At 44.8% G+C, this 144,179-nt stretch overlaps 1 protein-coding gene across 1 annotated transcript; it reads right to left on the bottom strand.

Moving 5' to 3' along the window:
- Positions 1-53,775: 53,775 nt before the first annotated feature.
- LOC138567838 (extracellular calcium-sensing receptor-like) lies at positions 53,776-133,560 on the bottom strand. Its single transcript, XM_069646332.1, has 6 exons — positions 133,442-133,560; positions 117,416-117,707; positions 115,249-116,076; positions 113,215-113,442; positions 73,150-73,273; positions 53,776-54,871 (listed from the first exon to the last, which is right to left on the bottom strand). Exons 2-6 carry the CDS (start codon positions 117,578-117,580, stop codon positions 53,955-53,957), a joined length of 2,262 nt encoding a protein of 753 aa, XP_069502433.1. The 5' UTR covers positions 117,581-117,707; positions 133,442-133,560; the 3' UTR covers positions 53,776-53,954.
- Between the last annotated feature and the right edge of the window lie 10,619 nt (positions 133,561-144,179).

The following is a 144,179-nucleotide window of genomic DNA, read 5'->3' as shown; positions in this document are numbered from 1 at the left end:
GTCCACATTGAGGAGGGAAATCGGTCTGCACGAGGCACACTCTGCCGGATTCTTCCCCGGCTTCGGTATAAAAGTTATCAGGGCCTGGAGAAAGGATGGCGGCATCGTATCCTGCCCTCCAATAAAATTGAAAAGCTTGGCCAGGGGTTTCGCTAATAGAGATTGATATTGCTTATAAAAATCAGCTGTGAAGCTGTCCCCTCCAAGCGCTTTCCCCACCTTCAACGATTTGATGGCTTCTATCACCTCGTCCCCAGAAACCTCCCTCTCCAATGCCTCCCCTTCCCTTCGCACTAGCTTGGGGAGGTTCCACTCAGCCAGATATCTCTGTATATCTTCCACCGATTTCTCCACCGGTCTGGCGTATGGTTCTTTATCGAAGCTTGCGAAGCATCCAGCCATGTCACTCCCCCCTCTGGGCCTGCCCACCACCATCCCTGACCCCCTCCACTCTCCTTTCCAGTCCACAACCCCTGACCCTGAAAGCCAAGAGGGTCCGCACCTTGGTCCCCTTTTCGTAGTACCTCTGGCGGGTGTATCTCATTCTCTTAACAACCTCCCCAATTATGACCATATGTAGTTCTTGTCTCTTGTCCCTCATATCACTAATTAGTGCCTCCCTATCTGCATTCCCCTGGTTCAGCTGTAGGTGTGCTACTCTCAACTCCTCCCTCAGCCTAGTTTCAATCAGTGCCCTTTATGTTTCCTACAGGCTCTCTCTGCGATAAGCAGACCCCGAAATGTGGCCTTGGCTGCCTCCCACACCGTTGCCATACACATTATCATTAGTCTCGAAGAAGTGCCAAACCTCTTTTCCCAGAGATTGCCGGAAGACCTGGTCTCTCAACAGGGTGTTGTTGCATCTCCACCTATAGCTCCGCTGGGCCTTAGGGAGACACCAGGTCGCCACCACCAATTCATGATCTGACCATGTAATAGCTTCCACACTGGGGACACCAACCCCCCCGCCCCCGCTCCATTGGAATCAATATAAGGTCAATCCTTGTGTAGGACTGTTGTGGGAGAGAGAAGAAGTTGTAGCCCCCTACTTCCGACCACGACCTGCACCAGACATCCACCCAGAGTAACCCTGCAGAAGGTCCCTGGTGGCCAGATTGTCTTTTGACACCCTTCTCGGGCTGAGGCCCTTTGCTGACCACCAATCTATCTGAGGGTCTAATGTCAAGTTGAAGTCTCCCCCAGCAGCATCTCACCCTCTGTCTACATATCCATCACATCAAGCACCTGATGTATGATCCCCACCTGACCTGCGTTGGGTGCTGATAAGGTGGCAAGTGTGAATTAAATTCCTTCATACATACCCTTTACCCCAGAAAGCTTTCCCCAAAACCTCTCCTAGTCTCTGTTCCCTCCAATTGGAAAGATTTGCCCAACAATATGCCTAACCCCTTCCTTCTTAGAGGATCTGTGGGAGGCCCAAAAGTTGTCCCCTATCTCTTTACCTTTCATTCGAGATTCCGCCCCTTGCTGATAATGATTCTCCTGAAGGAAGAGAACCGCCAGTTTCTACTTACGAAACATATTACTGGTAAGGGATCATATATTTTGAGAGTTTAGACCCTTTACGTTCAGCGCACCCACCACTACTTCAGCCATCACCCCACTTCACCCTTCGCCCATCACTCCCCTGTGTCCAAGCAGGTCCATGGACTCTCCTTGATAAGGAATCCTTGGCAAACTCACCCCCTTTTTCCCCTCACCCCCCTCCCTCCCCCTGCACACCCCGCACCTCCACCCCTCTACATGCTGGGGATGATTGACGAACCACCAGGGGCTCCACCCCTGGTGTATCATAAGCTACAGCGCCTCCGCTACTGTCCCACTAATCCGTACAGTGGGAATATACCCAGGCCCTTCACAAGCCCAACTGTGCCCAGTGTCACTCCTCTTATCTCCTTCACCCCTCCCCCGTTCTGTGCCATCTACCCACGGGGGACTCTCCGTGTGGCAGAAAATCAAAACTCAACCAGGTATGAACATATAAACACCAAACAAACAGTCCATCACCCCTTGATTAGCAGCAAGCAGCTTGACATTAGAGTTCAAATTTTTCCAGATCAGCTCTTCCAAAGCCTTTCGGTGCTCAATAGATCCCCAAAGCAGGTGTTAGTAAGCATTAGGATCCAACCCTTGACCCCTTCAGGATTTCCCACTCCATGGAGGGGGGAGTATCAGCTTCTGGAACCTGCAACTTCCTTCCCCCAGCTGCTTCCCTCATCCTGGTGCAATGATGGGCCTCCCCGGCTGCCGACCAAGTCCTCAGTGATGCTCTGAATGTCCTCCTCTGCCACCGGAGATGCCTCTCCCCCTCCCACTCAAACACAAATGAGAGTGGGTGGCCCCATAGGTACCTGACCCCTTTCTCCTGCAACCACACTTCTTCCGCCTCAACAGGGTGTGGAGCGAGAGGTCCTGAAAAATACCTACTTACGAGTCACCATATTCGATTTACCTGAGGCGTCGTGCCTTCTCGAGGACTTGCACCTTATCGCCATAGTAGTGCATGAATGCCAGGACCGACCTCGGGCCCCAGGCTCCTCCATGTGCCCGATGCACTCTGTCTATCATGAACCTCTAATCTTCCTCTACTCCCAGGATCATCCTTATTATGTCCTGCACCTTGCGTTCCAAACCCTCTGGGGTCTCAGCCTCGACCTCCAGCAGCCCAAAGAACCTGAGATTGTTACTCCTCTCCCGGTTTTAAATGTTATCCACCTTGAGGTGTAGCTCCTCTTCGCGGCGTTCCATCTCCATGAAGTGAGCCTCCATCTGCATTTCTAGGAGCCCCATAGATGCCTGGTTGGCCGCAACCCCTTCCATTCTGTATTCCAGGGTGTTTACCTTTGCTGTCAGGTCGGCCAATTGACCATGTCAGTCCTCATTCCCATAATCTCTTCCAGGATAGTTTGTATGTCCGACTTTATGGAGCATAACTCCCCAGGCGTTAAGGGTGCGCTCCCTGCTTCCATCGTGGTGGCCTCAGCGTGGTACTGGAATTTTGCAAGGGCCCCTTTCCAACTCATAGAGAACACACACCCATTCCTCCCTTGTCCTCCTCAGGACAGCAATATGGTACCACCAGTTGTGAAGAGTTGCCTGCAGTACTGGCTCCTGCACCCTTGGGAGGAGTTGCAGTGAGGTGGGTAGGAGATGCTGGGAGCCTACCACACGTCTTGCGGCACAAGCAAACCTGACCCTGGGCCACCCACAGTGGCGCCGTCTACTCCAGCCAGCTCCCCACCCCGACGGGATGATCACTGTGTCCACACGGCAGCCCACTGGGTGAGGGGTCCCTCGAGGACAGGGCCTGCGACACAGTAGGCCCCTTCCTTATGTCCCTTGAAGGTCTCCACCGGGTCCTTCCTTATACTCGCTCCCGGATGTGGGTGGTGCACTCTGGCAGAGAGCCTGTGCATTCAGCGCGAGGGGCCGCTGTCTTCTTCGACTGCATGGTGGCCTGTGCCTGCCCAATACCCTTCAGCTGTGGCCTGTGTCTCTTGGCCCTGTCTTGGGCCTTATATTATGGCAGGTCCCCGTGGCCTTTTCTTCATGTGCACTGAGCCAGCCTCCCTCAGCACTCCCTGTGTTTATGACCCCGCGGGTATGTTTATCCCCTCAGCTGTATGCCTCCACATAGTTGTCCCTGCATCAGAGGAGCCTCATAGAAGGTCCCTGTCATGCTCGCCGCATCTCAGGGTTTGGCCGGGACCCTCCGTGGCAGCTCAACCCTCGGTGCGCCACAGGCTCCTCCTCCTTCTTCCCCACTTGCTTCGAGGGGGTCTCCAACCTCCTCACCTGGTATGTCCTGCACAGAAGGACATCCATCCTGCCCCCCGTGGCGGGGGGATCTCCACACAGGCATACTCCCGCGTTGGCCTTGGCGTTGGAACCCAGCATTGGGGGATGGTGGGAAGCTCACTCCACTCGTGCGCCATCGGTCTGAGTCTCCACTGGGGCAGGCGCTCCCTGCCGTGCACCGAGCCATGGGGGTCACCTCGCGGCTGTTCCCACCCCTGGCCTCTTCTCCAACTCAGATGCAGGGTGTGTGAGACGGTGCCGATATGCACCGGGCAAGGTTCAGGACATCAGGACCCCAGCGTGGTCTCCCTCCGAGGACCCACCGGATAGCTACAGTGCCCACCCAGAACACGTAGACCACAGGCCCTCACAGCTGCACTGGAGTTCTCAACTCAGCCACACCGGGGGGCCTGGACACCGACACACATCATGTGGGCCCTGGGGTTCCATGGCCGCAGCAGGCTCCTCCTCTTAGCCCTTGTGGGCAGCCACGGTCACAAGTGCTCCAAATCATGCTGCAGGCCGTTCTCTGAACGTCGGGCCCGCAGCAGGGTCCCTCGTTCAGCCCTCCCGGTCGGCTGCAATCTCCAAAACACGATTCACCCCTTGAAAAGGACGAGGAGGCTCGTTAATCACAAATGTCTCCACATGAATTTCACGGCAGGGGACGGAGAAAAGCAATCAGGCAGCCATCTTGCCTGCGCCCCCTGGTAGCCTCCCACTAAGAATATTTTGCTCCCGTCGTACATTGTGCCAATGCACTCAAAGTGTATGAAAAGAAGTAGTGGGACTATGTTCCCTGATGGTCTATCCTGCTCCCCACAAACCCCATCCCTGCGCCCCCTCCCACACACAATCCAAACCCCCAAACACACCTGCTATTTATGGGAATGTGCAGTGCAGTCTTCAACTTCTTCCTACACTTTTATTTTAAAACTAAACCATTACAGTACGGTTTCTTTTTAAAATAAAAGTATAGGAACAGTGAAACTTAAAAATATAAAGTATGGGAGCACCGCTCCCGACCACTTTGACCTCTGTCGATAGTGCTCATTGAGACATTGCGCCTGAGAGTAATGGTGAGCATTAACTTTGCTGAAGGAATCAAATAGAAGGCCAATGATGGACCAGTATAACTTTTGGCAACGCGAGAGATAAGGTGAGGTGTATTGGCTGTGTTTCCTGGTAAGAGATGGGAAGTGTATCCCAGAATATGTTGGCAATACATAGGGCAAAAGTAAAGTAATTCTGAGCAAATGTTTGCACTCCTGAGCTTCACTCCCTCCTCTCAGCTCTCTTATTCATGCTCAGGTGACTCTAACGCTGATCAGAAAATCTTAGAAACAAATAAGAACTAAGAGTCATGTGGTATCTTGGACTCAGGGTCAAACTAAGTGGAATGCAGCACAGGATGGCTGATGGAAGTAGAAAAAAAGATGTTAAAGAAGAATTTAGAGACAGGAAAGCTTGATGAAATCAGTGAAGGGGCTGGGTCATCCACAGGCCTTTTTGAAAAATGTGAAACATACTCAAAATTACTCATTAATGTTAGAATTGCACATTATAAAATTCCTGTCCAGCGAGGTTGCAAGGCAGATGAACCTCCCCTACCGCCAACCACGGGCCCTTATCCAGTGACTTGCCTTCCTTTTGGCGTGCTCATGTCCAAGCTAACTCACTATCTTAACAAACGGACACTGCCAAACAATTGGCCTCGTAAGTGAATACGATTCTCATTATCAATCACAAAAGAGGGTACTCATACAGACCTCTGAAGCTGCGCAGTCCAGAATGCTTTCACACTTGATCTGGCAGCAAGCGCCACGAGTGTCTGTTGAGTTGACAAACTGACTTCCCCTTGTTTCCTCCCGGTGCTGTGTCTGTACAGGTCTTGATAAGTGTCTCAATCTAAATAAGGATAATATTTAAAATGTAAGAAACTTTCAACTCAATCAATTTCATATTCTGCCCATATATTTTTTTATTCAATGAAAGTGCTCACAACATATTTTAGCAACTACTATCAAACTTGGTGTATATTCAATTCAACACTATCAAACTATTTCTGAAAGATTCAATCATATACATTAGGAAACATTTTTAAATTTATAAATAATGTGCAAGTATCTCGATAGGAGTGAACTTTGCTAACCCATAGTATACTTGGTTTCTCTTACCTGTTGGAAAGACTTGAAACCATTTGTGTTTTGGCAAAATATCTACATCGACTGCTGTCAAAACACTGTGCCCTTTCCTGTCTTAATATGAGATATGGTGACTACACACACTATAAGGGATTTGATGTCCTTAAACATGGCAGGATGTGTAGCCCTTCTCTGGATATACAAAGTCCAAATAGGAGCTTTACTTAGCTTTCCCCACAGAAGCTTGCCACAGAAACAGGTCCATCTGCACAGTGGCTGCCCACTACACCACTGTCACTGCTGCTGCTCCTCTGGTTGTCTAGACCTCTGCCTTTCCACTTTTTCAGCATCGTCCTCAGCCTTTTCCCATACTTCTACCTCTCCCCAGGCTATTACCTGTTATTTGACGATACCTGATTCCTATCAGGCTCTATTCCTCCTTCGATATGTGGGGATTTCAAATTGGCTCATTGATTTGACTGGATGTGTTTTCCCTCTCTCTGTGTGAGATACTGTGGCTCACCAAACTGTTAAAAGGACTGGTGGACATCTTTGGATCAGGTGTAAGTCCCATCCACTTGACCCGCCGTATTCAGATACAGCTCCCTGTGTCTTGTCTGGTTTTAAAGGCCTGTCCTGCTGATGATTCCGCTTCTCTTTGTGATGGTGTGCTGGCTGCATTCTTTCATTGCTGTATGAATCCCTCAAGTGCTTGGGGAGGTGTCTTCTGATGAGTGGGCCTATGTGGGCATGCTCTGGTGGTTGATACTCTATTTGTTCTGCTCTCCATGCTGGGCGAGAGCCTCTCCTCCTGCTGCTGGAATCCCTCTTGCATATCTGGTACCCGGTGATAGTTCTCCAGCTGTTCCACTCTCTTTATTTTAGGTATTTTTCTTCACATGATAGGTAGGGCATGTACAAGAAAGCAAGGGGGTAGCTCTATATTCTGAGTCTCCTGGCTTTGTGGTGAGATCACTTAGGCCAAGACAAGGCCTGGGATAGGACAGGGCCTCCACAGTTCCCATTCTTTAACACTTCCAAATAGCTTATGACTATGTCTATGGTTGCCAGGTAGGCAGTAGTTCCTGGGTGGAAAAGTTCCCTCCTGGTCAAGGGATGGAGTTTGGGTTCTGGCATCATCAGAGCTCAGACTCAGAAGACTTTTCATTTCCAACCTTGAATTTCATCTAAGGTGACCCGTTTTCCTCGCCGCAGGGCTTGTATCTGTACTCTCATATAAAAAAGTACTTTTGGGCCTTGTAGCATGATTGACTCTATTCATCCCTAGAGGCACTATTGAGGTCATCTTTGGTTGCAGTTGTATTCAACAGCTGAACTTCTTAATCTTATCAATGTGGTTTAAAGCACACTTATTGCAATATCGCTTCGTGCTGCTTGTCAAGGGTTTTGACCCATGTTGAATCAATAGACTGGGTAGATGTGGGGATGAGCTGTCGCCGCCCACATTTGCGCCAGAATCCTGGAGAACCACGCAGTTTTGGGCACAGCAAAATGGTCCCCTGACCTGCCACCCACCAGTACGAATGTGATAGGCCATGAGTGCCATGAGTGAAATGTGTGCACAAGGAAAAACAGCAGCGGCGGTTGGCTAAAAAAAATGTGCTTTAAAATCACCTTTGTTTCCCTGAATGCAAGCTCAAAATGCCTATTTCAAACATTGCAGGATATTCAAAAATCTTACTGAACACCAGCAGACATCTGGCAGAATGAGGTTTTGTGTGCATACAAAATCTGGAAAGATGAAGAGCCCAAAACATTGTTTATAACAAAACTGGCTGAGCTGTGGATGTCAGCAGCTTAAGTTAAATGGACAGAAAGCCACTAAAATAGAAATGTTTAAAATAAATGAGTGACCTACTTTTGAGTGTAACATAGGTTGCAACTGTTAAATGTCATAGTTTTGAACTTAGAATCAGCAATCGAGCTGCATGTGTAAAAATTGTAAGTTTGATTTGAATGAAGAAAAACTGGGAACAAAAGTGACATTTAGCTGAAACCTGGCTTAATGAGACTGGATTCTGCCTGACAACTACCCCCGACAGGAGTTGAAGTTGATCAGCAGCTGTGTTCCCAGGCCTGGCTGCATCCTGCTGCCCCTGCCAAAAGGAGATGACACCTCTCTGATTGAATTAGGGAAGTGGCACCTGGGGACTACAGGAAACTAAACAAAGCACTGTCCCTGGCTCAGGCAAATGTTATATTAGGGGGGGTCATAAAATGGCTTCCTCTTGGAAGGAGAAGTGGGAGGGGCACTGCATCTGTCAGCAAGCTGAGCTTGGGGGAAGTGGATAAACCAGAAATTCCACCATGTGCTTTGGAAAACCACACCCCTTTGGAGCCAGAGCATCATTTTAAAAAGATGGATAATTCATAGTGCGGACTTGTAAACATTATATAAATAACATCATCATTCTTGTGATTTTTCTGTGCACATTTTAAGAGGTGTTAGGACCCTGTGGTATGTTCTTGGGATAGTAGCAGAAAAAAAGGTTGTTACTCCAAATGTATGCATGTTAAAAATCTGACACTTTATCATCTGAAACCCATATCCCTGGTGCACATTTGTGTAAAATCTGGAAAGGTTTAGAGGTCGTGATCTGGATGAAAAGGGCAGAATTCTGTCATAAGTGGACACAACATCTTACAAAGACAGGGATCGGATGGTTTGGTGCTACAGAAAATATGTTAACTGGACGTATAATATTAGAAAAATGATACATAGATAAATATGTATTTGGATCAGAAATAGATTTGTGTGCAATTTGACAAGGGGAGGATCCTCTGACCATAAACCTACCTCATCACTCTGACTCACAACCCAATTCCCCCAATCAAGGGAGAGAGGAGGAACTGGCCAATGATAAGTTGAGAGGGTTGGGCATAGAAGATGAGCCGACCCTCCCACTTTCTAAACACATAAAAAGAGCCACTGGAAGCCAGATAGGACTTTCTTTTTCACTTTCTGCGGAGCATTTTGACTTCAGACTTCACATCCAGAGATCCAGACTTAAAATCCATCAATCTCCAGAGACCAGAAATTAACTCCAGAATTTGTAGCCGAGAGGCCTGGATCCACAAGCTGAATCCTTTTGTCAGCAGGCCTCCAAATCATTTACAAACTATTCAACAGCCGGGCGAGCTGTTTGAATTTTTGCCAAGAACTTTTGTCAGAACCAGAGACCAGACCGCTGTGCAGTGCCGAGAACTTTTGTCAGAACCAGAGATCCAGACCGCTGTGCAGTGCCGCAGGCAGAGCTGACCCAGAAGGTAGAATTATCCAGTGAGCAGAACCAGGCAGAGACTGTCCGTGGCAAGGGATACCGCAGTCCAATCCTGACCCGATCCGTGACGAAGTCGCATTCCTGTCCAAAATATAGTGTGAGTACCGCCAGAACTGTGCAAAACCCAATCTCTTAGTTTAAAATAATCTAATCCAAACTATTTTAACCTATTTAGAACTGCCTCCTAGAATCGTGTCATTCTGTCATCTTTAAACCTGAAAACTGTCATCTGTCATTCTGAGCTTTAAAATTTAAAATCCGAAAAACTACTTTTACTAAATCGGCCGTATCTCCGGAACCGTTTGTGATAGAAGCGAGATTATTTTGAAGCTGAGTTTCTAAGCTTTCCAACGAACCGACTTGATACCTTATAGTGCCTACGTAATTGTGCTCGACGCACGTGACTAAATTGCCGCGATTTGACATTTTGCTTAATTTCAGCCACGTGTAAAAATATTTGTCCTTGCTTTCCTTTGCTGAAATTCGTTTGCAACCTGACAATCATTCATAGAGCATTGCTAAAGTGATCCTGAATTAATTTAAAGTATCTCTCACTCACCCTGAACCTCCCATAGGGAATTAAAAGAAATTTGAGTATATTTTTCACTTCTTTGCATACCACATCAAAGTATATTGCCTGTGTTTAAAACTCCTACCTGTTTTCCTCTAAGCTTGCTAGGGGGCAGTGCTCCAGATAAGATTTCAAAGTGAGAGTATTTTACTCCATATTTTTTGAAGTTGGGAGTAAAATGATTTTGTAGGGAGTAGAAATGTCAGTCAAATTCCCAATGGGAGTATTTAATAAGTGAGTAAAAATAGGTTTTAACTGGGAAACGGAAAAGATACATGTTTACATCTTCCAATCGGGCAGTAATAATAGCAGTTTCTTCCTGTGGTACTATTTGCACTGCAGGTCCAAACATATCCGTGGAGCTGTGTGAGTGAAAGCAGGGAAACAAGGTCATGTGTGTCTGTTTCATATTTTTTGTTGGGAGTATTTTTACTCCCTCTTTTTATTTTTTGGGAGTATTTGCCTATTTTTAGGGAGTAAAAGTGGCCGATACACACCTTATCTGTAGGGCTGCTAGGGGGGAACTGAATTATATTTGATTGCATTCCTGAGAACTGTGTGATTTCCTCCCATCTCTTTACCTTGCATAGGGGAGGGGGGGTGAATTGTCAAAGAAAAGTGATTACATTTTCTTTTGTTGAAATCATATCAAGTTGATTTTCTGTACTGCATTTCATTCATCGTTGCATTGTCTTTGAAGCCATAAAAGCATTCTCAGCTACTTTATCCTCTCTATATCACTTCTAAGCCATCAAAAAGAGTGTACCACTGTAACATTATACATTGTTGATCACTATCATCTTCACAAGTGTGCTATCAAATTTTAATTTACTATAAAAGTGTGATAGATATATATTGTTGAATTTTCAAATAAACCTTTTAATTTGCAAAACAAACCTACTTCTTGGCTCAGTGGGGTCAGGGGGATTCTAAGAGAGGGGTGTTATATAAGGGTTGTCATCCAGAGTAAACGAACTGGGCATAAAAATATAGCAATATGGGTTTCCCTCAGCATCCCAGACTAGGCATTGACTTAGCTGTAGTGTTGAATTGAAGTTGCTTACATGCTTTCCCTGTAGTGACTTTAAAGTGTGTGAGCACTAAGGCATAATTCAAAAAAAGGTAGAATTATCCAGTGAGCAGAACCAGCAGAGACTGTCCGTGGCAAGGGAACCGCAGTCCAATCCTGACCCGATCCGTGGCGAAGTGGCATTCCTGTCCAAAATATAGTGTGAGTACCGCCAGAACTGTGCAAAACCCAATCTCTTAGTTTAAAATAATCTAATCCAAACTATTTTAACCTATTTAGAACTGCCTCCTAGAATCGTGTCATTCTGTCATCTTTAAACCTGAAAACTGTCATCTGTCATTCTGAGCTTTAAAATTTCAAATCCGAAAAACTACCTTTACTAAATCGGCCGTATCTCCGGAACCGTTTGCGATAGAAGCGAGATTATTTTGAAGCTGAGATTCTAAGCTTTCCAACGAACTGACTTGCTACCTTATAGTGCCTCCGTAATTGTGCTCGACGCACGCGACTAAATTGCCGCGATTTGACATTTTGCTTAGTTTCAGCCACGTGTAAAAATATTTGTCCTTGCTTTCCTTTGCTGAAATTCGTTTGCAACCTGACAATCATTCATAGAGCATTGCTAAAGTGATCCTGAATTAATTTAAAGTATCTCTCACTCACCCTGAACCTCCTATAGGGAATAAAAGAAATTTGAGTATATTTTTCACTTCTTTGCATACCACATCAAAGTATATTGCCTGTGTTTAAAACTCCTACCTGCTTTCCTCTAAGCTTGCTAGGGGGCAGTGCTCCAGATAAGATTTCAAAGTGAGAGTATTTTACTCCCTATTTTTTGAAGTTGGGAGTAAAATGATTTTGTAGGGAGTAGAAATGTCAGTCAAATTCCCAATGGGAGTATTTAATAAGTGAGTAAAAATAGGTTTTAACTGGGAAACGGAAAAGATACATGTTTACATCTTCCAGTCGGGCAGTAATAATAGCAGTTTCTTCCTGTGGTACTATTTGCACTGCAGGTCCAAACATATCCGTGGAGCTGTGTGAGTGAAAGCAGGGAAACGTTCTGAAGTATTATGAATTCTCCTTACATTTTAACCGGATATAATGTTGGATATAAAGGTTCAATTGACCTTGGCTTTAACGAGCTAACGTGTATACAATGTTTTGCATTTTCTAGTGTTTTGTCTTAAAAATATTTTTGATTTACACTTTTTATCTGATTGAGAGAGGCAGTAGAGAATGTAACCCTGTCAGAGTTCACCCCTAAGCATTTAAGCAAATCTACTGAGAGGCCTCAGATCTGAAGCCTGTTCTGTTTGCTTCACAACTGTATGCTCAATTTAACAGATATGCTTTCTGACATTCAAAGAAGGCAGTGGAAATCTCTGTGTAGCACCCAGGCATTCTTCAGTTTTTATGACTCTGCTTCCTAATCATGTGGGCTGTGCTGATTAATAAGGATTTGCTGTATCTCTGTCCTCTCTCTATTCGCTTGTGTAAAATCATATGCCTAGATTTTCAGTGATGCAATGGGATTTAGGCATTAAACAATGTAGGCATTAAACTTCCCTTTTACCTTCTTTGTGGTAAGGATCGGAGGCTGATTGCCTGTTGCCACCGCCCTAACTCTTACATTTCCCTCCTTGTTAGAGGATAATGTACCAAGCAGAAGAAACCTCTAGTGAAAGGTCAGCTGTCTGAACACACTAGGGGATCCTAAATCCTCTTTACCAGAAGTATGTAATGACGTCAAAAGATGTGGCATTGTCACTTGAGCACCCACCATGTGGGGTGTCTTATCAGATTGTATTTCTCAGATTGCTCTAGGAAAGTGGACCCAGAGTCTCACAATTGAGTGTTTCTTGGGAGTTTGTCACTCTCAGTCTACTCTTGAAACTTGCACACCAAGTCCCAGCTTGCTACATGTCATCAGTTTCTCTTATTTACTGATATCTCTTGTTCGGGCTAAGTTCCGGTCCGTTCCATCACATCTGCACCATCACCTCACTTGGGCTTGAGTCATACATGTGCTACCTCCCGCTGTAGAGATTGTTCAGACTGCTCCCAGCTCCATGTCTTTTGCTCCTCTCCATAAGTCAGTCAACCCATAGCAGCTTCACTTAGCCCCAGCAGTTCCCTCAAGCTCCTTTCTCACTGCATCTTTGCAGTGTTCCAGTAAGTTCTGGAAAAAAAAGACAAATGTATTGTTTTACTCCAACTCATGTGAGCCAATTCTTCACGTCATTTACTGACACTGTTTCGATGAAAGTGAGGCTAGGCGGTGCTGATAATCTTCCATTGCCCCACTCGATATGGAGTATGACTTTCTACATAATGATGTCCAGTTGTTGGGTGGGGTTCCTCGTCGCTATGTTTGCAATGCATAATGGAATTGTAATTACCTTATGTCTGTACCTTTCTGCTTTCATACATTGGTTAGTTCCAGGGCTGTGAGCTACATGGATTACTGCAAAATATCCTGTACTCTTTAGACCTTTATGTCATTTTTACCCATTCCCATCATCTGACCCTCTTGACTTTCATGATGGCACTTATTTTTAAATAGTCAATTATACCCCAAAACATGGGCTGTGTGAACGTCAATTAACTTTTGATAGGTTTGGTCTGACGACTGCTCACTACTAGCCTCAGGTAACATTATAGACATTAGCAAGCTTTCTTGTTGATCCATAATTTTCTCTGCCACCTGTGAACTCACATTTCTATAAAGATACTCATTGTTTTGACAGGTTGCTGAAACTCCCAGTTGAGTTTGCCCAACAGATAGCATTGTGAAGGAAAGTGTGTAGGGATAGTTAAAGATGGGCAGGTTCTGAGTTTTCTTTCTCATGTTGCACCTTGTTAGGGCGTCAACATTCTACAGACTCATTCCAGAATATCTCTTTTAGGAGCCTTTGGGCATATGGTCCAGTGTTTCATGAGTTCCTCTCCCACCCCACAGGAGAGTGGCGATGGGGAAGACATGAAAGAGCATGTCATTTTACCCCATTTTTCCCTTTCAGGTTCTGAACATGGAGTGTTTGATGACAGTGGTGGCCAGCAGCAGAAGACACATTCTTGGTAGTTGTTAGTTCACATTTACAGAGTGTACACTTCAGCTAAGTTCCCTTTTTGTCTCTGGATTGCTTCTTGTCAAACAAAGATCTGCCCTGTGCTTTTAATTTCTTATCTGTTTGCAACAACCCACTGTCTCCCTATTCTAAGCTCATTGTTGCTGGCTGTATTTCCATTTTGATACAATCATGAAACCCATATTTCTTTTAAAAAAAAACAATATGTATCTTTTTTCACATTCATTTCTTTTTTCTTTTTGTTCTTTGAGTGCATGGCTGTGCCTGGATACATGGCCTTCTTTCACTTTGTGAGACAAGGTGTTTTTTTAAAAATTGGAAAGCACATCTGTTATGGAGAATTCTCCAGAATGGCTAAGTTCCCTTACCTATTGAGTTCCTCAGCAGCTTTGCTGGATTTCTAGGATTGATTTATTGTTTGTTTGTTTGTTTATTATTTGTAATGCGCAGGCATACCCTCGGGTAACAGTGCGCAGCATTTACATGAGATTGCGGAGCTTAGTTACAACAGCGAAAAATGATGTACATACACGTATTAGAGTTAAAGCAAGATATATACATATATGCAGATAAGCAGTAGTTAGTACACACAGTGGGCCATCCAATATATACAAATGGCAGGAGTATAGAGACTATGCGCCTGGATGAATTGGTGGGCCTACGTTTTCAACCATAGAATGAACTTAGATCGGAAGTTCTGATAATGCAGGTCCATTCTGAGAGTGGGTGGTAGGGAGTTCCACAGTTTAGCTGCTTTCACTGGGAAGCTGTTCCCCCCCTATGGTGGAACGTTGGAAGTTAGGTACAGAGAGGCAGTCTTTATAAGCTGTTCTTATAGGTCTCAGGGAGGTCTGTCTGTTAAATCTGTCAATCAGATAGATAGGGGCAGCGTTATTGAGGGATTTGTGGGTGAGTGAGGCAGTTTTTAAGAGAATTTTGTCCATGATGGGGAGCCAATTGTTCTGTTGGCAGTGTGCTGTAATATGCTCTCTTCTGGAGATGCTCAGTGCTGCTCTAAGAGCATTGTTCTGGAGAGTTTGAAGTTTGCTGGTGATGGCTTTAGAGGACCCAAGATAGAGAGCATTGCAGTGGCCCAAAAGGGACAGTATTAGTGCTCTAGCGAGGGTCAAGCAACTGGTGTCTGACAGAAAGGGTTTGGCTGCGTGGATCAGCTTACACGTGTAGGCCGTGGATGAGGCTAGGGAGTTCAGCTGTCTATTAAGGGAGAAGGTAGAATCCAGGTAGAAGCCTAGGGTTTTGACCTCTTGTCCCACTTTAATGTTGTGGCCGTCAATCGTAAAAGAGCAGTAGGCAAGGCCTAATTTCTTTATGCTAGTGGTAGTACCTAGGATAATGAGTTCGGTTTTATCATCATTCAGGCACAGTCCATGTGTGGCCATCCATGTCTGGATAATGATGTACACTCAATTCACCAAGGCCAAATCCTTGTCATAATCTCCAGAAAGCGGAAGGAGGATCTGGGTATCATCTGCGTAGTTAGTGTAGGTGATGCCGAGATGATCCAGATCATTGAAAAGGGGCTTGGTAAATGTATTGTACAGAGTGGGGGAGATGCAGGAACCCTGTGGCACACCACAAGTAATGGGTATGGGGTCTGTTGCAGCTGTGGGTGAAAAGACCCTCATAGTTCTACCGTTAAGGAAAGGTCTGATCGATGTAATGGTCTCAGCTGAAAAATGAGCCGAGGTGTGTAGGTGCGTACATAAGACCATGTAATCGACCAGATCGAATGCTGCAGAGAGGTCTAGGAGGAGGAGTAAGGTGGCTTGGCCGTTATCTCTGAGCTAGTCGATCTGTGCTTTAAGGTCGATGAGGGCAGTCTCAGTCCCGTGTTGCGGACGGAAGCATGATTGTCTGGCTCCTAATAGGTGGTGTTCTTGCAGATACTTCTGTATTTGAATCTAAGCTATCTTATCCAATATTTTTAGGAGACATGGTACGGTCATTATGGGTCTATAGTTTGTAGGTGTGGCTGGGTCAAGTGAGGCTTTTTTTAGTAATGGCAGTACCCAGAATTGTTTTAAGTTGGTGGGGATGGAACCAGTGGAGAAGGAGGCATTGATTCATTTCGTGATGAAAGGGGACAAGTCGCGGGCAGCATCTTTTATGAGCTGTGCAGGCCACAGATCGCCCTGACAGCTGGATGGTTTCAGAGACAAAATCGATTTTCTACTTCCAATATGGTGACTTTAGTGAAGTTGAAGCAGGTAGTTTCCCTTGAGGAAAGCTTTGCAGGCACTTTGGAAGGAGGAGGGTCATTCAAGGAAGCTTTTTTGCAGGATATTTTATTTTGTAGAGTAGCAATCTTGTTGGCTAAGGCATTTTGGATTTCTGAACACCAATTTTTATTTTTGGTGCAGGTATCTAGAGGAGCTATTGGGGTTTCTACTTCTTTCAGGATGGAAAATAATTCCTTCATGTTTGATTTTGCTTGGGATATGCGGGAATCGAAGGAGGAGCGTTTTGCAAGGTAGATTTCTTTTTTATAGAGGGAAACTAGTTTAGAGAGTTTAAGTTTATTAGCTGCTGAGGGGAGTTTTTTCGAGGTGGCTTCGCAATTTCTTTTTTGTTGTCTTGACTTTTAAGGAATGGTGTGTATCATTTGTTCAAGTGAGTTTTAGGCTTACTTGGTCTGAGTTTGAGGGGGGCCATTAGATCCAACGAGGTGGACTTGATTTTATTGTATTCTTCGACCAAAGTCTCGGGATTCAGGTTCTCAGGTAGTGTGTTGAGTGTAGGGAGTAAGTTTGGGATAAGTCTCTCCACAGTAATACTCTTCTTGTTTCTCATGAGTGTGGGTGGGGCCCTACTGATAGGCAAGGGTAGGGGTTGGATACTCGAGAGCATGAACGATATCAGATGGTGGTCAGTCCAGGCTAATGGTAAGATGTCTGTGATGTTAGCTAGGCAGTTCTGGTCAGCCACCCAATCGAGTGTTCTGCCCTTGGCATGTGTAGGTTCCGTGCATCATTGTGTGAATCCTAATTCAGTGAGGGTATTAAGAGTAGTACTAGCAGTTAGATCATCAGGGTCGTTGAAGCCCATATTGTAGTCACCTAGGGTGAGTACTTGGGTAGAGCTTTTGAGGTTACTAGATAAAATGGTGTTAATGTCCTCATCAAAAGTGCCAATTGAGCCTAGGGGGCCATAGATCAAATGAATATTGAGAGTTTGTGCATTGGTAAGAGGGACTTTAACTGAGAGTAATTCGCAAGAGAGGACGTTAATAGTGGTACATTTCTCATGGTCAGACTACATTTGTGTATAATTGCAACACCCCCACCTCTGGAATTGGGTTGGTCTTGTCTCAAGATGGAGTAGTTGTCTGGGACTGCAAGCATGAGCAATGGGCCTGCTGCTGGATGTAACCAGGTCTCTGTAATCGCAAGGTCTTCTTTTAGAATTAGGTTTGCAATTTCTGTTGCGTGAGTTACTAGCGATCTGGCCTTAATTAGAGCTCCCTTGATATGGGGACTCACGGTGGTTTTGGTACTTGTGGTTATGGGGTGTTCTTGTATTGGTTCAAAATTGTCCTGGTTAGAGGGGCTGTGAGGAGGTATAAGGTTAGAGTACTGGGATGGGGAAGATTTAACGCTAGTTGGGCTAGATCGGGCAGTCTTAGTTCTTGGTCTCTGAATAATGGGCAAGGAACGGGCGAGGGGCTCATACATTTTTGATAGTCTAGCTCTGAGTCCTAAGTTTCTGTCAGTGGTAGGGCGGGGGAGACTGGTATGTAACAATGGTTGTGGGTCGTCTGTTTCAGGAGGAGAACTACTATGTGACTTAGTGTTGGGTATGGTCGAGAGCATGGTAATAAGTATTTGAAGTGGCATGCTAAGCAGTACTGTAGTATTTATAAGGAGCAAGCGACATGCAACCAAACTGGAGCTCAGGAGACACATTCTAAAAGGTTGTAGCAAGTATATTGGAAGTATGGATGGTTGGCTAAGTACTTGGACCGGTGCACAGGTCTGGGCCGATGCCGAGTTGGGCTAACACCGTTGAGCTAAGATGCGAGGGGTAGCATCCGTGTTCTGAGTAGCGTAATTGGGCTGAGATGCAATGTAGGCAACACCTAGATTTGAGATATCACGCTGGGCAAAAATGCAGACGGTAGCACATAAATTCTGCAATGGCGGTGGCACCTAGATTTGAAATATCACATTGGGCTAAAATGCAAGGGTGGCACTTAAGTTCTACAAACACAATTAGGCTCAGATACAATGGAGTTAACACCTAGATTTGAGATATCACGCTGGGCAAAAATGCAGAGGGTAGCACATAAGTTCTACAATGGCGGGAGCACCTACATTTGAAATATCACATTAGGCTAAAAATGCACGAGTGGCACCTATATTCGGGATAAAGCAGTGCGGTTGAGATGCAGTAGCGCAGCACCTGGGTACAATAGGCCATGGGTAAGATGCCTAACATAATAGTACTGAAATGCAGTGGGCAATGGCTGAGTAGTGTGAAACACAATAGTCAAAATGCATAGGATAACTAGGTTGAGATACAGAGAGCACATAGCTGAACAACAATGAGCAGCAAGTTAACGTGAATGCACCGTGTATGCAATAATGCATCATCGGGCCAAGATAGGCAAGGCATAGGTTAAAGTAAATACACATTATATACAATGAGCAGCATAAGGGCCGCGTTAGGCAAGGTACAGATTGGAATGGACATATAATATGGGCGGTAATGCGGCACAAGGAGTACGCTGGGCAGGGCAATGAATGCAGAGAGTGTACTGTGTATACAATGGCACTCACCTTATAGGCGGAATGTTGTTTAGCCGTGAGGCGTGAACAGTTTAAAGGCAGTGCAGTTTTCGGTTTGCGGCATGGGCCATTGGAAGATAGTTCGGATGCTGGAAAATATGATTAACCGTTAAGGTTAGTCGAATGGGTAACGCGATGCTGAGGCGAGTTGTGAAGGTGTGGGCATCTCACAATTTGCACTAGTGGAATCCGACAATGCGGTTTCAGTGCAATTGTGTCGCACATGTGTGAGTCGGGCTTGTCAGGGGAAGCTTAGTCAGGTGTGGGCACCTTAGTATAGGGGCAGACGGGCAGTGGGCAGCAGGACGTGGCCCTCGGCCCATACGGCTCAGGACAGGCTCAAGAGAGGAACCGAGCCTTGTTGGATGAGCCTTTGTGGGTGTGCTGGCGTTCGCCTGCCGGCGTCAGGGAGGCTGAGGAACTGCTGTTGATGACCAATCCGGTCGCAGGGCTGCACTTGGGGGGTGGTTAAGCTGAGGCAGCCATTACGCTTTTCGGGTGGCCATCTTGGAGTGACTAGACCTCATGGTGGACAAAGGAGGCTAGCACTCAGATGGTTTCTAAAAGCGGCGAAAAATGGCAATAAAGCGCTGCTTTAGCTGGATGGTGGCGCTTAGGGGAAATTGTGCAGAGCACTGTGGCAAATTGCGGCGATCTCCGTGGCGGATGACGATTTTCAATTTTTTTGGCAAAAAGGGGCCAAGGGCCTACCTTAGGGCTGATGAAGCCCCCGTTCCTCTCCTGAGGAGGGGTACTGCTCCTGCAGTGTGGAGGAGGTCCGGCTCCTCCTGTGGTGAGGACTCTTTCACCTGGTAAGAGTGTGAGCTTTTTTTCCCACTTGTATATGTTTTTTAGGCTATGTGTGTACATTTTTGTGTTAATAGACTGCGGAGCCTCACCTACTCCACAGGCATCATCTTTTTACTGTGTGTCACACAGCACCTTTAGTTCAGTGACAGAGGGTTGTCTTTTAGACTTCCCACTTCAAACGCCATTTTTTGGGTCTGACTACTGTCTCCCAAAACATGTAAAGTTACCATTGACTTTATTAGTATTTTTAAATTCACAGGCCCAGTACAAACTCTTAAATAGAGTACTGGAAAGAGTTAGCTATCCCTTTTTGTCTGTCTCTCATGGAACATTATTTCGTTCCCCTTTCAATAAGATTTGGCTGGTGGCAGTGGTATCTACCATTTTTTTCCAACTGCGATCTATGTAAATAGCCTTGGTACTGTTTTAGGTTATGTTATTAGCCTCAAACTAAAACCCACTGGACCACATTTACTTTTATTTGGTTCGGGCTGGGTTTATTCACCATTTCTTTTTGTAAAGGTCTTTCTCGTGTTTTACTCTGAGCGACAAACCATGTTTGGTTCGTTTGTTCGCCTTCCTTTGGCTGGCTTCCGCACAGAAGCCCTCCTTAGGCGCCTGAGTGTCTCGGGTGGACAGGATGTGAGGAAGGGGTTTTAGGTCCCCTATACAAGGTCTCCTTGGAGACCCAAGTCACACTCTTATTTGATTGGCTAGATGACTGTCCGGCCAGGACAGCCACCCTGCTATGTGATTGACAACCTGGCTGTATGAATGGGGGGAAACTGCATAAAAAGCAGGTCGCTGGGATTTGGAAGGCAGAGTCGTCACTGGATCGAGAGAACCGAAGAGAAGCTGAAGGAAGAGGACTGCTGCAACTACTGAACCTCCTGGTGAAGCCCTGATGCGGGTCCAAATCTCCAAACTTCGACGACAGAGAAGATCTGCAAGGAATCTTCTTCCCCTGAAATGGTGGGACCAACCAGTTTGACAAACACCATGCAAGGCCTCCTTCTCCTGGTCAAATTTGCTGTGCACAGCTGCAGTGAACCGGATAGCCAGGAGGCTCGGACCCTGTTTAGGTTTTAAGGAGCGCACCTTTTTTTCGTTGCTTTGCTCTGCTGCTGGTTTCTTCATTGGGCAGTGCAGGACCCTCCAGTCTTCCACAGTCTTGTCAGTCCGACATTCGCTTCAGGAACCGTGAGCCTGCAGGATTTGCCAGGAACTTCTGCCTCAGCTACAGCATTCTTCTTCTTAGAAGATACTGTTCAAACCCGGTTGTTCGTTCTGTCTGACCGCGGTGAAAGTGTTTTAAATCTTTGGCCAATCAGAGGGCTTGTTCTTCTCTACTCTTTTAAATACCTTTTCTTCTGACCAACTTCATTTCGAACTCTTGGGAAAGACTTAACCGTGAACTACTCTGAACTGTGTGATCCTGAGCAAAGACTTTGACCCATTAACATTGGCCCAGGCCTATTGATTGAAATCCTCATTGTACTGAGCCTTTCCTAGATTGCCTGATTATTCACTTGTTGGTGCTGCTTAATTTTGTATAGCCTTGTCTTTACCTCCCTTTTTAAATTGCTGGAGTGCCATTTTGCTCAAACTTCATGTTGAGCTTAACTTGTCCAGAATTCATTGGGTGTGGTGTAGTGTATTAGGATTGTGATTCTTCTGCTGCTTTACTTTAGTGAACTGTTTTACAACTGATGTGTAAATAAATGTATATTCTTTTACTCAGAAACCTTGAGTCATTGTTTGCTTGAACCATAGTTATTGCTGTCCTTTATGTAACTTCTGATACTACTCACTTTTTCTCTTGATATAAGTCTGGCTGCTCAGCCATCGCTACCACTTTACTGTGTAGTACAGGCTTGTACCAAAGGTGAATTTGTACTTGCACTTGTACTCTTAATTGTATGTGGTGTTCCCAAAGGGTACTGCATATGATTCTGCCTAACAATGGTGTACAGTGGTGAGGATAAAGTATAGTAATTACACTTAGAGTGCTGCTATTTAAAAATTTAAAAAAAGGTAGCAGGAGCTCCTCTCCAGAAAGAACATGGCATGATAACCTGTTCTGAGATGAGAGTTTGCAGCACATGCTTTTTGCTCACTGTACCATTCACAGATATGGAATATCCATTTGCATATCAGTCTTTTTCCCACCCACATGGGCAGTCCAGCACCGAAATACTGTGGCAATTCCTCTCTGAACAAGAGTACCAAAAGGAACCCAATACACATGTTTCAGCCTTGTTGGGCCTCATCAGTGAGGTGAAGCTTTGCCTCTCTAAGCACAGTGAGCAGGGAGTCCACGTCTGGTTGCCCCCCAGGTAACTCAGGGTGACCAACCCCAAGTTCCTTGTAAATATTTCAAAAAAGGTAGCAGGCGCTCCACTCCAGAAAGAACATGGCATGATAACCTGTTCTGAGATGAGAGTTTGCAGCACATGCTTTTTGCTCACTGTACCATTCACAGATAGGAAATATCCATTTGCATGTCAGTCTTTGTCCCACCCACATGGGAAGTCCAGCACCAGCATATCATGTCTGATATGGAAATTTACAGTCAGGGGACCCTCCTTAGTTATACTGTGGATTATCTGAAAAATCTGTGTAGAGAAAGGGATCTCTCTGTTAAAGGCAAAAAGTCAGATTTAATTGAAAGGTTGTTAGAGAAACAAAGTCTAGGGAGTGGGTCTGAAATACCTGCCCCTCCAGCAAATGTGGAAAATAATGAGGATGACAATGTGTCAGTTATTATGGATGAGTTAGATGAGGTAGATGTGTATCACAATGTAGGCCTTACTGCTCCTCTACCTGCTCAGCAACCTCAACCTTTGTCCACTGGAACTCCTACAGGTCCTACACTCAGTCCTGAATTAATTGCTCTAGAAAAGATGAGGCTTGAATTGGAATGCAAATGTATTAATGCTCAAACTGAACAAAAGCACCAAGAACCTAAACTCAGAGAAATGGAGTTGAACCATGCACTAGAAATGAAGAAATTGTCTATTGAAAATGCTTCTCTCCCAGAGTCTTCTAGGTCTTCCAATCCTAAGAGACCCCATATGTCTAAAGAAATTATTGGTATGTATAAGGCTAAGCTTGATATTTTAGATTGTTTGGCAATGTTTGAATATAACCATGGGATTCAAGATATTACAGGGAATCAGTTGCTTCCTTGGCTCTTTTCTAAGCTACCCATTGTTGCATCTGATGTTGTGATGGAGTTGGGGGAGATGTATAGAATGGATTATGAGTATGTGAAGCTAGCTTTAATTGCTAGATTTTGGAAGACCCTTTCCCAGTACCTTAAGAGTTTTATGACCCTCAAAAAGCTTGATGGTACCCCTTGGGCTACCTGGGTATGTGAATGTTTGAACAACTTAGATGGTTGGGTTAAGGGTTACAGAGTAAACACTTATGAAGGTATGAGAAATCTTGTTATGTTGGAGTCAATTTATGATGCCTGCTCCCCTGAGCTCAGACAGCACTTGGCTGATTCTAAAGAGATAGATCCAAAGAAGTTAGCTAAGACTGCTAACTTGTGGGTTACCAACAGGGCTACTCACAAGGATTCGGGACAGCTCAGGAGAAGGATGAGGGAAAGCAGCCAAAGAAAGATAACAAGGAGAATTCTCATACCTCCAATCCAAAAGAGGACCAGAAACAAAACAATAAGGGTAAGCCACAAGGGAAACCAAATCAGGCTATTGCACCATCTGGACCCAAACCAGGTGGAGGTCAGAACAAACCCCCATTCATCAAAACGTTTGGTAAATGTTATGTTTGTGGGTCAACTGACCATGTGAAAGGGGATCCCAGATGTAAGGGTAAAGCTTCTGGGGTCCACACTGTCTCCTTAGCCTGCTCCCAGAAGAAGAAGTACCTATGCAAGTGGAAACATTCACCTACTGGCTGATGAACCCATGAGAGTCTCAGCTAGTGTTTCTTTAGTGTCCCTGGTCTTGTGGGAACAACAGAATTTAGATATCTATAATTCCATCACAGATAATACTAAAGAGTATTATAAAGATAGTGTTCTTGTGAATGGCCAGGAGACCCCTGCCATCTGACACACTGGAGCCAGCATAACTGTGGTTGATGAATCATTTTTCAAGGTGGAGGATGTTGCTAAGGCACCCAAACCCCTAATCAAGTTAGCTGGAGGCCCTGTGCAAATGCTTCCCCAGTTACCAGCTCTCATCCAGTGCAATGACATGACTGTCAAGAAACCTGTTAGTGTGCAGAGTGAAGTGCCTGGGAGAGTCCTGTTGGGTAATGAACTGAAAACTCTTGGAGTTGTGTATGGCACCCCCAGGTCTCTCAATAAAAGGATACAGGAGCTCACTAGGCCTGCAAGGGAGAGGACCTTGAGAAGCTCTCCACGGGAATTGATAGAGGAAACTATCACCCCCACTCCACAGGAGTTGCACACTGCTATTTTGGGAAAGAAAGAGGCAAAGGGGAAACCCAAGACCTCCCAGAAGAAAGCAGATTGCACCCCTGTGCTACCAACAAGGACATCCCCAAGATTGTCCAAAGACACACCTGTGACTCCTTCACCTGCTGAGGCTGAGTGTGAGGTACAACCCTGTGTGGTTGATCCAGTCTCTGAAGAATCATATCTGAATCCTGTTGACCATTCTGAGCTTCAGTCTTTACTGGCAGAAGGTGGCCCCAACAGGACAGACTTCAGCAGAGGACAAAGAGAGTGTCCTACTCTTGAAGGTCTTCGACAACAGGCAGCTTCGCAGCTCGATTCGCAAGAGCCTGGGAAGCATAGGTTGCACTGGGAAGATGCCTCCTCTACAGTGAACCGAATGAGTCTATCCCTGGGGACTGCAAGAGACTTGTAGTGCCCCTAGAAAAAAGACTCCAGTTTCTACAGTTGGCACACGAGATACCTTTGGCTGGTCATTTGAGCTTCAAAGACCAAGGAAAGGCTCTCTTTATACTTCTACTGGCCTAAGATGGGTGCAGAAGCTGACAAATTCTGTAGGAGCTGTCACACTTTCCAAACATCTGCCAAGAGTGGAGCCAAGAATGTGGCACCATTGGCGCCTCTCCCAGTGGTGGGAGTCCCTTTCAGAGGGTGGGCATCGACATTGTTGGTCCCCTTGACCCTCCCACATCTTCAGGACATATGTTTATCCTAATTGTAGAAGACCATGCTACTAGTTATCCTGAGGCGATACCTATGAGAACCTTTATAGCTCAGGCTGTGGCTAAGGCTCTACTTGGTGTTTTTACCAGAGTAGGGATTCCTAAGGAAGTGATATCCGACAAGGGATCCAATTTTATATCCCACTACATGCAAGCCATGTGGAAAAATGGTGGTGTCACTTACAAGTTCTCTACAGCCTACCATCCACAAACAAATGGACTGGTAGAGAGGTTAAATCATACTATGAAGAGCATGACAGGTGCTTTAGAAGAACTTCTTAAAAGAAAGTGGGACCTTCTCCTGCCATGCCTTCTCTTTGCATATAGAGAAGTCCATCAGGAGGGAGTTGGATACAGTCCCTTTGAACTTCGTTATGGCCATCCAGTCAGAGGTCCTTTGGCCCTGATTAAGGAGGGGTTATAGAGTGCTCCTTCCCCCAATCCAGTCAGAGTGACTGACTGTGTGATAGGTCTACGGAGGAGAATGTCACACATGATGGCAGAATCTCGTGATAACTTAAAAGCAGGTCAGGCTCTGGTCAAACATTGGCATGACCAGAATGCCAGCATGGTTGAGTTTACTCAAGACCAGCTTGTATTAGTTATGGTGCCAACAAGACAGAGGGCCTTGCAGGACAAATGGATAGGACCCTTCAAGGTTGTGGGTAAACTTGGAGAGGTGAACTATCTGGTGGACTTAGGCAGATCTATGGAGCCTCCCAGAATCGTTCACATAAACCGTTTGAAGGCATATGTCTCGGGACCAGAAGTGGGAGCTTTGCTTCTAGCTTCAGCTCAAGAGGAGGAGGAGAGTGCACCTCTACATGACCTACTCAGAGGCCAACCTTTGGATGAGAACATAGCATGAGTTAATCCCTCCTCTAATCTGACATCTGAACAGCATGGTGAGTGCAAGTCTGTGTTAAATCAGTTTGCCTCCCTGTTTTCACTTTCACCAGGCTTGAGCCCTTGGGGCCAGCATGATATTCTCACTGGTGACTGTTTACCTGTGAAATGCAGAGGTTACAGAATGTCAGAACATGTAAGACCCCACATCAAAGGAGAGGTCAACAAGATGTTTGATCTCAGGCTTATGGAGCCATCTACAAGTCCATGATCTTGTCCAGTTGTTCTGGTTCCAAAGGCAGGGTCCAAGGAGTTGATATTCTGTATGGACTATAGAGCTCTAAATGCAATCACTAAGACTGATGCCCATCCTTTACCAAGGACAGATGAACTAGTGGACAAACTTGGTGCAGCCAAGTACCTCAGTAAATTTGATCTGACGTCAGGCTATCGGCAAATAGCCCTGACAGACCATGCCAAGGAGAAAACCGCATTTTGAACCCCAGCAGGCCTCTACCAGTTTAAGGTAATGCCTTTTGGATTAAAGAATGCACCTGCTACTTTCCAAAGGATGGTCAATCAAGTTCTGAATAGGATGTAGGACTTCTGCATGGCATAGTTGGATGACATTGCAGTGTTCAGCCCTACTTGGAAAGAACATGTTTATCTCTTAGGATATGTTTTGCAGGCTCTTGAGAAGGCCCATCTGACCATAAAGCCAAGCACATGTCAAATTGGTCAGAGCAAAGTGGTCTACCTTGGTCATGAGGTAGGAGGAGGTGAAATAAGGCCATTGCCTATCAAAGTATAATCTGTAAAAAACTGGACCCCCCTACTACTCAAACCCAATTGAGAGCCTTCCTAGGTCTCACTGGGTACTACAGGAATTTCATTGAGAACTATGGGTCCATAGCTTCTCCATTGAATGTAGTCTCCTCTCCAAAATCCCCTAAAAAGTTAGAAGGAATGAGGAGTGCACTCACACCTTTGAAAACCTAAAGAAAACCCTTTGTCAAGCTCCAGTCCTAAGAGCTCCTGATTATCACCAACCCTTCTTTGTGCAGACAGATGCATTCATTACAGGTATAGGTGCAGTCCACAGTCAACTGGATGAGAAAGGTAGGGAGCACCCCATTTGCTTCACCAGTAGGAAATTGAAGGAACCAGAAGCAAGGTGGGCAACCATAGAGTGCGAATTTTTTGCCATTGTGTGGTCTCTGAAGACGTTTAGACCATACTTGTATGGATCTACTTTTGTGATTCAGACAGACCACCAACCCTTGAGATGGTTAAAGCAAATGAAAGGGGAGAACCCAAAACTTCTAAGATGGTCAATCTGCCTGCAAGAGTTTGATTTCCCCATTGAGCACAGGTCCGGATGTCACCACCAAAATGCTGATGATCTCTCTACGATGTTTATAACTTACTAGAGTGAAGAAATTCATCCAGGAGTGGATTAAATCCTCCTGTCCCTTAGTGTTGTGGGGTGGGGCGAGTGTTAGTGAGAATTATCCAGCATGGCTAATTTCCCTTACCTACTGAGTCCCTCAGCAGCTTTGCTGGATTTCTAGGATTGATTTTTTTCACCTGGTAAGAGTGTGAGCCTTTCTTCCCACTCTGACATGTGTTTTAGGCTATGTGTGTACATTTTTGTGTTCATAGACTGTGGAGCCTCACCGACTCCACAGGCATCATCTTTTTACTGTGTGTCATACAGCACCTTTGCAGTGCAGTGACACAGGATTGTCTTTTAGACATCCCACTGTGGGGGTTCCTTTGTTTGCCGTCCTTTGGCGGTCTTCCGCACAGAATCCCTCCTTAGGTGCCTGAGTGTCTGGGGTGGACAGGATGAGAGGGAGGGGTTTTTGGCCCCCTGCACAGGGTCTCCTTGGAGACCCAAGTCACACTCTTATTTGATTGGCGAAGTGACTGTCCGGCCAGGATAGCCACCCCACTGTGTTATTGACAGCCAGGCTGTGAGAATGGGGGAAAACTGCATAAAAATCAGCTTTCTGGGACTTGGAAGTCAGAGTCGCCACTGAATCGAGAGAACCGAAGAGAAGCTGAAGGAAGAGGACTGCTGCAACTACTGAACTTCCTGGTACGGGTCCGGATCTCCAAACTTCAACAGAGAAGATCTGCAAGGAATCTTCTTCCCATGAGCTGGTGGGACCAACCAGTTCACCAAACACCAAGCAAGGCCTCCCTCTCCTGGTCGAATTTGCTGTGCAGAGCTGCAGTGAACCGGATAGCCAGGAGGCTCGGACCCTGTTTGGGTTTTAAGGAGTGCACCTTTTTTTCGTTGCTTTGCTCTGCTGCTGGTTTCTTCCCTGGGAAGTGCAGGACCCTCCAGTCGTCCTCCATCTTCTCAGTCCGACATTTGCTTCAGGAACCGTGAGCCTGCAGGATCTGGCAGGATCTTCTACCTCAGCTACAGCATTCTTCTTCTTCTAAGGTACTTTTCAAACCCAGTTGTTCGTTCCGTCCGACCGCGGTCAAAGTGTTTTAAATCTTTCGCCAATCCGAGGGCTTGTCATTCTCTACTCTTTTAAATAACTTTTCTTCTGACCAACTTCGTTTCGAACTCTTGGCAAAGACTTAAGGGCAAACTACTCTGAACTATGTGATCCTGAGCAAAGACTTTAACCCATTAACATTGGCCCAGGTCTATTGATTGGAATCCTCATTGTAGGGAGCCTTTTCTAGATTGCCTGACTATTCATGTGTTGGTGCTGCTTAATTTTGCATAGCCTTGTCTTTCCCTCCCTTTTTTAAATTGCTGGAGTGCCATATTGCTCACACTTCATTTTGAGCTTAACTTGTCCAGAATTCATTGGGTGTGGTGTACTGTATTAAGATTGTGATCCTTCTGCTGCTTTACTTTAGTGAACTGTTTTACAACTGATGTGTAAATAAATGTATATTCTTTTACTCAGAAACCTTGAGTCAGTGTTTGCTTGAACCATAGTCATTGCTGTCCTTTGTGTAACTTCTGATACTGCTCACTTTATTCTTGAGATAAGTCTGGCTGCTCAGCCATCGCTACCACTTTACTGTGTATTACAGGCTTGTACCAAAGGTGAATTTGTACTTGCACTTGTAGTCTTAATTGTATGTGGTGTTCCCAAAGGGTACTGCATATGATTCTGCCTAACAACATCCATTTTAGTTCCAGAAGACACTTCAAATCTAATCCTCTGGTTTGCCAGAAAAAAGCACTGTGTGCCAGCATGCATCAGGATAACATGCATATACTTGCAAACTAGCATGATCTATTTTGATCACCGATTTGACTTCTTCCTTGAAAAGATGATGACTCTTCGATTGTCTGCAGCATCAGCATCACCTCCTCTCCCAGTGAAGAAAAATCCTGTCATTCTCTCTCCTCTATCACACCCAGTATCGGTCAAAAAATATTCCAAGTTCCAGCAAAACGTCCTCTCTCATGCACTGATGGCTACATTGGGCATCCCTGTGATTGACCCAATTACATTCATCAATGTCTCTCTCAACAAGAGGTTCATCAAAGCTTGGAACATGCAATCCTGACACAACTGCTTAAGAAATCAATCCAAACTGCTCATCCAACTAACCTATCATAGGTTTTCTGTGTGGCCATAGTTAGGAACTAAGACCACACTCATGGACATCTTTCAACTGTTCAAGATTTGTGGTCTGCCTTGTGCTTTGATTCTTATAGACATGTTGGTTCCCCTTTATACTCTATACAGTAGAAAGCAGTCCTATCATCAAACAACTGTGAAGTACTGAACACAATCTGATCTGAAAGAACCTATTAGGTGAGACTCTTTACTTATGTCTCACAAACAAAGAATATTTTCTGAGGCGTTGCTCATGCCTTGACTTATATCCAATCTCTGTTCAATATAAATATTGTGGCATGGTCAGTTATTGTCCTTGTCAAGAGGGAATGGGGACCGCTCTCATCCTGGGATGGGAGACTTACAAGTGTGGAAGTCAGAGTCATTCCAACTGCAGTGGGAGAAGATGGCAGTTGGGAGAGCCCCCATTCCTGTCCCCTTCCTAAGTGCCTTTGTGTACCTCAGCTGTACCACTGTGGATCATCCCATACCTCATGAACACAGTTCTGGCCCATTTGTTTCTTTGTCTTGCAGACAAAAACAAAATACAGCCAAGGTATGTGCAGACAGCCTGCATACAGCCATCCACCTGAGCCTTCCAGAAGATGTCTGCAGTTATCAGTATGCTTTGGCTTGCAGGAGGCTAGAAAGCCATTATTAAAGGAAAACTTGAAAAGTCACCAGGGATGCTGGGCACAGCTCACCTGCAACAGAGCTTCCTAACACAAGCTGCCACAAACTTGTAGTGGAGATGCCGCCTGAAAGAACGAAAGAGCCATGCTTACCATGGTCATTGCCGCAACACATTCCCCTAGCACAAACTCGAGCACTCTCCAACAGGGCTGGCAATTTGGCCCCAAATGGAAGAAAGGGGTGGGGCTTAGCCCCCTTTTTATGGATTCTAACAGTTGTAACAGCTCCCAGGTGTGGTAGTCATGGTGGGATAGGCTAGGGGAAGAATCCCAATGGGAGAAGAAGGGTGTGGAAGAGAAGTGTAAGGAACTCATGGTGACAACAGTAAAGACAGACACAAGTGATCACAGTTCAAGGGTGTTTATTCAACCTAAATCTAACAAGGGAGAAAGCTTCGACCATCAAACAATAATAAGGCAGCCCTAGTGATGTCTTTCAAGTGAAAGGGCCCTTTACTAATAAAAACCTCTTGCCAATCCTTATGCTAAATACAAAATAAGTGTGGGATAACGCTCCTAAGAAACATTTTCAGCACGGGACAAGGTAGGATTCTGGAGCACAGCACACACTCGAGCTTCCCAGCACGAGCAAATAGTTCCACTCTCAGCAATCAGGGCCTTCAGCGGTTAAGTCTCTTTTCTATAAAAAGTCTCTTGCCTCCGAGGATCTAATGTGTTTCACAATAATAACCATAAGTTCCTTTCTGTGATGCCTTTTCACCCCTGGATCTCTCTCTTCCGTGTCAGACCCTTCTCAAATGTTAGCTTCCCTTTGTTGGGTTCACTACGGCACACTCCAGACACTCCAGACAGGGACTTCTTCCACTGGCAAAGAATGTGGCGCACAATAAAAATGATTGTTATCTTTATTGATTTCGGATTTTACTTTGAGAAGGAACCTAACCCGTCTCACACCTTCCTTAACAAATACCCCGTGTCGAAATGGACTAACAACCAGGTGGGTGTATAACAATGAAATATTTATTAATTTTTAGAATTCACAGAAAATCAAGTAAATCAAAATTGAGGCAGCAATCACCAGTGTGGGAACAATATAATGCAAAGATTCCCACAGTACAGTTACTTCACACTCCCAACATAAGATACATAAACCTTTAATGGAAGCAGAAACAAAATGACTTTTCCTCAAAATGACAGATAGCACACAGGTTAATCACTCCCCCTGCAACACTTCCCCCAACACCTGCTAGCTAAATTCTTTGTGGATGGAAAGTAGTGGCAAGGAGTCAGAATGAAGAGGGAAAATCAGATTTAAACTACAGCCCACCACCCCAATATAGGAGGCCACAGAAGAAAATAAAAACCTTCAAAATGAGCAAAATAGCATACTCGGATTTCACTTGTTATTCTATCTCAATTTACAATTACGATAGGATAGCTATGACAGAAATTTGTGTGGCTGCACTGAAATGATAAGGAAGCATACCGACTACTGAACTGGGCACCAAGGCAACATGACACAGGTAAGAACATCGAATTTTAAGGGAAAACAATGCAGATAAGAAACACACACCGCAGAATTGTAATTTCCTTTTTCACACAGGTTTAAAACTGACAAGCAGCTAAGAAAAGGGGCTTAACTATCAAAATCGGAAATCGTTTTTTGGGATTGGCAACAAAGACACATAACAGACAGGATTCTGAGGGAGAGGGAATACTCTTAATGGGGTTATATTTGGGTTTTCTATGGGAAAAGGCAAATCAGATTTCAGAGAAAAACACACTACATGGGCAAATTCATTTTTTTGGCACAATGACTAGTTTTACTGAGGGTATATTTTTAAGGGCTATTTTATTAAAGAAAGACACTACGCACAAGGGGTTTATTTTCGAATGTTAGTTAACCAGCTCACACTGCGTACCTCCGTATAGGGGAATTAATTTATTCATTTCAAAAATAGTACTAAAGACTTACACAGATAACTGAAATAATTATAAAAGGAATACGCTAACAGATGTGGACTAACGTAGATTCTTATAAGGACAAGGTGAACAGATGATACTGACAATTTAGGCCTTGACTGGGGTTTTAATAGGATTTCAATAGGACGCAAGGGTAAAAGAGCAGGATATGCAGTTTTTGGGTACTGGGTGATGTGATACTTACAAAGTAAGCTTGAGTTTGGTAATTTGGACAGTCAGCAAGGTCTCTGGACAGAGGGGCCAAGAAATCTGGACACTGGGACAGCTGGGACAGCTGGGCTCTCCTGGATGTGATGCGGGATGGCTAAGCAAGGTCTGGTCACTGTGGACAGCTGAGTTCTACTGCATGGGATGGTTCTTAGTGGCTTGGGACGGGTGGCTCTGCCTGGATCTGGATCAGTGTTTCTGCCTGGATCTGGATCTGTGGTTTGTCTGTAAATCTGGTTTTGGATCTGAGTCAGCAGGTCAGGAAATCAGGCAATCAGTCAGTCAGGAAGCAAGTAAGTAAGTCAGTCCAGTGTGTAAGTCTGCATTCCCCTTAGGTGACATCATATAATTTTACAATCTGGGTGAAAGCACCCAAAAATGTGTTGTATCCTAGGATAGGCCAGCCATGGCTTGCAAAAAAGACCACTTGGGAGAGGGTGTTTGAAGGAAATTGTGCCTTTAGGACAAACACAGGACTTCACTCCCTTCCTTTGTATTTGATGGCAGTCCTGCCGGCAAGTCTGCTGAAACCAGTTATTATCACACCCTCAGACCAAGAAGAACAGAGCACATGTCCTTGCAGTAACAGTTCACTGGTAGGTGTGAAAAAGTGGTAGGCAAGCCTTCCTGCCAAACTGCTTTGACTGAAATTCCTGGGCCTCAGCTATGCAGATTGAAGTCTTTGTGGGGGGAAGAAAGCATAATATACATGGCTTTGCTGCCCCCCATCCCCAAGTACAATAATATTTCTTGTTTGAGCAACAGTGAAATATATGACAATTAACTTTAACCTTTTAACTGCCATGCCCCCCCCCCCAGTGCCAAGGGCTTTTTTGGTGATTTTGGTATTTTTCCATTCAATGCCTTCTAAGATTTTCTGTTTCATTAACCCCTTAAGTGTCAAGGACGAGATACCTCACCCTTGGCACTTAAGTGGTTAAATGACATTTTCCCTGATTTTCAGCAGAGCAAATTCACATGTATGTTTATTTCACTTCATTTTGAGTTTCCCAAAACGGTTTCTGTAGCACACAGTTTCCTGTTAATTAATCTTCTGGAGTGCTTTTACAGATACAGTCAGTTTCTGGACAGAAAGAGATATAGTGCCAAGCATTTCTTTGCAATTGACATGGGAAAAAGAAACACTGTGTTATTTCTTTCATTCACTGCAGTTTATGCTTAACGGTTTATAGCAAATAAAAACACAAGCCGTGTTTAAGTGGAAATCTGAATTCTATGCCTTTATAGTGATTTCCCAGTACATCAGCTGTCTGGTAATGTATTGCATTTCTTCTTGGTACTCAGCAGAAGTAAAGCATGCCAGGGTGGGTTTTCATGAAGAGCACAACTTTGTGATGTTTTCAAATGTAATCAAGAGCAAATTGCAGAGCCATCTTGTATGTCATGTGTGAAGCTTTAGTATTCAGAAAACAGAACAGAACATGTAATGCCGTTCTGCATGTAGGTAATTTTCTTGTGTTTTGATGTGAGGCAAAAACAAAAGCAGCCATTCTCTGGGGTGGCAGCGTTCACAGATCGCCACACATGTGCCAGGGAAAGAAAGCGCAGCTGTTTTTCAGTGAAATATGGAAATGCAGTTTTGAGGTAAAGGGATTTTTGTCGTGGGCCTTAAATGTACCCCGACAGAATCCCCCCAGTGCTCTTCTGTGACTTCTTGTTGAGAAAGAGAATGGCAGAGTGGGTTTCATTTGGTGGAGTTCTTCTTCATCTGGGAACAGCACCATGTGATCCTCATCCGTCTTTATGTTGGAGGGTATGGAGCAGCAACCTCTTTCCTTCCTTTCCTTCCAGGTCCCTGCGACAGACAACATTAAGCTATGAGGTAATGGAGTTAAGTATCTAGTAAGATAGATAGAAAAAAACAGGTTTTAGGATATTTCAATGACAGCATTCCCAGAAGGTTTACAACAGTGGAACAATGATTACAGTTACAATATGTTTTCCCTTCCTCATGTTTGGACAATAACATCAAGCAAATTACTCAACAGAACGAGAACACAATTTGACTTTTACACCTTGGTTTCATTTTTACAATATATCAAGGAACTTACTCAACAGGACCAGGACAGCAACTTGACTTTTGAAACCTTTTATTTTTTATTTTTACGATAACAATAAAGAAAAATACTTCCTGTTATATAGATATACCTATGCACCTACACCCTTCTGCTTTTTTTTTCTTTTTCTTTCTTCTTATTCTTCCGATGGTTAATCTGTTTGATTTTCCTTTGGTTCATCAATCAGCTGCAAAGTGTGTCAGGGGTGACAACTTTTTAACTGATTGATGTGGACCCATTTCTATTCTGACAGCTCTCCTTTGGGGATGCGGATCCTGTAGGTGACAGGTGACATTTTGTCTACAATTTCAAAGGGACTGCGCTAGGAGGGGAGGAATTTCCGCTTCTTGGTCTGGTTCCTCTTTAAATTGTACAAGTGGACCCTGTCTCCTACATGGTATTCTTTTTTAGTTGTTTGTAAGTCGTAGTGGGTTTTCCTCCTCTCTGCCGATTTCTCCACATTCTGCTGAGCGTACACAAAAGCATGCTGAAGGTGTTTTCTTAGATTCTCAACATATTCATGTGTTGTGTAGGCATTAATCACTGTCTTCTCTTGTGCTCTATAGAGCAGATGTTGTGGTAGAACCATTTTTTGTCCAGTCATTAGCTCAAATGGAGATATTTTCATCAAAGACGCTGATGTAGATCTGATGGCCATCAGGACAAGCAGTAATCGGAAGTCCCAAATAGGCCCAGAGTCTGCCACATCCTCTTAATGGTTTTATTGTACCTTTCAACTCCCCCACTAGAGGGGCGGTATGAAATATGAAGTTTCCTTTTTAGCCCAAGGATCTCCCACATCTTTGTCATCACTTCGCTGGTCAAGTGACTTCCTCGGCCTGGCTTAATCCTTTGGAGAAGGCCGAAATGCAACAAGATGTGGTTGATCATCAGGGCAGCTGCTGTTTCTGCCTTTCAATTGGTGCTGGGAGACATTCCACCCATTTGGTAAACAAGCATGTTCCTGTTAACATGTACTTGTTCCCCCTAGAGGAGTGAATCATGGGCCCGATGAAATCTACTTGTAAATCTGACCAAGGCAGTGTCATCCCCCTATTCTGGAGGGGAGCTTCAGTTTCTGAGTGAACTTGGCTGAAATTGTTCACACACAAGACACCCCTTCATATATTGGTCTAGGTCCTGCGCCATGTGCGGCCAGTAGGCAACCTTTCATAAGATTTCTAAAGTAGTATGAAAGCCCGATGACTGGCTGTGGCCGCGTCATGGGTGTGACTTAGCATCATGCTTCGGAATGAGATAGGTGCCACCCACTAGTCACATCCAGAGATGGATCTCCTTACCAACAAACCGTCTTAGATTCAGAACATTTTGAGAAACTTCATCAACACCCGGAGATCCTCTTTCTGAATTTAATTGGTTTCCATCATAGGAAAGCTCACAAGGTCCTCAATGTGTTCGTAAACTTTCCCAATAATCGTATCCCCTTCTTGTGCCATGATTAAATCAGCATCTAGGGTCTCCTTACTCCACTGGGCAGTTGAGAGGTCATTGTGTGGCAAGTGTTTGGGACATGGTGACAGCAGTAATGTGGATTTCCCCCAGCAGTGACTCGATCTCAAGGACATCCCCCTGGATGGCTCCAGTTTTGGCCAACTGATCATCAGCCAGGTCATTTCCATTTTTGCCTGGTCCCTCTATTCTGGTATGACCCTTAATCTTTTTTCCAATAGATGGTCATTCCATTAGAGGTGACCAGATCATCAATATTTTGTGTGAGATTCCCATGCTTGAGTGGTTTATTGTTTGCACACATCATGCCTCTGGTTTTCCAATTAATCAGGTGCTCCACAAAACCATTCCGGACATAATCTGAATCAGGGATTATGACCAGTTCGCGGAGTCGGTGTTGCACGGCAGTGAGGATGGCCTGGTGAACTGCTATCAACTCCACCACCTGACTACTGCTGTGAGCGATATTGTACCCAGCGGAGGGCTCAGGGGTGTCATCCACCCAGGCATTCCCAACACCGGCCACCAGTTCCTTTTCCTCATTGTCAACATGGTAGGAGCACCAGTCGACATAGACTATGGGCATCCCCTTGCACATGTCTTCTTCATAGACCTGGTGCGGGGAATTCAGGTACGCCTCCATGTCGTCTTGAATTTTGAGACTTTTGTCCTCGAGACAGCTTTCTCGGGCACAATCATGCAAGTCAGCCAAACCTTGCGAGAGGGGAATCGTCTTGTTTTGGCCATAGCTGACCTCCACAGGAAAGCATTGCATAGAAAAAATCCAGGAAGTAATTCTGGAATTACTTACATTTCCTGCCCAGATTCTGACACTTTGGATGTATTGCAAAGGGTGGTGTGGATTCTCCACTATGATGTGCTCCTCCTGGACGAACGGGCAGTAGTTTTTCAATGCCCACACTGTTTCCAGGATTTACTTCTTACAATATGAATTTTTCCTCCACAGAGGATACAGTCTTGTTGGAATAGGAGATGACTTTATTGAACTTGTCATGCTTTTGATATAATACTGATGTTAAGCATGTATTCGAGAACCCTGTCTCCAAGAAGAACTCCTTGTTTTTGGTGGGGTAAGCTAGACAAGGCGCTGTGATTTGTTTCATTGCCTCAGCTTGTTCTGGACCCCACTCCCAATTGACCCCACCTTTAACAAATGGACCAGGGGTGTCGTGACCTCTGCGTCATCCTCAATGAACCTCATACTGTAATTAGTCAGTTCAAGAAGGCTCCTTAGTTCACGCAGAGTTGTGGGGTCTTTTAGTTTTAATAGTGCTTCCACTTTCTTCGTCTGGGGATAGAGATTATTTATTCAGGGGTGATTTCATGTCCTTAGAAGTTTACACAGGTCCTACACCACTGTGCCTTCTGAAAGGACAGTTTTCACCAGGCAACCTTCAACTGGGTCAGAACATAGCGGGATTTCCAGTATGTGTTCCTCCACCGTTTAAATTTTAATCAGGACATCATCCACATAAGCCAGGTTACCCCTTTCACCCAAGTCGGGCATGGTCTTGTGTAGGAAGATGTTGAATTCTTTGCTGGAGTTTATGTATCCAAAGGGAGTTCAAGTCCATGCGTACTGCTACCCCCCGAAGGTAATGGCCAGCTTGTACTGGTCCTCCCTACTGACGGATATTGTCCAGTATACATTGGTCAGGTCAATGGCGGTGTACATCTTTGACCCCTGGATCTGGGCCAGTCCATGGTCAATGTACGGAAGAGGCCATTGGGATATGCAGACCCGCAAAGTCTCCATTGGCCATTTGGTTTTAAAATCCCCAGTAACGGATTATTAAGGGTACTGTGGACTGGACAAATTATCCCACAGGACTCTAGTTTTTTTAATCATTTCTTTAAGGGACTCCATAGGCACGAGAGGCAAGCGATATTGCTTCGCAAATACAGGAGTCATTCCAGGGTCAGTGGCAATTGAGGTGGAATGTATCTGGGTGCGACCGCAGTCATATGAGTGCACAGCAAAGATATGTTGAAAATCTAAAAACACCTATTTCAACTTTTGCTTTTGTTCCTTGGTCTCCCAGGCATCAGTGAGGTTGACCCGATCTTCAGCCATCTGTCTGAAACCTGGGAAGACCTCAGGTTTTGCAATCTCAGAGGACTCCTACAGCTGTGTGGAGAGATCTCTGGTGATGGTGGTAACCTGGACAGAGGGTTTCAGATAGGAGAGGCAGTCATTGTGGACCTGGAATATCACCTCATCCTTCCTGATGTCACAGGTCACCTCTTCCCCCCGTAAGGACAGGAAGAGTACACCAGGAAAATCCCCCCTTTCCGGGTGAAGATCCCCTGGCGATATGTCATTGTCACAGTCATAACAGTCATTGGGGATTGGTCCTATGATTTGATTTCCTAAGTCCATGGGAAAATGCTGCTCATCAACTGCCATTCCAATAAAGGTGTCTGCGCCCAGAGTGATACTCCTAGGGTCGCTGTTATCCACCAATATTGGAATGGTGCTGTGTTCTAAGTCAACTAATGGTGTTGGGTTTAACCCGCAACCCCCGCTGTTGGAGATGGGAATTGAGGTGTACATAAGGGTCCAGATTTTGAAGTTTCTGTTCTCTCTTAATTTTTAAGGAAAGTGGGAATTGTCGGGTCTGTCATGGGATGTTGACCTGCTCTCCAATTTGAATTTCTACTGCATACAGTAGTAATAGAGCTCACCGAAATGCCTTTTGAAAATTATCAAAGCCCATAGGGTTGCCCCCCAGTCGGGACCAGGCCTTGTAATTTATGAGGTCCAAATTAATTGCGAACCAATTGAGAATGTCACTGTCTAAATAGAATACAGACGGGAACATCTCGCACAACCCAACAATCATGCTCTATGCTTTTATCACTTATGGACATATTTAGCAGCATACACCTGCTAGGCATTTGGAGTTTACAGGATCATTTTCCATTTATCAACTAATTTAAATGTGGGAGTGGTCAGATCTTTTGTGAGTTTCCTGAACAACGCTTCGCTGCTGAAGCTTTTACCATTATTCAGGCTCACTCTGGCGAGAACAGGCTCCCTCCCCGCATTTAACTGAATATCAGCCAAGCTTTAAGCTTGTTTTTCATCAATTTTTACTACAGGACATGGATTTTCAAATTGGGAATCGCCATAAGATTTCAAGGTATTTCCTTCCAGTGTGGAATGCTATTTAAAACTGGAAGAAAGGTTGATTTGCGGGAATGGAAAGGAGTTCCCATCACCAGTTTGTTGTCCTACAGCAATTACAGTAATGTCAGGTATTTGATTGTTTTGAAAATGGAACTCAATTTTGTCAGATTTTTGTTCAACCATGTGGCATGTGCCATTTAAACTGACATAGTTGATGCTTTGTTTTAATTTTATTGGTCGGTTAGTCTGAGTTCAGAGGACCTTGTTCACACAGTCTACCAGGGGAGACAACCTCCGAAGGAGGTCATTTCCTAATAGAAAGGGGATTCCCTCTGGAGTCACGACTATTGCCCGGTGTTTCTCCTTGTGTTGCCCAATTTTGATTTCCAGATCTACAGTCCCCTCGATGGGAATTTCATTCCAATCAAAGTTCTTGCGTTTTCCAGGAAGACGGGTGAGATGGATCTGGTGTCTCTCCCCCCCTTCCTGAATTGAGCTGGTCAAAGACCCTTTTGATCAGAACAGTGGCTTGGGATCCGGTGTCTACCAGTGCTAAAAATGCACTCAGACGGGGGTGTAGAACCTACCTTCTTCCTCCTTCAATGGACAAAGGAAATGGGCATTTCGTCAAGTTGGGCGGTTAGGTTCTTTATTTTGGACTCTGACATGGGAATGTTGGTCAGTTTTCTGTGTCTGAGTAGAGGGATATGTAAATAAAGTTTGGCATCCTGAAATAGGTGGGAATTTGGAATCCCCTTTTTCCCTTGATTCTGTGCTGCCCCCCTTTTCCTGGAGACAGTCACTAGAACCGGTTTGTGGGGAGGATCCCTCAGTTACTGTTACATTCACAGGATGACATTTCTTGGGTTCAGGGATGGGCGATTCCGAATCAGTTCCCACCTTTACCCAGTCTGGGTTATGGTCTCTTGAAACCCATTTTTCTTTGGGAGGAATTCCCCCATCCTTGAAGGAGAAGTTTTTTTTTCTGAGAATCCTCCGAGGATTCTTCCCCTTCAAATGGGAGGATGCTGACTTCCTCCACAAAATGGGCCTTTTTGGTCTCCTTGTTTCTCCTATCTACCCTCTGTTCCCTGGATTGCAGATTTTTGGGGGCAAGAGATTTAAGTTCCGGTTCTGGGTTGTCTAGGGGCTTTTCACGGGTGAGGAAGGAAGCTTCCTCTATGGCCTTGCAACCCCCTTCCTCCCAGGCCTCCTCCTCAGGAACCAGGGGATATCAGGTTCTCTCCCCGTCATTGTTCTGGGGTGCCAGACCCTTGGTTTGAGTTATTATGGGCCGCCATGTTCATCTGAGGGTTCTGCTGAACCCTCAACATGCGACTCAGATCCTAAGTTAGGTTCTGGACCTGGCGCTCCAGTTAGGACACCCGCTCCGGCTGGTACGGGGTCTTGTGTCAAATCTGGGTTGTTCTCAGGAAGGGCAACTATCCCTTCTCCTGGAATAACCTGGGTAGTGAGGGTTTCCCTGGTAGCCCTCTGCCCATGGCCTCCCCTCTCCTGGATTTTTTGGTCTGGATTCCTGAAAGTGGGGAGAGTAAGGAGGGTTGTCCAGCATGTTGGGATTTTAAGGGTGCTGGGGAAAAAACTTTAACCAGGATTTAGAGGATTACTGCCCTCCTCATGAAAGTTTGGAGGGAAGTTCCCTGGGGCCGTACTCACCTGATTGGATACCCCCCTTAGATGGGGGAGTCTACACGTTCCCCAAGATGGGTATGTTCCCCTTGTACTTAGGGCTGATATAATTGGCAGAGTTAGGGGGCACATTTGCGGGGTGCCTGACTCCCACATGTTAGTGATTGGTCAGAGGGTCTTCTCTGCCTCTGATTTGGTTGGATTTGGGAAGGTGCATTTTTAGGCCCCCCCATTTCCAGGTGCAAAATGGCGGTAACCTTCACCTCCGCCACCTTGGCAGCAGCGGGAGTGTTGGTTGGTTTGGGGGTTTTGGTTGGGTTTTTGTTTTATACAGGTTTTTGGAACTTGTATATCTGGGTAGCTGGCTCTGTTACCCAGTATAGGGTCCTGTCCTAATGGAAATCCCTAGCAAACTGTGTCATGATATATTTTGGGAGTGCATGAAATTAGGTATTTATACATTCTCAACTATTCATGCACACACGCCTAGTAGTTTGGACAAATGCCTGCTTTAATTCCTGAACATATTCTCTTGGGGCCTGATCCTCTCCACACTGCAGATTGAAGACCGCCTTGTGGACCTCCTGGGGGTTTCTGTGCGTGGAGAAGTGCTTCAAGATGGCCGCCTTGCAGGTTGGCCACCATGCATGGTCTGGAGAGAACGTCCATTTTGCAAATTCTATACAATTCTGATTACTTTTAATGTCAAAAGATGTCACCATCTCTTCATATAGCTCCAGATGCTCCCAGATAGAATATTTGCCATTCTTGTGGTACCAAGTCATGAAACTCCTGATAGCTTTAATGTGTTTAATGGAGTCTTTCACCAGAGTCCTCCTTTGTTTGTTAGCCTTCTTTTGCTGCTACACCTGAGTCCATTCGCCCTCAGACTCATAGCTGCTGCTTTTTGAGGTCCGCTCGTTATCCCCCAGGCACTCCATAATTCTTTGAGCTTGTGAGTTTCTCCCAGAATGATGGGGCCTAGTCTCATCTCCCCTGTTGTGCTTTGGGCTCTCTGGGTCACTCCTCTTGGACTCTCTCTATCGCACAGGAGAGTAGACTTCTGACTCCTCCCTGCTTCCACGCTGGGCGGAGAACCCCCTCCCACTTCCCTGATTGGATGGAGGTTTTCAGAATACTCTTTTGGGTCCTCAATTCAGACTCCTCTTCTCTGCAAAGCGAATTAAGTGGTTCTTTTGTAAGTGATGTTTCTAGTTCCCTGATTTTATCCTCATAGGAGCTTTCCTGGTCAAATCCATAAGCCATGACATTTTTTAATCTGAACAGGGACGCCCACCCATTAGTCTCTGATGGACGCTGACCTGCCAGCTCAACCATGCTAGGCCTATTTAAGTGTGGTCACCTCATGGTTTCTGGCTCATGTGAACCTGTAGACATGAAGTGAGCAGTGTCGTGGGTATGCAAGGTGGTAAATGGGTTTGGGGCCTTTGGTACAGAGGGCATCATACTGTGATCAGGGGTTGCCATGCCACTCTGTGACTGTTCAGGGTCCCTCAAGATTTGATTCAACCTAGCAAACTCTCTTTCTAGCTTCCCAAGCTTTTCCTTCTCAGCCCCTACCTCTTGATAGTAGGCAAAGGCCTGAGCCTTTTGCTATGCTATCATGGATTCACTTGCCTCTATTACCTTCCCTCGGGCTGATACCTGGCTCTGGAGTCCCCTGTTCTGATCACAGAGGGCCTCATTGATTGTCCTTTTGTGCTTCTTGCATTGCCAGGGAACACATTTTGTTGCAGGAGATACATCTCCTGACTCTGCACATTTTTGGCATGGGTGGTCCCCTCTAGAGCACCTTCTACTTGTCTCATGCGCCCCAATACATTTTCATATTCAGTTTTTAGGTCAGTCAGTTCCTGGAGGTCTGATTCTCTTTTCTGTAGGCCTGTTTTAATTGGCAGACCTCCTTGCCTAGGGCATCCCTTTCATGATACAGGGTGCTCATCTGTTCAGTCAGGTCATCCCTCTGGTGTTTTATGGCGCCTAACTTCTGGTGTTCATGATCACATTCTGTTTGGGAATGGAGTTCCTTAATGATTAATTTATTACTATCCTCTTCCAATTGCTGGATTTGATTTTGTAAAGTGGTTATTTGCCCTGGGCACGCCCAATTGTATACGACTTGTAGGTTTAATTTTAGTTGACTCTCTTTTAGGGAATTTTTCCTTACAATCTTCTTTTAATGTAGCTAATTTGGCCTCTTATTCTGAGTTGGTTTGTTGCTGTACTGCCAACTCCACTTTTAACTGTTTGATGTGGCTTTAAAATTCTACCTCAGAATTTCGGCTCTTTTGCAATTTTTCTTCTACCTGTTTTAATTCACCCTGGGTTTGGTATAAGAGCTCATACTGGTTTTGCGCAAGGGTTATACTATCTTGGTATTTTCCTCCATAATTCCCATGTGGAGGAATATGTAAGCAGTGAGTCGGCTCACTTTAAGCTGCTCCTCTTTAATATTCTGAGTTATATAAAACTCAATCAGTGCTTGATGTAATAGGCTACTGTCCTGCCACACATCCATATTCATGGAGGTGACCTGTTGCCTCATGCTGGATAGCCAGGCTTCCTGCTCATGCTCCTCCCATTCTCCTCTAACGAATAGTTTATGCAGAAGGTGCTGCCTAGCCATATTAATCTATACGGTGCTCATGATGAAGAGTGTTCTTCGTTTATTTAATTATCCATTCAAGGACAAATCTGAACTCTGCTTTTGTCCAGTTTAGGGGTAAGTTTAATTTATTTTTACACACAGGCATGATACCTAGGGTATACATTTTGGGATGGTGCTTTTACAGTGTAACACAGTTTTCTAACCACCAAAAGTATTACTACCTTCAATGAGTTAGCCTGCTATGTTAAGCTGTCATGGGTGGAAACACTTACTTCAATCCCGGCAAACTAGCCCCCACTGTGTACTGGATTTATGACACGGCACACTCCAGACATGGACTCTTTCCACTGGCAAAAAATGTGACGCACAATAAAAATGCTTTTTATCTTTATTGCTTTCGGATTCTACTTTGAGAAGGCACCCAACCTGTCTCACACCCACCATAACAAATACCCTGTGTTGCAATGGACTATGAACTAGTCCGGTGAGTAACAGTTAAATATTTATACATTTTTAGAATTCACAGAACATCAAGTAAATCAAAATTGGGGCAGCAATCACCAGTGTGGTGACAATATCATGCAAAGATTCCAACAATACAGTTACTTCACACTCCTAACATAAGATAAATAAACCTTTAATGGAAGCAGAAAGAAAATTACTTTTCTTCAAAATGACAGATAGCACACAGGTTAATCACTTCCCCTGCAACACTTCCACCAACACCTGCTAGCTAAATTCTTTGTGGATGGAAAGTAGTGGCAAGGAGCCAGAAAGAAGAGGGGAAATTTAGATTTAAACTACAGCCCACCACCCTAATATAGGAGGCCACAGAAGAAAATGAATACCTTCAAAATGAGCAAAAGAGCATATTCAGATTTCACTTGTTACTTGTATCTCAGTTTACAATTGCGGTAGGATAGCTATGACAGAAATTTGTGTGGCTGCACTGAAATGATAAGGAAGTATACAGACTACTGAACTGGGCACCAAGGCAACATGACGCAGGTCCGAAAATTGATTTTTAAGGGAAAACAATGCAGATAAGAAAGAAACGCTGCAGAATTGCAATTTCCTTTTTCACACAGGTTTAAAACTGACAAGCAGCTAAGAAAAGGGGCTTAGCTGTCAAAATCGGAAATCGGTTTTTAGGATGAGCAACAAAGGCAGATAACAGACATGATTCAGAGGAAGAGGGAATATTCTTAATGGGGTTATATTTGGGTTTTCTATGGGAAAAGGCAAATCGGATTTTTGTGGCACAGTGACTAGTTTTACTGAGACTATGTTTTAAGGGCAATTTTATTAATTAAAGACACTACACGCAAGGGGGTTAATTTCAAATGTTAACCAGCTGGCACTGCATACCCCCTTATAGGGGAATTCATTAATTTATTTTAAAAATAGTACTAAGGACTTACACAGAAAACTGAAATAATTATAAAAGGAATATGCTAACAGATGTGGACTAACACAGATTCTTCTAAGGACAAGGTGAACAGATGATACTGACAATTTAGGATTTGACTGGGGTTTTAATAGGATTTGAATAGGATGCAATGGTAAAAGAGCGGGGTATGCAGTTTTTGGGTACTGGGTGATGTGATACTTACAAAGAAAGCTTGAGTTTGCTAATTTGGCCAGCCAGCGAGATCTCCAGAGAGCGGGGCCAAGAAATCTGGACAGCGGGACAGCTGGGCTCTCCTGGATGGGAAGGTTCTGCCTGGATCTGGATCAGTGGGTTGTCTCTGAATCTGGTTTTGGATCTGAGTGAGCAGGTCAGGAAACCAGGCAGTCAGTCAGTCAGGAAACAAGTAAGTAAGACAGTCCAGTTTGTAAGTCTGTCTTCCCCTTATATAGGCAAAGTGACATTATAGAATTTTACAATCTGGGGGGAAGCACCCAAGAATTAGTCCTATCCTAGGATAGACCAGCCTATCGGTCCTCCCGCCTTCCCCCTGGTTGATTCATTCAGAGGAACTGACATAATTGGTTTTGTGTGCTTATATTACCTCTCTTTGTCCCACAAAGCCATTTTGACGAAAAATGAGTTATGGAGCACAACTTCAAATCTATACTACTCATCACCATGAGAAACAGATATGCATATTCAATATTTCACATGGAAGGGAATCAGACAGTCCAATTGGCAACTCTGTGCACAAATACACCATTTGTAGGGGAATCATAATCCCAGAAATGGCTACACTTATGCCCCCTGCTAGTTCGCACATTCTCCCCAGGTTGTATGCCTGTGTCATTCATACTTCACTCACAAATGCATTTTTCCTGCCATTCCAGTTCCCCAGGTGCCAGCAAGATGCCCTGGGTCTCATTTTGCTTGTTTAAAAATCACATTAAATACTGGCATAATATCGAATTTTTGCTTATTTAGAGTGCTGAAAAAAATGCTTTATGTACAACAGTTCTTTAAAGTCAATGGGGTGAATTTTTCACAGATGTGGGTAGTCCTCAATCCCCCACAGCCAAATGTATTCTGCCAGGCTTGGCTTGCAGAAAGGACCTTCTGGGAGGGTGTTTGAAAGAAATTGCACCTTTAGGTCAAACACAGGGCTTCACTCTCTTCCTTTGTATTTGATGGCAGTCCTGCCAGCCAGTCTAGTGAAACCAGTAGTTATCGCACCCTCAGTCCAAGAAGAACAGAGCACATGTCCATGCAGTATCAATTCACTGGTAGGTGCGAAAAAGTGGCAGGCAAGCTTTCCTGCCAAACTGGGTTGACTGAAATTCCTGGACCTCAGCCAGGCTGATTGAAGTCTTTGTGGGGAAAAAAGCATAATGTACATGGATTTGCAGCCCCCCAAGCCCAAGTACAATAATATTTCTTGTTTGAGCAACTATTTGACATTTAACTCTAAATTACATTTTTCCTGATTTTCAGCAGAGCAAATTCACAAGTATGTTTAATCCAGTTAATTTTGAGTTTCCCAATACGGTTTCTGTAGCACACAGTTTCTTGTTAATTAACCTTCTGGAGTGCTTTTACGGATACGGTCAATTTCTGGACACAAAGAGATATACTGCCAAGCATTTTTTTGAAATTGACATGGGAAAAAGAAACACTGCGTTATTTCTTTCATTCACTGCAGTTTATGTATGATGGTTTATAGCAAATGAAAACACAAGTCGTGTTTAAGTGGAAATTGAAATTCCTTGGCTTTAAAGTGATTTCCCAGTACAACAGCTGTCTGTAAATGTATTGCCTTTCTTCTTGGTACTCAGCAGAAGAAAAGCATGCCAAGGTGGGTTTTCATGAAGAGCACAATTTTGTGATGTTTTCAAATGAAATGAAGAGCAAATTGCAGAGCCGTCTTGGACGTCATGCGTGCAGCTTTAGTATTCAGAAAACATATCAGCAAATGTAATGCCATTCTGCATGTAGTTCATTTACTTCTGCTTTGATTTGAGGCAAAAACAAATGCAGCCGTTCTCTGGGTTGGCAGTAATGTAATGTAATGTATACTTATATAGCGCCAGCAGCCTGCAGGCATTAGGGCTCATGTAAGATACAACATAGACTAGATCTACAAGGGACACCATTAGTAATCCCAACAGTGTTCAAAGCTTGCCACACATGTGCCAGGGAAAGAAAGCACAGCAGTTTTTATGTGAAATATGGAAATGTGCTTTTGAGGTAAAGGGATTTTTTTTGTGGGTCTTAGATGTACCCCACAACATTCAATGCAATTTTGTCTTTGACATTCACAATCTTAATGCCTTTTTAAACAGTTTGCTATGGACATCCCTTTGCCGGGTTCACTCTTGTCAACACACTGTATATCAGGACTTAAAACTTCACCCCCTGTTTATCGGCATGTTCAATTTTGCCAACTTCGTCAATCGTACCTTTTTTCCATTCAGCTCTTACGACATGGGTTTCACTTCCCTTAGCTTCATAATTATCTGTCTGCCGAAGACTTTTGACTGTACAGAGGATTTTACTAGACCCCTGTATGACCACTTTGACCTCCTTCTTGCCTTTCCCAGGGCCTTCTGGTTATGGTAGTTTCAGCAATAGGATGATCGCGCAGAGTTTCCTGAGTGAGCACCCACGTGGTGCTGTACTCTTCTGTTGCTGGTTTTCCCCCTTTTGGTATCAATAGTTCTTTGTACTTTCACAGTTCAAAAAGCTACGTTTCGTTCAACACAGTTCGGTGTCTTAACGGCTTTCCCCTCGACTCACCGGCTGTGATGAACCACTTGGCTTTTTGTCTCTCTGGAGTCAAGGTTGGTACCACGGAGACAAGCATCTCCCCCCGGCTTGGGTATTGTCAGGTCTCTGGGCAAATGCAGGTCTTTGAGAAAGAAAGAATAACGTTTTAATATTTATTTTATGGTCAGTTTCCTCCTATTATTTGGTTAGGCCTTAACTTTAATTTCCAGAGTGCATCTGGGAGCCCAAGCCAAGATGGTGGAATGGATCCAGAGCCATGATTGGTTTAGAGAAAACAAAGGCAAAGCTTGAACATTCTAAACTGCCTTTCATTTAGTATTTTATGTAAACAAGTCATTTGTGTTCTCCTGTGTTCTTTGGCCTAGTGCGTTATGAGGAGAAGTAAAGTAACCTGTTTAAGACTCTTCTCATTTTCAAAGAAAGAAGATTTTGTTTCTGTCTTATGAAGATCAAAGTTCTACTACATTAAACTCAAGAACCTGAGATAAGTACCATTTCATGCAAGATAGTGGAACCTTGTGGAAAGAAATAATCTTGCCTTAATCAATTCATTTTCTTTTATCTAAAGAAGTCAGTTAATTTTGGTATTTTAATATTTTTGACTATTGCAAGTTTTTTCGCGGTATATTTTTGCGCGATTGTTTTTAGCATTAGATTTTGTACGCGTTATTTTTTAATGCATGTGTTGTTTTGATATTAGTTTAAGCCTTGTCTAAATTCATTACGCTTCCCTTTTTGGGTTCCTTAGTCTTGTTTCCTTTGATTTGGGTTGACGTTGCTGTTTGTTTCAGGTCGCGTATTCAGCCGCGTGTTACAGGGAAGGACGTGCCGCGGATGACGGAGAAGGACTGCATCGGGCAGATGCTAGTCTTCTTTAGTAAGTTCATTTCGGGATTTTCTTGAAGATAAGGTAAGCGGTTCATCTTTTGACTTTATCCCGTTTTTTGCTAACATTTATTTTTTGAATTCGCGTTTGAATATTTTTTCATCTCGTATGTTTACATTGCTGTTGGGCTCCATTACGCATGCGGGGCGACTGAAATGTATGACATGGACACTTTTCTAAAGTTATTTGAATTCAAGAAGGTGTTTGTTTTGTGACATTTTAAAGACTGTTCTAAAGTTTATTTCAACTCTTTAAATATGAGTCTTTTGAACAAGAAACATTTAGATTAAACAACCATCCTAAATACTATTCAAGGCAATAAATTCAATCTTCAGATGCACTCATTTTTTTTTTAATTAAAAAATATCACTTCATCTTTTAAAACCCAACGGAAACCAATTTCAATTCAGCTGTTCTATGAGAAGAAACTCTTTTCGGTTAAATCTTCTATGTTCATATTGCTCCAGTCTTATGATCTTAGATCTGAGTGATAATTTTAAATACAACTAATGGTTATTTAAAGGCAACGAAGGAACTCTCGTTTTCAATTTGAATCTCAAGCAAGTCTTTAAATTAGAAGAGTCTTTTCTTAAATATTTTTAGTTTCGCATTCTATTTAACAAAGCATATGAACACTTGCTGAAAAAGCTACATTTTAATTGTTTGATGACAATTCCTTAAAAAGAGAATCTCATCAGAGAAAAATCAAATACAGTTACAAGAAATATTTATATATATATATATATATATCTATATATATATATATATATATATATATATATATATATATATATATATATATATATATATATATCCTCTTGGCAATTGCAGAGGATTATCAGGTAACACTAGTTAATGTTATTTAATAGATTTTTGAATTACATATTGATGTGCATACTTATATTTGTTAAACCTGTTAATCTCTCATTATACAGACACTAACCTCCTGCAGGAAGATCAAGTTCCAGTGTCTGAATTTATTATGTTATCCAAATTCCCCTTTCCCCCTGGGGTGTCACGGACTCAACTGTTCTGTTAAGTTAGTTGAGAACGATACGCTTTGATGAGTCTGTGGGGCTCAGCAGCTTCCACGTTGGATATAAGATAAGACATGATAGGTATCAGCGGTGGAGGGTCCCATGTACCGTTGACATCTATTGCAACACATGCTGAATATTGTTTGCGGTCTCACAATTCCTTTTGCAGAGGTTTAACGGGCCTTGGTTGGAAAGGGCAAGGTTGCTTCTCTCCTTGTCACCCTATCGGTTTGCGCCGTCTTTCTCCTCCAGTTGAACTGCCATTCTGAGTTAGCTCTCTCGTTGTGCAGTCTGTCTTGCTTGTATTGTGCTCTTGTGCTCTACCTTTTATCCCTCTGGGTTAGGGAAAGGCTGTCAGGGGTGTGATTCTGGTCAATTGCCTGACTTTGCCTGACCCTTCTGTAGGGAGATGTCAGGTAAGTGGCTCGGGTGTTAGTTTGTGACCTTTGTGATATGCAAAAGTGTTTGTGTCAGAAAAGGGGGGTAGAGTGTCTGCGTATCCTATGTGGTAGGTTGGGGAAAAGGTGTCGCAAGTACGGGGATACCACATCTCACCCGTCGGTGTCCCACTCTCCGGCGACCTCCCATCCAGATGATCCTCCCTCACTGCTCCACCCCCAGGAACTGGATCCAATAGCGATGGCCATGTCCTGGCCACCTGGATGACAGATCCGCGGGGACTAGTCAGGGAGACACCTTCAGGTTTCTCACATACCCTTCCTCCATGCGGTGTAGCCACATTTGTTTCACAGGGGAACTGGGAAAGAAAACCTACATTTTCCCTGTTTTTTTCCTTTTCTGTTTTCCACAGTGAAACAATAGTGTTGTTGGTTTAGAAACCATAGCATGACCCGAGGGTGAGAGTCTTTGCATTGGCTAATGTGAATTTTCATCCTAAGAGGTAGTATTGATGGCCAGGGCACCTAGCTCTAACACACAATATTGTTTCTCCTGTGGGAAAAGTTTGTGACTGCTGAATAATATGGGGTGTTCCAATCCATCGCAAACCTGATATAGGACTGCTCCTAACCCTGTAAGGGAGGCATCCATTTGCAAGATGCACTCTTTGGAAAAGTCGAATACCTTTTTTACCGATAGGATCGGGTTCTGGCACAGAGTTTGTTTCAGGTTTTTGTAGCATATTTCATCCTCATCATTCCAATTAAGTTTCTGGTGTTCAGAATTCTTATGTTTATCTTTTAGTTGTGCTGTTTTATCTGAAAGGTTGGGGATAAACTATAGTAATATCCTAGTAACCCGAGAAAATCTCTAATATCTCCTTTGGCCTTGGGAGTTGGTGTATCTAAGACAGCTTTTACCTTCTCATGTTGGGATTGTACATTCCCACTCCCTATGAAGATGTCTAGGTATTTTACGACTGATTGGGCCAATCGGCACTTAGCTGGGTTTGCAGTTATGCCAGCTATTCCAAGGACTTCCGTGATGGTATAAAGATGATAGAGATGATCCTCCCAGGTCTTACTTTAAATGACGATATTGTCAATGTAAGCTCCACAGAAATCTGAGTAAGTCCATGAGGTGTTGGAAAGTGGCTGGCACACTGTGTATGCTAAAAGGCAGGACTTTACATAGTCCTAGAGGTATTGAAAACATGTGTTTTTCGTTGTCTGGCCCGTATACGGGCACTTGCCAGTACCCTTTGTTTACATGTAGGGCAGATAGAAAGGTGGCTGCTCTGAGTTGATCAATTAGGTTATCCATGCAAGGCCTGGGTTACGCAGCAAAGTCCAAGATTGTGTTAACTTGATGGAAGTCTATGCAGAATCTCCAGGAACAGTCAGGTTTAGTGACCAACATGATAGGAGAGGACAATGAGATTGATGCTGGTTCAATAATATTGGCTCTTAAAATTTTGTTGACTTCCTCAGTCACTATCTGCTTACAGGCTTCTGGGAGTTGATGTGGTTTTAAAGAACCACTTTACCTTTAGGTGTTCAAATATAGTGGTATGTGCCTTTTACTCATCCTTGTTTTTCTGAGAATACCTCGGGAAATGAGTTTACCACATCTTTTAAGTCTTCATGCTATTGGATCGATAGCGGGGAGGGATTTATTCAAAGTTATCTATCTCTTCAGGAACCAAACAGGCTAGTACTTTGACATGGGTGGCAGATGGGCTCTCTGTCCACTCTTTCGAGAGATTTACGTAATATAAATGGATTTTATGTTTTCTGTCTGGTTCGGCTACTTTGTAAGTACAGGTACCCCCTTGCTCTATGATTTCATAAGGTCCGTGCCACTTGTAAAAAAGTTTTATTTCTGATGTGGGTAAGAGGACCAATACGTTCTGTCCTATGGAGAATGTTATTAAGTTCACTGTTTTGTCATAAATGCATTTGTGTTGGCTCTGAGCCTTTTCCACATGTGTACAAACCAAGTATTGGCTCAATTTCATATGTTCTCGCATTCTGGTGGCGGTTTGCGAGATGGGAATGGGAGCCTCCTCTCGTTCCTCCCGGGTTTCCCAGAGCATGTCCAGGACATCTCTGGGTTCTCTACCATACAGCAGTTTGAAGGGGGATAACCCAATGGAAGCTTGGGGGGGTTTCCTCACTACAAATAGTGCCCATGTGATCATTCAATCCCATTCTTTCCCATCCTTGACTACTAATTTTCAGAAAATCAGTTTCAGGGTCTTATCATTTTTGGTTGATGTCTCTACAGTATTAAAGCCCCTTTCATATATATGCCCACAGTCTGACCACCTGCATTTCAAAAGGGAAAATGTTCCTGTTACATTTGGCTAATGGAAGTTAAGGACCATATGTGACCACCATGGTTTTCCATCCAACGGCAGTGAATCATGCTAAATCTACCAATTTGTGTCCAACCCCTGTTCCAATGATAACATGATGCGCATAAAAAACCCGGAACATTAATAAAAAAATAAGTTATGGACAGTTTCAATCTGAAGAAGAAGTCCACCGTTGCCGTTGGAATGACTGTGAAGCTGTGGGCCTTCTATGGTATGGTATCATCAACCTCATTCTGAATTTGGCAGTATTCCTGCATTGTTTCCATGGAAACACTGTGAAACTCAGTTACTCCACTTGGTCAGGCAGGTTTCTTTCTGGATTACGAGTGTTGGCAAAGGAGTGCTCAATCCATTTTGGAGTTGATAGGATTCCACTAGGGAGTTGGCAGATTTAGTTGGCATGGATGGTAGTTATACCTCTGGTAAATCCATCCCTTTTTGGTGTTGAAGTGGAGTATTTTCCTGCAACATCGTCCAATTCAATGTCAAATTCGTAGTTTGGCTGTGCAGTAAAAATGCAGGTGATACTGTTACTGAAATAAATGTGAACTGTATTACCATCTTTTGTGTCTTGCACCGGCTAACTTATAATGAGGTCCTATATCTCTTAAATGGCATCCCTTTATTGATCGCTAGATCCTCTGCAATGAAAAGAACATACATATCAATGTCCTACCGCTTTTTAAAAATGGAGAGCAGCGCAGCAGTACTACAGAATTGTATATTTGGGAATTGACAAAACCTTTAATTCGACCGTGGATTTAAGAGGTAGAATTTGATAGGTCTGCGGCACTGTCCTGCCAAGCGGATAACAAGCCACCTGCAGAAGCACACACAGCAAAGGTTCTTGCTTTCCATGTTGTCAGAATTTTCAACATGCTTGCTGCCTCCCCTCGATCAGCTCTGCTGTGGATCGACCACAAATATCTCAGATAAAATTGCATTTTGATTTAAAATTAACTAAGAAAATAAAGACCAATGTTGGCTTCTATAGCCCTAAATGCAGGCAATTTAAATCCCCACACGCTTGCATAGCTCATAAGCATCAGCTGTTACGATGGATTGGCAGGTTGAGTGCTCGTTGATGTGATTGGCACGATGCAGGTTAATACTCAGCCAGGCCAACTCAGCCGTTCATCCTTCGGAGGTCTTTAAATGAGTACCAAATTCGGTTGGGGGATAATTGTATGTAAATATGTTTTGTGTGCAGTGCTTTCATGAAAGCGTAATGTAAAGAAATAATCCGTAGCATAGGTAACTCTTTCAAATTTACAAATGACCAAACCATCAATAACAGAATAGGACGTCCCATGCATGTATAGGGCAATCCATCCATCTAGTTAACTAGCTTAGACCCTCCTCCTCTCCCTGTACTCTGCATAACCTATCCTAATCACAGTCTACTATCAGACCAAATCAAGAATTGCCATCAAAAGATGACCAATCGAAATGAAAAACACCAATGGAGATGATGAGGAAGATGCTCTCATGATTCCCCTTCATGGTTGTGTGATGGCTACTAGTCGGAGGGTGTTCAACCATCAGTGGCTGATGTGTGCTTCCATATGGCACCATTATTACTGGGTTTGAGGATGTTTCTATTTGTGCTATTGTACACAGTTTCAAACTATTCACTCACCCCTACCAGCGTGACTAATCACAGTATGTTGGTATTTACTTCCCTTATTGCCAACCACGCCCATAACCTTGGACCTAAGCACAAGAGTGGCCAGCTCCCGTAGTTGTAGACTTTGAACCAATGGGATTACCTCATACATTAACATTCATTAAAATGCAAAACTGAGCTCTTTAACACACATACTTTTGATCTTTGCTCACCGGATGGCAAACTACCCGATACTTGAAAGATAAGGCATTTTTATTGAGCTTGTCAGTTCATTGGTGCCAGAGTATGGTAGGGTATACACCTTGACACCAGTGCAAGGAAAATGCCAAAAGCTCAAAATGAAGCACAAAATCTAAAGGTTTAACCTTAAACTACAGTTCTTGAAGATGCTTGAAGATGAATGTGCAGCTAGATGGTCTTTATCTTGTGTTGCTGTTAGCCCTCTTTGACAGCAGATGTTCTCTCGTGTTGAGATCGGGTCTTAGTAAAATAATGTAACACTTTGGAATAAAAATGCACACCAGTATCCCAGAGCTGGAAGAGATGATGCTGAAGATCTCCACGGCGACCATGTATTTACCTTGAGTGCTCAGATAGCCTGGAACGAAGGACAGCCATACGCTGAGGAACACCAGCATACTGAACGTGATCCACTTGGCTTCGTTGAAGCTGTCCGGCAACTTGCGGGCAAGGAAAGCCACAAAGAAGCTTGCACAAGCTAAAAGTCCCATGTATCCCAGCATGCACCAGAAAGCAGTCTCTGAACATTCGTTGCACTGCAGGATGATGGTCCCAGACTTCAACGCCATGCTCTTCTCTGGCAAAGGGGGGCAGAGGAACAGCCAGGTGGCACAAAGGATGACTTGCCCAAGAGTGCAAACAGAGACTGTAACCACAGGAACTCGAGGACCTAACCACCTCCTCATGCTGCTGCCCGGCTTTGTGGCATTGAAAGCAATGACCACCATAATGGTTTTGGCCAACACGCAAGAAACGGAGAGCACAAATGTGATGCCAAATGCAGTTTGGCGGAGCAAGCAGGTAATTTTATGTGGAATTCCAATAAAGAGCAAAGGGCAAAGAAAGCTTAGGGCAAGAGTCCCCAGAAGAATATAGGTGAGCTCCCGGTTGTTGGCCTTGACAATTGGAGTGTCTCTGTACTTAAAGAAGTAGCGTAATACCAGCACCGTGATGAAGCAGCAAATGGATCCAAAAGCAGCGAGAATGCCCCCCAAAGCCTCCTGATAGGACAGAAAATCGATTCTCTTCGGAACACATTCAGTTCTCCTCAGATTGGGCCATAGATCCGGTGGACACGCCATGCAGTGTGAAGAATCTGAAACAGAAATTGCATTTTGTTATAAAGTTATCCTGGATGAATCATTTCATTCGGTGGCACCCCCATACAGAGAAGCGGTGTTCTGAACTTCATCTTCGAGTAAGCCAAATTCCGCCTTAATGCAGCTTGGATCCGGCCAAAAATACTTTCTTGTTATTTGGCTCCAGGCAACTACTTTGTCTTCTCAATCGAATATAATGTAACAGCGGAGAGAGGCCAATCTGGATTGCAGAATACTAAAAAGTAAATGAAATAACAATTGTCTAATGAGCATTGCAAATTAAATGTAAGACTATGGGCATATGTCAGTGTATTGGAGAGAAGGCGTAGGGAGAATGAGTGCGATGTGACCATGGATTTTCCTATGGAGAGTCATAACGAATTCACAACAGGTGGGGTACCCAGTAGTGCTAAGATAAAGCTATGTTAGGTAAAGTGACTGGCCCCCCCACAGGAGGCCCCTGAGAGAAGCTTCTTGTTGGGAAATCTAGCATGTTTCCCCGTCGGCCTGTCTGCCAGAGGGAGTATAAAGGGCTAGATGGCAGGACTCTGTTTATATGGGACACAGTCAAAGAGCGATGCTCTGCTGCTGGAATTGGCAAATGGGGAGAACACCAAAATACCGAATGTACATATTCTGAGGATGAAAATACTGAATTGAAAATGTTGCATTTTACTGTATATATATGTGAGCGTGCGGGTGGGTAAATGGGGGTCTTGGGGGCTGTGGGGGATATATGCGATGAAATGCAATTAGAAAAACATATTTTTTTTCTTCTTACAGCCTTTAGTGCTACATTCTCCATCAGTATATCTTTGCCCCAGTCTCTCTCGCTTTCCCCCAATCTCTCACTCCTTCTGCATCTCACGTCCTTTCCACCGGTCTGTTGTGCTCTCCCTCCCCATCCTCTATCACGATCTACTGCTCGCCCCATCTTCCTCCCGTCATCCCTCTCTGGCCTATCACTCCTACTCTGACCTATCGCATCCTTTTTGAACCAGCACTCCCTCTCTCTGCTCTCTCTCATCCTCCCGCTCTGCTCTCTGGCCCACTTCCCCCAACCTGCTCTTTCGTTCTCTGGCCCGGTACCCCCTGTCTCATGTCTGGCCAATCGTTCCCTCTCCGCTCTCTGGCTCATTGCGCCCACTCACCCTTTCTTCTATATCTTTCCCTCTTAAAGTGACATTTTGGCTCAGGTTATTTTTTGCCAATTTCACATTTTTTGGGGGGATTGAGAAATCGCTACAAGCTGGGTGGCTTGATTGTGTCCCAACCGAAAAGGTTTGTGGGATGAGACCATTCTTCTATGTGGCCTCCTCCCGGTGTTGTGGGGCGGATGCTCGACTAGTGGGAGACCTGGAACAAGCCATATAATCTCCCATCATCTATTGTGGTGGGAAGGAGGTGGGGAAATGGACATGGATTGGAATTTGAAGGAATTGAGCGGCTTCTTAGAGACGATTCAGTCACATGCCAGGCTTTCTACGTGTGATTATCCCTGTTTCAACCCTATCGGCCTATCAGGAGGGACTCCTCACTTTAATATTAGTCGGGTGATGAAGTCCAGTAACCTCAGATCTGCTCTCGACTTGTGACCGAAATGAATGGGCAGAAACTGTTTATACGTTTCTATGTGAGCTGAATAGAAGTTTGAATCTCACCGTCCATCAAAGCTAACTTGCAAAGGGTTGTAGTGGCAATTGAAAATTGCAGTATCAATTTTGTTCATTGAAAGCTAGCACGTTGCATTATTATTCGGCTGAATACGACACTTATTTATTTATTTTATTTATTGTACATTTGTATGGAGCCTATAAAGCCAAGGTGTTTCCAGGCGCCACATGAACATGCTTTTCAGTGCACCTCTAATAAATAGACAGGTAGTGTGGTAATACATACGACATAACCAAGCACGCTTTCTCTGATTTTTTAAGCAATAGGTGCTTTAAAGGGGCCAAGTGATGTTAGCACCTGGGTTCAGTGCTATTGTCCAATGGATTGACTTATAGACATCTCCTCAGACAATGAGACTGCAGCCCATAATCTCTGGTATTTATTCAAAATATTCCTCCTTGAGCACCAGCCTCTTTGTAAAGGCAAATATGTGCTATGCAAGTCTCCAAGCAAATTTCTTACACTCTTTCTCTAACACTCTTTGGGCCTCATTACACGGTATGTGGTAAGGGTTTACCGGTACCGGTAAGGGCACCGGTACCGGTAAACCCTTACCGCCTTACTACGAGGTCCCTTTGCCGGACCCGACGTCAATGGCTGGTTTTACCAGCCGTTAAGGAACGGGCCCGCAAAGGGACCTTGGTGTTAATTACGGTACCGCAATTTGCGGTACCGTAATTGCCTCCTTCCTCATTCCCATTGAGCCTATGGGGGCAAAAATGGGAATGGGGAAGTGCCTTGGTGAATGGGGAATTACCGCCCCGCTCACCTTGGAGTAGGCCGGTAATTCCGCCATCCACCAAGGCGGACACGGTAAAATACCGGCGGCAACCATGGCGCTAATAGCGCCATGGTTACCGCATACCGTGTAATGAGGCCCTTAGTCTCTTGGGCTGTCAGATCCAGGGCGTTCAAAAGAAAGATACAGCACAGTTAATGTACCTAGTTTTGGAATAACCTCCAACTGGATATCAAGGCAATCCCTACAGACGTGGGATTCACTTGAAGACAGAAAAGTGTGTTTAATTTAAATTTTTGATTTGATTGACTGAGCACTCAGAAACCTAAGGGTTGTAGCGCTGGTCTCAGGCACCCAAATAGAAATAATGGAAATAGCAATAGACTCATGTTCTCCAATGATGCTGAAACACGCCACGGATTGTTTATGGTCTTCAAAGTTATGCGATTGGCAGTTTGGGTAGAATTGCAACTTCTGTGGGGCACCAATCCTGATTTGCATATGGTCTTTCCCTTTGTATAATGGCGTGGCAGGTTGAACAATGGTGGTCTGTTTTGTTGCCCAGATCAATGTCAGGAGTTGTGATGTATTCAAAACTTCCCAGCCATCACTTTTCAGTTTTGCTACAGTCATCCCGAGTGAAATGGATGCGCTCAGTGCTGGGCTATGAACGTATAACTAGAGACTCAAAGCGAACCTTTGTTTATTCCCAGTGAGGCCAAGACATGCCTGCCGCTGCTTGTGGTCTGTAGAAGAGATGAAATCTAGCAGTTTGGATTGGGCTACCGTATTTGGTGATAAAACCAAAAAAAACTATTCTAAAATAATTCCGTAATTGGAGGTTGATCAAAACACATATGCATATGGTATTTCCCATTCTGAGCTGGCATAGCAGGCTAAAAGCAATGGTCTGGCGTGCTGTCCAAATCACTTCTGGTTTGTGCTTTATTTAAAAGCATTCAGCCAGTTGCTGCATTCATCACAATTGGGCTGAGTACCCCCAGATGCAGGGAGTGAGCTTGGTGTGCTTGGCGAGCACAGCTGAGTCTCACTAATGATGGCAGGAGAGGCTGGAACATGTGTGGGGTTACTTGTGATCTTGTGCCGAAGTGATGTCACCTCACACAGTTGGAGGTTGACCAACACATTCCCAACTGTATTGATTTCTACCCACTTCTTAACTGCCAGGCTATTATGCAAGTCTATGCAAAAAGGGCAAGCATACTCGTCCTTGGCACTTACGGGGTTAATTACAGAATTAGACCACCATATTCAGGCAGTATCTTGCCTTCCTTTTTCTACATGAACATTTTCTTGCCATTCATAAAACTGTTCAATATGCAGCATAGTTTCTGTGGGAATGACAAGGTTGGCACATGCTGGAACCTTCATGATTCTTTTTGGGTGGTATTTCAAAAGATCAAAAGTGTGCGAGCCTAATCCACTGGATTACAGAATGGGGCGATCTTTGATGTGTGTAGTCATGGCGATGGCCCAAATAGTCATTGCAAGACTTTGTTGCTTCTTTCTTTCTAGATTATTGATATATTTGCTATGAACTGCTAAGTCACCATTGTACCTGGTGAACATTAACTATTATCCAAAATAATATGAGATATATAGCGTAATGCATGATAAAATCAGCACTAGCCTGTGATGTTTTGACTTTCACAGGTTATTTACCAAACACTTACCATGTATTAATTCATTTATATGTTGACACATTTATAATCTTTTTCCTCCTGTTGCCCACAATGAAAACATTGTTTTCATCAGCAAGAATGAGTTTGCCCAGAATGACATTCATGTTGCAATTTGATGAGAAATGACATTGCAATTCCAAATTAGATGCAATGAAGTCACCCATTTGCAACTCGAAACTCTTGTTTGAAAAAATAACAACCCCTTAGTCGTGGCGCTTATGGACACAAACCTCATCTCACTTAGGATGTCCGAAGGGGCATGAACACGTTGGGTGTTGCTTACTCAAGGAGGACTTGACAGGAATGTTTTGCGTATGGATAGTCACAGTTGGGGATGATCTCCACTTGCAACATTCCATTAAAGACTACCTTGGAGGATGCTAAGAAGTAGGGCACATACCCAATGTCTCAGACCTGGGCAGTGCTTAATTTGGAACAAAATAAGGGCCAGGGGCCAAATATTTTCTAGCCGCTTGTGACACTGCAGACAGGCAATTCCCCACCATTTCTGCCTCCACCGACAGCTGCTCCCCACAGTGTTGACACATTTGGGGTTAAACTACAGATCGCTAATGGTCTATGGGATTGATAGATGCTGAGGCTATCAGCACTTCATAATCAATGTAAGTCTGAAACAATAAGTGCAGGGGCTCAGAAATATGTGCCAGGGCTGCGCCCTGGCAAACACCCCAACAAATGAAGCACTTAACCTGGGGGGTACTCATTTATCGATTTGCAAATAGGAGGAGACGTTTCTACACAGGCCCAAGCAGTCACAGGGAACGCCTCAATGAAATGAAAAAATAGTGCAATAAATGACATGACCTGGATAGACATGATTCAGTTTCACAAGTACAAGCTTGCATTAACCTTGTAACTGTTAGTGTCCTGAGAGACACCTGTACCAAAGGCAAACAATAACAATTGCCTGGACGTGTCTGGATATTGAGGATCATAGAAATACCTACCCCCAGAATAATGAGGTGGATATATACATCCTGATGTATTGATCAGCCAACGTGTTTCATATTGTCTATAATGGGGATTCTGTCTTTCCTTAATAGGACAAGAAAAGGTGCAGATGGTTGGATTACTGCCACCACCTTTCCTAGTTCTCCCTAATAGTCCCCTTAAACATAACCAGGGAATTCAAAACAAAGCAGTGGACAAGGACCAGACTGCATTAAACACAACATTACCCAGTATCACCCCACAAATACTGATTCCTAAGACTAGAAGGCTGCATGAGTCTCACCAGTGACCCTGACAGTAAAAATAAATGTGGGTGGAAATCCCTGACCACTACTGGAGCAGCCCTATGGAAAAGACAGTTGGCAACCACCTGTTCTTCAGGAAACATTTGAAGACGCTTCTTTTTTTAAAAAATCCTTTCAACCATCACCTGTTGTTAATCCACCTGTGATGAAATTACTATTGACCTGCAAGAGTACAAGGATGAGTTGTGGCTAAACTGCATACTCAGCCCTCACACTACTACAAACCAACAGAGACCCCAATCATAAAGGCGACACAGGCACAATCAAAAGATATATCTCCTTTGCTTTTTGTAAGTAAGGTGGGCTGGGGGTATGCTATCCTCTTAAGAGAGTGAATGTGATAGCAATAGCAACCCAGTCACGGGAGGATAGCACAGAGGCAACATGCTTGCCTTGGAAGCAAGACAACACAGAGCAACACAGGTTCGATACCCGGGTCCGTGCGTAGAAACCTCTGGGTATTAAGCGTGTTATAAATAACCTACCATATCATATCATATCAATCCAAACAGCAAATATACAACGGTCCAAATTAAAGGAATGTCCATTCAAGGTTATATAACAATATATATACTTTAATGAAACACACAATTATTCAATAATAACTGTCTAAAATCAAGCAGCAAATTCCCACCTCTTTAGAAAGTACACAGAATGTAGATGATGCAAGCACCATGGGCACCCAGCACCATGGGTAATGTAGCATGGGTGAAAGACAATTAATCACAAACAATGCCACCAAAAAAGAATATGTCTTGTTGGAAAATAAGGAAATAACAGTCAATAAGGTCCCAAAAGTGGACAAGTGGCCGGGGGTCCTCAATATGACTTTTCACAGTTGTTTGGCAGTTCTATGGTGACAAACCAGACTTCAGGATCCTTTCATTGCAGGTCAAATTGGGTTCAGAGGTGATGCGTTGTGCTGGCCCAAGTGGCATGCAACTGTAGAGTCAGATTTGAAGGGGAGCAAAGATGGTTCCAAGGTGGTGTGTGAGCGATGCAGTTGAATAGGCTCACCAGGGCAGGTTCGTAGGTACAGCCAATACGAGACAGCTGGGTTGGGTCCACAAGTGACATGATGCTTCTAGCAGTTCAAGTCGAGGTCTGGAGTGGTTTGAGAATGTGATCCTGAAGGCTAAATAAAATAGTCAAAGAGGCAGTGGTTTGAAGTTGTCCACAGCAATAAGCTTGTGGTTGGAGCTGAACCAGTGACACTTGTTCGAGAATAGTTTGAAACTGTAGAATGCAGGAATCCCACTGCTTTGCGTTTCTGTTTCTGTGAGTCCCATTGCAGGGGCTCAGGGGTAGGATTAGTCCTTTATCTCTTCACACCCATCTAGTGGAGCTAGTTTACACCTGCAGGAGTCGTTCACCTCCAGTTAGGAGCCTGGGTAACAGTGCAGCTAGCAGGGAGGGCAGGTCTTGCCCCAACAGTATGTTAACCCCCAATGTTCCTTAGGGAATGGTAGGAGAGAAGCATTCCTCTGCCTTGGAACAACTGTCTTCAAATGGCTTTGGAAAGGACTGCTCTTGCAACAAGGGTCCGCACAAATCATTCTAGAGTCCTTGGAGGTCCACAATTAATCAACAAAGGAGCGGGTGATCCTTTCCTTATAAAGCCCATAACACTGCTGTTTTAAGGGGTGCAATACCTGTTAATGTAACAAGTGATATTTGCCTTTTTGCATCATACCCAAACTAGTTTGCTGTACAGCAAGTGGATAAGACAGGGGGAAAAGAGAAGGCCACAGAAAACCATGATGGAAGAACCCTTCATCCATTCCATTCTGTGCTGTGTAAAAAAGCGGACCCGCCTCCAAATACTGCAACTGCAAAGGACCTTTAATATATCATTTTCTGGAATGAGGCTGGTCCTTTTGTTTAGGGTGTGCCTCTTTAAAGCTTGCTTTCAAGGACCCCACTTCTGAGAGTTTCCTGGAATGGAGAGAGGTGCTACCCGACATCATAAAGAATCAAAGAGGGACAACTCCTCCTGCCTATTGCCCTGTTGGCTGCAGCAGAAACAGGCAGTCTGGAGAGGATACACAAGCTCTGTTCATGGTTGGCATGGGTTTATGCTGACAGTGTTGACATGAGTATGCTACTTGATAATTGTGTGAACTATTAGCCACAATACCAAAACACAGGTATGCCTTATATTTAGATATTAACCTGCCATCACACTGTTAGTTCTCAATAAATATGGTTTTGAATCGGAGGTGCAGATTTAAGTGTTGTCTCTGTCTGCAGTGACTCTGCTGCCAAAACAGCTGTTGAACAGATCACATGTGACCTTTCAACCTGCTCTGTTCCACTGTAGAGCATTAGCTACAGATCGGATCACTGATGCAGCAGGGCACATGTGTTTGCTGTGCTTTTGGCATGAAGTTTACTGAAAGGGGGTCTGTGAGGAATTGTCATCTGGCAAGTGTGTAGAAGCTCTGACCTTTTACTTTTTTATTACTTAATATATTGATGCAAGTAGTCCTATCTCAGAAAGTATAGCCTGCTAACCAGACCTCCCTTTCAGCAAACTCCAAAGCCAAAAACACAGCATACTCCTGTGCTCTGCTGCATCAGTATCTTGAACTGCATTGTCTGCTCTCTAGTGGCACAGAGCAGGTGAAGAGTTCACAGGTGCCCTCCTGACAGCGGCAGTGACACACAAGTCACTTCAGCATAGTCGATGCATTTAAGATATGCACCTCTGTTTCCAAAGAATGTAATGATAAGAAATGACCATCCTGGTAGCCATTATAATCGTTATATATAAGCCATTCCTGGTTTGGGGTATGTTGGCGGCTGGTATTTCAAATAGTTATTAAAGCCACACCAGAATATGACACATGTGTGCAGTAGGCCAGGCATGGACAGGTAGTGTGTATTCTCCCCGCACTGGCTGCCTCTGCAGCAGGACCAAAGCCAGTGGGGGCTGCCTTCTTTTGATTCTTTGTGAGGTCAGGTAACACCACTCTATATCAAGACAGCCCCTCAATAGGAGCTGCCATTGGAAACAGGAACTGAAGGGCACACCCAACACAAATGGACTAGCCTCACCGGGATGCTGCATACCAAAAGACCTTTGATGCTATGGGTCTGGAAAAGTGATGGAGTTAGTGAAGCCTGAGTGAGCTCAGCATAAGGGGGGGGTATCTGCCATCTTGTTTCTCTCTGTGCCTCACATTCCTTCTGTCTCCTTCACTTCCTTTAATACAAAGCACTTTGGGTCTGATGGAAGAAGGCAAAGCCCACTTGTCACCAGAACAGGGATTGGGCCCATTCATTCAGGCATAATTCTGCCCCTTGACCTGTGGGCTTATTCCTATAAGAGAGGGATTCTCCAACTCCTTCTTAAGGACATAACAAATTTGTTTGGACCTCCTTTGGGAGAGTTGATCTTTACAAAACCCTCAGACATTGAGGTGATGGAGTGACCCACGTCAGAGACTATCTCTGCTCCATAGCCACTCCCAGGGAACAGGGGATGACTTTTGCTGAGTAGCAGGATATGCCAATCTGCACCAAACCTCCTTTGTCTCTGAGAGTTGCCACTCCCAGACTAGGGAGGTTTAGTGTAGAGTTTCAGATCCTAAAAGGAGTCATCTAGTTATGTAGCCCCTGCAGGCAGTCACACAGTATCTGGAGGGCCACATCTGCTAGGATCCCTGTTTTACTGCTTCAAACAGTTTGAATCACTTTCAAACCATGTTCACAGAGGAACCATCTGGTGCTGCTTTTGACACTCCATTCAACACAGCTGCTACTTTGCATCAACCGAACTTGCTCGCTGCTGCATCGTGCCAAGTGGCACATTTCACATCGAAAAACCTGCTCACTTCTGTGGACCAATCTTGAACCGTTCCTCTTCAAATCTTCCATCGTATCACCAAGGTCACCTTATCGAATTGATGGGCATCGACTTGAGTCACTGGGGCATCACATTACTCATCAACATGAACCAGCAGTTACCAAAGTATTCATCTGACTCGATCCTCAATCTGACACAGGTGAGACATCCAAACAGCATGATCTGAACACTGCACTCGAGCCACACTGAGCTTCCAGTTAGAACCGACTATATGCCAGCTTTCTACTTGAACCTGCATAACTCGCTACACCTGAACCTGGTACAACCCACGCTGCAGTACAGCTTAAAGTCTGCTTTGATGCTCTTGTACCTCTGCAAAACCCTTAGAAGTTGCGAAGTACCTTCGGCACATGTTTCCACTGAAAGACATACCCTTTTGAATTCCTATTGCATTTCTTGCCTGTTTTTGCTCCCAGCTAAAAACCAAGTGTGGTGCACAATTGTGTTCTGCATTTATCTGTCTTTCCTTTACATGGGAGGGTTTTTATACTGTTTGTGTAGTTATGTGCTCATTGGTGTTTTTATATAATGTATGTATATGTATTTTTATAGAGCTTTTATTAGACATTCCTTTTATTCTGGACTGTTGTATTTGGGTTGCTACTGATTCACATTCACACCCATTCTTGGAGTATAGCCTTCCCTCAGCCTCGTCACCAGGAAAAGCAAAGACAGCATATATCTTAGCTGTGCCTATTTTACCTTTATGATTGGGATCAGTGTTGGTTTGCAGAATTGTGGAGGATGAGAAGGCGGTTTAGCCACTTAGATCTAATGATATTTCTTTGAAGAACAGTACGGTTTTCGAGAAGGAGTAGACATGGTACAGCAAATATAAAAATTGAGACTCCTAGTCAATAAATATACACTTGAATATAAGACCACTATATACTTACAGGCCGATTCATGTAATTCCTCAGAAAAGTGTCGCACGCGGCTGGCGCACAGCGTGCCCGTGCGAATGTCTGCGCCAGCTACGTGCGATAAAATCAATTTCCGCGCACAGCGTATTCATGGATTCCCACCTCCAAAAGCAGACGTGGCGCAGCGACCCTGCAGCAGCGCCAGTTACGCCCCCAAGAACGCCCTCGCGCAAGGAAAAGCCACCAAGATCGCAAAACCATCGCAAAGGGCTGCGCCAACCCTGTACCAGTTTACCGGACTGGCAAACAGCAAACGCAAAGCGGGGAACGCGTATTACGGGTGTCGGAACACGCGTGCGCGAGAAGTTTCACACGCGACCTGGCCTGGGGGAGCGTGTGCGTGTATTACAGGGGTGCGCGGGAAGTTTTACACGCGATTGCCCTGGGCGCGTGGATTACAGGGGTGCGCAGGAAGTTTCACACGCGATTGGGCCTGGGGAAGCGTGTGCGTGTATTTCAGGGGTGCGCGGGAAGTTTCACACGCGATTGGGCTGCGTGCGTGTATTTCAGGGGTGCGCGAGAAGTTCCACACGCGATTGCCCTGGGCGCGTGTATTTCAGGGGTGCGCGAGAAGTTCCACACGCGATTGGGCTGCGTGCGTGTATTTCAGGGGTGCGCGAGAAGTTCCACACGCGATTGCCCTGGGCGCGTGTATTTCAGGGGTGCGCGAGAAGTTCCACACGCGATTGGGCTGCGTGCGTGTATTTCAGAGGTGCGCGAGAAGTGTATTTCAGGGGTGAGCAAGAAGCTCCACACGCGATTGGCCTGGGCGTGCGTATTTCATGGGCTCGCGGGTGGTTTCACACGCGATCGGGCCTGGGGGAGCGTGTGCGTGTAATTCAGGGGTGCACGAGAAGTTCCACACGCGATTGGCCTGGGCGTGCGTATTTCAGGGGCTCGCGGGTGGTTTCACACGCGATCGGGCCTGGGGGAGCGTGTGCGTGTATATCAGAAGTGCGCGAGAAGTTCCACACGCGATTGCCCTGGGCGCGTGTATTTCAGGGGTGCGCGAGAAGTTCCACACGCGATTGGCCTGGGCGCGTGTATTTCAGGGGTGCACGAGAAGTTCCACACGCGATTGGCCTGGGCACGTGTATTTCAGGGGTGCGCGAGAAGTTCCACACGTGATTGGCCTGGGGGAGCGTGTGCGTGCATACCAGGTGTGCGCGGAAAGTTTCACACGTGATTACAGCAGGGTACGTGTATTCCAGGGGTGCCGGGGAGTCCTACATGTGATTTGCCAGTGTGGGTCCTCACAGGTGTTCCCTGTACACCCTCCACGGCTCCTGCAGGCAGCCCACACCACAGGGGACTACCCTGCATCCCTGGTCATGTCCCGCAGGCAGCCCACCCAACATGGGCATGCCCCCCAGCAAAGGCACATGTCTCCTTGCACTAATGATCACCAACTCATGTCCCCTTGCACCCCCACCCCCAGAATTGCGGGGCACCTGCCAGCAGGCCCCCACTCATGTCCTACTCATGTCCCCTTGCACCCCCACCCCCAGAATTGCGGGGCACCTGCCAGCAGGCCCCCACTCATGTCCCACTCATGTCCCCTTGCACCCCCACCCCCAGCATTGCGGGGCACCTGCCAGCAGGCCCCCACTCATGTCCCACTCATGTCCCCTTGCACCCCCACCCCCAGCATTGCGGGGCACCTGCCAGCATGCCACCACCCATGTCCAACTCATGTTCCCCACAACCCCCACCCCCCAGCACTATCGGGCACCTGCCAGCAGGCCCCCACCCATGTCCAACTCATGTTCCCCACCACTCCCACCCCCCAGCATTGCGGGGCACCTGCTAGCAGGCCCCCACACATGTCCCCCAGCCAACATGTCATCACAATCTAGATCCCTGGCCCTTATGGTTAGCCTCCAAATGCAAAACACCCACTCGAGTATTGCATCCACCCACTTAGAAATGGCAATGACATGATAGAACCCCAATAGCAAGTCTGGAAATGAACACATGGCCCTCACATACACCCAATGGGTGTCAGTGAATCTCAAAACCCATATCATGATATGCATGATACCAATGAGATGATACTACACATTGAAGTTTGATGAAAAAAATGTATTAAAAACAGCATAAATGGAATTAAAAATAAACAAATGACAATGGGAATCAAAAACCAAAAGCAGCATGTCCGTAAAATAATGAAAAACGACAAATCATAATCCAAAGGAAAGGTGTCCAAAGTCACAGTTCAAGAAAGTAAATCCAAGGTAAAAACAAAACCGAAAACCATTGCTCCATGGGTAAATCCAAAAAAAAATTAAAAAATCCAACAGTCAACTATATACAGATAAACAAACCAGGGTCCATGATCCCAACTGAAGAAATGAAACCTACATAAAAATACTACCTAATAAAATAAAACTATATACAAAAATGTGGCCCATTGTCCAGAAGGTCGAAAATAAATAAAAAAGCAAAGGAAACCTACACTAACTACATAACTATTTACAAGGGCAGCGGGCTAGTCCGACGGCTCACTGGTTGTTGTCATGGGCCAGGGCATCATCGAACTCCTGTTCAATGGCTTGGAGGCGGGCATGTTCCCTGGCCCCGAGGTCCCGCAGGGATAATGCAGTGTCCAGCTTCAACTCCCTGCGAAGACCCTCGAGGCACTCAGCCCGCCTCAGCGCCCTCCGCATGGAGTTCTCCGCCCTGACCATTTTGAGCCGTTCCTCCTCTGCCCGCTGCCGCTCCGCACCTATCTGCTGGCACAACCGCCCCCACACGGAAGCCACTCCCATTCCAGGGTTCTCCTGCCCTCCGGCCGGTGCCTGCACCCCTGATGTTGATGGCCCCGAGCCATGATGCCTCCCACGTCGAGCCTGCCGCTGCCTCCGACGCAACTACCTGTGCCAGCACGACGGCATCCAGGCTGATGGAAACCACTGACGCTGTTGTGCACGTGCCCTGCCTGATGATGCCGTCACATCCTCCATCTGCTGGGGTCCAGTTGCTGGTGTGTCCACCCCTGCTGGACCTCCGACTCCCGACTGTGGCAGGGATGGGATCCCCACCGAGGTGGCTGCATTGGTCGGGGCAGGTCCACAGGGGGCCCTGGTGGCATCTGGGCCGGAAGACGGCATGGAGTACGACTGGCGCATAGCCTCCACAGAGGAGGAGAGGGTCGCCAGAGTGCCCGACACATTTACGAGACCCCCGACCATACCGCTCCCAACTGGGCCACGTTGGCACGGTGCTCTTCGTGATGACGTGCGTGCTCCCCCCGGGAAGCACGCACCTCATCACGAATGACAGCCGTGCGCAACGCAACACCAATCAGGACCTTCTCCATACGGCCAGGGGTCCCCTCGTCTGCAGGTGGAGGGGAGTCAGATGACATGGACATCCCCCCTACCTGCGGACGGGCCTGGGACGGGGCATCCCTGCTGGTGCATGGTGGTGCAGTCACAGTGTCAGGGACAGCGACATGCACAGGCACCTCCACAGCGACCTGTGCTGCCTCCTGCCCCTGCCCCTGGACTGCACCACTTGCACCAGCAGGGATGCCCCCACCAGGCCCCATGTGCGGCTCAGTAGCGGCCTCCTCCTCCTCTGTGGAAACCACCAACCTGGATGGCTCCAGACCGTCTTCCGCCGTTGTAAGCCCCTGTGGGGGCTCACCCACCCCTTCCGCTGCAGCCGTGGGGGCATCCCCGCCGCTTAGCTCCACAGCGCCGTCTCCGCCCTCTTCTTCACTTTGCACTGTGTAGAGGGAGACATAGAACACAAGCATCAGGGTACTGTACAATGGTCCCCTAGACAGGAAGCAACAGCAGATGAGTGGCACTGTCAAAGATCACTTCCATCATGTCCCTCCACAACACATGGGTCAGTGCAGGCAAAACACATGCAGTAACAGGCATGGCGCATGCTATGGACATAAGCAAACATGTCCAAGGGACTCTTGAAGCATACAATGTTGTTTTTGGACTCACATGCATCATGGGTCATGCCTATCACATGCACACACTTCACCTCAGTCACATCCATCTGGCCCCGTACACCCCAATCACAGTGGATACAAGGATGACTAGGCTGCATCAGTGAATCTGTAAATTGTCACAGACATGTGTCATGCATCCATGGCATTCACAAGTCACAGACACGCAGGTCAGGCACACAGACATGGATGCCATATATGTACCTGGCATCAGCACCCATCCCTCACCCCCACCCATGTCCAGGAATCTGCATAGGGCTCCCCATGTCGCATTTAAACACATGCAACAACCGTGCGGTTCACACATTACTGGTCGCACATGCATTACCATGATGTCCCTGCACACATACATGCGTACATGGCATATGTCACACATACAGGCAAGTATCAGACAACCAGCACACTGCAACATGCCCTGTCTCACACAGCAATGCTTGGCCACTTACCGCTCAACTCCAGACGGGTCTCCCTCTCAAGGACCTGGCCGTGGAGCGCTGGGTGTACGCGTTCCAGGACCCTCATCTGGATGGAACTCATGCGGCCCCGGCCCCCTTCCACAAGGCGCCGGGCCTTTATGAGGGTCCTGGATCTCAAGTCCTCCCAGCGCTTCTTGACCTTCTGGATGGTGCGGGTTGCCACCCCCTCCGCGTTGATGGCAACCACACAGTCGGCCCAGATCCTCTCCTGTCCTTCCTTGTTGGCGCGGGACGATCCGAAGAGGGCATCATACTGCCCCAGGACTTGCTCCACCAGGACACCAACTTCGGTGGCAGTGAAGCTGGTGCCCCTCTGCCCCTCTGGCCGGGGGTTGCCACTGGTGCCAGATGTTGATGTGCCCAACATGGCAACCCCAGGGGCAGGAGTGGGTGGGCAACTGGGTCCTGGGGCTGGGCTGTGGAGCAATGTTATCCGAGTCGGGAGTCTTCTGTTCCAGCAGGGGTGGACACAGCAACTGGACCCCTGCAGATGGCTGATGTGCAGGCACCAAATGGCAGGGCACGGTGGCAGCAGGCAGGCAGGCAGGCAGGCAGCAGCAGATGGCACGTGGGAGGCTGCTCGGGGCACTGGGGGGCAGTAATTTGGCCTTCTGGGCAGGAGCGTGGTCTTCCGTGTGTTTTCGCGTGGCCAGCTTGATACGGAGTGATTTTGCATGAGAAAATCCTGCACGTCAGCGTGAAATTCGAGGAAAGGGCCTTAGCGCGTAAGCGCGTCAGCACGCGTACGCGATTTCATTGGACCAAAGGCCCTTACAGCGTAAGCGCGTCTGTGGCGTTTCGCGCACGGGCATTGCCCTGGCAGGGCTTGGAGATCCCGCGTGCCTTTACACTGCTCTGTACGTGCTTTTCGTGCGGTGCGTGTGTTTTCCATCCATTCGGGTTCACACGCTATTACTTCACAGCGGGTGTTGGCTACTCGTTCTTCTACACGCAAGGCAGACGGTGAGTGGTACCCCGCTCCCCCCCAGGCCCGATCGCGTGAAAAACTTCACGCGAACCCCTGGAATACACGTAGCACGCTCTCCCCCAGGCCCGATCGCGTGTGAAAACACCCGCGAGCCCCTGGAATACACGTACCCCGCTCCCCCAGGCGCGATCGCGTGTGATAACACCCGCGAGCCCCTGAAATACACGCACACGCTCCCCCAGGCCACATCGCGTGTAAAACTTCGCATGCACCTCTGAAATACCCGCACGCAGCCCAATCATGTGTGAAACTTCACGCGCACCCCTGAAATGCCCGCACGCAGCCCAATCGCGTGTGGAACTTCTCACGCACCCCTGAAATGCCCGCACGCAGCCCAATCGCGTGTGGGACTTCTCGCGCACCCCTGAAATACACGCACACACTCCCCCAGGCCAGATCGCGTGTAATACTTCGCGCGCACCTCTGAAATACACGCGCACAGGCCAATCGAGTGTGGAACTTCACGCGCACCCCTGAAATACACGCACACTCTCCCCCAGGCCAGATCGCGTGTAAAACTTCGCACGCACCCCTGAAATACACGCGCCCAGGCCAATCGCCTGTGAGAAACTTCTCGCGCACCCCTAAAATACACGCACCCAGGCCAATCGCGTGTGGAACTTCACGCGCACCCCTGTAATACACGCACACGCTCCCCCAGGCCAGATCGCGTGTAAAACTTCGCGCGCACCCCTGAAATACACACGCCCAGGCCAATCGCGTGTGAGAAACTTCTCGCGCAACCCTGAAATACACGCGCCCAGGCCAATGGCGTGTGGAACTTCACGCGCACCCCTGTAATACACGCACACGCTCCCCCAGGTCAGATCGCGTGTAAAACTTCGCGCGCACCCCTGAAATACACGCACCCAGGCCAATTGCGTGTGAGTGACTTCTCGCGCACCCCTGAAATACACGCGCCCAGGCCAATCGCGTGTAAAACTTCACGCGTACCCCTGTAATACACGCACACGCTCCCCCAGGCCCGATCGCGTGTGGGCCTTCTCGCACGTGTAGGACTTTGGCGCACATTTTTTTTCCTGCGCAGGGACGCTACCGCCTGCTTTTGTGTGGCGGACATGTATGGGCCTGTGCGCGTCTTTGGCCGTGCGCTGTTTTTCCCTATTCGATTCCATGAATACGTGTTGTAGGCGAGCGTTTGGGCGTTCTGCGCACTTGCCTCCTGTACTTCCCCCGTGACGCCCACATTTTCACGAGTTGTTCCCCATTCTGCGTGTGACGCCCCGTTTTACGCCTACTTTTGTTATGTGCGCCACCCTATGTGCGGATTCGCTGTGGCCTTATCGCACGGCGTTCGATGACCTGTGCGCCAGCGTGTGCAAGCGTGCGCCGCGCACTTTCTCAGCGCACATCCGACAGTTCGCGCGTGCACGGACTTCCATGAATTGATGTGCGATGTTTTCTGTGCGATAATCGCACTTGCACTGCGATTTTCGCTGTTTCTCTGCGAATCGCACGTTTTCGCACGCGTGCGCCGTTTTTTCGGCGCACGTTGATTCCATGAATCGGCCTGTTAGGCTGCATGGATTTTATCCCCCCATTTCATCATGTGAAATGACAAAAACTATGGAAGTAGTTGAGCGATATAGGATTGCCACATGCACTTTCAAACGTAACACCTAGGCCGTCACATCGTCCACCATGCCACCTGACTCGCTAGATGCCATCCGCCCCGGCACTCTCTGACACCTGGTACCTGGTACATACAAGTAAGCAATTTTTGTATGCAAGGTAACATGCCTTCTGTAATCACTCCAGAGCTTTTAAGTAACCATTCTATATATTATACATGAGTTTAAATTCCCCCGACTTAACTTTGTATTTTTATGCGATGTGAACGTGTTAATTAGCGATTACATTAACTGTCTGACAGTTTGCGCATGTTTATATGAAATGTGACAAACGTACTGAAACGTGACAAACGTACTGTAAATCTGTACCGTAAAGTATACATTAGATTGATCTCGTTTTTGCCCCTTTATATATTAAACAATTATTATTTAATATCTTGTTCTTGTGTTGGTTTGATGAATATCTTTCCGAAATGAACAACTATATGTTCATTCATACATATTAATAACATTTTAAAACAAGCCCGAGCGTTTACTCCCATCCCAGGAGGCAATCCTTCACCCCACCTAATTGGGGTCCTATCTCTGGTACATTGCGGTGTAGACTGAGACCTGGAGTTTGGCCTGCACGGCGTCTGCATGCACTTAATTCGTTTTGCGGCACTTAACCTAGGAGATCTCGTCCTTGTTTCTTATTCCCTTGTGCATGGGCACTCCTGATCTTGTAATAACTTGCATTTTATCCTTTGCTGTATCCTCGTGTATATGGAGACTTTCAAAACTCCTTCCCTGCATCGAACTCTGATGTGTTTGTCTAATTTGGCACTTATTCTGGCATGCATGCACTACACTTCATCCATCCCAGTCACCTCTGCACTTAACTAATATGGAATTTTCCAAGGTTGTGGATTAAGAGATCCCTATTCCTCCCCTTTTACCCTCCCAGCCACCAGTGTTCTTGCCCCCTCTCCCTCCCCCACTATAACATGACTGCTATCATAGCACACAACACATTACAAAATAAACAACACAAGACCTTAGGGCTACTGTTGCAAATAAGGATGTACCTGTCCCATGAGCAATCTCTCCTTCGGAACATGAGACACAGTCAAAGCAGCAGGCGGGCTGTCCTTTCTGAGCTGCTTTCCTGTACCCAGGGCTGCAGCTCTCGCTGCACACGGATCGGGGAACCTGGGCAGGGCAGATAAGGTGAGGAGGTCTGTAACTAAAGATTTCAATTAATACAGAAACAATGCACAGGCTTCTCAGAAAGGCTGCCTGCAATTATAGCACATCAGGGCATGCATAAACAGGCTTTCACATGTGCAACTGCATTTATGTTACGTTATATGGCATTTGTATAGCGGATAGTGACAATGGTGTGGCCTCCAGGCGCTGTAGGGTAAACGCCCTTGGAGGACCGAGGTATGAGAATGGAAAGAAGAATCTTTAGAATGCGTGTGCGCATTTTATCCAGAAGGAAGGTAGGCGGGTTGGCTATGTGGGATGTTTTAACCCACTAGGTTCTGCACTGTGTGCTGGTGGCACCAGAATCAGCAAAATGCCATCAAAAGTCCTATGCGTGCCAAAACCTATGAAAATTGCACTGTGAAACCGGAAAAGATGGCCGCCAATCTACTTTGCCTGTTGTCAGTAGTGTAAGGAGACCACACTGCTGAAACCTGTCACTGGGCTGCCCTACGAGTGAACGGCATGAAAGGCAGTGCTTCATTGCAAGGAAACCCAGAAAATGCTCTGAAATCCCTTTTCCTTGGCTGCTTAAAATACAAAATAATGGTATAAAAACATCAGAAAACATCCAACATCCTTGCTGGGAGTTACCCGTCACTTCATTTAAGGAATCAAAATGAGCACAAAATGTCAAGAAAAGCAGAATCTATCATCAGGATATCCACATTAAAAAGTGTGCTTGCCTGTAAAAATCTGTCAGAATATGGGCGCAGTACCACCGGCCAAATGTATGACAGCAGTCATTAATTGCATTAAAAGCTTAAACTTGTGCAGTTAAAATTAAATGGTTGGAATTAAGTGACCTGCTATCAAAAGTAATATAGGTTGCAACTATTTAATAGCTATGTTTTAGAGAATGGAATTAGAGCTCTGTTTGCCTGTTTTAAAATTGCATCATCAAAGAAAAATTTAACAAAGTGAGTTTTAAAGTAACCTGATGCAAACCCAAAAACTACAAAGCAAATTCCCAGCTTGCCCCAACAAAAGGCACCTCTCCTGCTTCCCACAAAACGCCAGGAAATCACATTCAGGTGTTGATGAAGAGGGGATGAGATTTGGGCTGCTGCTCCTGGGAGAGACAAAGGACTTCCTTGGCTGAAAGGATATGCAGATTGCAAGTGTCAACAGTAGCCTCTGCTAGAGGAAGAAGGCGGGCATTACTCTTGAGCCACCAGAAACTTTGGAGGCAGGAACAGATATTTTTGTTGATTCTCAAAGCACAGAAAGTACATTTTGGAAAAGGACTGACAAAGGCCTGTGCGAATTTGTAAGAATTGTAAAATTACAGTATTGTTAATGTGAATTTTTTGGGGCACATTTTAAAAGAACTCTGTGCGATGTTCTGAGAAGGCGTAGTGAAAAATCTGGTTTTGTAGCAGTTATATTGATGTCAGAAGCATGAAACTTCATATGATTATGCCCAGATATCATGCACACATATGTATAAAATTGTAGACAAATCAGACGTTGGGTCTCGGACCAAAAGTGCGAAAGGTTGCCAAATCCAGGCCCAAGCTCTCACAGCAACGGGGCTTGGATGAATACTTGGTCCACAAAATATGTGATCTAGATATGCTATTGATATCAAGTTTGTAAAATTGTAAATATGTATTATATGAAAAGCAGATTTCATGTGCAAAAACAAAGGGGAGGTTTTTCCTGCATCATAAACCACATCGTCATGAGGACACTCTGTTTTCTTCTCAAATCAAGGGAGAGGAAAGACCCTTGCCAATAGAATACCTAAGGGGTGTGCCTAGGATAATTCAGCATACCCACCCCTTTAGTAAACCCATAAATAGAGACAGCTTAGGACCTAGAGACACACACATTCACCCACCAACCGATTGCTGGCGGAGCACTTTGCAAGAGAAATCCATATTCCAGACTCCAGAGACTTTGAAAGCAGAAAGGCCCATTTCCAATGCTGAACCATTCTCAGCTTGGCCTTTAAAATCCAGAAACCAGATTTACCCCAGACCTCTAAGAGGAACCAAAGAACAGCCTGGCTGTGCTGTAGCTGCTTTCCTGCTAAGAGTTATTGCCAGAATCCAAAGATCCAACCCAGTAGAGCCGAGCTGTGACCAGATAGCTGTGAACCAGAGCCTGTGAGATCCAGTCCAGTCCCACCGTGCGGTGTCCAGAGTGCTTTGCTGATTGCAGACCAGAACGCCTTGAGTCCAGTCCGGTGTACCAGAGCAGAATTCCTGTCCAGAAATCTTGACTGACCTGAATCCCTGACGGTTCTGTCCAAAAATTGGTAGTGAGTATCCATAGCATAGGATTGTCACTAGCATATGTATTGTCCACAAGTCATCCCTATCCAAACCCATCCTCTCTTATATCCAGAACTGCATTGTTAGAAATTATTTTTGTCTTGCCTGAACTCTTTCTCTTATCCTATTATTCTACTCTAATAGTAGAGTAAAAATCATCTTTGCGCTGATGTATATTTTCTGAAGAAAGGCGAGGGACTCGGCAGGCGAAACCAACCAGAGATATCCTGGGCTGGTGGCTGTGCTGTCATGTAGTTTGCATCTTCATAGTCTACCCCTAGTGTAAAGAAACCTTGTTTGTAAGTTTAAAAGCGCATTCTTGTTTTGCAAATTTGCCTCTTTCTGAAAAAAACAACCTCCACAAAAACCTCCATAACTTCTTCACCGTTTATGCTAGAAACAACGTCCTAAGCTTTCCAATGAACCCACAACCGCATCTTAGAGTTTTCCGCAATCGTGCTTACCACGCACAGAAAAGTTTGCCGCAAATGTTTCGTGTGGCTCAAATCTATAACGTGTGAAATAGCTGTCCATTGCACCTGACCTCAAAATTAAGTTTTCTACTTGCTTGTTACTCTCTAATCATTGCTAGTTTTTGTCTGAAACCATACAAAGGGGCTCCCACTAGTATTGAAATCATTTCAGTGAATTAAATCCATTTTCAGTGTTTTACCATTCATGCAAAGCCCTTTTTGCCAACCATTCCTGTTTCTCTCTCTGTGTTTGCTGGGGGAATTTGGGATTCAGCCTTCTGCTTGAATTCTGCATTCCTGAAACCTGTTTTCTCTCCTTCCATCTCTTTATATTGCATATTGGGGGGATTGAGTAGTGTGCAGGGGGAAAGAGTAATCACATTGCATTTTGATTGAACCCACACCAAAGTGTTATTTCTGTGCTGCATTATTTTTCGCATTATCGGTCCTTCTGATTAAAGGGATTGTTTAGTGTGACATCACCCCATTGGTGCTCATTGTATACCTATTCAATAGTGGAATATATATTGTGAAATACATCAAATAAATATTTTTAACTTTGCAAACTAGCCTGCTTCCTAGTTCAGTGTGACTGGGGGGGATTCAAAGAGAGGGGCTTGATATAAGTGGTACATCGTTCAGAAATAAAAGAACTTATAGACATGAATAAATAATTAAGGGTTTCAATTGTGCATCCCACGCTAGGCATTGACTTAGGTGAAGTGCCAGGTTGAAATCACTTAAAGCTAAGTCCCTGCTAGCGACCCATGGAGATGTGCTGAGTGGATGAGTGCTGTGATAGACTGTTAGGAGGGTAGGCAAGTGAGGGAGTCTAATTATGTGCCCAGCAAATATGTGCAAACATACATGCAATGGTTATAATTGGATTTCATATGCTCAAATATACCATAATTCCACTCCTTATGTTTAGGCACAAGAAGGCTTGAAAATAACCCAAAACGTTTAGTGTGGCAATTGTTTGTTAGAAACAGAGTTCAAGAGTGCACGTTGTATGAGTGATACCTTTGATGGGCTAATATAAGACACGTGTGATAGCCTAATACAATTCTTTAATTGTATAAATGCTCAAGCAAGAAGTCTCAGAAGCAACAAAGAAAAATACATGCATGCTTGATAGGGATGTCATGCTTGCAAGATTGAATGCTGTTAGTGTTTATTTCAGAAACACATTTTAATATGGTAATTCCGCCTACTTTAAGGATCATTGTTCAATACATATCAATGTTGGGATTTGGGCGGAAAAGTGGTTTGAGAAGGGACCTGTGAAGGCCCTTTTTGTTATGATGATACCTCAGTGTGGTCTGATAATGTAGATCAGATTAGTAGAATGCTGTGAGAAGAATGTCATGACATGTAGTTCTGTTGCATCATATGGAATGTTATTACTTGTGTATTGGAGCAAGGGGTCCTCAGGCCCCCTCGTGTTGTACGCTCCTCAGTACAAAGCTTGGACCACGTGCCTCCGGTAGTGGAATTGCCCCTTGCCCTTATGTAAAGTTAACTAGGTTGACTACTGCATAGATGGGACTACTGAGCAGGACACGGGGCATCCATCTTTTGTGCCCTTTTTCGACTCCATCTTGAACAGACAGGCCTCACTGCGATAGTACAGCAATGCTCAGCTCCCCTTTCCACCGCAGCAGCCAAGGACAGAGACACACACACACAAGGCGCGCAGGCAGCTGACTGGCCCCCATCCTTGCACTCCTCCTGAGAAGGAAAGCTCTGCGCTTCCATTCTCACACTGAAGCCGGAGAAAGTTGCAACAATCAATATGCTACAGTTTTCTTCCTCTGAGATCACTGTTCGTCTGAGAACCGGCATGTGAACCAAGATGAGCTAAGCACTTTCTGCTCGATTCGTCCTCATAAACGTGCAAGCCACCCACCCCCATTAGAACAATTTATTGCCATCCTGACCCTGCACCCCCTGTAAGGTATTTCTTTCAAGTGCCAGACCCTCGCCTGTGTTGCGAAACCTTAGGCATTTTTATTATTATATATGCTTTTACTTGCACTAATGAGTTTGAAACCTAGAAAGAGATGGGAAACAGAGCCTGATTCTTTTACATGCACAATAAAGGTCAAGGCCTTCAATTAAAGCCACGAATGACCCAATTGTACTGACAATAATCTTTGTGTGTAACTTATGTAGAAATGTGACAAGTAGCATAAAATGTTTTAAATAATTTGTCATTTAGTATGCAACAATACTAGCTTAGGTAGTGACCACAGTGACCGGACCCTGACCTGCATGGAGCGCAAGATGTTTGACGTCCGTCAGCTACTCAGCCAACCAGAAGGAAGAGATGCTACCCACACCTACAGCACCACACCGTCTGGCCAATCGGGTCCATTTAGTATTTTTGGTTAGAGTTACTTTAACTAATATAAATGTTGGCACTGATGTAAATGAGTGGAAGTTTTTTTGGGTTATTTCCTAGCTGGAGAAATAAACCATCCTTTGAACTCTTGCAGCTGGGTTTCAGTGCCTCTTTCCCCGACAAGGGGTTTTGCCTGTTATTTTATTTCTTTTTCTATTACACGTAGTAAGACGGGGAAAGGCACCTACATTTTTGATGACCCCTGCAACGTGATTTAGAGAGGTGCCTTGAGGCCTGCGCCGCCCGGCAGCGAGATCCAGGGCGCCCCCCAGCAGAACCATCGCCTCCGCGGTTGACCAGACTGTGCACACCAAGAAGAAAGGGTCAAGGGTTCCCCGTTGATGAATACCCGATCGGAAAAGCTGCTTGCCAAGGCAGGCCACGGCTTGGTTGGGGGACGGACCTGAGCGAGGTCCGGCCGTGAGCGGCGACCCTCGGAGTACCTGACTGAACACATGGAGTCCCGGTTGCAAAGACCCCAAAGGAAGGTAAGGGGAAAATACGGGAAGAAGGGAATTAGCAACAAAGGGAAGGTAGCCAAGAATAGGGTCTGCGTGAGTGACGGTGAGGCTTTTCTGATCTATCCTTTATATGGCCATTAGGTGTTGTAAGAAGTGAGAAGAAGAAGAGAAGTGGTATCCTAGCCCGTAGGGGGTAGAAGGCGGCGCCGAGTAGCATTTGTCCCGACCAAGTGCAGAATAGAGATAAAGAGAAAAATAGTAGGGGTCTCGTGTAGGCTCGGAGTAGTTTTTAGAATATTCTTTTTCTGTGTAAGTAAGAAATCTTGAGACATAATAAAGGTGAAATAGGTGGTGAGTGAATGCGAAATAGTAGGTAGTATATGGAAGAAGAAAAAACAGGGACAGTAACGGGAATAGGGAAAGAACAAACACGCGCAGGCAGTGCATGTGTATGTTGCATGATTATATGTTTGTTGGTCTGCTTTTATGTATATGTCTTGTTGAACACGCTAACGTATTTTAATACAAGTAATTTGTGATTGATATAAGGTAAAGCAGAAGAAATAAACTGTGAGGGGTGATCAGGTAACACCTCACAGAAAAACTAATGTGACATATAGTAATTGTGAGCATTGATAAAGAACGCATTATTTCTACATATTGTAGCTGATATACCAAGTAAGAGGTGGGAAGAGATTCAAAGGTACTAGAATACCCAAGAAAGGAAAAGAAACATTGCCATGGGGGGAGTAACACCACTAGCACATATTTGCCAGCACCTTCCACTTTATAGGGATAGGATACAGAAGTATCACGATCAGTGGATCACTGAGATAAAGGGAGATGGGGTTACACCAATTTGGCCAGAAGGAGGATCATTTGACAAAAGAGTGTTGGACCTAGTATCAACACATTTGCTAGCGCGATACAAAGGGAAACAGTTACAGAACCGGAGAGAAGTGTTAGATTTATGGCGAATGTTTGAGGAAGTTTTCCCCACGGCAGAGGTAGGTACAAACCGAATGACAGAAAAGCAGAAAAACCCTGAAGAAGTAGGTGGGACACCAAAAGGGGAATGCTCAACAACTACAACCGAAAACGAAGTAACAAAAATCTATCCCTTAATGACTAGGCCAGCGGTAGGGTTTAGTGAACCCCTGTATATACCACCCACAGCCACTGCCCAAGGCGGGGCAACAGCCCCGAACCTCCACCATATGACAAAGGAAGCCTGTATGGCCCCACGAGTGCGCCTCCTGTGGATATAGCACGTTTAACAGGTGATTTGAACCTTCAGCTAGCACACGCACAAATGGAAAAAACACAGTTAAGGGATATATGTGACAAAGGGCAAATGCTGCCAGGGGGAGTGGAGGTACCTCCGCTGTCACTGGCAGATCTCACACCCCCAATAGGGGCAGCAAGCAATGCAACCCCAGCAGCCTCGGTATCAGGGCAGTCTATAGTATCACAAGGAACGTCATTGCAGCAGAGGCAAGAACAAGAGTGGCAGTCAGGACAGTTCCTGTTCCAATTGAATAACAAGCTAGTGAGAATTATATGCCCAGATACACCAGAGAGTCAACAAAGTGGAGACCCGGGTGAAAGACAAGGAAGTGAACCCAAGGAAAACTGGGAGGATAATAACGAGTTAGAGTCATAAATAGAAGAAATATGGGACGATTTAGATGAATACGAAGAGGCAGCTGCCACGGAGGGTTCCCCACTGCCAAACCGCCGTAACCCAGACACACTATCGCCACCATTATGGCAAGGTAGATTAAGACAATGAACAGGGAGGCTAGGAAACATATTGGTAAGTAAAGCGAAAAAAGGGAAGACAAGCAGAACGGGAAAGAAACAAAAACTACAAATGCCACTGATACATAAAGGAGCAGGTAGGCCAAATTACATTCCGTGGGCCCAAATGGACAAAACCAACCTGTTAAAACTCCTCCCCCCGCTGACGGGAGGGGCAGGTAAGTGGATACATGTATTTGCGAAAAACACAGCAGGCATGCCATTAGCTATAGGTGATGTAAAAAGTCTATTAGTTTCAGCAATCGGGGACCAAGCAGACACAATCTGGGAAAGGACAGGGTTCCCGGGAGTAACAATGAGCTGTGACCGACACGATGGATCACCATTTAACAATGTTCGAGCACAAGTGTGGGATGCATTGCGGCGTGCATTTCCAGACGTTCCAGATTTACATGCAGTGATGCAGTGTACAATGGAGGAGAATGAGGATCCTGCGCAATTCATTTTGCAAGTGCAAGATTTATGGAGAAGCGAAACTGGTACGGCATGGAATCAATCAACAGCTTTATTCTATTTTATCATTAAAAAGGGGTTGCCGAAAGAGGTGCAGAAGGCCTTGGACAAAATTGCTGGGATCGAAGCCAAAGGGTGGCCTGAAATTCAGAGCATAATTGTACACCACTGGAGGAGGATCAAAGAGAAGGAAAAGGAGGTCACGCAAAAGAGGCTGGCTGACGAAGCAAAATTGGTACAGACGAAATTAGTGAAGGTTGCCGCCATTACTGCCAGTGCAAAAGCAGACAGAGGAAACGAAGGAGAGGAAAACGCGGGAGGAAGGCCCGTTGGGATAGCAGCGCAGTGGGTTGGAGAAGATTAGGGACAGTGGAACGGAGAGGAACAACCATGCCAAGGATCGCAGTGGCAGAGCAGGCCGGCCCAAGGAAGAGGTGAGTATCGCGGGCAAAGGGGAGGATACGGAGGAATGGGAAACAGAGGATATGGTGGGTAAGGACCAAGGGGAGGACAACAGCGGTCGTGTTAGAATTGTGGAAGATGGGGACATTATTCACGCGATTGTAGAATGCGACCATCAGGGTATTTTCAACAGCAGCAACAACAGCCCTTGAACAATGAACAGGGGTGGGGCTGCCCACACCCAGGTAGCCCTTGTGGAGCTCCAATGGGGAGGGGGGAACAACAGGATCAATACTGCTATGACCCCCAAATGCAACAAAGACAGCCAGCCCCACAACAGCAACAACAGCAGCAACAGCAGCAGCAGCAGCAGCCACAACAGCAAAACGCACTACAGCCCATGGCGAGACAAAACCCAGTAGGGAACATAAACAATAACCCTTTTGCAGCGGCCGCAAACGGTGCCCCTGCACCATTCCACGGCGTAACGGTTGTGGGTGACAACGTTTTTTCAATGCCAGGTCAGCAAAGATACCAAGACTAGGACAGCCCACAGGGAGCACTTGCGTGTGCAGTCGTATCCACCACACAAAGTGCAAATGAGGAACCACTAGTGGCGGCAGAGATAGGAAACAAGCAGTTTATCTTTATGGTAGACTCTGGAGCAGAAAAAGCATGCCTCACAGAAGGGCGGTTTCAGCTCTCGGGAAGAAATTTGGAGACGCAGGGGTTCACTGGGGCTATTTTAAAAGTTCCTTATACAAAAGATCTTGATGTAACAGTGGGGGGAAAAACAGTGCGTGCACCCTTATTGTATTACGAAGACGCGCCAATCAATTTGATGGGACGAGACCTACTCAGTAAGTTAAACATGACCATAGCCTTTACTGAAAGAGGAATAGTGTGCTCGACGCCAGGGGTATGCCCCGTATGGGCACTCTTGATAATAAGCACGATTACAAAGGAAGTTGCAGTAAGAGGGATTGACATGGACATGTTCGTCTATGGAATACAGGTATTTGCCTGAGTAGTGCCTGAACTAACACAAAAAGAGTGGAGAATACCATCCGATTTCATATTCCGCCCAATCACACCAACAGATGTAGTGCCAGGCACAATTATGTCTATAGACATTGAGGCAGTTCAAGTTTCCAACAAACGCATTGTGGTCATAGGCCTGGACACGCAAGGACGCGAGTGAAGGAGTGTGCTATGCATAGAGCCAAACATAATGCTAAAAGATATTACTGATGAAGAATTGTTTACTGATTGCGAAGGGGATGGAGAAATAATAATGGAAATGAGCATACCATGTGACATTATGATTCAATACAGAGAAATACACAACCCACTCATGGCTAACATAAAGGCCCCACTGACAATATTTGAAGACGACATGGCCAGGGTAGCACCTGAAATTTGGACTACAGGACCACACAATATAGGATTGTTGCACGAGGTAACTCCCATAAAAATAAAACTGAAACCAGATGCCCTCCCACCCAGAGTGAAACAATACCCAATATCAAAAGAAGCAGAGGAAGGTATTAGAGAAACAGTGAATGCACTCCTAAGCCAAGGTATCTTAGTGCCTTCAACTTCCCCGTGCAACACAGCTATTTTTCCGATTAAGAAAGCAAAAGGAGGGGCATGGAGAATGGTCCAGGACCTCCGCCCAATCAATGACGTCATCCAAAAAGAGTTCCCTTTAGTGCCTAACCCGTCATCAATATTGTGCAGTATACCAAAAGAGGCAGCTTGCTTCACTGTCATTGATCTGAAAAATGCCTTTTTCTCTGTGCCACTCGCACCGGAGTCACAGTACCTTACAGCTTTTACCTTAGGAAACAACAGATATGAACATCGCAGACTCCCACAAGGGTATTGCGAGAGCCCAAGCATTTTTAACAGAGTACTACGAGAAGACATTTGCAACATAGATGTAGGGAGCACCATTATACAGTACGTAGACGATTTACTCGTCTGCAGTAAAACAGAAGAAGAGTGTAGAGAAGACTCGATAACACTGCTTAACGTATTGGCTGCCAAAGGATACAAGGTGGACAAAGGAAAGTTACAATACTGCCTTGCTGACGTTGTGTATCTTGGCCAGCAAATATCTAAAGATGGAAAAAGAATATTACCAGACAGAGCAGCAGCCATTCGACACATTATCACACCAAAAACAGTGAAGGACATGCAGAAATTTCTTGGCATATGTAACTATTGCCGAGCGTGGATCCTCGATCACGCAGCATACACATGCCCAATGCTACAAGCACTAAAAGAAGCACAAAAGAACAGAGCCCCAATAAAATGGACACAGGAGAAAATTGCTCAATTCTCTCGATTAAAAGACCTTATTTCCGACGCCCCGGTCCTTGCAAATCCAGATTATGAAAGGGAATTTTTCCTGTTTTCACACAGCAATGGAACATTCATGACAGCAGCATTGACACAAAAGACATCACTAGGCCACAAACCATTAGCGTACTACAGTGGAATATTAGACCCAGTAATGCAGGGATATTTCGCTTGCGAACAGGCCCTCGCTGCAGCGGCCTTCGCCATTGAGAAAAGTGCCACGATCATAATGGGATGTTCAGTGACGCTATATGCGGAACATTCGTTATTTGCTATCTTGGAAAGATCAAAATCTACCCTCACAACACAGAGAGCCTCTGCTTATGAAATAATAATATCAAGTCCAAATGTACATGTGGTCAGATGCAAAACAGTGAACCCAGCTACCTTTATTACAGAGCTATGCACAACTGGATTTACAGGAACACGATTGTAGCACATACGAGGGAGAGGGCGATGACATTCCCAAAGCAAGCGAAACGCCCTTACAGAAGGAGAAATGTATTTTATAGACGGGTCAGCATCCATAAATTCAGAGAGAGGAGAGAAACATGTGGGGATGGTGGTAGTGCGCATGGAAGAAGACACATACAAAGGGATTGTTCAAAAACACCTCCCCTCACACTACTCTGCACAAGCAGCCGAACTGACTGCGCTAATTAGCGCGTTACACACAGCCAAAGATTGTGCCGTGACCATATATTCAGATTCAGCTTATGTTACCACCACAGTTCACTCAGGGCTATCACGTTGGCGAAGGAGAGGGTTCAGAAGAGCAGACCGGTCCCCTGTACAACATGCCACGTTGCTAAATAAACTAATAGAAGCTTTAGCAGAACCATCGGTAGTAGCAGTGGTTAAATGCCAAGCCCATACCCATAACACAGACGCCGTCTCATTGGGGAACGCGGCAGCCGACGCAACAGCGAAAGAAGCCTCATACTTCAATAAGACACCAACATCAGAGTACATTGTAAAAACAACCACAGCAGAACAACCAGCAGATGTATACAATAACATGCCCATAGCACAATTGATAGAACTTCAGAGAAGAGCCCCACCAGAAGAGCAGGAGTTGTGGGGCAAACTAGGGCGTAAGCAATCAGCCACAGATCTCATTTGGAGACAGGAAACGACAGGCAAGGTAGTGATGCCCGTAGAATTATTAGAAGTAGCATTCCAACAACTGCATTTTCCAGCTCACGTTGCAAAACAACACATTGCCTCAGATATTCAAGAGGATTGGTTTGTTCCTAATCTACACGAATACTTGTCTAAATTTGTGATTGAATGTACTACATGCCAAACTTACAATTCAGGAATGACATTGCGAACTCTGCGTGGCACTTTGCCACGCCCTACAGGTCCATTTAGAGAACTACACATCGACTACGCTGATATGGGAGAAAGATGTAATGGAGCAAGATACTTGATTGTGGTGGTATGCCCTTTTTCACGGTGGGTGGAAGCGGGCACCTGTCCCCATCCTGATGCAAAATTGCTGCCAAGTTCCTTGTGCGAGAAGTATTCTCACGGTGGGGAATCTGTGACGTGATCTGTTCAGACAACGGCACCCACTTTGTAAATGACCTCTTCAAAGAAGTGACCTCCCTTCTGGGGGTGAAACACAAACTATGTTCGATTTATCATCCAATGGCCAATGGAGTTGTGGAGAGGATCAACGGGCTGCTCAAAAGCAATATATAGAAATTATGCGGCACGTTGAAAAAAATTGGGTATATTGTCTGCCCCTAGCACTGTTCCAACTCAGAAACCAACCATGCAAGGATCACCATTTAAGCCCGCACGAAATCGTGACGGGAAGAAGAATGCACACGCCGCTCTCCCCTGTTAGAAGGGCGTCTGATGCGCACAGGGCTGCCACAGTGCTGGGAGAAGAGTTTAAGGAATACCTAACACAGCTAACGCGTGCAGTACGCATCATAGCAAAACAAATTGTTTCACCATTTACTGAAGATGTAGCAACAGAAACCTCTATGCCGACAGCAGACAGCCCGGAGGGGCCTTTAATGCCAGGGGAGCAAATTCTTATCAGAAACTTTGTAAGAAGGTGGAATTCACCAAGATTTCATGGTCCATACACAGTAGTGTACAGCACCCCAACTGCAGTAAAGGTCACAGGGTTAAAGTACTGGGTGCACCTCTCAGACGTAAGAAGGGCACACAGTGTTACACCTCCCCAAAATGAAACTGACTGTGTGGATGCCACTACTGGCACAGGTTGACATGATGACAATTGCAATTTAAGACAGGGAAAGTAAAGGGGAAAAGCAAAGGTTTTATATATTTTTGTCTTTCTTTCTCTCTCTCTCTCTCTTTTTCTTTTCTTTTCATATAAATCATGTTGTTTTTTCTATTTTTTCCTACTTTATTCCATGATGAAATGAAAAGGAATTGTTACATGCCTAACTGAGTAATGAAATGAAAAAGAAATGAATAATTGCAATTATTTTTCTACTATGTAACTTAACGAATGTGTCTCGCCCACATAGGTTCAACATGAGCCAATGCAACGAAATGGCTGAGCAAGATGAAATGTTAGATAGAAATAGGGATGCCACTAGGGCCAGTAGATTAAATAATTTGGAATGTGTTATAAAATATGCTGCCATATTATTTGCAATAATGATGTTTTATCTTATTTGGTATAATGTTGTTTTATATGTGGCAAATGAAATGAACATTCATGGGCGCGGAACTGATATGACAAAACCAGGGTCTAAACTAATATGGACTGAAGCAACGGCTATTTTGAAGGACACTCATAACATTGAATAGAATGATAAAAATATAACGTTGCCCCTTTTACAATTGCACGTAAACGAAACTGCTATTCCATTGTTGAATAATACTGGAGCCAAGGAAATAGAGCTTGGATGGAATGTAAATGATGATTACTATTGGTTAACTGATTCCAGAAATACAAGCATGCGTACACACACTGCATCAGAAATCACTACTGAATACACACATGTCACAATGAACAACATAGATTAAGCATGGTCTAGAATATTCCTGCTGCAATATTCACTAGTTGGTACCCAATTAAAAAAGAGAGGGAGGAGAAAAAGGATGGGGTGGGAAAAAACAGATATGATATTTATCATAACTTGGGGTTGGATGAAATAGAGGACCCCCGACACCCTGACCAATCAAACAAATGGTATTCAGACATGAGCACCGCAGCAAAGCAAGCAAGTAACGAAAGTTGTTACGTTTGCTCACTTATTCCCCATGCAACTGGAACCCCAAAAATGTTAATCCCACAGGAAGTACCCTTGTCTGAGGCCCAATGTTTGATTCATCTGATGCTGTGTAGAATAAAAAAGACATTTCAAGCACACAAAGTCACTATGGAAAAATTGGAAAACGAACAAACTTGCACCAGCAGACGACAAGGATTAATCTGCCTCCAGGAACCATTTTTCGTTATAAAAGGCACAAGATATGCAGATGACAAGTGGCATGATGAAACGATCGAATGCAAAGCTGAGGGGCTTCGAGGGCTGCCAGATGAAACATACGAATGGGCAAAAGAAACATGCCTCCCCATCTGGACACAGCATATCACCAAGCTGACATGGGTCACACCCGTGGAGAGACCCATAAAGATTCAAAAGGAAATACCGCACAAACTTTGCTTCCATGGAGAAGGGAAGGTGAACATGGGAACCGTGCGGCAGTGCAATAAGACTTTAATAATGCCAGTCATGAAAAAAGGCACTGCTGCATTAATGGACATATACTGGATCTGTGGCAAACGAGCTTACCTGCATCTCCCAGCATCTTGGAGGGGCACTTGTGCCCTAGCCACACTTCACTCAGCACTAATGGTGATACCAGAGAGCCACGTCCAGTTTACAACAAGGCCTTCGGCTGACATATCGACAGCAGGCCAATCGACTGGCACATCGGCAGCAGGGCAATCGGCTGAACCATCGACAGCGCCCGATGAGACAATCACAGATCCCCCAGCATATGAACTATTGTCAGAAGAAACTCTGAAAACCAAGTTGTCACGCAGCAAAAGATCCAATTATATTTCGGCCAAATCGTCAGAACTCCTTGCTAAAATCCCACAACAGTATAAGCTTTTTTCATCTGCAGAAACATTCTTTGCATCGTTCTTAGCACCAGGCGTTCAAGCAAGGGCAAACACGAAATGGCTGCAGATAGCACGCTGGGAGCTCATCCAGCTGGCCAACGACACTGGAGAAGGATTCAACATCATAAAAATAGAGCTCTGTGCACTGCGCCTGATGACGATGCAAAACAGATATGTCTTAGATCTTATCACAGTGATGGACGGTGGTGTTTGCAAAAAAATTGGGGGCCGTGTTGCACGTTCGTACCAACTTCCGATGCTGATAACGGGACACTGTCACATGTGACAACAGCAGTGCATAATTTAGGAGAAAGAATGAGAGCAGAAGGTGGAGTAGACAACAACACGTGGTTCAACGACCTGTTCAGCTGGATACCTTTGTGGGTGAACATCACAGCAAAGATACTCATTCCCATCCTGGTCTTTCTTCTTTTAATATTCTATGTGTGCCAACTGAGACTAAGATGCTGTGAAAATAATATGCCTAATTCAGCAATGATGATGGTAACAGTGGGCCGACAGACAACGGTGGCTACCATGATAGATGCCCAAGTACAAACCGGAAAATACACCACACCACAGTATAGGATGACTGCCATCTATAGACAGTATGGGGACGTGGTCGATAATCTACATTACACTACCATTAGAGAACCAAAAAACTTGCTATGGTGTAACGAGGTATGGATAGATTTAGATTGGGATTGTGGGATATACTTAATGGTCACCCCAGAAGAATATGCAAGAAGAGGTAACAGCTTAAGAAGTGTGTGTAAAGCATGGATGCCAATAAAGGGTACACCTGCCTGGGATGAGGCTGTGGCTGAAGCTGAGCGCTACTGAAGGGAGAACGGAAAGAACGAGATAAAGTAGTTTGTTACTTTAGATGTAACGAAAGGGGGGAATGTATGGGAGCGCGGGGTCCTCAGGCCCCCTCGTGTCATACGCTCCTCAGTACAAAGCTTGGACCACGTGCCTCCGGTAGTGGAATTGCCCCTTGCCCTTATGTAAAGTTAACTACGGTTGACTACTGCATAGATGGGACTACTGAGCAGGACACGGGGCATCCATCTTTTGTGCCCCTTTTCGACTCCATCTTGAATAGACAGGCCTCACTGCGATAGTACAGCAATGCTCAGCTCCCCTTTCCACCGCAGCAGCCAAGGACAGAGACACACACACAAGGCGCGCAGGCAGCTGACTGGCTCCCATCTTGCACTCCTCCTGCGAAGGAAAGCTCTGCGCTTCCATTCTCACGCTGAAGCCGGAGAAAGTTGCAACAATCAATATGCTACAGTTTTCTTCCTCTGAGATCACTGTTCGTCTGAGAACCGGCATGTGAAGCAAGATGAGCTAAGCACTTTCTGCTCGATTCGTCCTCATAAACGTGCAAGCCACCCACCCCCATTAGAACAATTTATTGCCATCCTGACCCTGCACCCCCTGGAAGGTATTTCTTTCAAGTGCCAGACCCTCACCTGTGTTGCAAAACCCACCCACTACTAACCTTAGGCATTTTTATTATTATATATGCTTTTACTTGCACTAATGAGCTTGAAACCTAGAAAGAGATGCGAAACATAGCCTGATTCTTTTACATGCACAATAAAAGTCAAGGCCTTCAAATAAAGCCACGAATGACCTAATTGTACTGACAATAATCTTTGTGTGTAACTTATGTAGAAATGTGACAAGTAGCATAAAATGTTTTAAATAATTTGTCATTTAGTATGCAACAATACTAGCTTAGGTAGTGACCACAATGACCGGACCCTGACCTGCATGGAGCGCAAGATGTTTGACGTCCGTCAGCTACTCAGCCAACCAGAAGGAAGAGATGCTACCCACACCTACAACAACACACCGTCTGGCCAATCAGGTCCATTTAGTATTTTTTGTTAGAGTTACTTTGCGCAACGCTTTGTGAGAATCGCCTGACTTCGGCAGATTCTTCCGCCTGGCCCAGCAATGGCGGGCGCATCGCGGCACCAGAGCGAGGCTCTGGCCGCACGAATCAGCTGTTGACCTCCCCATTCATAATTATCCCCTTCCGCCGGCAGGCGGGAACGCCGGCCTCTCAACAAAGAGGCCCCTGTTTGCCCCCTGATTCACTCCCTCTTCACTGCAGCCGCAGCAGCACACCACGGAGGAGGGCAGGAGCCCTAGCCTCCTGAGCCGAGGAGCATCTTCAGCTACACACGGTTCGGCCGTGCTTCGGATCACCCTGCCTCACCGAATTCCCTCAAGGGCGAGGGCTGCCATTATATCACAGTCAGGTATGCCCATCGTGCATATTTATTGATCTCCAGCTGCACGACGAGTTCTGAAGCGCAACGCTTCGTGAGAATCGCCTGACTTCGGCAGATTCTTCCGCCTGGCCCAGCAATGGCGGGCGCATCGCGGCACCAGAGCGAGGCTCTGGCCGCACGAATCAGCTGTTGACCTCCCCATTCATAATTATCCCCTTCCGCCGGCAGGCGGGAACGCCGGCCTCTCAACAAAGGCCCGCACTAAGGCCCCTGTTTGCCCCCTGTTCGCCTCCGGAGCCTTGGAGCCAGTGTCTACTCGGACCTTTAATCCATTGTGAGTAGAGGGACACCCTCAGTCTACACTATTGTGCTTTCTGGTATGTCTTCTGCTACTCCGCAATCATAAACATTTGAACTCGGCTATTTTCACCTTCGATAACTGTTTGCTGCATACGCTTATGCCTCCAACTCCACCGCCTCTTTGCGTTACTGCTGCCACCTCTTAATAGTACAGTCATTGTCAGCCCCTAGTGCTTTATGCCTCATGACTGCAATTGTGTTGTGCCTTATGGTCGCTAACGGACCACTGCAATCGTGTTGTGCCTTATGGTCGCTAACGGACCACTGCAATTGTGTTGTGCCTTTGGTCGCTAACGGACCACTGTAATTGTGTTGTGCCTTATGGTCGCTAACGGACCACTGCAATTGTGTTGTGCCTTATGGTCGCTAACGGACCACTGCAATTGTGTTGTGCCTTTGGTCGCTAACGGACCACTGTAATTGTGTTGTGCCTTATGGTCGCTAACGGACCACTGTAATTGTGTTGTGCCTTATGGTCGCTAACGGACCACTGTAATTGTGTTGTGCCTTATGGTCGCTAACGGACCACTGCAATTGTGTTGTGCCTTTGGTCACTAACAGACTACTGTAATTGTGTAAGTGTCATATGGTCGCCCTCGCGATCTTTACCAGACCACGCGCTCTTAGACTCTACTAGGTCAACATGCCCCCCACCAACAGTCTAACTACTGCAAACTCTCCTCTGTACTCTTTCAGTACCCTACTTACCAGACTGCTGCCCACCTTTCTCCTCCTTATACTGCACTCTGGCTGGACTGCACTATACCATACCACCACCCCTATCTACCACTCTTACTTGCATCACACCTCAACTATGCCATCCCACGCTCACCACACCAACCCTTACCTTAACAACCCAGCCCTCTGGATCCAGCACTTCGCCACCAGACCTTTACCTAACCTACCCTGCTCTATCTCCTTGAGAAATGCTAGACTTGGCTCGCGTCTTACCCACGCTTCCCATCATTTAGCTCACCGCATCAAACTGCCTCACCCTTTGTCACCACCCACACTTACACCTAATCTACCACTATCTTCCAACTCCCCTAGCTCAAATAATATCAAAGGCGCGCTAATCAACGCCAGATCACTCCCGGCTCACGCCCTAGAAGTAGCTGACTTGATCCTCAACCTTGACCTCGACTTTATAGCAATCACTGAAACCTGGCTCCACCCAGCTTCAGGTCCTCTTCTCTCCCTCGCTATCCCTCCAGGCTACAACATTATCAGACATGACCGTAATTCCATCCAATCTAAAGGAGGTGGCATCGCCATCATCCACAAAAACGCTCTGAACTTCCACCTCTCAGCCACACATCACTCCTCCACTCTGGAAGCACTGACAGCTAAACTAGCTGTCACACCTAACCATTCTATCACCTTCCATCTACTCTACCGGCCACCCGGCCCACTATCCACCTTCGCGGAGGACCTCTCTAACATCTTCACACACAACACCAAAGCTAACTCCCAGGTCATGATACTGGGGGATTTCAACTTAGGTCTCCAGGACCCCAAGGACACTGCTGCTTCGTCTATTGACAACATCCTCACTAATGCTGGATTCACTCAGTTCCTAAACCAACCCACCCACAACAAGGGCAGAACCCTTGACTGGCTAGCCGCCCTCAACTGTCCCATCAACATCACCTCTAACCAACAGTGCACTTGGACAGACCACAACTTAATTACATTCAATATTGAGTCCAAACCTATCAGCCTCCCTCACAGCATTGCCCCGGCTATGGCCACCCGTAACAAACGCAACATTACCTGCGATAGACTCCTCCCCCTCCTCCTTCCAGCTCTCAATGACCGGGATCCCTCATGCTCTGACCCTACGGCCCTGGTCGACACATTCAACCGGGCCATGCTTATAGCCTTAGACATCATTGCACCTTCGAAACTGAGAAAATCTAAACCTCGAGCCCACCTAAACTCTTGGTTTACACCCCATCTCAGAGCTCTACGCAAAGAAAAACGAATTGCAGAATCCCACTGGAGAAGTAATCACTCTCTAGCTAACAAATCATGCGTACTCCTGGCCACCCTTAACTACAAGGAAGCTATATTCCAGGCAAAAAAGACACATACAACAAACGCATCGAACAAGCCAAATCTAACACCAAAGAATTGTTTAAAATCCTAAAAGAACTTGAAACTCCTGTTACTCCACCTGACACCTGTACCAATGATAGCACCTGGTGCTCCAAAATCCAAGAAGCTCTCCTAGGTAAGATTGCCACTCTCCAAATTAAAATCAACAACAAACAATCTAGCCTTCAATCTAACCCTCTACAGATCCCTATACCTACCATAAACCTCTCTATCACAGACTCTCTGACTCCTTTTAGCTTCTCTCCACTCTCCATTCTCGAAGTGGAAAAGATCATCACTAGCCTTAAACCGTCCAATTGTCAGGGTGACCTTTGTCCTGCACCTATTATTAAGGAAGCAGCTCACGACCTAGCACCATTCATCACTACGCTCATCAACTCCTCCTTTAGCTCTGGGATTGTACCGGACAATCTTAAGGATGCGTGGGTCATCCCGCTTCTGAAAAAACCTACCCTGGATCCCAGCATACCCACAAACTACAGACCAATTACCACTGTACCTTTTTTACTAAAAATCCTTGACCGCGCGGCCTACCTACAAATTCAGGAATACCTTGAATCAAATAAACTTCTGGGACTCAGGCAATCAGGGTTCCGGCCTCGCCATGGCACTGAGACCGCCCTTATCGATTTAAAAACGCAGATCGAAGATCTCAAAGACAAAGGCAAACTGGCGTTATTACTTCTCCTGGACCTCTCTGCTGCTTTTGATCTTGTCAATCACAAAATTCTCTGCCATCACCTCAAATCAGCCGCACATTTCTCAGAAAATGCCTCTACTTGGATCAGATCCTTCCTTGATAATAGATCAAAGCGCGTGTTTTCCCCACTCGCGGCCGCACCACCCGCTCCGGTTTCTTGTGGAGTGCCTCAAGGGTCTTGTGTCTCGCCCACGTTATATAACGTGTTTACCAAACCCCTTTTTGATATTCTGGACCATTTGGGCGTCACGTATACTAATTACGCTGACGACACCCAGATACTAATCCCCATCACAGGAGACTACACAACTGACTCCCTCGCCATCAACGCCATCTACCAGGTCGTCCAAGCGTGGATGGCCCAACACGGCTTCTGCCTAAATGATGAAAAGACAGAGCTCCTCATTCTTGGTTCACCACAAAAACTCACTAAACTTGACCCTGCTTTCAAGTCTTTCACCATTGATGGGAACACCATCCCTATTGCTAAGGACACGAAAACCCTAGGGATTTACATTGACTCAACCCTATCCTTGACTAGACAGTCCAACGCAGTCTCATCTGCAGCAGCGTATACTTGCAAGCTCATCACCGCCTGTCGCCCGTTCCTAACCACAGCCAACTGCGTAACCTTGGCCAGGACCCTCGTACTATCCAAGGTCGACTACTGTAATGCCCTCTATCTAGGTACTAATCTCCGCAATCTAAACAAGCTACAAATTGTCCAAAACAATGCGATCAGAGCGGCCCTTAACATTCCTAGGCGCCAGCATATATCTGATACCAGGCGCAACCTGCACTGGCTCTCTATCCCACATCGCATCTCCTTGAAGTCCCTGGCTCTCACTCACAAATGCCTCCACAACCAAGCCCCTCGCTACCTGGCAAACAGATTCTCTTTCCACAATTCCACCAGACCTCGCAGAGCGGCCCAAGCCAACTGCCTTGTCATCCCGCGTTTTAATCTCCAAAGATCAGGTGGAACCAGCTTCCCCATCCTGGCAGCCAAACTTTGGAACTCACTCCCCAATGACCTTAGAGCAGAACCTTCCTTCCTGAAATTCAAACACCTTACCAAAGCCTGGCTATCCGCCCAAGACAGCTAACACTAGTTTACTGCCCTACTTGCACTTTGACCTACTCTGCATCCCTTATTAACTACCCTGTAAATCACTGCCTTATCGATATTCGCTTGAATGTATATTCTGTAAATTCTCCTGTAATACTCTGTCACATTGCCTTGTCATGCTTTCATCTTGTTGTAACTAAGTTAAGCGCCCGGTTGCCCCTGGGCTTGGTGCGCTATAGAAATAAATAAAATACAAATACAAAATACTTTAACTAATATAAATTTTGGCACTGATGTAAATGAGTGGAAGTTTTTATGGGTTATTTCCTAGCTGGAGAAATAAACCATCCTTTGAACTCTTGCAGCCGGGTCTCAGTGCCTCTTTCCCTGACAAGGGGTTTTGCCTGTTATTTTATTTCTTTTTTTCTCACACGTAGTAAGACGGGGAAAGGCACCTACACTTGATGTATTTCAGTTGATGCTGTGCTGGTGAGAGAGTTGGGGGTCTCTACCTTCGTGACTTGTAGATTATCAATAAACTACATGTCATTTCCATGACTGGTCTGGTGCTTCCACATTTGGCGACAAGGAAGGGATGCGGTATGCTGTCGCACTGAAGAGGACTCATTTAACGGATCCGCGTTACAGCAAGACCGGTCCCGAGGATCCGAGACCCCCAGCCCCGAGGCCCAGTGAGGAGGGGCTGCCCCACCACCTTGCACACTTGTGTGCCCTGAGAAACACACATGTTCGCTGCCCCGTGGATGCCGATCCGAGCACAACCTGGAGCAGCGACCTCGAGCAGAGCCTACCTGTTTGGAGAAGAGAGCAGTCCCGAGTGCTCTGCTCCTCAGACCGTGGTGCCATCTGGCATCACATTAGCGGACGCAATCACGTGTGAGGGCACCAGTCCCAGCCCTATTGGGAGGAGGTACGTGGAATAGCAAGGAAGGGACCCTGTGGCCTCAAGCGCACGCAGTATTACGTGCGCGGAAGCATCGTACGAACTTGTACGAACAAGTGGAGAGGATCCGGCAAGCCTACACGTCACATGTGCGGAAGGGATCCTCGGCAGGATCATTAAGGAGGACATACCACACGAAGCAAGGACTACGAGCTAGTGTGAAAGTCTGAACTACGAGCCATAGCTTGTGGAGTCTGTCGGAAGACTGACGCCTGTCATTTGGATTTTGGAGTGCCGTGGGTACAGTAGCTATCAACAGAGGTGAGCGATCGCAACAGAGATTTGGGTGTAGCGCTGTCTGTATTTGTGCTTTTCTTGTTCCGCGAAGTGTGTGGGTACCTTTAGACACTATATTGGGCAAGCATGGCTTTGTCTGGTATACCGGGACCACAGATGTTCTTGCCATCTCCTGGTCCCCCAAGAATAAAATGGGGACCCTGGAAGAAAGGTTTTCTTCATGATGTAAAAGCCACGTGTGGGGACGGCATGTCGCTGGAGAGGAAGGTGTCTATGCTTATGCATCTACTGGGATATGAGGGGCAGCACATTTTTGAAACACTACCTAATGTGAATGAATTGGATGCTGAAGAGGGCATAAATGATTTTGATGCAGCACTGGCAAAACTGGATAAACATTTTGAGTCAAAGATAAGCACTGTCTTAGAACGTTATCACTTTGGCATGAGATCGCAACATGAGGGTGAGTCGGTTGAAGACTACATCACCGCCCTGAGACATCTATCACTGAATTGTAAATTTGGGGAAAGCTTGGATGAACACATTAGGGACCAATTTATGTTGCACTGTTCCAATGACAAGATTAGGGAAGAAGTTTGGTTAAAAGATGATCCTTGCCTGGATAAGGTAATTGGTATAGCAAAAAGGATTGAACATACATTACAGTGTGTCGCAAAGTTGGGAACAAAGGATAACAAAGTTAATCAACAGGTTGAAGTTTTAAGAGTGGGTGACAGGAAAAGAGATGTTACCAAAGCCCAGAGGAAACAGAAAGGCAAATCACCTAAATCTGAGGTGTACCAAGGGAATGTTGGTAACGGAGCGCAGACAACTAATACATTTTCCCAAAGAGAATCGGTACAAAAACTGGGAAAGAAGAGAGAGGAACGTTTGTGCTTTCGGTGTGGAAGTGCTTGTCACCTATCTACCTCTCCGATATGTCCTGGGAGAAAGTCGAAGTCCAATATTTGTAAAAGATGGGGACATTTTGAGAATTGTTGCATGAATTACAATATAGGTGTGGGTAGAAGTATAATGCTGGTTGAGGAAGTTGATGGACCTTCATCAGAAGAGTGTGATGGCTCAGATAATGAAATTGTCACTGTAAACATGATTCAGTGTACCGAGGTGGATGAGTGTGAGCACCCCTCAGCCTGGGTTGAAGCGAATGGGTGCCAGGCTAAGATGCTTGCAGATTCTTGCTCAAAAATTACTTTGATATCGAAGGCTGTATATGAGAATGTTGTTGGTGGAAGGAGGGATGAGTTGAGCCCATCGGACAAGACACCCGGGGCTATAATGGTAGTATGATTGAGGTATTAGGGTGTTGTGCGGCAAGGTTTAAGTTTAAAGACAGAGTTACGTATGGCAAACTATATGTCACAAGGAATGGTGAGACGTTGTTGGGGTGGAAGGAACAAAGGGTCTATGTATCAAGCTAGATCCCAATAGCAAGGAACAGGTATTGAATGTAGACAGAGAAAGTATGAGTAGTGGTTTGGATGGGATTCCCAACAGTTTGATTGCTGAATATCCAGATGTTTTCAACAAAGGTGTTGGTTGCCTCAAGAGTATGGTCCATTAAATTTATTTTAAACGATGGTAGCAAACCTGTGGCGGCGAAACTCAGACCATTGCAGCTGTCAATGCGTAGTGCTGTAAGTGTGGAATTGGAGAAATTGGTGAAAGCTGGTATTATTGAGCCAGCCAAGGCAGTTGAATGGATCTCCCCGGTAGTTGTTGTTAAAAAACCAAGTGGGGAGTTGAGGGTGTGCATCGACCTGAGACAATTGAACCGTTGAGTGGTAGCCGATCGGCACCCGCTCCCTAACATGGGGGAGCTTTTGAGCAGGATCGGGAATGCTACATTTTTTGCCAAATTGGATATGGCCAGTGCCTATCATCAGATGAACTTAGAGTCACGCAAACTGACAGCTTTTATTACATACAAAGGTATCTATCAGTTTAGACGCATGCCTTTTGGTTTAATTTCAGCCTCCTCAGTCTTCCAAAAAGTGATGGATGGGTTATTCAAGGGCATTACCAATTCTTGGTGTTTCCAGGATGATGTGTTAATCTGTGGAAATACCTAAGAGGAACTAAAGGAAAACGTGAAAATAGTATTGGAAATATTCAGGGCCTGTGGTATTACTTTGAGAGGGGAGAGGTGTGTCTTTTCCACTCCGGTAGAGGAATATTTAGGGCATCAAATATCTGAAGAAGGACTGAAGCCAAAGAGAGAGCTAGTTGATGGTATAAAGAGAATGCAAGCTCCTAAGAATAAGGCAGAACTGCGTTCATTCTTGGGGACAATAGAATTGTATCACCACTTCATAGAAAACTATGCTGATAATGTTACTGTGCTGAGGGCGTTATTGAGGAAGGGTGTAGAGTTTGATTGGAGCTTAGAATGCGCAAAAGAATTTAATGAGATTAAGTCGAAAATTGACATGGCCAAACCTTTGGCCATGTATGACACTAGGAAAAAGACTATACTATCTGTTGATGCGAGTGAATCTGGGATTGGAGTGGTGATGTCACAAGTAGGAAGGGACGGTTCAGAGTTGGTGGTGTTACATGCTTCTCACATGCTGAGGGGAGCTGAGCTCAGCTACTCTGTCTTAGAAAAAGAGGCGTTGGCGTGTTATTGGGGAATTGAAAAGTTGAAAAACTTTGTGTGGGGTCATGATTTTGTGTTGAAGACAGACCATAAGCCGTTGAAAGCCATATTTGAAAGTAAAGGACTGGACAAAGTATCAAGAAGGGTTGCATGTTGGGTGACCAGACTGCAATGTCACAAGTTTAGTATAGAGGTTGTGGCAGGAAAGGACAATGTGCAGGCTGATCATGCGTCGAGAATAAGGGTTGAAAATGAGCATGAAGCTGGGGGCTCTACAGATATTGAGTCTATGGTCTTTACCATTGGAGGAGGTGTAATTCACAAAGAAGAATGGATCAATGCATTTGCTTTGAATGACATGTGGAAGCGCATATTGTCGTTCATTAGAGTGAATTGGCCAGAAAAGAGGTTATTATCTGGTGAAGAAAGAGCTTTCTGGGAGGTGAGGTTCGAGTTATCCGTGAAGGATGGTTTGGTATATCGGTGGGACAAGTTGATTGTGCCGAGTTGCCTAAGGAGAAAACTTATTGATATTGCGCCTCAAGGACATATTGGGACGTATAAGACCAAGGAGGTGATTAAGGCTGATTATTGGTGGCCGGGATTGGACCGTGAGGTTGAGAGGGTAATTGGACGATGTGTTGAGTGTACAAAGTCAGGGAAGAACGTATCCGCGGTGGTACAGCCGGTGAGGGGAACAGAAAGTCCAAAGGGAGTTTGGCAGGATTTAGCCATGGATATTTTAGGACCTGTTGACATGGGTAGAGGTAGAGGTAGGTTTATTTTTGCACTAGTGGACATGTTCTCGAGGTGGACAGAGTTTAAGATAATGAAGGATGTCACAGGACAGTCCATTGTGGCATTTCTGGAGGAAGTGTTTGAAAGGGAAGGATTACCTAGGAGTGTGTTGACAGATAATGGTCCACAGTTCACTGGAAGATTCTTTCAAGAGTATATGTACAAGTGTGGTATTAAACATAAAAAGACTTCATTGTATTATCCTCAAGCCAACTGCATGATTGAGAGGGTTAACCGTTGCATAATGAAAGGCATCAGGAGAGGCAGTGCATGTGATTTGGACAGAAAAGTGGCAGTAAAAGAACAAATGTACGCTCTGAGAATGGCTCCCAATACCGAAACGGGAGTTAGCCCATTTGAGTTGATGAGAGGGCGGAAAGGTAACACAGTATTGTCTCCAGCTTGGTTAGGCCGGGCGAGAGAGACAGATAAAGTAGTAGATGAAGTTAAAAGAAGGATGGATGAACGGAAAAAGAGGTGGGTCTAGAAATTCAATGAGAAATTTCCAAGAAAGAGGACAATGGTTGCAGTAGGTGACATGGTCAGAATAAGAAAGGCTATCATTGCAAAGAAAGGGGATCCTCTGTATTTGGATCCAGTTAGGGTGGCTCAGGTGTTTGAGGGTGCGGTAAAATTGGAAAGTGGACAAATATGGAATTTGTCGAGAGTTGCCAAGGTGAGAAAATAAGGTGTGCACATACTTGGGTTTTCCACAGTACTATTTGCTTTGTTCTTGATATTAAAAGATGTATGTATATAGTTTTTTTTTTTTTGATAAGGGAGGGGGGGTGTTATGATGATACCTCAGTGTGGTCTGATAATGTAGATCAGATTAGTAGAATGCTGTGAGATGAATGTGATGACATGTAGTTCTGTTGCATCATATGGAATGGTATTACTTGATGTATTTCAGTTGATGCTGTGCTGGTGAGAGGGTTGGGGGTCTCTACCTTCGTGACTTGTAGATTATCAATAAACTACATGTCATTTCCATGACTGGTCTGGTGCTTCCACACTTTTCAGGGGTTTGGTGGTAATGATGAATCAAGCAGTATTTGGAATACTGCTTGTTTTTACCATTCACCAAATAAGGTATTTACCACACGCAGTGTTTGTGGAATGCAGCATGTGGTAAAAACATAATTATGGAGTTTACATTTTATATTATAATTGGGCATATTATTACTGCCACTGAACGGTGGAGGTAAAGCTCTATCTTGCCCACAGAATGTTAAAAAGTTGTCCTTTGTGACACAATGTCCTCCGTAGCATAGAGTGATATGTTGTTTTATATTAGGCCTATTTCTAAAGCACTAGGTCGCACAAAGGCATAATGGCGCTGAGAAGGGAAAGTGACACAGAGAAGCAGAAAGCTGGTAAAGATATTTTATAAAGCAATGTTTCCTCATGGCGACGGTGGAACAGAAGATGATCTTTGCGAATAGAGAGTGGTAGCATAAATCAGAGGATGGCAGCCGCAATAGAAAATGCTCACCCACCTTCCTCTTCCTCTTTGCTTCTGTCTTTGCCCCCCTTTTCCCCTGTTGATCTATTTCTTCTCTTGGTATCGTTCAACTGGCCACCCTCTGTCATTCAGGCCCATGTAGCTGCTCACCTTGTCACCTTCCTGCACTGCCTCCAGACCACCCTCTGCCCTAGGGTTCTGTATCTGTACCCATATAGTCCCCCTCGCCCTTTTCTCTGCACTTATCAGATATACCTTTCTGACTAACTTTCACCTGCCACTTGCTGGCTAAACTACCATGGTTTATCGCCCTTATTTATTATTTATTTTATTTAATATTTATTTATGTTTTCTCTCATCTGTCTCGCACTTAACCCATGTACTTTTCCCCGTTTCCCTTTTCCATGCACTTGCGCTTTCTTAAATGTCACTAGGCCTAGTAAGATCGCTGTTTTTTGTTTTTCATTTTTTCTCCCGTGTTCACCTCCCTTTTCGCCTGGTCACGCTTTGTACGAGCGCGATATAAATAAAACATCATTTAATTTCATTTCACTAATTATGTAGCAGCGAAACCGAGGAAATAGGATAACCAGAGAATTAGCAGAAAGAGGTCTAGGTGGGATGCAGGGAACACAATTTGTCCTGCAAATTTTCAGCACCTCTGCAGCATTTTAAACTTCATTCTGCCAGTGACCGGGAGCCAATGTAATCCTCGTAAGGTGCAGGAAATATGCTCACGGTAAGAGAAACCAGAGACCGCTCACGTGCCAGAATTTTTGAGGTCTTGGAGACGGTGAAGCAGATAGACAGTTTGAGCCAAATAAAGTGAATTACAATAATCCACGTGACCAAAAACCGCAGAAACCACCACAAGTGTATGAAAGTGATGGAACAAAAAAGGAAGGACCTTGCATAAGACTTTATGTTTGAAATGGCCAATTTGGCATACCGAGCTGATTGAGCATCCCTGGATAGCGAAGCAGTGAACTTTACGCCAAGATCTTTGATTGTGGTCACCTGAAGAGGCAAAGGGCACATGCAGGGAGGCCAGAAAGCAGATATCCAAAGAGAGGAGGCTGCTTGAGGGCCGATTACCTGAACCTAGATCTTGTCACCATTAAGTTTGAACCAGTTGAGGCACACCCAGTTGCCAACTGACTTAAGGCAAAAGCAGAGACAGGCGGTGGCCTCAGGTAGTCCCAAATCAAGACGGACCACGATATGCGTATCATCGGCATACGTATAACATCAAAAATCATGAAATTAAATTAATTTTGCATGGGGCTGAACATAAAGCTTAAACAAAACAGGGGAAAGAGTCAAACCATGAGGGACACCACACGATACAGGCACATAGGCAAACTGGAAAGGAGGAAAAGAAAGGAACTGAGAAAGGTCCATAAGAAAAGAGAGAAGCCAGTTCAGAACTTGCCCAGAAAAACTGGCTTCCTCCAGCCGGCCCAACATGATGGTGTGGTCGATTGTATGAAATGCTGCAGAAAAGTCTAAAAGGATCAGAGCACCAATGCTGCCACTGTTAGACAGCCTAGTAAGGCCATCAATCACCAATACAACTACCAAGTCCCATGACCGGGAGGAAACACGGACTGAAATGGATCAAGAAAGAGGTTTCTTCAAGAAAGGAAAGCAGACGAGGACTGATAAGAGCTTCCAGCAGTTTCATAAAGAACAGAAGAAGAGAGATGGGTTGTTAGTTAGGTAGAAGGGAGGGGTCAAGTGCGGGCTTCTTTAAGAGAGAAATAACAAGAGCCTGTTTAAGAAGAGGTTAACTCCTAAGGAAACTAAGGGATAAAGCCCAGGAGCCATAGATTTAATTCCCAAAATATGTATTTCTTTATTTTAATTTTTATAATGCGCCACTCACCAGTGGAGTCATCAGATGGCTAACAGGGAGACGCTCAGCAGCAGAGAGACAAAAAGGGATCAGCTGCCAGACCTGACTCGAGCACAATGCAAAGAAAAGTAGGGAACATGTAGCAGAGGAAAAACGTGACCTTCTGGGGCTGAATGGAGATATCAGAAGTAGACTTGTCATGGGGTCCAAACCAGGAGCTCGAGCAGGAGATGAAAGGTCCGCGACACAGAAGCAGGAGCACAGCGAAAACCCACTAAATGATAGTCGATGCAGGAGGGGGAAGATGAGGCGAAAGATGATGGAGACCCTGGGGGTCATTAAAGACCTGTGCGCAAAGGGATATCGGGCACCAGTAATGACACCGGTGCTGGTAATCCCTTTGCGCCCTATTCCGAGGTCCCTTTGCGGGTCCCTCCTTTAACGCCTGGTTTTACCAGGCGTTATGGACGGGACCCACAAAGGGATACTGGGGTCAATAACGGTACCGCAATTTGCGGTACCGTTATTGATGCCTTCCCATTGAGCCCTATGGGGGCTCAAATGGGAATGGGGAATGGCTTTTCAAATGGGGATTTACCGGCCCGCAATGGTCGGAATAGACCGGTAAGTCCCCATACCGCCAAGTCGGTGGCGGTACCGGTCTTGGTGCTAGTCATGGCGCTAATAGCGCCATGACTAGCGCCAACCTCGGAATGAGGGCTGACTCAGAGAAGAAATGTCCAGGGTGAAACTGAAGTGTAGTGGGCCTCATTCTAAGTTTGCCGGTCCGCTAACAATGGTACTGGTAAGCTTGCCGGTACGGTTGTTACCGGACCGGCTAACTATGAGTTCTGCTCGCAGGTGTCTTCCTGCCTGCCAGGTCTGACCTGGCGGGCGTACCAGCACCCGTGAGCAGAGCATGTCGGATGCACCGGCACCATTCTGAATGGTGCCCGTGCATCCGACCTCCCCATTCCCATCGAGCCCTATGAGGCTCGAATGGGGAGTATTTCATTCTGGCACCCGCAAAAATGGTCAATTACTGAGTCCGGCAGGGGCGTAATGGCCCGTTAATTGCCCATTCACGGGTGCCAGAAAAATTTGCAAGTTTGGCGGCAGCCTGCCGGTTTACCAGCAAGGCTACCGCCAAACTTGTAATGAGGCCAGTGTGTCAAAAAAGCGGCATTGAAGAGAATCGATGCATGCTGAAACTTGGGTGCAGATCCAAACAACCTTTTTTTGACACTATTGATGAAATGTGACCGTGATCCTCATCACTTGCACCGAAGCAGCTGTGCCCTATTGTCAAATGTCATCTGAATGGCTTTACCAAGGATGCCCTGTCCTACCCTCTTTGCAGATTTTCACAAGTAAAGGGAAATTCTTATGCATTTCAATGCACATCTTGAGTTCAAAAGCTGGATGCATTTTAGCATCCGCAGAAATGAAACACCGTCTCAGCTCCTGTTTGGAAGAGAAACAGGGTGTGTGTGCAATGCATGTATGAACCACTGCTGTTCCACTTGCGTCACACACTGATTTTGTGCGTCATCTTGTCCTGCCGATCTCCACGGTAACCCTGACTAAATCTGTTTTATGTGGCACGTACGCTTTTATGCTGTATGCTGTATCTAGTCTAGGTGGCCATATCATAACTGCCGCTATAGCCCCATTTGGCCCACCCTACTCTGTTGCTATCGTGTATGTTTCAACTAGCCCCAGGTGGCGTATTCTGGACTTCTGCATTTAGCCTACACTGAATTACAACTGTCGCTATAGCCCCATGTGGCCCACCCTACTCTGTTGCTATCGTGTATGTTGCATCTAGCCCCAGGTGGAGTATGCTGGTCTTCTGCATTTAGCCTATACTGAATTACAACTGTCGGTATAGGCCCATGTGGCCCACCCTACTTTGTTGCTATCGTGTATGTGGCATCTAGCCCCAGGTTACAACTGTCGCTATAGCCCAATGTGGCCCACCCTACCTTGTTGCTATTGTGTATGTTGCATCTAGCCCCAGGTTACAACTGTCGCTATAGCCCCATGTGGCCCACCCTACTTTGTTGCTATCTTGTATGTTGCATCTAGCCCCAGGTTACAACTGTTGCTATAGCCCATGTGGCCCACCCTACTTTGTTGCTATCGTGTATGTGGCATCTAGCCCCACGTTACAACTGTTGCTATAGCCCCATGTGGCCCACCCTACTTTGTTGCTATCGTGTATGTTGCATCTAGCCCCAGGTTACAACTGTTGCTATAGCCCATGTGGCCCACCCTACTTTGTTGCTATCGTGTATGTGGCATCTAGCCCCAGGTGGTGTATGCTGGACTTCTGCATTTAGCCTACACTGAATTATAACTGTCGCTATAGCCCTAGGTGGTATACTCTGCTCTGCACTTTGACTTATGCTGCTATCTGTGTTTGTTGCACCTACCCCTAGGTGACTCCATATGGGACTATCTCATCTAGCCTGTATATTGTATGCTTGCTGAAACCAACCTAGGTAGCTATACACTAGTTTCCTTCACTTAGCTACATTTGCGCATGACATCAGCATCGGACTTTTGCACCTAACTATCCTCCTTATCACACCCAGACTCAGCTATGCTGCTGCACCTATATACTATCTGCCATTTCTCTGCACTGTGGGCCCTCGTTACCCCTTCGACCCAATCCCAACCATCTCTGCCTTATTACACACCTAAGACTCATGCGGACCATCCCTCCACCATGTCCCCAGCTTTGAACCGGGCTACCAAGCCTCTGCCTCACCACACCATCGCACCCATCCTACCTCCCACACCGAAACACTGCCCCAATCAAAAGCCTAACCTTTTATACGACTCGAATCCCTACCTCAACTCGCCTGCCTTATGGCTCGAACACTTTGCCACGAAACCCACACCTAATCAACCCTGTCTGTTACACCTGAGGAATATCAGATTAATAACTAGATTCATTTACGTACCCAAACTCCATCCCATAACCCACATGCACACAAACACTAGCCAAATCCAAATTGCTCAGGTACAACTAGACAACCCTAAAACGCTGCCTAAAAATTAGGTGAAGGGTGCCCTCATCAACGCTAGGTCCCTCCCAGCCCAAAGGAGGTGGAGTCGCATTTATCCACAAAGATGACATCAATATAAGACTGATCCCCAACACACCATTCAGCTCGGCTGAGTCCCTCTCAGCTAAACTTTCTCTATCTCACAACAGCACAGCTACTATGCACATCATAAACAGACCTCCGGGTCCACTCGCTACTTTCTCTAATGACATCTCTACCATTCTGGCTGACAACACCAAACCTAACTTCCAAGTTTTACTCCTTGTTGATCTTAATCTCGGATTATTAGATCCCACTGACTCACATGCTGGTGAGATCGCCAGTAACATCTCCAACCTAGGATTCTCACATCGCATTCTCGAACCAACCCACCCTAAAGGGAGGATGCTCAATTTGATTGCTGACTTAAATTGTAACATGCATATCATTTCCAACGACCCTTGTGCCTGGTCAGACCACCACATCATCATTTTCAACATTCCAGCCAATCAACCCCGCACCAAACCTAACATTGCACCATCTATCCCTACTAGAAACAAAAAGGACATTACCAATGACAAACTTCTCCCTCTCATCCTGCCCATACTAAATAATCAGGCTCTCTTATCTGACGACCCTACTGTCTTGGTGGACTTCTTCAACCAAACTTTGCTCAAAGCGATTAACACCATAGCACCGCTTAAAACTAGGAAACCCAAACAGTGTGCCCATCTTAACTCCTGTTCACTCCATATCTCAGATCACTTTGCAAAGAAAAGTGGATCGCCGAAGCACTCTGGAAAAGCCTTCCCTCTGAGACTAACAAAAATAACCTCATTTTAGCAACTCTGAATTACAAGGAAGCTATTCTACAAGATAAAAAAGAGACCTACAACCAACGTATCTCACAGGCCGAATCCATCACGAAGGAGCTATTTAAAATTCTTAAGGAATAAGAATCCCCATCCTCCACCCCGATACTTGCAATAAGGACAGCATGTGGTGCGAAAACATTCAAAAAGCTCTCCTCACTAAAATATCCACCTTACAATCTAAAATTAACGTTAAGCAAAACTGCCTACAAACATCACTCCTAACTAAACCTATGACTAATAAACCTAGAAACCCTCTATTCACTCACACTCCTTTTAGTTTTGCCCCGCTCACTATTACTGAGGTAGAAAGTATCATTAATAAACTGAAACCTTCCAACTGTCAAGGTGACTCCTGCCCCACTCCTATCATCAAGGAATCTGCCCATGAACTTGCCCCTTTCATCACCGCATTTATCAATTCCTCATTTCTTAAAGGGGTGGTCTAGTAAAAAAAATTTCTGGAGACCAGAGCAGGAAAGCTGCAGCTGAATCTCGGTAAGTGCTATTTATTTTTTTTACAAAAAATAAGCACTAGCTGCAGTTTTTTTTTCTAAGTTTTCCGGGCTGGAGGAGCCCTGAAAACTTAGAAATAAAACCGCAGCTTTAAAAACGTTGTATTTATGTTTGCGGTCGCTTTTGAAGTGACCGCAAACATAAATACAACGTTATTGTGTTGGAAAACGCTGCGGTTTTTCTTTCCGAGTTTCTCAGGCTCCTCCGGCTCGGAGGAGCCTGAGAAACTCGGAAAGAAAAACTGCAGCGTTTTCCAACACAACCGCGTTGTGTCTGCCTGAATCTGCTTTACCATTTGGGGCTCTCGGGCGGGGAGCCCGAGAGCCCCAAATGGAAAAGCAGATTCAGGCAGACACAACGCGGCATTGCGGAAAACAACCGCGTTGTGTCTGCCTGAATCTGCTTTACCATTTGGGGCTCTCGAGCTCCCCACGGGGAGCCCGAGAGCCCCAAATGGGAAAGCAGATTTAGGCAGACAACGCAGCATTTAGCATTTCCCATTTGGGGCTCTCGGGCTCCCCACAGGGAGCCCGAGAGCCCCAAATGGGAAATCAGCTGCAGGTAGACACAACGCGGCATTGCGGAAAACAACCGCGTTGTGTCTGCCTGAATCTGCTTTACCATTTGGGGCTCTCGAGCTCCCCACGGGGAGCCCGAGAGCCCCAAATGGGAAAGCAGATTTAGGCAGACAACGCAGCATTTAGCATTTCCCATTTGGGGCTCTCGGGCTCCCCACAGGGAGCTCGAGAGCCCCAAATGGAAAAGCAGATTCAGGCAGACACAACGCGGCATTGCGGAAAACAACCGCGTTGTGTCTGCCTGAATCTGCTTTACCATTTGGGGCTCTCGAGCTCCCCACGGGGAGCCCGAGAGCCCCAAATGGGAATGCAGATTTAGGCAGACAACGCAGCATTTAGCATTTCCCATTTGGGGCTCTCGGGCTCCCCACAGGGAGCCCGAGAGCCCCAAATGGGAAATCAGCTGCAGGTAGAAACACTACGCGGCATGTAAACATAACCGTGTGTGTTTCTGCCTGCTGTGGCTTTCACTTTGGGTCTCCGGTGCTGGAGCACCGGAGTCCCAAAGTGATAGCCACAGCAGGCAGAAACACACGCGGTTGTGTTGGAAAACGATGCGGTTTTTCTTTCCAAGTTTCTCAGGCTCCTCCGAGCCGGAGGAGCCTGAGAAACTTGGAAAGAAAAAACGCAGCGTTTTCCAACACAATAACGTTGTATTTATGTTTGCGGTCGCTTCCAAAGCGACCGCAAACATAAATACGTTTTTAAAGCTGCGGTTTTATTTCTAAGTTTTCCGGGCTCCTCCAGCCCGGAAAACTTAGAAAAAAAACGCAGCTAGTGCTTATTTTTTGTAAAAAAACTAAATAGCACTTACCGAGATTCAGCTGCAGCTTTCCTGCTCTGGTCTCCGGTCCGCGTCCTCCGAGACCCGGCACTAATAAAGGGAAAGCCACCCAGCGGTAGACTTTGTTTACTACAGCTGGCTGGCTTAACCTTCATTAGTGCCACAAAAGCAAAAGCCAGCACAGGAGGGCCTCCATTTCACAAAATGGCTGCGCCCCTGTGCTTGCTTTTTCGAATTTTGAGCTTGAATAGCTCAAAATTTTACATAGGAAGTTTTAAAACGGAGGATGCTAGTATTTTTTTTTTATGTGGCCTATCTATTTTTTAAATAAAAATTTTTACTAGACCATCCCTTTAAGGGTACTGTTCCTGACAACCTTGAGGACGCTTGGGTCATCCCATTGCTCAAAAAACCCTCTCTGGACCTGAGTATCCCCACTAATTATAGGCCGATCACTACAGTCCCATTCTTATTGAAAATTCTGGACAGGGCAGCATAATTTACAGATCCAAAAATTCCTTGAAAACAACAATCTGCTTGGCACAAGACAATCTGGCTTCCGTCCCAAGCATGGGACGGAACCAGCTTTACTAGATCTCAAAACCCAAATTGAGGATCTAAAAGACAACGGCAAAATGGCACTACTATTACTCCTCGACCTATCAGCAGCTTTTGATCTTGTTAACCACTGAATCCTCTGTCGCCACTTAAAATCAGCTGTCCACTTCTCTGCTAAAGCTACCAAATGGATCAGCTCCTTCCTGGATAACAGGCAGATGAGGGTATTCTCACCTACCGCCACAGCAAAGCCCACCCCGGTGCCTTGTGTGGTTTCACAGGGCTCATGCACCTCACCAACCGTCTATAACATCTTCACTAAAACTCTGTTTGATGTACTTGATTTTCTGGGTGTCACATATAACAACTATGCTGATGACACCCAGATACTCATTCCACTCACAGGTGAATACATAGCAGAGCAAAAGCCTTGAATGACATGTATCAAGTCATCCAAGTTTGGATGGCTCAGCATGAGCTCTGTCTTAATGATGACAAGACAGAGATCCTCATCCTGGGTTCCCAACAACGACTGAATAAACTTGACCCTGCCTTCAAAACCTTCAACATAGATGGTAATTCTATTAAAGTCTCCTCCTACACCAAAACATTAGAAATATACCTCGATTCCACTCTATCATTGATTAGACAAACTAACGCAGTTGTCTCGGCTTCAGCCTACACATGTAAGCTTATTACAGCATGCTGCCCCTTCCTTACCACACAGAACTGAACTGTCTTGGCCAGGACATTGGTTATGTCCAAACTGGACTACTGCAATGCCTTATACTTTGGGACCAGCCAACGTAACCTGAACAAATTACAGGTTACCCAAAATAACACCATTAGAGCTGCCCTTAACATCACCAGAACCTCACACATCTCTGAAACAAGGAAAAGCCTACATTGGCTCTCAGTAAAACAAAGAAATTCACTGAAATCTCTTACCCTCACACATAAAAGTCTTAACAATCAGGCCCCGTCCTACCTCTCCTCTCGCTTGTCTCACTACACGCCCACCCGCATACTTAGATCGGCTCAAACAGAATGCTTGACCATCCCCAGATACAAACTGCAGAAAGCGTGGGGGAACTAGCTTCCCTGTCCTTACCTCCAAACTATGGAACTCGATTCCATTACCTATCAGATCTGAATATTCTCCTACCCTCTTCAAACGAAGAACCAAATTGTGGCTAGCTACCACCGATGTCTAAAACGACTCAATTCACCTAGGACGGGTCTTCAATTGCCGTTATCTGTATTTATTTTTTACTGAACTGTAGATATTGTAGATATTGTACACGGCACACTATGTATAACTACACTGCAACTGGAGATATTGTTGCACATCATCTTGTATACTATGTGTAACTTTACTGTATGTATACACTGCGCCAATTTCTCTTTACTAACTTGTAACCATTACTGTATTGTACTTACCTTGTCAAGATATGCGCCCGGTTGCCCTTGGGCCTGGCTGCGCTATATAAATAAATAAAATACAAATACAAATTTGTAGCCATCAATCTGAGATGTAAAGGCTTTTATATGTATTTTACTTTTCACAATGCTGCGCCTGTTATTGTGAAGTAAGCTCCCAGTCCCCAGTTGCACTGGAAAGTAAAAGTTGCAAGGGGGGTGCCCATCTCATCATCTTTTGCACTGCTGGCCAACCCTACTGAAATGCACAGGTCATCTTCGAGAGTTAGGTGACCAGTGCATTTCTCAAACTACCACAAACAAAAATAGTGCCCCTCCTGTGCTTCTTTATTTACACTCGTTCTTGATATTCGGCTCCTTGCAGTGTTAGTACCTAGAGCAAATTAAACAGCATGGAAGAGAAATGCTTCATGCTGGAATACATAGAATAATTCTAAAATGTCTTTAAATATGGATTTTGACAATGCCAACAGTTTTGGCTTTTGAGTAGGGATGTGAAAGGCATTTGCTTGGGACTGCCGTACTGGTATTAACTGCCAATCAATGGTAGCAGCTGCAAAATAGTGCGATTACCACATAAAGGCAGTGTCTGCCAACTGCCTAAAACCGATACACAAGCCAAAACTGTTGGCTTTGCTAATGCTTGTTTTTAACATGACTTCAGCGAAGGAAACACCTTACCAGAGTCATTAACTCCTAGAAGACTCCTTTGAAAACAAGCATTGGCAATGCCAGCAGTTTGGGTTTTTGTGTAGGCATAGGAAAGGCACATGCCAAGCACAGCCGTAGTGGTATTAAATGGCCATTGATGGAAGCAGGTTCAAAATGGTGCAAGTACCTGGCCTGGGAATCTAACCGCACTGTCTGGAAAATGCCTGAAACGTATACACAAGCTAGAACTGTTGGCGTTTGCCAATGCTTGTTTTCAAAAGGACTTCAGTGGAGGACACACAGAGTGCTTATAAATCGTGTGGCCCAAGGAAAACCTGGTAAGACACTTTTATAACAAACGTAGCAGGTGTACAGCTCCAATCAAGTCATTAATTCTCAGTAGAATGCTTTGAAAAACACTGACAGGCACTTTGATTGCAAAGTTTGATGGTAATGCTTGAATAAAGCGAGCTCAAAGAGTTCCCATGAGGAGGTACTTTTGGGCGGGCAGGGACAGGAACAGGAACCGAGTGGGAAGGGCCATAGTGATTAGCATGGCCATGGGCAGTCAATGGGTTGGCAAATAACCAAACCACCTCTACAGGCTATGTGTCCCTCCTCATTTGCCATTCCTCCCTGTCTGCACTCCAACACAATAGTCTCAGCTTATGGGGGCTGCAAACAAGCGACACCTAATAGCCCAAACTAAAAACTGGTAGTTACATTGAGCACAAAGTCTGAAGGTAAGGCTTGATAAAGTTAGCTCACAGGGATCCCAGAAGGATGTGTTTTGGTTTGGGCAGGGGTAGGACGTTGGTGGGAATGACCATAGGAATTAGCATCTGCAGTCAATGGATGGATAGATAACCAAACAGCACCTACATGTTTTGTGTTCATCCTCATATGCCTTTCTCCCTATCTGTACTCTAATATAATAGTTGTGGCTTATCAGTGGCACTTTAGTGCCACCTAATAGCTACAACACAAATGGACCATCAAAGACAACTGAGTTACAGTTTGAGTTCCTAGAGAGCAATAGCCAGTGTCATGTAAGAACAGCACTGCATAATGACCATTGGAGTGTGAGCTTCCACGGCACATACATGCAGTGACATTTGATGAAATCTACGAAGGCCGGAAGTAAGATTTGCAATCTAGAACACGTGTTCAGGTCTTGCAAATTATTTTTAAAATGATATTGTCTTTAGTGTTCAATTCTTCAAAGCAGATCATAGGTGTTTGAGTCAGTGCTAGCAGGCAATGCACCTGTGATCGCTGAAATAACCTACAATGTTATGTTTCTTAAGAAGCACATCTGAGATAAAAATCTAGATAGAAATGGTTATTGAGGCAAACACTATACAGCGAAAATGGGGTAGGGAATGACTTCTTCCTTTTCGCTCACTTTCTTTGCTTAAGTCTTACATCGGTCAGAGATATTTATCGCTTCTCTCTTTTGTGGCCTTGTAATATGCCATCAAGCAGCTTCTTTAAGATGTGTGGTTGGAGGAGATCTCATTGTTTTCTCTTTCAATAATTCCCAAACTCCCTAGGTTTTCTCTACCCTTTGGATTTGTTTTTTTCTCTTTTAGATTGAATATTGTTTCATCAGTGTGGGTGCTCTGAATTGGAAAATTCTTTGGATCATTTCTATATTACTTCTGAAGTGAGTTCTCCCTGTGCTAGAAATTAAATTATTCTATTCCCTAAATGGTCAGGACTAAGTGCTATTTTTAACTTAATTTAGGTTACTTGATACTACAAGTATTTAGATTGGCCCCTTTGAGTCAAATGGAAGAAAATTATTCTATAGCGGGTGCACCCACAAAATAGAAATAGTATGTTTTCTATCTCTATTGTAGGGTTATGGGATCCTTTAACGCCAGTCTGGGTATGTGCTGAGATATGGGAGCCTGTAATGACATCTGACTATTCATTGGACAGATGAGGTTTACGGCCATGACCCGACCTGTGGGTATCCCATTTACTCACGTTTCAGTTGGCAGTTGGACACGCCTGCAGCTGTTTCCCCATGGGTGCCTTGGAATCAAAGCTTCCCACCGTGGTATAGACGATTGTCCCCACCGGTTCCAGGTGCCAGTTGGACACGCCTGCAGTTTCCTTCTGTCCCTATCAGGACAGTTAACCCATTCCTAAATTTACACAGAGAACTAGTCACATGATATGACCTATGATTTATTTCCCAGGGGGTACCTTGGTATCTGGCAGGTTCCACCTCATGGCACTGATGTTGATAGACAGCTGTTTCCCCATGGGTGCCCTGGAATCGAAGCTCCCCACCGTGGTATAAACGATTGTGCCCTCCGGTTCCAGTTGCCAGTTGACAATGTCATACACAGCCGGGGGGTTTCCATTGCTGTCAAAGAACATTTCTTCCCCCATCTTGTTCTTAAAACGCACATTCTTCATGTAATGGAGGAGCTGGAAGGAACAAGATCAAGTGTGAGATTAGCTGCTGGGAATTCATGTGTATATATAGAAAAAGAACAGTATGTCCTAAATAAAGCTTTACTACACTGCTGAAGGTGACATAAAGACACTCACCTAGATCCATGTCATGGTTCTTACACGAGAAACATTCAAATAGGATTTGAGTATATGGTCATTGTGAAGGTCCCGGTACCACATATGCCTTTTTCCTTCATCTGTGATATTGAAAAGTAATGCCATTTGCATTTCAACGTGTCTGTACTAGAGAAGACCTAAATACGACACAGTGACACTCTATATTACCAATCTGCTGGTTCCCACATGCCTTAACACAAAGGGTTAGGCCTGTAAAAGCAGCGCCTTGCTCTGGAACATAGCACACATTTCCTGGTCTGCAGCTCAACCACTTTGTAGGTTGCCCGGGGGAGAGTGCAGCGTATCGTTATGGGGTACCGTTTTGCGTAGCATTGATTGGGCATTTTATAAATGTTTGGGTACAGCGCTCTGTTCCATCCTCGCAAGGTTTGAGCTATATGAAACCCAAATACAAATACTTGAAGTGATCAAATGCCACATGCATAGTTCTAAACATGTTTACATGCGTTCCTTCATAAACAGAGAAGATCTTATGTCTACTTTTCATATAACAATATCAATAGCAATATTTCTTGTGAATTGAGCATCAATGAAATGATTTGAACATCGTAGTCCACATAACAATAACTTCCCTTTCACCTCCCCCCTGGCACTTCTGCCCTTCGCCTACCCCTTCGCACTTCTCGCCATCCCTCTTCCCTGCCCTTGCGCGCTCTGAATGACACACAGCGTAGTAAGATTGTTATTTTTCTTCCCTTTGTTTCCCCCTCCTTGTCTTGTCACACTTAGAAAGACTTGTGTACAGGTGCATTCTACATGCGACATCATATCTTATCATATTATATTATAACTGTATTCCTTCTTGAACTAACACAACATACACATTTGCTAATTTGGTGTTTTATAGTTACAAACATGTACCATCCACGTTTTCGGGTTCACAATGCACAGCTATTAACAATGACAGGACATTACATATAGGGTGGAGGTCTAAAGTGAAAATGGAGTATGTGCCCGTAAAGCACCCTGCTGACATACATGGTTTTGTAGCCAGCAGTCTTCATTATGACTATCTTACTTTCTCTAAAAAGGTCAGACAAGGTAATGGGTGCCAATGCATTTCTGTATAATGTGAACTCATCATCCCAATGCCAAAGGGTGCTCAAAGGGAGGTGCCACGAAACACCACTATACAGTATCTTATGAGCACATTTTGTTTTTGGAGGTCTGCCATCCCAGCTCTAGGTGTGTCTTTGAAATGTGCAATGGATTCTGTACATGGATGTCAATGATCCAGTTACATACTCCATGGGCCAGAGGAGAGTTTAAACACTCACACCACATTTCAGTAACTTTGTAAAGTGGTGTTGTTTAGCAAACGCAATTTTTCCTCATGCAACTATTTCGAGTTTGTTCCTCACATTTTGAAATATCTCAGTAGAGTACACCTTGTGTGGCATTCTATCACATATACACTTCACTAACTTCATCCCCAATGTCTTCCCCTGTTATAATTCTTTTATATTGTCCTCAGAAAATTGTTCTACATACTGTTTTTGATGGTTTGCTTCATGTCTTGTGATCTTATGCTTCTATTTTATCCCATGTAGTCTTGTTGTTGTAATGTAAAGCGCTTTGGTGTAAAGCGCTATATAAACTTAATACATATAAATACAAATACTACAGACATCAGAATCTTACCTGCCAAGGTTTGATGTTTTTAATCTCACCACACGTGTTACTGGTAAATGGCCCATGCCCCGGAAAGCAAGACTGCATTGCCTGCAGGGCATGCGCAATAGCATACATGCCATTGTACACATTATAACTGATTCTTGGGTCATACTCATCGGAATACCGGCTTCTGAATTGCTCAAGGTTTTCGGTTCCTGTGCAGAAGCTAGCCATATTATGGGTCCGAGTGTTTTCCTGGTTAGGCCATCGACATCCCAAGGCTTGCTCCCAAAAGGGTTTAACAAACATATCATCGGGAGAAGTGGCCGGGCGAAGCCCAAGGAGGAACTCTTTAAGTCCAGCCATAGTCCCCTCCTTCACAGTCAAACCAATGGTACCCTTCAACATATGGGCAAGTTCCTTCTTGTTTGAAATACTGGGAGACGTTGACCATGCCTCCGTGGCAATCCACACTTTCCCTGTTACGTTCTGTCTTGAAAGCTCCTCCATGACTGGTAGCAGAAAATGGTCAGGGGAGAAGACGAGAACAACTCTAGCAGAGGATGTCCTGACCACATCCAGGTTAAAGCCAATTTTCATTGTCAGGGGAATGATGGGAAAGACTTTGTGGAAAGCAATGCAGACTCCAAACTTGAGGAGCTCCTGCTTCAAGAGATGGGATCCCAGGGTTCCATAGTCATCTTCGCTGGACACTATTCCCACCCAGGTCCAGCCGAAGTGCACCACCAGCTGGGCCAACCCCAGCGCCTGGACGTCATCGCTGGGTATGGTCCGGAAAAAAGAAGGGAACTGATGTTTGTCACTTAGTAAAGGGCTGGATGAAAAATAGCTCACCTAGGGGATAAAAACACTTTAGTGGCTGAACAGAAAAAGAAATCACATGCAAAACAAAGACAGAGGTGCAATATATTACCTGAACAGAGACTATCAAACATAAGGTAAATCTTGAGCTCTTCCGCTAAATATTGTGTTCTCTTAAGGGCAGCATGTAATCACTTTTCATCTTGCCTCATTCAAAATGCATCTGTCTTTCCACCTAACAATAAGTACAGATGCAAGTGCTTCATCTTGACTCTGAATGGGATACCATGTAACCCAAGCCTATTAGTACCATTTTAGCACATGTATGCAGAAATAAAAGATACACATATATGGAAGTAATAAAATACGGAGAGATTATCAAACATAACGTAAATCCTTGAGCTCTTCCAGCTAAATATTTGTCCTGAACGCCTTCAGTCATATACATCTGCCTATCCTTTCAGTTTCTTCATTTTGAATTCAATCCAAAATCTTCAGCAAAATCAACAAACATTTCTGCGAATATGACCTCTTACCAAGATGGACATAACCCACTGTTGGGCCCAAATAAGCATTGTAGTTTCCACATTGGCATGCAACCAATGTTTCCATCAGTTGAACATCTTATTTTTCTAAACCATGATCAGCCTCATGCTGTACTGTACCAATCCCCTATGTAAAGGCTTTATGTACAGTACTAAGGAGGAGGACAACCTGTGATCCAATACACCTTCCGTCATGTCTATTCCCAGAATGTACTCTCAGAACTTGTCTGCTGTCAGGGTCCTCTGGTGCTAGGCCATTAATTAACACACATGATTCCTTCTGCCAGTTATGGTGATCTCCCAGCATCTCCCTTGGCTACTGCCATAATCTCAGTACACGCCATCAGATTATTGCGTGACACATGCCTTATCTTTGGCTGCCCTTTTACTATGTGCTGTATATTTTCACTATGTTACGATTTAAGTGTCACTGTCAAACTAGGGCTATCCATGCTTTCCCCATAGTTGACAACAAGAGATCATGATTTTTCCAGGGGACCTGTCATTTCCTTCTGAGATCTGTAAGGTCCTGCGCAGAGTTATGTAAAACCTAAATATTTATTTTAAAAAAGGAACAGATAATTACATCAATATCTTCCCTCTGAGACGTTACCTTTTGGGAAATAGAGCCTCTCATGTGTTACCAGAGACATGCAGAGACATATCTCAAATATATTTGTCCTGGGGAAGCTTTCATTGGTCCAAATAACTGATATTCATCAACATTGACAGTTTTGCCAGTAGTGCAACTTTAAAATAGACCATGACTGGTTGTTTGAGTGTTATTCATTGGTCATTAGAGAATGCCATCAACATCGTTTGCCCACCTGAGGATATCGGTAAAGGCCCAGGAGTGTAGCTATAGAGACCGAGGCAGTAGAACGCGATTCTCCAATGATGGCTGCCAGGGGTGACTGTTTCTCACACTGGTAGTTCAGGAGGGGCTTCTCCTGCCCCGTCAGCATCCTGAGGGTGCCATGCAAGGTCCTCATCAGTGACTGGCATGTGTCGTAGATGAGGAAGCCGAGGGTGACATTTGGCAGGAGCCATTGATCTTGGTTGATTTCGTTAATGGTGAAGACCAGGGCTAGCACCCACCCGTAAGCCCGGACGCTTAATCTACAGAAAGTAAAGAAAGTCACAGGAAACAATACATAATGTTAGTGTTAAATAAGGACTACTTTTATGATTAAACTACTAACCTATATGAATGGGGGAAATGGTGGTGTAAGGGGAAAGGTCAGCCCAGATTGTTGTCAAACTTGGCAGAGCTACGGAAGTACTCTGTTACTCTGTATAATACTGGTTTGAGTATAAAGCTGTTTGGCCTTCAGACTTCTAATGCAGGATGTGATCAACTTTCAAAATGCTAGTTCGCCAGTGTAAATATGTTTGGACTGAAGTTGCTTTTAGCATTTTTAAGCTTTTGTAGAGTAACATTGGGAGTATAACTTTATATAACTTATTTTAGATGATAGATAAGTCTTTAGCTGAAAGCCACAATGGAAAAAGGGTCAGACTGATCTTGAGTTCTCATTCTACAATCTTTGTGTAACCCTGGCATTAAATTAAAACACACCATACCTGGGTGGGGGTACCAGTATTTAAAGTAATACAAAAACATAAACACAAGCTAATTTTAGTTTTAAGTATTTTATCATTTATGTGGAAGAAAAAATGCAAATGGGTTAGATTTTGTTTAGAGTTTTTCCATACATATGGCCTGATTCAGATAACTACACATCCTGATGGAAATGAAGGGTAAGCAAAAGGGATTGTTTTGGTTATACATGGACTCTTACCTCGGACTAACAACATTTACATGTTTGTCTATGTTATTGGCAGAGAGAGGAGAAAACAATCACCATGACATTGGACAAAGGACAGAGTTTTGAGGTCTTCACTGAAAATAGTGCCAAATGTGACTTCCCTGCTGCTTTGATAAATGTGGACAAATCTGCCACGAAAGGAGAAGAGGAGCTGAGGGGACATTGAATTCAGAATACAGCTGAAATGGTTGAACAAGCCACCAAGCTGACCAACCACAATGCATTCAACCATCAAGTAATACAACCGGTTGAGTAGTTGATCAACCAGATTAAAGAATTAAAATCAACGCCTGACAGGGGTGGTAAACTACATCACTAAAATAACCATGAATGCATGCTGTACATCCAAACCCTATCAACTCCAGGGTACCAGCAAATATTTCACTCAGCACTGGACGCAATCATAGACAATACGTCTGGACCCTAATGCCAACAATCACACCTTGAGCACCTCAGCGAACATCTACATTCCTATAGAAGACGACCGTAGCCTAAATGTCTGATACCCAAAAACACCTGAACAACCTGAGATTCCAGTAAACAGGTTGACCCTTTCGCTATAGTCAGACAACAATATCACTTGTTGGCTTACAGTATCCTCGTGGTACACGCCTAGAACAACACCAATTTTCTTGTGGCCTTACAGTGTCCACCTGACACATGCCTACAACAACACCAATTACCTTGTAGCCTTACAGTGTTTTCCTGACACACGCCTGCACACTATACCAAACTCCTTGTGCCTAGCAGTGTCCTCCTGCCACATGCATGCAACCAATAGAGATTTTCCTTGTGGCCTTACAGTGTCCTCCTGACACTTGACGACTTGCCCACAAGTTCACCATATAGGTACCACCGTCACTGATAGCAATTTTGCAACAACATGAATCGTCTTCACATGTCTACTGCAAGGATGCCCTCCTGACACCTGCAGCAATACATTCATTTCTCATAAGAACCAAACTCCAAAGTCACTACTCAGAAGTAACCACTTGTCTGACCATACTTCTCACACTCCTCACACTCTCATTCAAAACAGTTGAATACTACCGATGCACGGCAAAAACATTTTGTATGACACCAATACTACAATACATGTCAATACTGAATAATGCTCATTGTTAACACATTTGTATGATTGTATTACTAAGAGTCCAAACCTGAAATTCCTCAAAATTGGTTAAACTAGATGTATCCCCAGTTATTTGCAATTTTCACTTTTTTTTGTTTTAAGCTTGCATTATCACCAATGGAGAATAACAAATATATCACACGGTCTTCCATTACCTGTCCAACACAATGTGCATGCATTACACTTGAATCTCACTTGAATCAAAAGCCACCCTAATGCACCCCAGGGGCTTCCAGTTCTCGTTCATGAAGCACATTAAACAGCACTCCCACTGCCAAAGTAAACATAAAATTAGCAACTTCAATATGGCATAACGGCAGCATGATACAGTATACCTCTGGACAAACGTTTTCTATCTACAATTACATAGGCTCTGCCTTTAGTCCGCTAGAACTCTACTGTGACCAACAGCAAAACGGACAGCCACAACCATTCTTCAGTCCATGCCAGTGTAAACCTACATTTCATGTTGGCTTGTGTGCAAATTGGCCCTGTTCATGTTTTGCTTTGAAAGGCTCTCTCCCGCTTGCCTAGCATTGTTCTAGTGTGTGAAGTCCCAGGGAACTTGGTATGCTCCGCCAACAGGGGGAGCGATCGTGTGACTGAGGTGTTTTCACCTCTATTCCTGTCAGAAGGCCCCCACGGTACAGCAACTGGTGGGCAGGGAGTATTTTGATAAAGGGTGCCCCACCCGTGGCAAGTGAGGAGAAGTTCCCGGGGAACTAGAGAGAGCAGCAAGGCCCTGTTGTGCTTGAAGGGAAGTGTCCTGAGGCCGTCCTTGCTTCGGGCTGTTCTGTTTCTCTCCCCAACCCTGGGTCGAAAGTGTGTGAGTAACGTCGGGCAGTGTAGTCCTCGGTACGGGCGCTGCTCTGTTAAACAAAGCCGGAACGCTTGCACGCTAAGCCGTGTGTACTGGCTTCGAGGTAGGGGAGAGAACGTGAGGGGGAGTCATGCACCGTTACGAACTGTGTGGCGGAATACTCTTTGCCTGCCTTGCACAGTCGGGCTTGGTTAAGTGTGCAATTCCTGTCAAAATGAGGGGGAGAAACCTACATTTACAAGCGATGTGGAGGATTACCTTTTGCCTGCACCGCACAGACGTGCTTACTAAAGTGTGAAATTCCTGTCAAAATGAGGGGGAGAAACGTACATTTACAACATGTGTGGTGGATTACTTTTCACCTGAGCTGCAGAGACGTGCTTGGTAAAGTGTGAAATTCTTGTCTAAGTAAGGGGGAGAAACGTACATTTATGATCTGTGTGGCGGAAAACCCTTCGCCTGCGTCGCACAGATGGCTTGGTAAAGTGTGAAATTCCTGTCCAAGTTAGGGGGAGAAACGTACATTTATAATCTGTGTGGCAGAATACTGTGTTCATTGGTCCTTCAATACGTGCTGAAGGAGACATTTTACTCAGTCCCACTGAACGGGCCCAACAAAAATGGAATAATTCCCAAATTGGTTCTATAGGGACCAGTAGCTGAGATTTAGACTCAATTTACTCCCAACTGGGGAGATATTGAGAGTCATGACTAACCCTAAATCTAATATTATCTGTAGATTATGCCAACATGAGGGCAGTGTGAAGTCACTAAAACATCTGGTATTGTTTTGTCTGACAACGGAGGTGAACAGATTCCAATTGATGTCAGAATTCACCAAGAATTACTTCGAAAGGACGCCAGAAGAATTGTGGTTGGAACTGTTAAGGGGTAACCGTATCCTGCTTACTCTGGCTCTGGTGAACTGCTGATTAAAATCTTCTCCACAATCAAGTCTCTCCAAACTTGATTGATGGCAGAGAAAGGAGAGAATGAAGAAAAGAAAGAAAAAGTAGGGGAATGCTTAATAAGTGGACTTGTTTGTCTTTTTTTACTGGATTACAATGTTATGGAATTAAGGCAAAAGGTTTTTCTTCATTGCAGAACCAAATAAAGCCTTGTAAAAAAAAATATAATAAGAATGAATCAAAAAGGAGGAACCCACAAGCAAGGGATAGTGAGGGGAACAGTCACAGATCCATTCCCAAATCCCCACAGTGTTTCCTCAGAGGTAGACACGAGTCTGGAAGTTGGGTGGTGTAACCACTATGGTGTAGTGTTTACTTTCCCCCATGAAAGGGAAAGTTTGGGGTGCATATGTTCATAGAGGACGAGAGTAGATCAGAGCAAGCTAAATTGTATACGATCAGAGAGGTCAGGACTCAGCCCTAACCTGAATTGCTAATATTTAATTATTTATTTACCAGATGTTAATTAACTTGCTCCCAAGTGACCCAATTTATGCTATTCACGTATTTAAGAATCACATGTGAACTGACTGGCTTACTAGGTGACCCAATTCATTATATTCACTTATTCATGTACCAAATGTGAACTGACTGGTTTACCATGAATTAAATTGCTAATATTTAATTATTTATTTATCAGAGGTGAATTCACTTTCTCCCAGGTGACCCAATCCATGATACTCACGTATTTAAGTACCATATGTGAACTGACTCTCTCACTGATGAACGTTGAAGTCATGTAATGATTTTTATATCAAGTTTTTAATTGCACAATTTCTTTCTTATACACAAGGCTGTCAAGCTGGTCAATTGAGTATAGTCTATTACTGTTTATTTAACCATGGAGCACAATAATCAGAGTTCGCCACCAGGGCTAACTGGTTCATAGAAGAGGTCTTTCACTCCGACAGTGTATACTGTCTATGCTGAGGGCAGACAAGGTCATCTTAGAAGAGCCCACTCATCGCCCCATGGGTTGTCATTTTGCACATGAGTGCGGTAAGGTGTAATATCCCATGCTCAGGACTCCTACAGGTTGCTGCCATCCCTCTTTTCAGACACCTTACGGAGAAACACCTTACACCTGCAGCGTAGGAGCTGCAGCTTATCCAGTTGCTCTCTCTACTTGATAGAAAAGGTCATCCATGCCTATCTGAAAACATGTACAACATTTCTACCTGGGCTGAGTAACTCCATAGATTTACAGTTAAAAACTTGATTAAATCTATCACTCTGGTTCTACGACTCCTCTCTGACTCCTCTCCAAAATCACTCCCCGTCTTCTACTGAATGAAATTGGCTTCTTAATATCTCTTTCACAACGAGTAAGGCACAACGTAACATTGTCTCATTGACCAGAACGCAGGAGGGTCCTTTACTTTAACTTTTCCCGCATCTTCAGTGTCACGGCTGAGCACGGTAACAGAGGAATTCAAGTGTTGCAGGGTTCTGTGCTGGCCAACTTCCACACCATTCCAACTACATCATCAGAAGGTGCCGCTGTAGAGAGCAGATCTCCCTTGATGCAACCGACACAGCAAACTCCAAGAGGTCAGCCACAACGACATCGCCAGAATTAAGGTATGCACATAGGTGCGCTCTCCATCTTTTACCTCTCCTGTGCTGTCCCTCCTCTACTTCAGCTCCCTGCCCCATGGCAGCAGAGCATCTATGATCACTGCTGATAGGATGAAAGGGCAGCACTCTTTCAATGGCTCAATGGAAAAATTGCCACTTCTTCAATTGCCATGCAGTATCATACACAGCATGTCTTAATTGGGAACCTCTCTCCCAATTTCCTGCAATAAGCACCATTGTAGAAGTGCTCTGATGACCACAGTCAACAGGTTCTGTCCTTTTGACATCCAGTGTGATATACTTCATGGAGGCATTCCCCTCTCCCTAGATCTCCACTGCTTACAGGCATCCTCCATCTCCCAATCACTTCACAGTTATTAGTTATTCCAGGGGAAGGATCCTCCATCTCCTATCTCACTCTCTCCTTACCCAGGTAGGTCCACCTTCTCCTGCGTACAACCTGGGTGGTGGGACTCGCTCTTTGGGGGGCAGTGGGTCTGCCTCTCTTCTGTTGCTTGATCCTGCATGATGCACCCGCCACAGAAGTCATCTCTCAAACCTCCATCTCTATCCACAGGTACCTGATCTTCTCCTGGGGTCTGCTTCAATACCAGGTCATCGTCAGTATAATGAAGTACTTCGGGAGGCAGCATAGTACTTTCTCAGGTTCTTTATTATTGATCAACCCTTACATTTTTTACATACGCTGTTAGGTATAGGAGATAGGAGGCAGGACATTAAGTATGTCCTAGAGAGCCCACCGGCTCCCACCGCCCCAGACTGCATGTATCACCAACTGTCATGGCCAGAACGCCAGACAAAAGTGCAGTAGACGGTGGGCACCACTTAGTTAATACATTATATTATATCTAGTTATAGAACTTAAAGGAGAGTTCCGGGACTTTTTTTTTATTGTCCCTACGGGTCGGCCATGTGTTTGTAAGCATAAATCGGTAGATCGTAGGAAACTTTCTTATGGACCTTACCCGACTTTTCACCCATTATCGCACTCGAAATCAGCCTCCATTTTGTGATAATCCTATCATTTCGCCGCATCGACCTGGCTCACCTGCCTTTGCGGCACTAAATCAAATCCCCCGCCCCTGAGCCTGACATCAGCAGACGCGTACTGCCCATTTCAAGCACGTCTCGTGTCAACAATCGCTGCGCCTCAGCTATTGACTTGTTGCCATGGAAATGGCAGGACGCCTCTTTCCCCAATAAGTATAAACAGACCGTTTCACAACATACAGCAGCAGATTTTCGATTCCATTAATCTCTCTGTGTTACTTTGAGTATTCTGTGACTCGTTTCAGTGCTCTGGTCAGCTACCTTCGCCGCTTGTAGCCCGTGTGAACACCTGTACCATCTCTGTAAATTATTTTACTATCTTTACCGCACAATGGCCACAATAATGCCGTATATGTACGAGCCCGAGTACACCGAGGAGGAACTACTGGAAAGGCAAGCACGCGAAAACGATGGGGATTCGGACGGCAGTTGGGAGGACCATTCAACGGATGAAGAGCCTGGACCATGTCGCATGGACGGCGTCTCCACCTGGTGCACGTGCAATCGGTGCGAGCTAATGCCAACTGAGGAGGAGAACTGCTGCTGCCGTGAAAATTCCGGGTGCTTGGCCTACATTTCGGAAAGCGAGCAAAGTCTGCAGGAAGGCGAGCAAAGTCCGCAATGCATCACCGAGCTGCCAGAGTTCAGGGAAGCCTGCCTCTCACGGACAGTGTTGAGGATGATGATGGTGCTTATGCCCGAACTTCGTGGCACTGTTCGTCCGCGTAATCCGAGTAACGAGTAAGTATACTCTGTTTGTGATGTCAGTGATGCCACCACTATTTCATGGTCGTCTCCCACATATAAAATTACATTTCCATATCATTCGAACGCATGTAAATTGGTTCCATATAGTGCATTTTCTAGATATAATTTTTTTCTAAGAAAAATGACATGTGTTACCTGAATCGACATTGATAAGAAAGTTTGGTCAGTTTAATACAGTTTGCATCTTTTTTTTTCACAGGTGGTACAGGCTGGTGGCCTATCGTTGCTTCACTTGGTGGCTTCACGGGAGGCTCGGACACCGCGTTCGGAGAGTAATACCTGCCTGTGCGGTACTTGCCATTAGACAACATTTCCCCAGTGACAGTGGACAATACCGCGGATTTTCCCTCGATGTGCTGCAACCTCAACTTTACAATGTGTAATGTTTATTATTTATGTTTAATTAAAATCTAAAATAAAGCCCAACATTTATTTTAACAATGGTTGTTTTGATTTTTTAAATGAATCTAGTGTGTCTCCGTTGAATAGCCTTCCAGTGCCTTGTCTTGTCACACCACATGTCTCCGGCCAGCATCCTCCCTCACGCTGGCCGCACACCTTCAATCCACATAACCGTTGAACCCATATATGCAGCAGTCATACATATATTATTTTGTGGGTTGGCATCAAGCGTTGGCAATAAAAAGCTGTTGGATTTTATTGATACAAAACATGGTTATAGGTAAATAATAAATATGGTTGATCATAATAAATCCTCTTTTTGGGCACCGGGTACAGAGATGACCCCCATATATTCTCCTGGGAGGGTGAGGTATTTATAAACTCACCCCCCTGCCTTCCATGTAGTAGATCCTGCAGCCATCCTCTTACATTCAGTTAGATGGCCTCTCCTTGGTGAGGCCCTGCGGCAAACGGGTCTTGTCTGCACGACCACCGCCCCAATCCACCCCCCGCCCTATCAAAGGCAGTTCGCACCGGGGTACTTGTGCTGGCAAGTGGAGCTGTCAGGGAGCGATAAAGGCCAAGAGGTGCCAAAGACCATGTACACTTCAAAGTGGTCTATAGAGCATGGGTTGTTGTTCCCATGTCTACCTCCAGACCCGTGTCTCCTGCCAAGCATCCCCCCTCACGCTGGACGGCCCCCTGCAATCCACATAAGTGTGTCTCCATTCACGAGTCTTCCTGTGTCTTGTCTGCACGACCACCGCCCCAATCCACCCCCCGCCCTATCAAAGGCAGTTCGCACCGGGGTACTTGTGCTGGCAAGTGGAGCTGTCAGGGAGCGATAAAGGCCAAGAGGTGCCAAAGACCATGTACACTTCAAAGTGGTCTATAGAGCATGGGTTGTTGTTCCCATGTCTACCTCCAGACCCCGTGTCTCCTGCCAAGCATCCCCCCTCACGCTGGACGGCCCCCTGCAATCCACATAAGTGTGTCTCCATTCACGAGTCTTCCTGTGTCTTGTCTGCACGACCACCGCCCCAATCCACCCCCCGCCCTATCAAAGGCAGTTCGCACCGGGGTACTTGTGCTGGCAAGTGGAGCTGTCAGGGAGCGATAAAGGCCAAGAGGTGCCAAAGACCATGTACACTTCAAAGTGGTCTATAGAGCATGGGTTGTTGTTCCCATGTCTACCTCCAGACCCCGTGTCTCCTGCCAAGCATCCCCCCTCACGCTGGACGGCCCCCTGCAAACCGCATAATGCCACGACATATACACGTCATTCATTCACAAACACACCCCTGTTTCGAATTCTTTATAACCCACTTCATATTTCTAATGAGAACTTCTTTGCGCTTTGCTAGTCAACCCGTGAAGGTGCTGGTTATCTGCTCTTCGTCTCTGTGAACTTCCGTGACCACTTTGAGCAAACTCGTCAGTTTGCAACCTGTGAACTGGTCCCTGTTCTACGACAAGAAACTACTCTGATCCCTGCATTCAACTGTTTGTTCGTCAAGGTAAATCCATGTACCATAATCATTTTGCGCCCAATTTTTTAATTTATATCTATTTGCTAGTAGTCATCAAATTGCATCCATGTTTTCTTTTCGTTCTCGACAGTACATGCAAGGAACTAGTCACATGTTCTGAATTTAGTCAAATTACTTTTTCTATTTTTTGAAAGTTATTGAAATACTTATCCGCATGTGAATAACGTGTATAGTTCCAAGAACCAAAACGGACCTTGCATTGAACCTTTTATGTGTCATTTAATGTTTTAACACATTGGTATTCATAGAGAATTGTTGATCTTTACTTTTCAGAACTTTCCATAATGCCTGCCTGTTCCATTGGCGGTTGCCCTTCGAAGACCCATAACAAATCTGAAGGTACTATAATGCATGTTTTCCCTAAGACAATAGATCAGATAAGAGAATGGGTCCGATATTGCGGATATCCAGCCTCTGAGATAGAAAGTAGAGTCCTAGAAGTCTTTGCGGACAAGAGGGGTGATCGATACCGCATCTGCAGCAGGCACTTTAGCCCAGACATGTACTCCACATCATTGCTAATAAAGAAGAAAACACCGCGAGCGAGGCGAAAATTGCTCTCAACCGCTATTCCCACTCTATTCGTCCACATCCCTCCACTGGTGAGTCAAGTTTACGTATTTATCTCTCGGCATAGCGGTAGTGTGTAGCATTAGCTAACAATAATTTCCCCATTTATGTATCCACTCAATATGAAGGCGGAAGATTCTCCATCCGTGTCGTTATTGCAGTCATCAGCCACTTCAAGCGCCTATCGGGTAATCTTACTTAGCTATTCTGACACTGACTTGTTTTAGGCATGTAAATCAATAGTTTTAATTGATCGTGTAATTATTTTACCTAATGGTACACCACAGTACTCGTCCTCTAGTCTTTGTTTTCAGTTATAATTATTGTTATCCAAAATAATGCAAGTACTGTCTTTCAGGGAGATGCTGAGGAGTCCAACGCATTGACGACAACCGTAGATGTCACTCAGATGCTCGAGGTACGTTTCCGGACAGTTCCATCGATGGAGATTATCAGATCTTGCATTCTTGTAGCGTGATTGTTACACACAATGTTTCTTTCGTTTTTAGCCATTGGTATGTCCTTCTGTCGTCGCCCTCCTATGTGTCTTCTTTTTTCAATATTGTGTTCATTACTAATGAAAGTCCTATGTTTCAGGGAGTCGATGGAGCATTAGTCCAAGAAGAAGGGGGAGCATGCAGTTACGGGTCGGCGCAACAGCTTGCAGAAGTGTGCACCGCAGTTACAGCGTCCCTTGATGTTCTTATGCATTTCGAGGTATGGATACTGACAGATCAATCATGCGAGATCAAATGACGTGATTACATCCGCTATACTTCCTTCTTTATTAACGCAAGTACTATGTTTCAGGGAGCTGACGGAGCTTCTTCAACAAGAACATCACCCCTAGTAGTTGATGCAGATCTCTGGGTGGTGACACTTCCAACGATGGAGCAAATCGAATCATATTTAGATATCCATTATTTATTTTAGACAACTGATCATTTGTGCAGGTCTATTTAGATGAGCCGTTGACGCCTGCAGAAAGTTTATGTTCTTTTAAACAAAATAGAAAACCATACTAATGCAATTACTGTGTTTCAGGGAGTTGCTGAAGCGTCATCTTCAATAATATCATCAATGGAAGTCTATGCGGAGCCCGAGGTATGGATCTTGACAGTTCAATCTAACTAGATCAACAATGCGTGAACTATTGTCGTTTGAATGTTCTACACAATGCGTTCATTCGTGTTTTGCTATTGAGATGTACGTATGGGTATTGGTCCCCAAGTACATTTTGTGTTTTCAATATTATTATACATACTAATGAAAGTTCTATGTTTCAGGGAGTCGATGGAGCCTCAGTGAGTGATGGATGTGCTTATCATGAAAATATAGTCGTTGCAGCGCGAGAGGAAGTGGAGACATGCACACACGAGTCGGAGCAACAGCGTCCAGATGTTGAAGTTCGAGGCAAGAAAGTTTCAAAGAAAAGAAAGCAAAAGAAGGTTAGTGTCCTGTTCACTATATTATGTTGTCTTTCACTCTCAATAGTTCAATACTGTAAGTTGTGTTTAAACTGAACATCCCTTTTCTAATATGTCCTCTAGTTGCGAGTGGGTGTAAGAACTAGATCTACACAGACAGTGAAGCGAACGAGAGATGTTGCTTGTCAAACCTTTTGGCAGGGACTTGAGACTGGAGATGCATCGTGCCAATGGGAAGAATATGAAGTGATTGACAACGGAGCTATACCACCACCAGCCATTGATAGTGAATGTCCTCCTGGTAGTTTGGATGCAGTCGGAGATCAATTCACAGAATCCACACCCGCAAAAAATAAGAGCGCGCGAAAGTTGAAGACATTGTTTTTTTCTCCCATCTCCGGACAAGGAACAGATGTTGCAATGGAAGAGAATGAAGTGGACGACAATGAAACACCATCAATATCACTCAGCATAGCGGAAGACGATATCAGAGATTGTACCTTTCATGCGAGTGACATGTCCTCAACGTTACAGGCCGAACCAGCTGGGATGCAGAGTGACAGTATAAGGAAAGAGGCCAAATTCATTGTATTCGATAGCTGTTTGATGGATATTATTATGATGATGAAATGTGGGCATTGGGTTGGTGGGGAAGTATGTGGGGAGCCATTGATTAATGTGACTCGTGCAATTCGAGGCACTAACCTTAAAATACATGCCACCTGTACACAATATCATCCGTTCGCATGGTCTGCACAACCCATGCTGGGGCAACTGCCAGCAGGCAATCTACTTTGTGCAGCGGCCGCACTTTTTAGTGGTTCAAGTTTTAAAAAGTTACAGTATTTCTTTCAGTTTGTGGGAATCCATTTCATTGCGAAAAGTCAGTTCTACAAATACCAAACCGATTATCTATTTCCAGCCATCAGCGAAGCTTGGAGAATGGAAAAAATGTCAATGGAAAGTACATTCGCGGGCAAACGCTTCAGGCTAGCCGGTGATGGACAGTCAGACAGCCCAGGATTTTCAGCCAAGTACTGCACCTACCACTTTCAGGACATGGAAAGTAAGAAAATTGTGAGTTCGGTGGTCATGCAGGTGTCACAAAGTACATCCTCAGTGGCCATGGAGAAAGTTGGCTTTGTAGCATCATTGCAAGAACTACAATCGCGGGGAATGGTGATCGACCTGATAGCCACGGACAGACACGTTTCAATTGCCAAGACAATGAGAGAAGAGTACAAAAATATAAATCACCAATTTGACGTATGGCATCTTGCAAAAACAATCAATAAAAAATTGTCGGCTGCAGGAAAAAAAAAAGATATGCAAGGTATTTCACAGTGGTCCAAGTCAATCAGCAACCATCTTTGGTGGAGCTCAAAAACATGTGAAGGGTCGTTGGAAATTCTACTGGAAAAATGGCGGTCAGTAATGTTGCACTGTAGCAACGTACATCGATGGTCGACAAATGAGCATTTCCACAAATGTGAACATGGCCATTTGTCCACAGAGGAGGCACGGAAGAAGAAGTGGTTGATTCCTTCATCACCCACTCACAAGGCCATTGAAAAGATTGTATTTGATAAAACTATAACAAGAGATTTGAGGGGACTCACGGAATTCTGCCACACAGGAGATTTGGAGGTGTTCCACAATATGTGCCTAAAGTACAGGCCCAAAAGATTGCATTTTGGCATGGAAGGCATGATAAATCGGACTCTTCTAGCGGTCTTGGCACATAACCATAATGTTGGCCGTCAACAAAGTAGGACGACCGGAACTTTAGGGACGCTTCGCTACAATAAGGCCTTCACTAAAAGAAGTAAACAATGGGTGATCAAACCAGTGTTTGAGGATATGCAATATGAGTTTATTGAGAGACTTATCGTAGATGTCCTTGATAGGCACATACATGGAGTGGTGAACGAACCTATGCAGGGGACAACTGCATTGCCACCCAACATTGCCTCTGTTCCATGTCCACCTAAAGCAGAGCTCATTGAGAAATACACATCACGGTTTAAATGATTGTAATTTGATTGCCTGTTCTCTCGAGTCTCCTCATGTTGCAGGCCCATTGCAATTAAACCAAACAGTAATATAAATCATTTTTACAAAAATTATAGAATGTTTCCGTATTACAAACACATGGCCGACCCATAGGGACAATAAAAAAAAAGGCACGCAGACAAGATGTCCCTAAAACTAACTGCAGCTAACTAGAAATGTGTGCTCGCTCAAAGTGAAGGTCAGCTGCTTTGATGTTTTGCTCGGGTGGCGGAACGGCCCACGACCCAATATAAGGTTCTATTGTGATTTGACCTTGACAGGCCGGGACCATCCTGAAAGACTAAGAAAAGATAATGAATAAAATTTCAGAAACGAAACGATGAGCCACGTTCATTAGAAGAAGTAACGTCGGCAAAGAAGGAGTGGTGTTTCGGGTCTGCCCTACACAGAGACACAATGGAAAATGCAAATATAATGTAAGTAACTTTTGATGAGTTTATACCGCAATTTCATTACTATACAGTGGCTTTAAAGACGGGTTCAGTTGTACTTGTTCGTTCTATGTGGCATATTGTTTTCTACCGCGCACTATCTTGAGGAGAAACATCTGCTTTTACTGAAGCACCTCAAAACCTTCCTCTTTGCTTCTGCTTTCTCTCTCCCTCTCCCCTGCTACAACTGGTCCACTGTCTGCGACCTCGGTCCTGGGCCCTTCCACTCTCCACCTGCACTGCCTCCCTGTCAACCCCTGCACTGGGGGACTGTCTCAGTATCCTACAGCCCCCCCTTCCCAGCACTTGTTCTGCACTTACCTTGCACTTGCCACCAGCTGGCCCTATTTATTTATTATTTTATGCTACTTACCTTGTACTCCACTCCCCCCCCCTCCATGCCTCGCCACGCCTTTAAACACTTGTGTACACCCAGTAGCGCTGTCCTCGCTATGAAATGAATAATTTTAATAAGGATCTGATGGTGAGACTAATTTCATTTTTTATGTTTTTAGGTACATCATTGACTACTGTCTGTGTCACGAGTACCAGACACCGGCGGACGGCTTCTACAGCCGCCAGTTGCTTCTCCGCGTGAACAACGTTACCACCCTGACCATTTTATGGGACGATCGCCAAGTACAAGTATGCCCTTACGCGGTACTAACGGTTAGATGCAACATACCTACCGTTGTGGTGGCCTAGTGCCTCGTTGTTGGAACAGCCATGCGATTATCAGTGCGACCGAAGAGCTTATTTTTATCGTAAACCAACACCCTGTGTACTGCACACGAACATCGCTTCCCTCAAGACGAACTAATTTGGATCGAGAGCAAAGAAAAATGCAAATCGCTGAATATTCTCTAAACATTTGATGTCCAATAAACGTACTTTGCCAAATGTACAATCTTGCCGTTTGCTTTTAAACCACGGTTTCACATTCCGAATTGTGGCGCTGTATTGTGAGATGCTCTAAGACCCTGTGTACAGCAAAGGACCATCGCGTTCCTCAATACGAACTTTTTGGAACGTGAGCAAATAAAAATGCAAATCGCTGAATATTCTCTAAACATTTGATGTCAAATAAATGTACTTTACCACATTTACAATCTTGCGGTTTGATTTCAAAGTACAGTTTCATATTCCGAATTGTGGCGCGCTGTATTGTGAGCTGATCTGTGTTGATTTCCGGGGTCTGTGTGGAGTCGCGTAGAAGACGCCTGGGCGCGTTTGCCTACGCAACTCAGTCACGTCACGGATAGAGGCGGGGAATATGAATGTTTTGATAAAGTCTGTTTCAGGGGCGGGGGATTTGATTTAGTGCCGCAAAGGCAGGTGAGCCAGGTCGATGCGGCGAAATGATAGGATTATCACAAAATGGAGGCTGATTTCGAGTGCGATAATGGGCGAAAAGTCGGGTAAGGTCCATAGGAAAGTTTCCTACGATCTACCGATTTATGCTTACAAACACATGGCCGACCCGTAGGGACAATAAAAAAAAAGTCCCGGAACTCTCCTTTAATATAGAATGCAAGGAAGGCCAGTAATGTACATGCAGCAACGTGTTGGCAAAACATATTTTGGCGCAAGGATATCAATAGCAAATAAAAAAGATTCAGAGTTGCCTAAGAACCTACCAAGAGCTCACTCTTGGAAGGTTCAAACCATTACAAAAAAATATCAGTAATTACATCACATCTCCTCTGGTTGGTATTTTTATGACTGAGTCATTTAATTGCTTCAAAAAGGCAGTACAATATGCCATGGTGTCCTACAGCCAATGCATTTCGGATTTGCATCGGTCTTAAGGGCTAAACACTGTCATTTTTAACACACACATAATAATATTCAAAGGGAAATATTACACAAATACACATAAACAGGCGCACAAAGGGAAAAAAACCTAAAGAAAAGAACTTAATTTAGCACATTGAGAAATACATATGAAATGTACCGATAATGGTTACTAGTCAGTACGTGACCTTAATTGATCAAGTGATAATGGCATAACTGAAAAAAGAACAGCAATGGCACATTTAGTTTAGCTTACACCGCATTATGATCCACACAAATGTAAACAATAGTAGATGAAAGGTACCAGAGTCTTCTGTATAACCCCAAGGAGGTTAAATGATCATGTTCCACTTTAAGTTGTAAAAAACGAACGAAAAGGAGAAGAAAACAAACCCAGTTTCAAATAATGCCCCTCCTAATGTTAGAGCAATTTCCATTACCTCCCAAATTGTACATCCTTACTGGTGCCTTCCTTTGAGTTTTCCAAACGAGCCCTTTACCTCGGGGCTTCAGCGCCATACAATATGTGTGGCTGCTGCCTTACCTGAGCTTAATGTGCTGCCATGGGGACAATGTGACGTCACGCGTACCAACACGTGATGGCGTCACATCCGCCCGCGTCACGATTGCAAACGCAAAACGGGAATTGGCAGCAGGGTGAATACATTCCTGATTGTAAAAAGTAGGTATAAACACGGTATTACTGTTTCAAAGCAATTATTATACTGTGATAATGACGTCAATAGCAATCTTAATCATATTATTAAACCCATCGCCCACAAATGGAGACCCACTCCAGTAATGTGTAGCCTGCTAGATGGCTGTCAAAAAATGATCACAGCAAAACAGCCTATATGAGAGCCCAAAAGGGTTGCACATATATAAAGCACAGAATTTGCCTAAGAAGCATCATACTTGAATAGTCAAATTCATATAATAGATCCAGATTGACAAAAAAAAATACATACATTGTACAATGATCACTCATATATGCAGTGCATCTATTTACAGCCACAGTGGTGCAGTGGTGCATTGAAACGTGTTGAAACGTGACTAAAACTACATGCAGTGGTTACATGCTGTGGAACATCAAAGTGTTGGTGTACAATCTGTGCGCCTCATTGTAATTCAAAACACAGCAGGTGTGCCAAAAACAAATTCCAATCTGTAGGTCCATGTTATGGGGCACCACAATGTTGGCGTGCAAACATTTATCACCTCAATATGCACGTCTCATACTAATTACAAGCAAAGCAAGCAGGAGGTAAATTGAAATGCACCCAAAATTCAAGCCAGTGGTTGCATGTTGTGGAGCAACCCAGTATTGGTATACAAACAATGTTTGCCTCAGTGTGTGTAAATCATTGTTAATATTCAGATACCTATTTCACATTACCACATTACATGATATGAAGCATTTTTAGTTGACTTCTTCGTTAATTCTTCCTGGGGTTAGAGCATCCAATCTTTTGATCCAAAAGGTCTCTCTTTGATCAATGCTTTTTGCCAAATCTTCATGTGGATCTTTTTTTACTGGTCACTTCCACAACCTGGTAGCGAACCTGGGAGATGTCATATGCTTTTTTCTATTCAATGTCTGGCCACTGCTGATTTGCCATTCTTGGTCCTGATACAGGACCGATGGTCATTCCACCTTTGCTTATATGGTCTTTTTGACTGTCCAATATAGTATACCCCACAAGGCCATTTAATTGTATAAATCATGTTATTAGTATAGCATGTGGAAAAACTATTGATTTTGATTCTTTCTCTGGATCTGGAATGATTTTTAACATTGCCCTTTGCTACAAACCTGCTTCTCTTGTGTGTACAATGCAAACAGGGGAAAGCGCCTGTTTGTTTGGTCAATGGGGATTTTTTGGCTGGGCTATTGCTGACCAATAGGTCTCTCAGTTTCGTGCTTCTCTTGTAGGCAAATGTAGGTAGTTCCCTAGACAAATGTTCTACCCTAGCGTCACATGTGAGGGTGCCCCAATTCTTTTTGATAACTGATGTATTCTGTCCACTCTGAATTGAGTATTTCGATACATATACCAATGCAGGGGATTATTTTTCCACTCGTGCCTCAGTGAGTAAATCTGTTTGTTTGACCATAGTAAGTTGTTCTCTTGCTGCATCAACCACCTCAGGTTTGTAGCCTTGGGCATAACATGTCTCCCCCATTTTGGTGATCTCATCCTCGTAGTCCTTAGGGTCAATAATAATCCTTCTGCCCCAGAGCATCTGGTAAAAGGCACGTTTTTTAATAAGACTTGTTTGATGAAAGCTTATCCAATGTAATAGATTGTTCCTGTCGGTTTCTTTACTAAACATATTAGTTGTGTATTCACCCTCAGGTGGTATGATCTTCACATCAAGATAATGTATACAGGGTTATGAGCTTTCACTTGTGAATTGTAATCAGGGATCTAAGGTGTTGAGATATGTTTGGAAATCTTCTAAACTTGTGGGCGTCCCTTTCAAAACCCTAAAAATATCATCTATTTAACATACCAATAGAAGCAGGTACTTACGCCAGACTGGATGGTCCAATAGGTGCTCTCTTTTAAATTTATGCATAAAACAGTTTGCATATGGAGGGGACATTGTGGCCCCATAGAGGTACCTGAAGCGTGAAGATAAAATGTGTCTTTAAACTGAAAATATGAGTTCTCTGAGAAAAGTAGCAATAGAATGATGATGCATTTGTTGGATGCCTTTATATCTCCTTTGTTCAAAATAAACCATTCAATGGCTTCTATGCCCACTTGATGGGGTATAGAAGTGTATAAACTTTTCACATCAATGGTGAACATGATGGATCCTTGCTTATGAGCAATTTGACCTAGTTCCTGTAGATAATGGGTAGCACCCCGAATATATGTGCTAGTGTTTTGTTCTACAGGTTGGAGAAAACATCAATATATTTCCGCAATGGTTGTAGAATGCTTTCCATATCTGCCACGATTGGTCTCCCCGATGGGTTAGTGGTGTATTTGTGGATTTTGGGAAGTGTGTAAAAGTTAGGAATTCTTGGGTGGGTTGTTTGAAGACATTTCCTGGTGTGGTAATGTATCCATCTTAGATCTTCTTCTTTGTCTGTACTCCCTGCAAGATTAGTCATTATGATAGATGTAGGATCTGCTTCTAGTCTAGCGTACACTGTTTTATAATTTAACTGTTCATCACATTCCTGATCGTAATCTGTGGTATCCATAAGCACAAGTGCTCCACCCTTGTCTGCTGGGCAGATTGTTATGCTTTTATCACTGTATAGATCCTTTATTAGGCTCATTTCATGCATCCTCAAATGGTTGTGTATAGGGTATTTGTATGAATTATTTTGAGGTCTTTCAGTAACCGTTTATGAAAAATCTACACCGATGGTATGCTAATGGGAGGCATACAACTGCTCTCACTTCTAAATTCCTGAATGTGATCTTCCTGATCCATCATTTTTCTGTCATTAGTCTTTTCAATTTAATCAAAAAATACTTTAAGTTTCAATTTCCTCACAAATCTAAACAACTCCACCTTGGTGTCAAAGAGGGTAGTGCTGTTTATTCTGATACAGAGTCTCCTCTTCAAGGGGAAGAGCTTATCCTGAGACAGTGTCTCCCCTAACAAGGGAGAGGTTTTATTCTGTGACAAAGTTTACCTTTCGAGGGGGAGAGTTTATTCTGCTACAGAGTCTCCCCCATGAAGGGGGAGAGTTTATTCTGCTAAAGAGTCTCCACTTCAAGCAGGAGAGTTTATTCTTATACAGCATCTCCCCCATCAAGGGGGAGAGTTTATTCTGATACAGAATCTAACCTTAAAGGTTAGAATCGATTCTGGTACAGAGTCTTTCACTTCAAGAGGGGGAGTTTATTCTGATACAGAGTCTCCCCCATCAAGGGGGATAGTTTATTCTGATACAGAGTCTCCCCTTGAAGTATGAGAGTTTATTGTCCTGCAGTATAACATTCGAGGCGGAATATTTAGTCTGCTACAGCATCTCCCCTTAAAGGGGGAGGGTTTATTCGGATACTAAATCTCCCCCATCAAGTGTGAGAGTTTATTCTGCTACAGAGTCTCCCCTTAAAGAGTAAAATCGATTCTGGTCCCTGAGTCTCCCACTTCAAGGGAAAGAGTGTATTCTGATACAGTGTCTCCTCTTCAAAGGGCAAAGTTAATTCTGATATAGAGTATCCCCCATCAAAGGGCAGAGTTTATTCTGTGACAGAGTCTCCCATTCAAGCGGGAGAGTTTATTCAGCTATAGGTTCTCCACTTCAAGGGGGAGAGTTTATTCTGTTACAGTTTCTCCCCTTCAAATGATAGTGTGTTTTATACTACAGAGTTTCCCCCATCAAGGGGGAGTGTTTATTATGCTAGAGAGTCTCCCCTTAAAGGGTAGAATCAATGCTGATCCTGAATCTCCCACTTCAAGAAGAAGAGTTTATTTTTATGCAGAATCTCCCCTTCACATGGAGAGTTCATTCTGACACAGTGTCTGCTCTTCAAAGGGTGGAGTTTATTCTGATATAGAGTATTCCCCATCAAGGGGGAGAGTTTATTCTGTGACAGAGTCTCCCATTCAAGGGGGAGAGTTTATTCAGCTATAGGTTCTCCGCCTCAATGGGGAGTGTTTATTCTGCTACAGTTTCTTTATGCTACAGAGTCTCCCCCATGAAGGGGGAGAGATTATTTTGCTGCAATCTACCATTCAAGGAGGAGAGTGTATTCTGCTAAAGAGTCTTCCCTTCAAGAGGGGAAGTTTATTCTGTTACAGAATCTCCCCCATCAAGGGAGAGAGTTTATTCTGATACAGAATCTCCCCTTAAAGGGTGTATTCGATTCTGGTACAGAGTATCCCACTTCAAGGTGGAGAGTTTATTCTGCTACAGAGTCCCCCTTTCATGGAGAAGAGTTTATTCTGCTACTGAATCTCCCCTGCCAAGTGGGAGAGTTTATTCTGTTACAGTTTCTCTCCTTCAAATTATAGTGTGTTTTATACTACAGAGTTTCCCCCATCAAGGGAGAGAGTTTATTCTGATACAGAATCTCCCCTTAAAGGGTATAGTCGATTCTGGTACAGAGTATCCCACTTCAAGGGGCAGAGTTTATTCTGTGACAGAGTCTCCCATTCAAGGGGGAGAGTTTATTCAGCTATAGGTTCTCCACTTCAAGGGGGAGAGTTTATTCTGTTACAGTTTTTCTCCTTCAAATTATAGTGTGTTTTATACTACAGAGTTTCCCCTATCAAGGGGGAGTATTTATTCTGCTGCAGAGTCTCCCTCTAAAGGCTAGAATCGATCCTGTTAAGGGGAGAGTTTATTCTGATACAGAGTCTCCCCCATAAAGGGGAAAGAGTGTATTCTGAGACAGAGTCTCCCCCCCAAGGGAGAGACTTTATTCGGATAGAGAGTCTACCACATCAAGTGGGAGAGTTTATTCTGCTACAGAGTCTTCCTTTAAAGGGGTAGAGTTGATTCTGATACAGTGTCTCATCTTCAAACGGGAGAGATTATTCTGATATAGAATCTCCCCCTGTTCCCACCTTACATACCGGCTACATTTGTACTTCTTTAGCCATCTGTTGGCTTCAAGGAATCCGAGGTCTCACCACTTTAAACATTCAGTTACCTCCTTTGTTGTAAAAGAAACTCTATTGATAATGTGTTTTAATTATGGAGTGGAGCTACCACAGCACTTATAGCATCAAGAATATGGAATGACTGTCATTAATCAGCATTTTTTGTTTTGCTAAATTTTTTGTCAAAAAAGTTTGCCCCTCAAAAATGTTTGAGAAATATGAGGGCGGGGAGGGTAAGGGCATATAAAAGGATAGGGCGGGGGCGGGGGTGGGGAATAAATAATAGCATAGCCCCCAAATAAAAAACAATACACATTTCAATTTTTCTTTTTTTCAGGCAAACATTTTCAGCCAAAAACGCAGTGGAAAAATACCCGGGGAGGAATGAACATAGAGCCAAGAATACATTGGTGAGTTGTCTACACAGATAGGATTCCACTGCATCAAACAGGGTGGTTGACGTGTGCCTTGTTTAATTCTTCTCACAGGGGCCATGACCAACATCAAAATAAAATGTTAGATTTCTAAGCACTAGTTTCATCAAGGCATTGTTTCAGTTTGTCACAGGGAACATGTTGAGTTCAGCTCTTGCCAGTAAAGGGAGATGGTCTATCTAGCTCAGTGGATTGAGAACCTCTTGGCCATTGTGTGTTACCAGCATGGAATGTTTTGCTTATTTGTACAGCCTGCGCCTTATAGTCAGCCTAATGACGCAGATAATGGTGCATATTATCTAAAGATTTGAATTACCTCCTTATCCCAGGGACATCTGAAGTCATTGGTTGGCATAGGCGACAGAGGGGACTGTGACTGGGGCTTAATATCCAGCCTTAGGGCGTGAAATGTGGATTGTGACTATTATGCCATAGAATTAGCCAAGCTCGACTGTGTCACTACACTAAGTGTAATTGACCTGTAGAATATGTCAGCCTGAGAGCTAGCGAAATGCAAACTTGCATCTACAAACTTTCAGAGATTGCTTTGCCAAACAGATAGGAGACAGATTGGTCTTCAAAACAAGCTGTACTAGTAAACTAATCAATCGTATATGATGCATTTCTCACGGGTGAAATGAACGAGCTTGAATGGCCTGCCTCTACATGCATCCAGTGAAAGGCCTCAGCTACTTCACTTCTTGCCTTCATCACTTTAGAACCCATTAATTTAATGTCATGGTCATTCTTTGACCACAAAATCCTTATCTAGATCGCTTTAGATCAGACTCTAATAACCTAAGGCCATGCATTCTTTGCAATATCACTCACACACAATGCAAAGTATTCTACAGAGATGCTTGAGGAAACAGTTCACCAAATACTGCACCAAATATTGCACATGTCAATTCGGCAGCCATTCTTCAAATGTGAAGGTCTACACAGAAAAGTTTGCATTTTAAGGAATTTGACACTTACGTGTTGCAGAGGATAGGTTGGGGAGGCTCGCTGAATGGATTGGCTTCTTCCTGCCACTGAATATTGACTGGAAAAATCCCCCCAATGACGATATTTCCTTCCTTTCTGTAGGAGCTTTCAGCCTGACTTCTTAGTGTGCATCCCAAGGCCTCCACAGGGGAGAGAATGGAGGGCATCATCAAGAGGACAGCCAAGACCAGCATTGTGGAAGTAATACCAGATAGAGGTTCTCACTGTCAGCAATACAATAGATAATGAGATATGCGTGGGTAATACAACCACAATCATCGACAAGGATATGCTATGTGTTGTAAACAGAGATATGCATGGGTAATACAACCACAATCATTAACAAGGATATGCTATGTGTTGTAAACAGAAAGGATTCGGCAGAAAAAAACAGGCTGTTTACATGAGCCTCAGAAATATAAGAATACAATTTATGCTAGTATAAACATATGTGCAGTAACATTTGAACATGAGAAAGTAGTGTAGGATAGCGATAAGCCAATATGCATGCACCCTAGACCATCAGACTTAGATCACTATGCATGTTATGCCTCAGATGGTAGACATAAGGAATACTACTACTCAATATTATCCACCAGCTCTCTACAATTGTCATCATCAGTAGCACATATCAGAAAAGGCGACTATCTTTATCCTACAGGACACACTGTTTGATAATCCACCCACCAGTACCTCATGTGCAATGGTCAATTGATATGTGGTTAATGCTCATTTGCCTGTGTGACGAATTGAGTTGAATTGTAGAGGCTACAGCCTCTCGAAAGCTAAAGGCAACACAATCATGAAGGTAAAACATGTTCTGTTAAGAGATATACCACCTTCAACTTTTGTGGTTGCATGGGGCGAGGGTAGGCTATACGCTCACAAGGAGTGTGAATGTAATACAGTCGCGACCCACACAGCAAAGTGTAATGTTCCAGAATAAAGGGATGTCCAATCAAGGCTCCATAAAAAAATATGTATACTTTAATTAAACATAGCATATGGAATAGCAACTAAATAGAAACACTTTCAAAAGAACACAGCATATACTAGATAGCAAGATGCATCACTCTGGGTAATGTAATGGGGAGAAAAGGCAATAAAAACCACAGTGCTCAAAAGGAATACGTTTTAGAGTTCAAAAAAAGGATTCATGTGACCGACCCAGTCTCTAGGTAGGATCCAAAATGGACCAGGGTCATTTATATTTCAATAATACCTTTCTGCGGTTCTTGACGGTTCGACATGCTGAACTAGGTTTCTTAGTGCTAATTACGATTAAATGATTAGATTCACCTTTCACTGTGATGTTTAAATTGAATATTTCCAATGAATAAACTGTGCAATGAAGATACCTCTGGGTCTACTCTGAGACTCATGGGTATGTTCTTTTTTCAGGCTATGAATTTGATGCATGACATGCACCCTGTCAAATCTCTCCATTATCCTGATGATGGTTGGTCCCAATTTTGTTGGAGAGACCATCTACAAGCCGAAACTCGATTTGACATCTCACATTTTAAATCTAGTAATCTATGATTTAATGTCACAAGAAATGTTTGTGTTACCAGTAGGATCTGAACACTACTCCTAAAATTGTTTATTGGTTCAAGCCACTGGATTAAATTATGTGTATATTGTGTTTGAATGTTCAGGCCCACTTGGTCTAAAATGTTTTTAGTACAGACATGTTGAATATGTGTGTGAATGAATAGAAGTGTATGAAAGGTTTGTGTGAGTGGACATGAGAGTGTTAGGGTATGTTTTTTCAATGGTACATATAAATGTTCACATCGATAAATTGTGTTATTTGTTTATGTTTTGTAGGTTACATTCACAGCCAGTTGTTTACATTTTGATGAATCTGAGGTGCTTTTTGATATGAACACATTATTTTTTGAAATTACCTTCTGGTGCGTTTAATTGCCTTATTAGGAATGCTTTCATAGTCATTGGAATATGTACTGGGATTTTTCTGTTTTGCTTGGTTTATGATGATGCCTACGTCCCTACTCTGTCAAGACACAGTAAGGCTTCCCCACACTTGTTGCATTAGTGGACAAAAGCAACCATGCTTTAAGGGTTCAATTCCTGTCCTTGGAACAAGTGGACTTTGCCTTCTGACATCACACCCAAAATACTTTGTGGTACAGGAAGTGGAGGGGACAGGAAAGAAATATATAGAGAAACAAGAAGGTGGAACCTTCCTCCAGCTGTATGGAGCTCCCTCTCTCTACACTAACCAACCCCTTCCCTTTTCAATAAAATCAAAGTCCCTTCTGGTATACTGCACCCTGGTGTGAGGCTATTCCTTTGGTTAATGGATGTGCCATTTGATTCCTGTACACGGGACAGCTTCTGGTGGAGTGGCTGTCTCTCCTGGGTGGGTGTTATCTACCCTCAAAAAGGAACAAAGAGAGACTAGCCCCACGGCTGCAGTCTTGTGGGGAGCAGCAAAGACAGCCTGGCTGGGGAGAATACACATAACCCTTCAACAGCTGAACTGGGCTCACAGAACTTGCACATGTGTGAGATCAAGTTCATGTGGTTTGGATAGATATGAGAGATGCTAGCCACCATACCTCAAACTCACATATGACTTATATTTCCAGTTTAACTTGCCACCAGGATAGCATTCTCAGAGTTATGTGGCTTTTGTAACAGGGATGCATATCTTCAATGCAGCTCCTGTGTTGCAGAGACTTTGGCTTTCACTGTAGCTGTCAAGAGGGCACCTGTTACCCTTGAACCTGCGCTGTTCCACTGGAAAGCAGGCACTATAGATGTGTGTAATGAACCAGTAGGGCACAGGGGTACACTATGCTTTTTGGCATGGAGTTCATGAAAGGGGAATCAGATTAGCTGATTAACCTTTCTGACGTGGGATTACCTGCATCATTTTATTAATTAATAAAACAATTTCAAGGATTCTATACCCCTGGAGCCTGCCATAACAGATTCTACATAGTTGTTCCCTGATGTTTTCATAAGGGCAAACAATGGCATGGATGAGGAACAACACATGGAGAAAAAATGTCCATGTGTATATCCTCATCCGTACCATTTTGGATCAAATTTTCCATCACACGCTGCCTCCATTACAGATCTCTTGGGATGTTTTTAATATATTTATTATTATTATTATTATTATTATTATTATTATTATTATTATTATTATTATTATTATTATTATTATTATGTGCAGTTTTTCACAACACAGTCTAAAATATTCCAAATGAAACCAAATTGCATTTGTATCATTTTGGATTTCTATCTATAATGCTTGACAGGTTATGTTAAAGGTTGGGCGATGTAACGGAAAACACATTCACAGTTCATAGAACGTTTTTGTCTGATTTGCTTTTGCATCTCACCATGCCCTTGTGCAGCAGTAAAGAAAGAGACTGCTTGTTCTGTCTGAGCGGCCGCAGTGCTAACAGCTTATGTATCCCAGAATTATTCTCATGCTGATATTAGACACAAGTATGAGGTGGAAGGATACTGGCAGTTCTCATAGTAGTTGAGTGCACTCTGGGCCCAGGGCCAGGGTCATAAAAGCACCCACTGCCACTAGGGTAACAACATACCTGCACTGAAAATCCACCAGAAAAGGTGCAAGATGATCGTACCCAGAGCCGGCCCAAGGATTTGCGCAGCCAAGTGTGGCAAATGAAGTGTGGACCCCTAATTTGCATGTGATAATATCACAGGAAGTGACATCATAACATAATGACCAACACATATGTAGGCAGCAGCGAAAAGATGCTAATCCGAGAGAAACATTTCCAATAACTTCAATAGCAAAGTATAAAATTGGACCACCTTTTAAGCCCAACAATGTTTAATGAGATATTCCAAAGAAAACAAAATCCAAACTTTAGACGTGAGCTTTAATGGCACTTTTATGTGTTCTTGTGGGTAAGTGTCTGCATTGGAAACATGACAACCTGGTGTGACATCCTTGTATCAAGCACATTATTTTTAATGCTGGCCTCAAAAACACAGAACCGGGGTTGCATCTACCCATTGTAAAAAATGGGCTGATGCTGTCAACCCACATGTATCTACTTGTGCCCTGAACATCAGTACAGGACCAGAACCAGAGAAAAAATCCCCTGCGCCCCCCAGGATAACAACCTGTCTTGTCACATCCTTGGTAAATATTCATGGCTCACTT

This window comes from Ambystoma mexicanum, chromosome 1p (genome assembly GCF_040938575.1).
Source record: "Ambystoma mexicanum isolate Mex_15411 chromosome 1p, UKY_AmexF1_1, whole genome shotgun sequence".
NCBI classification, from domain to species: domain Eukaryota; kingdom Metazoa; phylum Chordata; class Amphibia; order Caudata; family Ambystomatidae; genus Ambystoma; species Ambystoma mexicanum.
This window is presented reverse-complemented; position numbering and strand designations above follow the sequence as displayed.

Coding starts and splice junctions, on each gene's coding strand:
- LOC138567838 (XM_069646332.1), bottom strand. CDS start 117,580: ATGAGGACCTTGCATGGCACCCTCAGGATGCTGACGGGGCAGGAGAAG. Junction 116,077..117,415: donor GCCTTTACCGATATCCTCAG/GTGGGCAAACGA, acceptor TTTATCCCCTAG/GTGAGCTATTTTTCATCCAG. Junction 113,443..115,248: donor AAAACATCAAACCTTGGCAG/GTAAGATTCTGA, acceptor TGTTCCTTCCAG/CTCCTCCATTACATGAAGAA.